Source organism: Hypomesus nipponensis, chromosome 6, assembly GCF_054491055.1.
Source record: "Hypomesus nipponensis isolate SF chromosome 6, ASM5449105v1, whole genome shotgun sequence".
Classification (NCBI taxonomy): Eukaryota; Metazoa; Chordata; class Actinopteri; order Osmeriformes; family Osmeridae; genus Hypomesus; species Hypomesus nipponensis.
The window spans coordinates 2,137,080-2,280,475 of NC_140366.1; the positions used below are offsets into that span (position 1 = coordinate 2,137,080).

At 43.7% G+C, this 143,396-nt stretch overlaps 6 protein-coding genes and 1 pseudogene across 19 annotated transcripts; 3 read left to right on the forward strand and 4 right to left on the reverse strand.

Annotated features, from left to right (window-relative positions):
• Window positions 1–10,321: 10,321 nt before the first annotated feature.
• On the reverse strand, window positions 10,322–18,542 carry LOC146286376 (zinc finger protein 106-like). 9 transcript variants are annotated; one of them, XM_084700338.1, is made up of 20 exons: window positions 18,324–18,542; window positions 17,682–17,776; window positions 17,519–17,580; window positions 17,152–17,355; window positions 15,836–17,035; window positions 15,445–15,709; window positions 15,256–15,322; window positions 14,918–15,072; window positions 14,722–14,794; window positions 14,318–14,599; window positions 13,563–14,230; window positions 13,313–13,447; window positions 13,071–13,187; window positions 12,711–12,902; window positions 12,445–12,507; window positions 12,096–12,215; window positions 11,729–11,800; window positions 11,490–11,561; window positions 11,153–11,299; window positions 10,322–11,040 (listed from the first exon to the last, which is right to left on the reverse strand). In XM_084700338.1, exons 1-20 carry the CDS (start codon window positions 18,346–18,348, stop codon window positions 10,984–10,986), a joined length of 4,071 nt encoding a protein of 1,356 aa, XP_084556464.1. In that variant the 5' UTR covers window positions 18,349–18,542; the 3' UTR covers window positions 10,322–10,983. The 9 variants fall into 9 exon arrangements, with proteins under 9 accessions (XP_084556464.1, XP_084556466.1, XP_084556463.1 ...); XM_084700340.1 differs by having other exon boundaries at window positions 14,722–14,782; window positions 14,918–15,075; XM_084700337.1 differs by having other exon boundaries at window positions 14,918–15,075.
• Window positions 18,543–18,611: 69 nt separating this feature from the next.
• churc1 (churchill domain containing 1) lies at window positions 18,612–26,374 on the forward strand. 2 transcript variants are annotated; one of them, XM_084700349.1, is made up of 5 exons: window positions 18,612–18,813; window positions 19,637–19,772; window positions 19,880–19,950; window positions 20,310–20,463; window positions 20,576–21,722. In XM_084700349.1, exons 1-5 carry the CDS (start codon window positions 18,775–18,777, stop codon window positions 20,599–20,601), a joined length of 426 nt encoding a protein of 141 aa, XP_084556475.1. In that variant the 5' UTR covers window positions 18,612–18,774; the 3' UTR covers window positions 20,602–21,722. The 2 variants fall into 2 exon arrangements, with proteins under 2 accessions (XP_084556475.1, XP_084556476.1); XM_084700350.1 differs by lacking the exons at window positions 20,310–20,463; window positions 20,576–21,722 and adding an exon at window positions 25,739–26,374 and having other exon boundaries at window positions 18,628–18,813.
• A 578-nt stretch (window positions 26,375–26,952) lies between these two features.
• Window positions 26,953–44,727, reverse strand: ttbk2b (tau tubulin kinase 2b). 2 transcript variants are annotated; one of them, XM_084700348.1, is made up of 16 exons: window positions 44,641–44,727; window positions 44,406–44,454; window positions 43,404–43,535; window positions 43,153–43,300; window positions 42,999–43,072; window positions 42,673–42,813; window positions 42,438–42,542; window positions 42,230–42,295; window positions 39,347–39,439; window positions 39,112–39,237; window positions 33,793–33,950; window positions 31,212–31,401; window positions 29,646–29,860; window positions 28,975–29,344; window positions 28,198–28,853; window positions 26,953–28,061 (listed from the first exon to the last, which is right to left on the reverse strand). In XM_084700348.1, exons 3-16 carry the CDS (start codon window positions 43,497–43,499, stop codon window positions 27,743–27,745), a joined length of 2,757 nt encoding a protein of 918 aa, XP_084556474.1. In that variant the 5' UTR covers window positions 43,500–43,535; window positions 44,406–44,454; window positions 44,641–44,727; the 3' UTR covers window positions 26,953–27,742. The 2 variants fall into 2 exon arrangements, with proteins under 2 accessions (XP_084556474.1, XP_084556473.1); XM_084700347.1 differs by lacking the exon at window positions 44,641–44,727 and having other exon boundaries at window positions 44,406–44,570.
• A 286-nt stretch (window positions 44,728–45,013) lies between these two features.
• mideasa (mitotic deacetylase associated SANT domain protein a) lies at window positions 45,014–79,387 on the forward strand. 4 transcript variants are annotated; one of them, XM_084700344.1, is made up of 13 exons: window positions 45,014–45,225; window positions 46,149–47,887; window positions 50,460–50,672; window positions 50,968–51,313; window positions 51,668–51,734; window positions 51,975–52,117; window positions 52,280–52,383; window positions 52,506–52,581; window positions 55,553–55,641; window positions 55,738–55,881; window positions 68,766–68,882; window positions 69,019–69,185; window positions 78,438–79,387. In XM_084700344.1, exons 2-13 carry the CDS (start codon window positions 46,436–46,438, stop codon window positions 78,724–78,726), a joined length of 3,207 nt encoding a protein of 1,068 aa, XP_084556470.1. In that variant the 5' UTR covers window positions 45,014–45,225; window positions 46,149–46,435; the 3' UTR covers window positions 78,727–79,387. The 4 variants fall into 4 exon arrangements, with proteins under 4 accessions (XP_084556470.1, XP_084556469.1, XP_084556471.1 ...); XM_084700343.1 differs by lacking the exon at window positions 45,014–45,225 and adding an exon at window positions 45,448–45,762; XM_084700345.1 differs by lacking the exon at window positions 45,014–45,225 and adding an exon at window positions 45,448–45,762 and having other exon boundaries at window positions 69,064–69,185.
• A 27,478-nt stretch (window positions 79,388–106,865) lies between these two features.
• LOC146286380 (delayed-rectifier potassium channel regulatory subunit KCNS3-like) lies at window positions 106,866–108,868 on the reverse strand. The gene has a single exon (XM_084700162.1). It carries the CDS (start codon window positions 108,866–108,868, stop codon window positions 107,363–107,365), a length of 1,506 nt encoding a protein of 501 aa, XP_084556288.1. The 3' UTR covers window positions 106,866–107,362.
• A 3,484-nt stretch (window positions 108,869–112,352) lies between these two features.
• On the forward strand, window positions 112,353–117,875 carry LOC146286381 (uncharacterized). The gene is made up of 21 exons (XM_084700668.1): window positions 112,353–112,438; window positions 112,526–112,581; window positions 112,661–112,744; window positions 112,837–112,961; window positions 113,102–113,245; window positions 113,381–113,482; window positions 113,755–113,922; window positions 113,999–114,098; window positions 114,195–114,415; window positions 114,514–114,670; window positions 114,764–114,972; window positions 115,081–115,195; window positions 115,275–115,474; window positions 115,578–115,689; window positions 115,763–115,932; window positions 116,006–116,100; window positions 116,176–116,306; window positions 116,405–116,600; window positions 116,703–116,841; window positions 117,611–117,701; window positions 117,778–117,875. The coding sequence occupies exons 1-21, from the start codon at window positions 112,416–112,418 to the stop codon at window positions 117,849–117,851; spliced, it is 2,712 nt and encodes a 903-aa protein (XP_084556794.1). The 5' UTR covers window positions 112,353–112,415; the 3' UTR covers window positions 117,852–117,875.
• A 9,675-nt stretch (window positions 117,876–127,550) lies between these two features.
• Window positions 127,551–136,368, reverse strand: LOC146286382 (zona pellucida sperm-binding protein 4-like; annotated as a pseudogene).
• Window positions 136,369–143,396: the final 7,028 nt, after the last annotated feature.

Sequence of the window (143,396 nt, forward strand, 5' to 3'; positions counted from 1 at the left end):
TTTAGGGCGTGGCCTGTAGCGACACCTATTGGTAATGGTGGGCCATTTGTGGTGTGGTAGTTACTCTTGGCCTATACTATCAATGTTTCAGGATGTTTTTAACTTTTTACCATTGCATACAAAATCGGAAATGCAATACCAACAAGATCCACATGGGCTTTTGTTAAAGTGTTGTTGTTACTCTTGGCCTTTACTATCAATGTTTCAGGATTTGGATAACTTTTTACCATGGCAAACAAAATCTGAAATGCAATACCATCAAGATCCACATGGCCTTTGCAAAAGACCAAGGAACACTCTCCTGAAATGTTGCGTGTGCGTCTTGCCAAGCCCGCGCGTGTGTCAAGGGAAGACCTATGGGTAATAGTGGGCCATTTGTGGTGTGGTAGTTACTCTTGGTCTATACTATCAATGTTTCAGGATTTTTATAACTTTTTACCATTGTATACAAAATCGGAAAAGCAATACCAACAAGATCCACATGGGCTTTTTGTTAAAGTGTTTCTTTGCCTATACTATCTATGTTTCAGGATTTTGAGACCTTTTTACCATTGCATACAAAATCGGAAATGCAATACCATCAAGAGCCACATGGGCCTTTTTTTCAAGCCAATAAGTGAAGGGAGGGGGCTTGGTGAGCCTATCCATTCCAGAAAGCCTTGTATATTTGTGCTTTTTGGCGTGGCCTGTAGCGCCACCTATGGGTAATGGTGGGCCATTTGTGGTGTGGTAGTTACTCTTGGTCTATACTATCACTGTTTCAGGATTTTTATAACTTTTTACCATTGCATACAAAATCGGAAATGCAATACCAACAAGATCCACATGGGCTTTTGTTAAAGTGTTTCTCGGCCTACACTATCAATGTTTCAGGATTTGAGACCTTTTTACCATTGCATACAAAATCGGAAATGCAATACCATCAAGAGCCACATGGGCCTTTGCTAAAGACCAAGGAATGAGTGGGGGCTTGGTCAGCCCACACTCTCCTGAAATGTTGCGTGTGCGTCTTGGCCGCGCGTGTGTCAAGGGAAGGCTGAGTGTGTGTGAGATTTTGGAGCACGCGCGGGGAGGAGCAAGGGAGACATTCATTGGAAATTTGCCTAGAAATTAGCCAAGCAAGCATGTTTCAAATATTCACCAAAAATCGACCTTTCATCTTACAGTCAACTTTTTCACAGATTTGTGTTATGAACATTCTCAAGAGTTTTCATATGAACTTGTGATTGAATCAGAGTATCAGTTTTTGAATGGCTGATGTGTAAAGCATAATTTTAGCGTTAGCGATAAGTTCAATTTGCTTTATATCAATCATTTTTTGAGATATGAATTTGCCTTTGCACATGGTAACATGTTGTAGTGTCTTCCTCCGATCTACCAAGTTTAGTGTTGATATCTCAAAGATTTGCTGAGACATGACTTCACATCCTGTTTTGCGGCTTTTCTGATGAATTTGATTGGCTGTACCGGACAGACGGTTATGAGGATCAAAATTCCTTTGATAACTTTTGTGAGGCTTGGTCTGAAGATCATCTCTGGTGATTTTGAAGAAGATATGACAAAAATTGTAGGAGGAGTAGGCTTTCAAAGGTTTTTGATAAAACCGGAAATGGCGGGAAATCTATATAACCGGAAATTAACGCCATGGTGTGCGTTGAACTCGGCTTGATCCAGGGAATCCAATGGTACCTCATTTTTGAAAATGAGTCATACGGTTCAAAAGTTGCGTGTGTAAACACAAGTCCAACTTTGACCCATTGGTGGCGCTAGAGTGGTCTAATGGGAGACATGAAACTTGGTGTAGGTATAGAAGAAACTGTCCTTAATGAGTGTGCCAAATTTCACAAAAAGTTGTCGATGGGGTCTAGGGGCTGCCATTGACTCCCATGGTACAAGAATTACAAATAATAAAACCACCAATAACAATAGGTTTCCTCCTTACGGAGGAATCCTAAATATAGCTGCAAGCAGCAATGGAGGGGCCAAGCAGTCCAGAGCAGGACATGGCCTCCATAGCACTTGCGCAACAATTAAGTCACAATAACCTGTTGCACTCATGCAACACACCAAGTTTGGTTGAAATATCTGTTTGCGTTCCAAAGTACTGAGTGTTTAAAGTGTTTTTTTCCGGTGTAACACCACAGGCCTCCTCTGATCCTCTTGGGAACGATGGAACCCAAGTTCGGTGACAATCGCTAAAATGGTTGCTGAGTTACGCTCTAACGTGTCTTTTGTGGCTTCGCCGCCGCCTTTGATCGGCTCTACCGAACAAACGGTTTCGAAAATTTGAAAATCCATCAGACACCTTTGTGAAGCTTGGTCTGAAGATCATCTGTGCCAAATTTAGTAAACATTGGACAAAATTTGGGGCGTGTAAAAGGTTTTTACACTTTTCCATGAAATCCAAAATGGCGGCCGCGTCAATTCGGTTGTTATGAAATATTATCGATGGTCAAGCTTGATATCTCACAAGACATCAAGAGACAAAGAAATTACTTTATTAAGGTAAATACTTCAACAGTTATTAGCCAAAACACGTTTATGCTTCCGGCCACGCCCCCTTTTAGTCACATGACACCATTTTTGGAGGACATCCTTAGAATAAAGTTCAGAGTAAGCGTACCAACTTTGGTGTCACTGCCTCAAAGAACTGCTGAGATATCGCTTCACTTCCTGTTTAGCGGCTTATCTGCAGAATTTGATTGGCTGTACCGGACAAACGGTTTTGAAAATCAAATATCCTTCGATAACTTTTGTGAGGCTTGGTCTGAAGATCATATCTGGTAATTTTGAAGAAGATTTGACAAAATTTGTAGGAGGAGTAGGCTTTTAAAGGTTTTTGATAAAACCGGAAATAGCGGAAAATCTATATAACCGGAAATTGACGCCATGGTGTGCATTGCACTCGGCTTGATCCAGGGAATCCAATGGTACCTCATTTTTGAAAATGGGACATACGGTTCAAAAGTTGCGTGTGTAAACACAACTCCAACTTTGACCCGTTGGTGGCGCTAGAGTGCCAAAGTATGGGACATGAAACTTTGTGACTTGGACCGGGGGACTGTCCCTAATGAGTGTGCCAAATTTCACAACTTTCGACCAAGCGCTTCTAGGGCCTGCCATAGACACCCAGTCTTAAGAATAATAATAATAATAATAATAATAATAATAATACTACCAATTACAATAGGTGCCTCGCAGCTTCGCTGCTTGGCCCCTAAATATAACTGCAAGCAGTAATGGCGGATTCCTCCAAACACTGCGAACCATTGAAAAATGTTTATTTTTGACAAATTGTAACTGTATAGAAAAATGTATGCTGCAGAATTACCAATGGCATACCAAATCTGAAATGCAATACCATCAAGATCCACAAGGGCCTTTATTTCAAGCCAGTAAGTGAAGGAAGGGGGCTTGGTGAGCTTATCCATTCCAGAAAGCCTTGTATCTTTATGCATTAAGGCGTGGCCTGTAGCGCCACCTATGGGTAATGGTGGACCATTTGTGGTGTGGTAGTTACTCTTGGCCTATACTATTAATGTTTCAGGATTTTAAAAACTTTTTACCATTGCATATAAAATCGGAAATGCAATACCAACAGGATCCACATGGGCTTTGGGTAAAGTGTGGTAGTTACTCTTGGCCTGTACTGTCAATGTGTCAGGATTTGGAGACCTTTTTACTATTGCATACAAAGTAGGAAATGCAATGACACCAAGGTCCTCAAGGGCCTATGCTGATATTCAAGGAATGAGTGGGGGCTTGGTCAGCCCACACAGTCCTGATATGTTGCGTGTGTGTCTTGCCAAGCCCGCGCGTGTCAAGGGAAGAATGAGTGTCTGAGAATTTGGAGTATGCGCGGGGAGGAGCAGGGGACACATTTCATTGTAAATTTCCCTAGAAATTTGCCAAGCATGCATGTTTCAAAGATTCACCAAAAATCGACCTTTCATCTTAGAGTCAACTTTTTCTCAGATTTGTGTACTAAACATTCTCAAGAGTCTTCATATGAACTTGTTTGACTGGCTTACGTGTAAAGCATTGCGAACCATTGAAAAATGTATATTCTTGACAAATTGTAACTGTATAGAAAAATCAATGCTGCAGAATTTCCAATGGGATACCAAATCTGAAATGCAATAACATCAACATCCACAAGGGCCTTTATTTCAAGCCAAGAAGTGAAGCGCTTTAATCTTCACAAGAAGTGAAGTGCTTTGTGCTTTAGGGCGTGGCCTGTAGCGACACCTATTGGTAATGGTGGGCCATTTGTGGTGTGGTAGTTACTCTTGGCCTATACTATCAATGTTTCAGGATGTTTTTAACTTTTTACCATTGCATACAAAATCGGAAATGCAATACCAACAAGATCCACATGGGCTTTTGTTAAAGTGTTGTTGTTACTCTTGGCCTTTACTATCAATGTTTCAGGATTTGGAGAACTTTTTACCATGGCAAACAAAATCTGAAATGCAATACCATCAAGATCCACATGGCCTTTGCAAAAGACCAAGGAACACTCTCCTGAAATGTTGCGTGTGCGTCTTGCCAAGCCCGCGCGTGTGTCAAGGGAAGACCTATGGGTAATAGTGGGCCATTTGTGGTGTGGTAGTTACTCTTGGTCTATACTATCAATGTTTCAGGATTTTTATAACTTTTTACCATTGTATACAAAATCGGAAAAGCAATACCAACAAGATCCACATGGGCTTTTTGTTAAAGTGTTTCTTTGCCTATACTATCTATGTTCAGGATTTTGAGACCTTTTTACCATTGCATACAAAATCGGAAATGCAATACCATCAAGAGCCACATGGGCCTTTTTTTCAAGCCAATAAGTGAAGGGAGGGGGCTTGGTGAGCCTATCCATTCCAGAAAGCCTTGTATATTTGTGCTTTTTGGCGTGGCCTGTAGCGCCACCTATGGGTAATGGTGGGCCATTTGTGGTGTGGTAGTTACTCTTGGTCTATACTATCAATGTTTCAGGATTTTAAAAACTTACCATCAAGAGCCACATGGGCCTTTGCTAAAGACCAAGGAATGAGTGGGGGCTTGGTCAGCCCACACTCTCCTGAAATGTTGCGTGTGCGTCTTGGCCGCGCGTGTGTCAAGGGAAGGCTGAGTGTGTGTGAGATTTTGGAGCACGCGCGGGGAGGAGCAAGGGAGACATTCATTGGAAATTTGCCTAGAAATTAGCCAAGCAAGCATGTTTCAAATATTCACCAAAAATCGACCTTTCATCTTACAGTCAACTTTTTCACAGATTTGTGTTATGAACATTCTCAAGAGTTTTCATATGAACTTGTGATTGAATCAGAGTATCAGTTTTTGAATGGCTGATGTGTAAAGCATAATTTTAGCGTTAGCGATAAGTTCAATTTGCTTTATATCAATCATTTTTTGAGATATGAATTTGCCTTTGCACATGGTAACATGTTGTAGTGTCTTCCTCCGATCTACCAAGTTTAGTGTTGATATCTCAAAGATTTGCTGAGACATGACTTCACATCCTGTTTGGCGGCTTTTCTGATGAATTTGATTGGCTGTACCGGACAGACGGTTATGAGGATCAAAATTCCTTTGATAACTTTTGTGAGGCTTGGTCTGAAGATCATCTCTGGTGATTTTGAAGAAGATATGACAAAAATTGTAGGAGGAGTAGGCTTTCAAAGGTTTTTGATAAAACCGGAAATGGCGGGAAATCTATATAACCGGAAATTAACGCCATGGTGTGCGTTGAACTCGGCTTGATCCAGGGAATCCAATGGTACCTCATTTTTGAAAATGAGTCATACGGTTCAAAAGTTGCGTGTGTAAACACAAGTCCAACTTTGACCCATTGGTGGCGCTAGAGTGGTCTAATGGGAGACATGAAACTTGGTGTAGGTATAGAAGAAACTGTCCTTAATGAGTGTGCCAAATTTCACAAAAAGTTGTCGATGGGGTCTAGGGGCTGCCATTGACTCCCATGGTACAAGAATTACAAATAATAAAACCACCAATAACAATAGGTTTCCTCCTTACGGAGGAATCCTAAATATATAACTGCAAGCAGTAATGGCGGATTCCTCCAAACACTGCAAACCATTGAACAATGTTTATTCTTGACAAATTGTAACTGTATAGAAGAATGTATGCTGCAGAATTACCAATGGCATACCAAATCTGAAATGCAATACCATCAAGATCCACAAGGGCCTTTATTTCAAGCCAGTAAGTGAAGGAAGGGGGCTTGGTGAGCTTATCCATTCCAGAAAGCCTTGTATCTTTATGCATTAAGGCGTGGCCTGTAGCGCCACCTATGGGTAATGGTGGGCCATTTGTGGTGTGGTAGTTACTCTTGGCCTATACTATTAATGTTTCAGGATTTTAAAAACTTTTTACCACTGCATATAAAATCGAAAATGCAATACCAACAGGATCCACATGGGCTTTGGGTAAAGTGTGGTAGTTACTCTTGGCCTGTACTGTCAATGTGTCAGGATTTGGAGACCTTTTTACTATTGCATACAAAGTAGGAAATGCAATGACACCAAGGTCCTCAAGGGCCTATGCTGATATTCAAGGAATGAGTTGGGGCTTGGTCAGCCCACACAGTCCTGATATGTTGCGTGTATGTCTTGCCGCGCGTGTCAAGGGAAGAATGAGTGTGTGAGAATTTGGAGCATGCGCGGGGAGGAGCAGGGGACACATTTCATTGTAAATTTCCCTAGAAATTAGCCAAGCATGCATGTTTCAAAGATTCACCAAAAATCGACCTTTCATCTTAGAGTCAACTTTTTCTCAGATTTGTGTACTAAACATTCTCAAGAGTCTTCATATGAACTTGTTTGACTGGCTTACATGTAAAGCATTGCGAACCATTGAAAAATGTATATTCTTGACAAATTGTAACTGTATAGAAAAATCAATGCTGCAGAATTTCCAATGGGATACCAAATCTGAAATGCAATAACATCAAGATCCACAAGGGCCTTTATTTCAAGCCAAGAAGTGAAGTGCTTTAATCTTCACAAGAAGTGAAGTGCTTTGTGCTTTAAGGCGTGGCCTGTAGCGACACCTATTGGTAATGGTGGGCCATTTGTGGTGTGGTAGTTACTCTTGGCCTATACTATCAATGTTTCAGGATGTTTTTAACTTTTTACCATTGCATACAAAATCTGAAAAATATACCAACAATATCCACATGGGCTTTTGTTAAAGTGTTGTTGTTACTGTTGGCCTTTACTATCAATGTTTCAGGATTTGGAGAACTTTTTACCATGGCAAACAAAATCTGAAATGCAATACCATCAAGATCCACAAGGCCTTTGCAAAAGACCAAGGAATGAGTGGGGGCTTGGTAAGCCCACACTCTCCTGAAATGTTGCGTGTGCGTCTTGCCAAGCCCGCGCGTGTGTCAAGGGAAGACCTATGGGTAATAGTGGGCCATTTGTGGTGTGGTAGTTACTCTTGGTCTATACTATCAATGTTTCAGGATTTTTATAACTTTTACCATTGTATACAAAATCGGAAAAGCAATACCAACAAGATCCACATGGGCTTTTTGTTAAACTGTTTCTTTGCCTATACTATCTATGTTTCAGGATTTTGAGACCTTTTTACCATTGCATACAAAATCGGAAATGCAATACCATCAAGATCCACATGGGCCTTTTTTCAAGCCAATACGTGAAGGGAGGGGGCTTGGTGAACCTATCCATTCCAGAAAGCCTTGTATCTTTGTGCTTTTGGGCGTGGCCTATAGCGCCACCTATGGGTAATGGTGGGCCATTTGAGGTGTGGTATTTACTCTTGGTCTATACTATCAATGTTTCAGGATTTGAGACCTTTTTACCATTGCATACAAAATCGGAAATGCAATACCATCAAGAGCCACATGGGCCTTTGCTAAAGACCAAGGAATGAGTGGGGGCTTGGTCAGCCCACACTCTCCTGAAATGTTGCGTGTGCGTCTTGGCCGCGCGTGTGTCAAGGGAAGGCTGAGTGTGTGTGAGATTTTGGAGCACGCGCGGGGAGGAGCAGGGGAGACATTCATTGGAAATTTGCCTAGAAATTAGCCAAGCAAGCATGTTTCAAATATTCACCAAAAATCGACCTTTCATCTTACAGTCAACTTTTTCACAGATTTGTGTTATGAACATTCTCAAGAGTCTTCATATGAACTTGTGATTGAATCAGAGTATCAGTTTTTGACTGGCTGATGTGCAAAGCATTATTTTAGCGTTAGCGATAAGTTCAATTTGATTTATATCAATCATTTTTAGAGATATGAATTTGCCTTTGCACATGGTAATATGTTGTAGTGTCTTCCTCCGATCTACCAAGTTTAGTGTTGATATCTCAAAGATTTGCTGAGACATGACTTCACATCCTGTTTGGCGGCTTTTCTGATGAATTTGATTGGCTGTACCGGACAGACGGTTATGAGGATCAAAATTCCTTTGATAACTTTTGTGAGGCTTGGTTTGAAGATCATCTCTGGTGATTTTGAAGAATATATGACAAAAATTGTAGGAGGAGTAGGCTTTCAAAGGTTTTTGATAAAACCGGAAATGGCGGGAAATCTATATAACCGGAAATTAACGCCATGGTGTGTGTTGAACTCGGCTTGATCCAGGGAATCCAATGGTACCTCATTTTTGAAAATTAGTCATACGGTTCAAAAGTTGCGTGTGTAAACACAAGTCCAACTTTGACCCATTGGTGGCGCTAGAGTGGTCTAATGGGAGACATGAAACTTGGTGTAGGTATAGAAGAAACTGTCCATAATGAGTGTGCCAAATTTCACAAAAAGTTGTCGATGGGGTCTAGGGGCTGCCATTGACTCCCATGGTACAAGAATTACAAATAATAAAACCACCAATAACAATAGGTTTCCTCCTTACGGAGGAATCCTAATAATACTACCAATTACAATAGGTGCCTCGCAGCTTCGCTGCTTGGCCCCTAATAAAACCACCAATAACAATAGGTTTCCTCCTTACGGAGGAATCCTAATAATAAAACCACCAATAACAATAGGTTTCCTCCTTACGGAGGAATCCTAATAAGAAAAGGTAGAATCACTTATGTGGCTTCGCCGCTTTGCGGCTTGGCCACCAATAATAAGAAAAGGTAGAATCACTTATGTGGCTTCGCCGCTTCGCGGCTTGGCCACCAAAAATGCAGCTGTAAAACGCTAGATTTTCAACAAAGCTACCGGTCCTACGTGGATTTGCTAGGAAGCTGAACCTGGAAAGAGGTGCTGTTCCGACCGTATGCTCTTCATTGCAACCGCCTGTGTAAGGACAGTATGATGTTGTGCTAACAGTTATTAGCAATGCTAACGTTTCCTGTATAATATAGCATACCAGGCAGAATGCTAAATTAGTTTCTACACACATCAAATGACTCTAACTAGACTAGCTGTAGTCGGCATTAGAAGGGAAGCTTCCGAAAAATAGCCAGAAAACGAACAGCAGTCTGGCTTATTGCTAACGCCTGTCTACATAATCTATTTGAAAGAACTGGAGAAAGGCAGGTGCTTGATACAGGATACGGTAGCATTGCTAGTAACTGTTACTAGTAGCGTAACACCTAGACTGTAGGCATGTAAACAAGTTTAGCTTGCTAACGCAGGTAGAATGTGTGATAATTTAGCCTAGTTTATTGGCAATGGGGCTAACGTTGATTCATGTTCCTGACTGTTTCATTCAAATAAATAACCTGTGTAATGTAAATCGACAATTCAAGATGCATGTTTGTCCAGATCTTGGTCATGTTATTTTTCAGCAAGTTATTTAGAGCTAGCTAGCTACTGTAACTGAAGCCGAGTAGAATCAGGATATGGTTTGGTTGCCAAGCTGTAGCCTAACGTTCTACCCACCCAAGTCAATCCAGTTTGCTTCAACAACAGAAGTGGAAACAAGTAATGTTATCATTTCAAATGATATATATTGTCAATCTGTTGAAAACAGTGTTGTGTAGACACAATAGATTAATTGCACGTTTTTATTTCAAGTCTCCAACTTCGGTGTTTCAGCGAGTGCTGCTGTTTGCGTGTTGCGTTTTTGCTCTCCAGCTTCACTCGTTGAAAACCAACCAATCAGCGCGCAGCTCATCTAAATATTAATGAGCATACAATAAAAAGAGAAAAGCTAGTGTTTTTTCCCGGGAACATGTCAGTGGGCATAGAACAGCACCCGGGCCATTTTCAACCCAACCAATGTTACATACCCTATTTGGGGACCTTAAGGAACAGTGTGAAATACCCCCCAAAAAACAGTCAATTGCCCCTTTAAAAATCTGAGCGTGCAATTTAAATTGAATACAACAAACGTGGACACATTACTTTAATATAAGTAAAGTATTCACACACAATGAATAGAACAGTCATCAACAGGTAATATAAACTAAATTAATAGTTACATGACAGCAAACCCCAAATGTCTGTTCCTTCCCACCAACACTGGTTGCCAAGTATCTTCACAAAGACCAATACATACCTCAACTTCATTATAACCAGGTTGTCTAAACCTGATAAGAACTTGTCATCTTATTCCCAACTTCACCCATTGTTCCCAAACTAAATAACGTATGGTCTACTCTTGCCGTGTTGATAAGAGCAGCAAAGATAGATTGTCTAATTGCTTCCAGATGAATAGTTTAACCCTGTACATGGAAAACCCAAAGCTCTGTAATAAGGCTGTGAAGTTTGACAGTTGATAAGTGAACTCATTTCTGATGCAGTCAGATGTCTCCAATTCATTCTTTAAATATTCAAAAGTTCCCAATTTTTTTTCAAATTAAGCAATGATATTGGAAACAATGTCCTGAAATTTTATCAAATTAAAGCAATAGCATACTTTATTTACAAATGAATTTTCAAAAGGAAGTCTAATTGAACCTGACAACTGGATATATCATTTACAATTTGTATAATAAAACTTGTGTTATTCCCTCTCTACCCCCACCCTCCCAGGGGCAGCCCTTCTGGCCTGGTCAGGTCTCAAGCTTGCTGTCCTTTTTCACATGGCTCTGCATGTGTCCAGGCAGCTCCTGTAAGTGGGACAGGCCAGAGATGTGCTACTGAGCTATGACAACATACAACACCAGAGAACTCAAATACTTGTATCCCCTTTTTCACAATAAATGAAACCAGGCGCCTTACTTTCAGCGAGGATTGTTTGGCAGAAAAGAAGGCGTCACAGGACTTCCAGCGGCACTTGACATTCTGCAGCTGTGCATTACTGTGGTCAGAGAGCAGGTGCTGAACGAGATGGTCCGCCACGGCGAAGATCAGAGAGCAGCCCTGCCACTGCCACGGTCAGGACGACAAAGTTGAACATATCAACTGAGGTGGTTCCTTTAACGCTTTCTTCCGAAACACTATCCCGAATGTACCCATTTCATTGGAGTGACCAGTTTGTTTTTGGGTCAAGCGTGGACCATACACATCAGGACATTAAGAGAGAAGTGGAGGGAAGGGACAGATTAGAGCGTCTTACCCAGCAACGATAGTTCTCGATCAGGTTGAGTTTTACCGCCTGTACAGTCCCATCGTAGCAGCCCGTATAGATCTAGAGTAGACAAGAACATTGGCTGTACATAAGATCCATATTCTAGCAGCATGTAGGAGCCCTCTGTGTCAACGTCAATTTTATGTAACAAAGAAAACAATACTAATAACCATAACCCTAATAATAAGGGGGGGGGGGGGGGGGGGTAGTTCCTTTCATTAACTTACTACACTCCTATGGATGGCCATACACATCACCATGTCTGTGTGGCCTCCGTACACCTGCAGGCGGTCATGGGACTGGGAGGAGACAGGGAGAGGGGTAGACAGGGAGAAGGTTAGACAAGGAGAGGAACACACACACTCACACAACAACTTAATCATCCTCCAACCACTTATAAGTGTATTCATCTGCTAAATGAGTGGTGGGCAATGTGGATTTAGTGAGATCATTCATACCAACAGTGAGACAGATGAAAAAACTGTTGGTCAGACTGGTTTCTAACTGTCCAAACAGGGCTTGGCTACTCAACATAGGTATTGTTTAGTGTGCACCTCTGGATGCTATGTGAACAAACCACCACAAGGCTCTTACCTGTAACTCGTACACTCGTACCAGCTTGTCCAGAGAGGCTGTGACCATCACTTTCCCCAAGATGGCTAATGCTGTCACTGCGTGGCCATGACCCTTGTAGATGCGTACCAGCTCCCCATTCTAACCACAGGAAAGAGAAATGGACAAACCCATCTTGACAGGGTAACATTTTGCAGCATATGATATCAGAAGTGTATTTATGTGAGAATGTTCTTCATCCCACCAGCAGGAGAGGGGAAGGAGGAGGGGTTGACAGGAGAAAAGGAGGGGTTGAGAGGAGGAGGAGGGGTTGAGAGGAGAAGGGGCAGGGATTGAGAGGAGAAGTAGGAGGTGTTTAGAAGAGCCTTACGTGGATGTTGTGGGCGTGGACCGACGTGTCACTAGAGCCGCTGAAGACCAGATCGTTCACCACCTGAAACAACACCCGAGTTTGAGTTTAGTTTTACAAGATCATTCAAATGTGTGTAGGATGTCCTTGACATCCCCCTACAGTGCCACAGGAGGTACCTGGGTGTCGTTTCTAGCATCAATAAAAACATTAATTAAGAATACGACAACTTGTCCTCCCCCAGTCAGACAAATAGTTCAGAGTACATTCGAGGTCATGCCCACTACCTTCATGCAGAGAACCGTCTTGGTGTGTCCCTGCAGGGAGCGGAGCAGCAGGCCACTGTGGGCGTCGCGGACACTGATGCTGCTGTCGTAGGAGCCCACCAGCAGCACTCGGCGAGAGCCCTCCTGCGCTGTGCCCAGGCAGCTCACCCCCCGGGGGCCGTGGCACTCAAACACATCCAGCTGCCTCTGCATCTACGGCCCAATGAGGGGAGGGGGGACAAGGGACACAGGGATGGAGAGGGGGGGCAGGGAGAGGAATAAGGACAGGAAAGGAAGGAGAACACACAAGAAGAGGACAAGAGTTTCAAAAGAAACCCCCCATTATGAGATTTTAAATGGGCACCGCGACTTCGAGCTGACCTTTAACTCAAAGCTGACCACAGATCCATTGGCAAGCCCCACGTAGAGAATCTTCCAGGCCGTGTGCAGACACAGCACCCGGTCAGGTAGTGAAATCTGCTCCAGACACTTCATAGACTGGGAGGAGCCGAAAACAGGAAAGGCAGTCCAGGTGACACCAAGATGCGAATTATGCAAAAACACTGACATTTGCTAGACTCTGTGACTGAAATATCAGGCACAATGGCATGCTGTTTGTGTACTTTGATGCTGTAGCAGCGGACAGTCTGGTCACTGGAGCCTGTGTAGAGACGAGACAGAAGACCAGGCAGAGACGACACTAGCAGGCAGTTGATCTTGCTGGTGTGGCCCTCGAACACAGCCTGGCACTGTCTGCTCTGAAAAGACAAGTTCAATTCATCCTTCCATTCAGTTCACTTCCTCAACATTATTCGGTAATACAAAGTTCCGTAATTTTTAACTGGGATACATGGCAGGGGTGGGGGACAGTACCTGTAAGTTGAAGGCCCGTGCTGTGTTGTCTCCGGAGCATGTGTATAGCAGACCTTCGTGAATCTGGAGTCCATGGACAGGGCCTGTGTGGCCTTCAAAAAACCCCAGAGAAGGTTCTCCATCTGAAGGTCCCGTCTCGTTGGGTTCTTGCTTGATACCGTTAAGGAGTGCTGGAGGGATTCTGGTCTGGGTGCTGGAGGAGCTCACTTCCACAACAGACAGTTCCAGGGGCCCGCGAGGGGTGGAGCTAGCCTGGGGAGGAGCAGGGTCATCCTCGCTGTCGGAGTCTTCGATGGCGACTACCTCCTCCATGCGGCTTGCTGAGGTTGTCTCCACCATCTGGATAGAACAGTCGCTGTCCTCTAGCATCTCCGAGGCCACAGAGGCCTTGATGGGCCCCTCAAGGTCCTCCTCTGAGTCACTGGCGGAGGAACTTGAATCCTCCAAACTTCTCTTCATCTCCACAGACTTAGAGAGAGTTGGTGCAGCGGTGACATTTACCTCCCTCTGGTTGTTAAGGGGTGACACTGCAGGCAGATTGACTAGCGGGGAGGCTGGGTCTGATGGGGCAGTGGGGGGCATCTGCTGGGCAACACTGGGTGGAACCGGTGTGGTTATGGGTGCTGACGGAGACTGGCTAGCCCTCTGGAGGTTCGGAATGACAGCAACTGAAACCACACGTGATTAAATGAGAAGATTATGGATTCAGTTTTATTAGCATAGAGATGTGAGCATAAATAATCCACAGCTCCTACCTGTTTCCAGACTGGGTGGGAAAACATACGCCTGTTTTAATATCTGACTTGGCAAGCTGTAGAGGGGAAGGTGTTGGGGGTCAGGGTTGATTGTGGGGGGCAAGGACAGGGGCAAAGGGCCCAGCGTGTGCAGGGACGCAGTTAGGGTGGGAGAGAAGGCCATGGGGGGCAGGATGGAGGAGACCATGTAGGGGTTTGACAGCACAGGATCAAGGGGGGGGGAGTTGTGGGTCGACAGCGCTGTAGCGGTGTCGTCGTTGCTAGTCACCACAGAGTATCCAACTGCAGATCCGAGGTGGAAAACAGGAAATTACATCACTGGGCCTCGTTGTCATTCTTGTTTGAACAAGCAATTTAAAAAGACGGTGCTTCCCAGAAAATGTTCCTGCCTTCCCAACACTCACCTTGCATCCCCTGCAGGATCTCAATACGCCTGGCTCGCAGAACACTGACCTCCGCAATCACCTGGAGGAAGGGCTTCCGTTTAAATAAACTGAATGAATAAAAAACATTTGTGCCAAAACAACACAGGTCACACTGCTGTGACCTTGAAAGGATAAGATAAGAGTGTCTGCTAAATGAAAGGAGGTTTGTGCGCACCTGCTGTTTGACCAACAAGAGCCGCTGAACTTCGGTGTGGGCGGCCTGCAGTGCGCTGCGGGCCTGGATGAGAGAAGCGTCCACAGCCAGCATGGACCGGCTCAGCTCCTCCTCCTTCAGAGACACGGCTAAGAGCTGATCCACCTGGCCAGAGTCTGCTGCACAGTATAGTTCATCAGTTGCAGCCACCAGGGACAGTCTCCCACACTGTTCTAGACAGATGCAGCTTGTGCTGCTACGACTACAGTCTAAACACCAAGTAACTGTAGGCGACACTTCTAGCACTGTCATAATGGCCTAACCTAAAGACATGTCTAACTAACATTATATGGACATACCCTTCTTTAATTTCCCTTTCTGTCTTTTTTCGCTGTGGTCAGCAGATACACCAGGTAGTTCGCTATCCTGTTGCAAACGGGCAAAAAACGTTTTTGTTGTAAATGTTGCTGTGGGGATTCAACATGTACACAAACATACATGCCTATACACACACGTATATTTCTATACACACACACCATCCTGCTCACAGCGTTACACCTCTTCCTTTTCTCAGCTCTGTGGACCACTACTCCATCGTCGCCATGACACCAGCTAGGCTCTGCGTTCAGAGAGACAGGGAACCCTAACGCTGCTCTGGGCTGTTCCACTCTCTGGACCCCAGACACTCCCTCTCCGTCAGGTGATGTCTGGGCTGGGGGAGGAGACAGGTCATGGTGACCAGACAGGGGAATGTCCTCGTCAACAGTCAAGCCCTCTGGGTTGGAGAGATGATGTACCAGCTCAATCCCAAACCTGAAACAAGATTGAAGCGAAATCAAGTAGAATCCCTTTTTTGCTGTTCACACACTCAGTTTTTCACTGGTTCAGTCTATGAAAGCTTTTCAGCCAAATGTGAGGCAGACCGATTGACTTATTCACCTGGGCATGCCTTTGACCTTCTCCTGGTTCTTCCTGGTGGCCTCTTGGTACATCTTACAGTTGACCTTCCTCTGAGAGCCAGACAAGCTCAGCAGTTTTTGCATGGTGGGCTTCAGCGCTGCCTCCTTCTCTGCCTGGCCCTTCCATGATTCGTTGGCGTTCCGGATCCTAAAAGCCGTGTTGAGGTTGGGCTGAGGCCCTGCTTCACTAATATGTCTGCTATGTGAGGGGGGCAGCTCCAGGGTACGGCATCTGGGCACCCTGCCCTGGGCTGCACTATCCCCGCTAATCTGTCTTTTTGTGTCAGACATGGGGTCCACAGTTGCCTTTGACAGCTCTGTTTTTGTTTCTCTGTGCAGCTGAGTCTGTGCTTCACTGGAGGTCCTGCCTGGATCTCTCCTCCCCAGGGCCCTCCTGATCTGGTGGAGCATCACAGTGACATCCACACTCCGTATGGGACCCATGTCTCCGTCTTCAACCTGGGAAGGGCCTGGGTTAGGGTCATGTAATCTACAGGTAGACACAGGGGTATTGAGTGCACTCTCCCCCGAGTCCGGGGCTCTTTCCGGAATGTTAGGCACGGACCACGTATGAAATGTTATGGACCCAGCTTCAGGTAAGTCATCATTGGTGTAGTCCAGGTCTGTGCCACTACCAGTAAAGCTACTATAATGACCCATGTCTCTGCTGATGGACATAGTTGACTTGTTTGGAGTGTGGTTGACTGGTTTAGATCCGTGGGGGTTCTTTTTTTCAAGCTTGCCTGCTAATAACAACCTCTCATTGTCGTCATCTCTGGTGAATTTATCCTGGTGCTTGTTGTTGCAAGAACCTGAAGTATTGGATTTATTATGGCCCTTTTGTTTTGAGCTTTTTGATTGGGTGGCCTGGGATTGCTTATCGTGGCTAAGAGTCTCCGGTTTAACAGACTTTCCACCACCATGATGCTGGGGTGTGCTGGGGTATCCAGGCAGCAGCCACCCAAGTCTTCCAGCTAATCTGTTCTCCTTATTCTGACCCTTCGGCTCAGGCTGACTTGTTGCAGTTATGGGTTGAGTCTTCACCAGAGGGTGCTGTCTTTTCCCCTGCTTTTGATTCTGTCCAGGGGTTATGTTCTTCTGTCGCCCCTCTGCTGTTGCAGGTTTCATTGTCTTTTGTTGCTGCAAGTTGTGCTTCTTTGTCTTGTTTCTTTTCTTTTTCCTGGAATAAAAGACAAACAATGAATCACGACTTGTTTTCAAATTAAACAAAATGACTTGACGGACAAAATACAAACCACATAACTAGCTTGAACATATGAAAAACCATGCCCCTACTGTGAAAGTCTGAGTTCTTTGTTACGAATCCTGATTCTTGAAAGGGTGTCATTGTCCAGGGTCCACTCAACAAAGATGGGCTTTTTATTTTTCAGAATCAACTTTTTCATGTTGGCTTTGTGTTTAGGTGTAGATATGTGACTTGCATAGCACTTCAGACCAATGTGGATTGTCCCACAAGCCTGGCACTCATGAGTATAGTCCCTGTAGAAGTTAAGGAGAAGGAAGGATGCATTTCCCACCATCAAACAGTCAACATTAACTCATAATTCAGTTGCCAAAAAAAAAATCATTCATATGTTTACAGCTGACAGTGAAAAAAACTTGTTAACGGGAATTGAGGATGAAAACAAACGCAGGAGCTTACCTGCCCGTCATTGCCTCAAGTTCCTGGTGGTGTTGCAGGCTCTGCATATGATTGTGTGCTTTCTGTAAGATACAAACATATTTTTTATTATTCTTAAAGTTTAGTCTTTCACTTAAATAACAACAATACTGCTTCCAACTGGGTGAAGTAGCCGCCTTCTTACTGTTTTGTTAAATGACATTCTGCACAGCATACAGTTGCTCTTTGAGGCAGGATTTTTCATGGTAACGTTAGCCATTCTTAACTCTAAAAGGTCATCTGTAACATTGACAAGGTTGTAGAGAAACATTTAAAGCGACTTGTTATGGTTGAATGACAAACATGTTGAAATACAATTGAATCATTGCAAGAAAGGCACATCCAAAACATACCTCACACACCTTACGTTAGCTAACGCTAGTAAGTATCAGTCTGTTATTTTTAATAACTTGGATTGCAAGGATGGATTGCAACATGTGCTTACAAATGTTCAGTTGTGTCTCAATTATAACTTTTCCTAGTCTTGTTGACATGTAAATAATAGACCCCAGTTACTTGACAAACCAAAAATAATACATTACCCATTTTTAGTTAAACCTCACATGCTCAACTAGGTTAGATCAGCGCCATGGTTGAAAATATAACTCCACCCCTGTATGTCCAACGTAAGCAGTCTATGGTTTGGAGCAATGACTGTAAGGTTTAGAGTCGTCTTCTATGGCAAGTCTTCATAAAAGGCTAAATTTCTTCAGAGCAATATCAAGACAAAACAAGTAGAAAACACACAACTATTTGATTCCACAAAATCAAAAGTAATCAGGCTTACCCTTCGCAGCTTGGCGGTATTGCATTTCCGTTGTGGCACCCGGCTTGTTCCGGTCATTTTATTCAATTTCTGCAAGTCAAAATTTGTACAACTACCCATTCGTTTTCAACAAATCCGAAATGAGGAAACTGGCACTCCATTTTTGGCGGACCGTCCGGCCTGCCGGGCCCCATCAACCGTTTAGGTGTATTCCAATAATAAATAGACGGAGTGTGATCGGCTGCTGGCCACACACTCACTGAGCTGTAGGTGGTGGCATAGGCACCTTCAGCAGGGTGCGACCGACTCCCAACAATTAAAAAAAAAGGAGAAGAAGAACGGATCCTTACATTGCGGAAGTGAATACGTTGTGATGATTATTCTGCTAGACTCATAGTTAGTTAAGGCTAGACTAGTAATAATAAGCCGACTCACACATCTTTTAAATTAATTATTCCGCTAAAGGAGGAATATGTGCAATGGTTGTGTACAGAAAGAATACCCTGACAGGGTAAGTTTTATTAGCTCTCCGTGATAGATTGTAACCCTGTTGTAGGCTACGTTAGTAGGACGGCAAAGTTATAACTCAAGCCATTTTGTTATTTCTTAGTTTATGATTAACGTTACAAGTAAGTTTATAATACAATACATATGGACATATACAGTATGCTGTGCTATTTTTTAGTGTATCTGTTATCCTTTTCTATAGGAGACCACACACACACATACAGACACGCGTACACATACAGATGCAACAAGAAAGAATAAACAAAGAAAATAATAAAACCTCAGAGCTCATTTATTCTTACATGGCGTGGCCTTTAGTGGTGTTCTGGCCGACACACTGGGGTGAACACAGAGATAATATAGAGCTAGTGCCCAGTGCTAGAACTCATTCAATATCTCCACTACAATGTTCTCCTCTTTTACTGAGACCACTTTGTTAAGGGAGAGCAGAGCGAAAACAAGACTTTGGAAACCCTGCTGCTTTGGCTGGCTTGATCTCTCCTGGAAATGCGACCACATCCCCTCTGGTGTTTCAGAGGCCATCTTGATAGCAGCAAGACTGGCAAATGATGTTGGTAGCCCTCCTCCTCAGCTAGCTGCTCTTAGTTGGCCTCTGAACAGTATGGGAGACACTTTTTATGATGTTGTATTTTAATTACGGCTCCTAGTGAGGCAAAAGATCAGAATATCATGGGATCTTCCCCAGCACTGATTAGGTCAATTCTAAAAGCCTTCTTTGTGTATAAACTTACAATTTGTAACTCTGGGACATAATATAGGCCTACTGTATCAGTTCACTAGCTTGACCATCTTTATCACAAACACAGGGAAGCATCTGTTTGGAGAATGGTTCCTATCTGATGAATTACCTGGCCTGTGCCAACTGTCACCAGAGGGACTTTGTCTTGATCAGTAATAAGTCCACAGAAGAAGAGGATGGAGAGGAGATTGTCACTTATGACCGTGAGTCTTGTAGTCATGTAGAGCCGGCAGCAAATACTTACCTTATTGTATTAAAATGGTTATATATGATACTATTATTTTTGCATGACCTATTTTCTGTCTTACAGATGTGTGTAAGAATTGTGAACACGTGATAGCCCGGCATGAGTACACATTCTCTGTGGTTGACGAATATCAGGTAAGGACAGTTGCACAGTATGGAAAGGCAAACCTGTCACAGGACTGACAGATTCTCTTACTCAAACATTACAACATTAATACCAAATGTACATTTAGCAGCTTTCATGCAGTGTAACACATTCACTCAATTGTATTTATAAGCACATTTAAAAATAAAAGCTGTTAGCCAAAGTGCTGTACAATAACGAATAATTAAAACACAATAGGACACAAAACACAATCACAGACATTGCACAAACATTTTATCACTGTACCTACCCATGGCCATATGCAACAATAAATACATGAGTTTTAAGAAGAGATTTAAAACCATCATATGTTGATGCAGTTTTTATGTTAAGTGGCAAATTATTCCAGAGCTGTGGAGCAACCGCTGAGAAGGCTCGATCTCCTTTCAGTTCGAGACATGTCCTTGGAACAGTCAACCGAAGACTACCGGTTGATCGGAGGTCTTGTGATGTATTTGTATGGAATGAAAGAAGATCAGAAATATATGGAGGAGCCAACCCATGTAGACCCCTTATAAACAATCAATAATGCCTTTAACTGAATACTGTATTTGACTGGGTGCCAGTGTAGAGTGACCAAGACTGGTGAAATATGTTCTCTCTTCTTTGTTCCAGTCAATAGTCTAGCGGCAGCATTTTGAACAAGCTGGAGACGGGACAGTACAGACTGTGAAACGCCCAAATACAGTACATTGCAATCGTCCAATCTGGATTAAATGAAAGCATGTATTACAGACTCCAGATTACATATTTTTGGATGATAAAAATGACTTTGTTTTCAGATATATTCTTTAGTTGATGAAAGCAGCTTCTGACCAGAGCATTGATCTGTTTATCAAAAGTCAATGCAGAATCAAAAGTAACACCTACATTTCTAGCATGTGTATAAAAGTTCCCAGATAGAGGTCCTAGTTTACTGGCAACCATCTCTGTAGAAGCAGAGGAGCCAAAGATTAAGACTTGCATCTTTGCTTTGTTTAACTCAAAGAAACTGTCTGACATCCAATGCTTAACATCTCTCAAACAATCCAACAAACACCGTAGACTTGAAACATCCTTTGGATGTAAAAGAACATAACACTGAGTATCATCTGCGTAGCAGTGACATTAGTCATTGTATTTCCTAAACATTTTATATAGAGGGAGTATAAAGAAAATAAAACAGGACCCAGAATTTAGCCCTCTGGAACCCCATACAGAACCAGTGCATTAGGCAATGAAGAGTTGCCAACCTCCACAGAAAAGTTGCAATCCTTAAAGTAAGAATCAAAAGTGGATGAAGTAAGTGCATTAGATAAATCAAAGGCTGGAAGTGCACAGTTCTAACTGTGTAACAGTGCCAAATTAATAATGAATGCCAAGGAATGGTCTGCTACAAGACGTAGTGTAACAACAACACTGTGATACATATGACACATGCACACAGTGGAAGTCAGAAAGTGTTAAGACCCTTTCACTTCAGCACATTTATGTGTGAGATTAAATTATACATTTTTAAAATTGCTATTTTATTAATGTAATAAATAATAATTATACAATTGTCTATCAATCTACACTCTGTTACCTATTAGGTCTGGGTTTTGACTTTGGCCACTCAAGGACAATCAGAGACGAGTCCCAAAGCCACAGTGTTGTCTTGGTTGCGTGCTTCAGGTCACTCTCGAGCTGTAAGGTGAATCATTGCCACAGTCTCTAAGGTTATGGACACACTCAAGCTAGTTTTCTTCAAGGACCTCTCTATGTTTGGATGTATTCATCCTTCCCTCAGTTCTGACCAGCCTCCCTGCTGCTCAGAATCAACCCCATAGCATGATGCTTCCCCCACCATTGCTTCATCATAGGGATGTTGTTAGCCAGGTGATGAGCAGTGCCTGGAGTTTTCCAGACATGGTTTTGCCCAAAGACCAGAGAATAATTTTCCTTGTGAGGTATTTAAATGCTGTTTGGCAAACTTGCTGCCACAGCCCTTTTACTTGTGTGTCTTCCTTCATCCACTCTACAGTTAATGCCTGATTGATGGAGTGCTGAGATTTACAGCAGGTTCCCCCATCTCTGCAGAGAACTTCCAAAACTGTCTTAGAGTGACTTAGAGTGTTATTGGTCACCTCTTGGCCATTCTTGCACGGTTACTCAGTTTCCTGGAGGCTCTAATCTTCTGTTTAAAACCTTTTTCAATTATACTATTATTGAGGCCTCTATGCTCCTGGGAACACTTAAAACTTTAGAAATGGTTTTGTATATTTTGCCCTGATCTATGCCTCACTACAGTTTGATTGTGGAGGACTACAGAGTTCTTTGGACTTTATGTTTTGGTTCTGGTCCTGTCTGACATGCAATGTTAATTGTTGGACCTTATACACAGGTGTGTTCCTCTGTAAACTATAGCCAAACAATTCCATTTGCCATAGGTGTCATTACTTATGTAACGAGAGACTTGTTTCAGATTTTTCATGATAGTTGAAATGTCTAAAAACAGGCACAGCCTGAAGAGACAACATGGTACCCCCTTCCAGTGGGCTCACCATCCGCAGGAGGGGTCATGGGGGTCGGGTGCAGTGTGAGACGAGCGGCGGCCAAAGACGGGGGCCTTGGCGGTCCGATCCTCGGCTGCAGAAGCTAGCTCTAGGGTCGTGGAATGTCACCTCGCTGGTGCGCGAGGTAGAGAGGTTCCGGCTAGATATATTCGGCCTTGCCTCAACGCACAACATCGACTCCGGAACCAGTCTCCTTGAGAGGAGCTGGACTCTCTTCCACTCTAGATTTGCCCTCGGTGAGAGGCGTTGAGCTGGGAATACTTGTTTCCCCTCGGTTCGGCGCCTGTACATTGGAGTTCACCTTGGTGGACGAGAGGGTAGCCTCTCTCCGCCTTCGGGTGGGGGGACGGGTCCTCACTGTTGTTTGTGCTTATGCACCAAACGGCAGCGCAGAGTACCCATCCTTTTTGGAGTCTCTGGGGGGGGGGGGGGGGTGCTGGAAAGCGCCCCTCCCGGAGATACCCTCGTCCTCCTGGGGGACTTCAATGCTCATGTGGGCAATGACAGTGAGACCTGGAGGGGCGTGATTGGGCCCCCCCGATCTGAACCCGAGCAGTGTTTTGTTGTTGGACTTCTGTGCTAGACACGGTTTGTCCATAACAAACACCATGTTCAAGCATAAGGGTGTCCATATGTGCACTTGGCACCAGGACACCAGAGGTCTCAGTTCGATGATAGACTTTGTAGTCGTGTCGTCGGATCTGAGGCCGAATGTCTTAGACCAGTGGTTCTCAACCCTGTCCTCAGGGACCCCCTGTCCTGCATGTTTTAGATGTTTCTCTGCTCCAACACACCTGATTCAAATAAAAGGGTTGTTATCTAGCTCTGTAGAAGCCTGGTAACGAACATGCATTTGAATCAGGGGGTCCCTGAGGACAAGGTTGAGAACCACTGTCTTTGACACTCGGGTGAGGAGAGGGGCGGAGCTGTCAACTGATCACCACCTGGTAGTGAGTTGGCTACGATGGTGGGGGAAGACACCAGTCGGGCCTGGCAGGCCCAAACGTAATGTGAGGGTCTGCTGGGAACGGCTGGCAGAATCCCCTGTCAGAAGGAGCTTCAACTCCCATCTCCCGGAGAGCTTCAATCATGTCTCGGGAGGGCTGGGGCGATTTAGTCCGAATGGGTCATGTTCCGGGCCTCCATTGTTGAGGCAGCTGACCGGAGTTGTGGACGCAAGGCGGTCGGTGCATGTCGCGGCGGTAACCCTCGGACCTGGTGGTGGAAGCCGAAGGTGAGGGATGCCGTCAAGCTGAAGAAGGAGGCCTATCGGACTTTATTGGCCGGTAGGACTCCAGAGGCAGCTGACGTGTACCGGCAGGCCAAGCGGAATGTGGCTTTGGCGGCAAAAACCCGAATGTTGGTCAAGTTCGGCGAGGCCATGGAGAACGACTTCCGCACGGCTTTGAAAAGGTTCTTGACCACCATCCGGCGAGTCAGAAGGGGGAAGCGGTGCACTGTCAACGCTGTATATGGTGGTGATCATGCGCTGCTGACCATGACGAGGGACGTCCTGGATCGGTGGAAGGAATACTTTGAAGACCTCCTTAATTCCACCAACACGCTTTCCGACGTGGAGGCAGATTCTGGGGACATCTGGGGGGGCCCTTCTATCTCTGGGGCTGAGTTCGCCGAGGTGGTTGAAAAGCTCCACGGTAGCAGGGCCCCTGGGGTGGATGAGGTCCGCCCGGAGTTCCGTAAGGCTCTGGATGTTGTAGGTCTGTCTTGGTTGACACGACTCTGCAACATCGCGTGGACATCGGGGACAGTGCCTCTGGACTGACAGACCGGGGTGTTGGTTCCCCTCTTTAAAAAGGGGGATCGGAAGGTGTGCTCCTACTTTAGGGGATCACACTCCTCAGTCTCCCTGGGAAAGTCTATTCAGGGGTCCTGGAGAGGAGGGTCTGTCAGATTGTAGAACCTCGGATTCAGGAGGAGTAATGTGGTTCTGTTCTGGCCGTGGAACTGTGGACCAGCTTTACACCCTCGGCAGGGTCCTGGAGGGTGCCTGGGAGTTCGCCCAACCAGTCCACACATCCACATGTCCACACGACCGGTGCCAGAGTTTGGCCCGCATTGCCGGTAGTAAGTCAAACTTGTTCCCGGTGAGGGTTGGACTCGGCCAGGGCTGCCCTTCGTCACCGATTCTGTTCATAACTTATATGGACAGAATTTCTAGGCGCAGCCAGGGCGTTGAGGGGGTCTGGTTTGGTGACCTCAGGATCAGGTCGCTGCTTTTCGCAGATGATGTGGTCCTGTTGGCTTCATCGGGCCGTGACCTTCAGCTCTCACTGGATCGGTTCGCAACCGAATGCGAAGCGGCTGGGATGTGAATCAGCACCTCCAAATCTGAGGCCATGGTTATCGACCAGAAAAGGGTGGAGGGCAATCTCCGGGTCGGGGAGGAGATCTTGACCCAAGCATAGGAGTTCAAGTATCTCGGGGTCTTGTTCACGAGTGAGGGAAGAATGGAGCACGAGATCGACAGGCGGATCGGTGCGGCGTCCGCAGTGATGCAGGCTCTGCATCGGTCCGTCGTGGTAAAGAAGGAGCTGAGTTGAAAGGCGAAGCTCTCTATTTACTAGTTGATCTACGTTCCTACCCTCACCTATGGTCACGAACTGAGGGTAGTGACCGAAAGAACGAGATTGCGAATACAAGCGTCCAAAATGAGTTTTCTCCGCAGGGTGTCCGGGCTCTCCCTTAGAGATAAGAAGCACGGTCATCCGGGAGGGGCTCAGTGTAGAACTGCTGTTCCTCTGCGTCGAGAGGAGCCAGTTGAGGTGGCTCGGGTATCTGATAAGGATGCCTCCTGGACGCCTCCCTGTTGAGGTTTTCTGGGCACGTCCACTGGGAAGAGGCCCTGGGGAAGACCCAGGACACGCTGGAGGGACTATGTCTCTCGGCTGGCCTGGGAACGCCTTGGGGTCCCCCAGGAAGAGCTGGTGGAAGTGGCCGTGGAGAGGGAAGTCTGGGCCTCCCTGCTTAGGTTGCTGCCCCTGCGACCCGACCACGGGAAAAGCGGCAGATGATGGATGTCTAAAAACATGTTTTCACTATGTCATTATGGGTAATTGAGTGTATATGACTGTGGGGAAAATAAATATTACACAATAAAAGGTGCTAAAAGTGCAAATACTCTCTGAAACCACTTAATGTATACTGTATACATTTTTCAATATCCTGTACTGTTCCATTTAGTCATGGATGCAAAAATGGATGACGTAATGTGTTGTTCTTCCAGGAGTACACAATGCTCTGCTTGCTTTGTGGGAAAGCAGAAGACTCCATCAGTGTGCTGCCAGAAGATCCCAGACAGTCTGCCCCTCTCTTCTAGACCTGCAGCTCAGCAAGCTTACAGCAAAGACAAACCAGCAGTATCTCACCTGAAGAAGGCTGTGCAAGTATCGCATCACAGACCACACTACATTGGTTATCTCTTATATCTAGAGTATCAATTTTCATCTCAGATTTAGTATGTGGTGAAAATATTTTTCTCATTGAGTGTGAAAGTGGTAACTTATTTAACAAGAGTTGGAGCCAAGGAGAATCCAGATCACATGCAGGGGAAGCAGCTGCAGTAAGGACATCTATCATGTTGCCAAGCTCAGTCAGCGATGTCATTATGTCAGTGAATACATTTTGGGGAAATGTGTCTATTGAGCTTCTGAAAAAGAAAGGTTTTGTACGAATGGTTTAATCTTGGAATCAAAATGTCAGTTTGTGTCAATCCAGCTGTAACAATGGGAAGCAAAAAGAATTGTATAAAAGTAACTTTTTTTATGTAGTATTGTATGAGAAATACAAAATCTAAACAGTTACTGGTCTGTATGTTTGATCTTATAAGTATAAAAAAATAAATAATTACAAAACAAATACACTACCAGCCAACATTTACAAAGTCCTTGGCAACAATATTCATGCTCTTCGTATGCATCATATTTATGTGGAGCTCAATGATTACTGGTTCACACATGAAATAGTATGTCTTTTTCTGAATTTCTGCAGCCTTGAAATTAAGACTGGGTTGTACGTCCTCTTATTTTCTTTGTCAGTGATGATTCCATCAGGCTACCACCAGCTAAGACTGGAACCATGATCTAAAAGGAACCACATACTCACTACCTTAAACATTGTTCCTCAAAAATGCAGTCAACAACACTCCCAGACCTCACTGCTCTGGAACTAAACACTCCGCTCATACTGAAATGGTGAAACAGTCCAGCAAAATAAATGGTGGTTATTCCATAGGCTTGGACTAAAGATAAACAGGTTATATACAGGGGAGACAGGACTGGACATGTTATGTCAGGCCAGAACATTTTTCCAGGGGATTTAATACATTTTGCGGAATAAGTTTCATGGTCAGAAAAGAAAGATTAGGCTTAATTTCAGGAAAAGATTGTAGTGTATTCTGAATGTCATAAGATGATTAGAAAAAGACTCATTGTTCGCTGGTCTGCATGATAATATATTTGATATGGACCAGTTGATTAAAAATACACTGATAAAGCCAACACTGTACATATAATTTTTAAAAATTAAACAAAATCCAAGTCATTTGCAAAAATATCCATGCACTTACACTTTAGCACAAGTGCATTTACATTCCAAATGTTTTGATGACCTATCTTTTGCTAGCAAATAAAACCATACAAACACATTGCTAATACGCTAGAATGTGTGATATATTTCTAGATACGTCAGAGTAATACATTACATTCTACCTACTAGTTTTTGTGTAAACTAATTAAGTTTAGATTAGACTACATGCCCTGATCCTTAATATTAATGCTGATGTTTGTATAGTGAGGTTCATAAGGAATGCAACTTACTTGCCCTTCAGTTCTCCTTCTACAGTTTTTCTTTAGTTCTAATGATGCATATCTACACCGCAGCAATTATATATATTTTTTTACATCCCTCAAATATTGTAGAGTACAGATCTTTTTGGTCTTACAGTATGTAGTGTTAAGATAACAGGGATAAAGAAGAGTTGGCAATTTGCAGGTTTGAGTCATTCCTTGAATCAAGCCACATTGTCAAGTACTTTTGAGAAACATCCATCAAATAAATAAATACATTTTTTATCATACATTTTACAATTCATACAGTACATTCCCTTGAGTAGATAAGGTATTTACACATGCTTCCATGAGGCTGGGCCAGAAACGGCCACTGTACATACATGGACAAGATACAGCATCATGTTAGTTGCTGTACCACCACCCCCCCTCCACCTATCCAGTCATCGGCTCACTTTGCCAGAGCCCCTCCCCTCGTGGCTGCCCCCCCCCCCTCGGTGACCCAGTGCGGCCCCCCACAAGCCCCTGGGAGGGGGGGACCCTGAGAGGCTGGAGGGGGAGTGGCTCCGCCCCGGGAAGGCCCCTCCCTGGTGGAGCTCCTGGCGGGAGGGGGAGGAGCTGAGGGATCGCTGCAGGGCATTGAAGGAGCTGCGGGGGCGAGGCGGAGGGCTGAACACGGCCCGCTCCTGCATCAGCTGGGTTAGGCTAGCCAGGAAGTCTGCATCGCTGGTGCTGCTGGCTCGAACCCGGAACCGGCGACGCCTAATGAAGGGGGGGGTTTACGCGTTAACAAACTTGGACCAGGACAATCATTCACTTCAAATCATAACAGTAGTAGATGCGGCTTCTGATGAGGTAGAAACAATATAAAAGCAGAGCTGTCCAGTGGTGCTCCTACCTGGTGTCTACAGCTGGCCGGGTGGGAGGTTTACCAGGAGGGGGGCGAGGCAGGAAGCGGCCCGCCAGCTCTGGAGCAAGGGGAGAGCTGACGGGGCGCGGGATCTTGCTCCTGCTGCCGGAGGAGGAGGAGAGGGACAAGGGCTCCTCTCCCAGCCAGTCGGAGCAGGAGAGCCGGTCCCGGGGCAGGGCGCAGGGCAGGTTGTCACAGGACAGGGAGGGCGAGGGGGAGTGGGTGGGAGAGCCAGGGAGGGGGCTGCTCCAGCGATGGCGCTTCTCGGCTGTGAGCTCCCGGGCGAGTGGGTCAGGGGGGGCGTGGGCGTCCCGTACCGGGATACGGCTCGACCTCGGGGAGGCAGGGGAGTCCCTGCACCTGAGTAGAGGGGGAGGAGGGGAGGCAGCCTCTCCAGATGGCTTGGCCCTGGGGTGCTGGTTGGGCTCGGAGGAGCGGTCGGGTAAGCCCGAGTCACTCTCTTGGTCTGTGGCCAGGTGAGCTGGGGTGGTTGTGGCCAGGCTTGGCACTGGGCTGGGGGCTGGCACCACCACCACTCCCTCCCCTGGTCCTTCTGCTGGGGTTGCTTCCATGAATGGGGCCTCCAGAGGTATGGCAGCGCTCTTCTCCTGTACTGGGGACTGGGGAAGATGAGTGGGTGCAGACTGGGGATGGAACACATGTTTAGGAGAGATTAACAAGGGGAAAAAAGAACACAAAGGATCACCCAAACGAGGTGTTGTTTGGAAGCATTATCACAGCATTATGCGTGACGCATCCTCTCACCTGCTCCAGCTGGGCTCGTCCTCGAGGGAGGACGGAGGGCATCTGTCCCAGCATGCCTGGCAGCCTGCGGTGGCCCAGCAACCAGGTGCAGGGCATGGCCATGTGGGACAGGACGGGGCTGCAGGGAGCTGCCTCCGGGAGGCAAGGCGGGTCCTCGCCCAGGGCCTCTCCTTGGGGCTTCTGCTCCAGCCCCAGCATCACCCACTCCTGGGAGTCTCCCTCCAGGGGTACGGGGCCCACATCCTCCTCCAGGGCGGGGGTCCCTGCCACTGGACGGTCCTCCGTACAGGAGGTTGCCTGCTCCCCTACAGTCCTCTCAGGGATGGGCTTCTCTCTCTCCTGGGACAGCCCCAGTCGCTGCTTACCAAGACTGGAGAAACAAATCGCACGACAGGTCAAGTTAGGTCCATTACGAGACCAGCGATTATATGAAACACACAATCCAGTTGTGTTACCAGTCCATTTGCAGTCCAACACCATACATTAGCACATTATTAATCATCGTTACTGCTACTGACAATACTGTTTTGAGCCTTTACTTGGTGCAGGCCTCAATAAAAACAGCTTTGCAGTAAACACATTTGTTAACTAGAGCTGTTTAAGCAGCAGAAGACAATGGCTTCAGAGAAGCTGTGGAGTATATCAGAGGAGGGAGCGATTCTGGTACTGACTAGGCCTCCAAGAAGCGTTCGATGGTGGGTTTGGGCTCAGGGGCCAGCCTCTTCTCAAACGCCAAGCTCTGGCTGTGCCTCATCCTCCTGAGGAGCGGGGCCGCCCGGTCCAGGAACATGGTCTCGGAGCGAACCCGGCGAGGAGAGCTCTGGATGGAGCCTGTGTTGGGGCTCTGGTTTCCCTGGTTCTGACTGTGCTCATCTTCACTCACCACCTGTGAGAAAGACCAGGGGTCTCATTCATAAAACGGTGCATAGGATTTTTACAACGCCCAAAAGCTTAAAATGTCATACGCATACAAAAATTCAGATTTATAAAACCGTGCGTACTCACACCTGTACGCAATGTTCCCTTTATAAATCACAGATTACCCACAAGTGTGCGTACGTGAATCAGCATTGTACACCGCCCTGAACACGCCCATTTTTTACGAAAATCTTTCAATGCAAAGCACCTCATGAATGCTAATCTAGTATCTCATCATGACCATGGCATGCGATTGTTCTTTACGGTGAATCATAGCGCATGAAAACTTCTCAGGCACTGTTAGCCAATTGGTGGAGCCCAAAAACTCAAAGATTTGGTGGCCGGTAGATCACCAATTTAAAAAAACTCTGCAAGTGGCGTCAACTGTACCAGATATGCGAGTCGAGATACAATTTGAAAACAAAAGGGTTTTGTTATGAACATTAATCTACTAAAGTCTGGACTGATAATGAGGATGTGGAGTGTAGCGATTGCGCGGGAGCTTAACGACTGTATTTCCAGTTTTTGACATATGATGAGATATGCACAGTATTAAAGAAATATATTTAGTTATACACTGTATTCTGCAGTTATTTAAAAGGTAGGATACGTGATGTTATCTGCATTCCACGCAGTTGGGCATTTTCCCCTCCTGCACTCCAGTAGTGGACAATATGATGGTGAGACAGTGCTGAATTTTGTTTTAAAATTTTTGTTGATTGTAAGGTGCTTATGTAACAATTATCACTACAGTACGGTCATCTGCGTCGCCAATTCCAACTGTTTCCAAAATGTGCGTAGGCCTACAGGAAGGTCAGAGTTAGCGTGGAGGACCGTACATTCTCCCGTCAAGTTTGTTTTTTATAAATCACAACCTTTGCGTGGAAAGTGGCGTACGCACATTTTCAGCCCTGTTTTGTGCGTACGCAAGCTTTATAAATGAGACTCCAGCTCATAGAAATGTGTTGCAAAACAACTGTAACTCTGACAAAAAAACTGCAGCTTTGGGAATCCATCTGCAGGGGTTTTGTTTTCAGTTTCCATGGATCTGTCAAGTCAAATTGTATCTCCCATTCCCTAAATAATTTAGCCACAAAAGTGAGAAGTGTAATTAACAAGATGGCACAAATTAAACAGTGTAGTAATCCAGTTTGGTCCCAGGAGTGTTGAGCATAGCCAAGGTATTGCAGCTGAATTAGTCCCTCCAGAGAACTAAATAGCTTCCTGGTTCAGATGTTGTGTTTCACCATGGTGAGGGGGGTAAACCGGACTAAAAACATCTGGTGTGTTAACTGCCCTCTGTCGGTGCACTTTCTAACCTTTCTGGCGATAGGTTGGGTCTGCTTGCGGTTGCGGTTGCGGTCCATCTCCTCCCACACGTCTACCCCCTGGGTGTTCTGGGCGGGAATGGGGGGGCAGTTGTCTGCGTCGCTGAGCCGCTCACCCTGCAGGACGTCCTCTGTGTTCTCCCTCTGCAGCTCCCCAGGGAGCACAGACGCATTGGCCATGCTGGGGGCGCACACACAGACAAAGGTCATTCCGCGGCTTCCTTTGGTGTAAAATAGAGTAGCAAGCGTTTGAGGGATCTGGCTGACGCTGCAGGTTTTTGTTCCAGAAAAGGCTTTGCTGACTTGACAGTAGGGCTGTCCCCGACTAAGATTATCTTTGGTCGACCAAGACTCGACTGAAGACTTTTGAAAATCGACTAAACTAAATTTGAAATGTTTTTTCTTCTTCTGAAATGTCACAATGTTTTTCATCAAACCATTTTGTGTGATGTTTTACCTCACTGTTTTAAGAGATGATCTAAAAGAAATACATACGTAAGAAGTGTGATTGACAACTACTCAATCTGGTCAAGACCAGACCACTCAAAATACACAAGCAGGAAGGTTTGACGAGGTAAAGTTAGATTTTAACTGTAAGTTACTGTGAACTAAAAATGTGCACTCTTAAAGTTGTGCCATGTGCTTATGGCGAGGCTAAACAGCCTATTTCATATGTTTCTTAGAGGCGCATTAGTTGGCTACTCTGTTTCAGCTTTCACGTCTCCCTCACCCAAGTGAAGGAGCGCGGTACAGCAGCGTTTAACTGAACTTTAATAAGTCGGGAGAGGTATGAAGCTGACATGAGTTAACGTTGGTGTAACTAAACTTTATATTCATCATTAGCTACATAGCCTTATGTGGCCTGGCTCGTTATCACAAACTAAATCTGGCAAGCAACTGAAACTAACGTCCTGAAACATACAGTATTAATACTCGCTAAATCTCTTTGTGTAAAGGGGGAAGATATTTTGGGAGAGTTTTGGTACAGAGGCAGATTGCAAACGTTAGGTCGCTATCTTTGATATCATCAATGACGCCTAGCTTACCTTTTTTTAAATGTTTTCTTTCTAAATGCCGGTACAAGTTTGATATAGGCCTAGTCCCAGCCATCTCAGTGAGTGTCTCTTTGCAGAATTTACACGAGCTGTGTGTTTTCTTTTGGAAGTCATTGTAAACTCTTTGTGGATCAGGTAACCAAATCTAATTCTAACAGATTTGGCCAACATCTCCAGACAGCCACTGTTTAACCTGTCTCCCTCATTCATTTTTGATGTGCAAGGAGGGGTGATGGGTCATTTAAAATGAGAAATTAGTTAAGTTATTGATTGCATTTGAAGTGTGACGTTTTAAATCCAATAAGAGTAATGATAGGCCTAATTAAACAATGCACGGGAAATTTAGTAAAATTTCCGCAATTGTCGTCTTAAAATAAAATCCAGAGTCCTCATTGTCCGATTCAAGACAAGACCGAGACCTTCAAAATGTGGTATTACAACATTGGTGGGGACAGCCCTACTTGACACACATCCCATGATTAAACTGAGATATACATTTGGAACCAGTCAATTAAAGAAAAGATGGTAGCTGATTCAGCTAAAGTTGACCAGTGGCATCACTTTTAGGAGGTAAAGTAATAAAACCCCTCCAAAATAGTTTGGAAATGTTATTTCGGTCGATTATTCCTCCCCTTCAATAATACCAATTGGTATTGTATTTAATATAGTTGGAAGGCCTGATTAGTCACCTTTAAAAACGAGGTACAACTTGCAAGGATGGTGCATTCGTGGAATGGGCAACACAGCTAACCGTGTGGGTAGCGGCCCAAAGAATGTCCCAAAATCCCATGCAATATTCTTCTGTTGATATTCACTCTCGTTTTGAGCTTCAAGTGGAATCAGCTTGGCGGTGCTGTATGTGCCAGAGTGACCAACGCAAACATGTTGGCTGACTTGCGACAAATCCTGATTAATGAATGTGATACCATCCCACAGCAGTGTGTGACCAGCATGAGGAGGAGGTGCCAAGCTGTTGTGGCTGCGTATGGATCTTCCATACACTACTGAGGTCCCTGAGAGTGTAAAATTAATAAAGTGTAAAAATGGCCAATTTGTGTTGTTTTTTCCTTATTACTGTGGGAGAGTGCAATCATACAATTCACCAGGCAACTCAAAACGAGAGTGAATACCAACAGAAGAATATTGCAGAGGATTTTGGCACTTTTTTGGGCTGCTACCCACACGGTAAGCTGTGTTGCTCATTCCACAAATGCACAATCCTTACAAGTTGTACCTCGTTGTAAAGGTGACTAATCAGGCTTTTCAATTATATAAAATACAAAACCAATTGGTATTATTGAATGGGAGGAATAATCGACTGAAATAACGTTACCAAACTTTTTTTTGAGGGGTATAGTTAAGATTACAAACAATGCATTGCTCTTGTGGAAAGTAAGCTAGATACACTGTTCCAAATCTCTTTAGCCTCAAAACAAACCCATCCAATTTCTGTATACTCAGTGATTGTGTCACTACTGACCCCAGGTCTACTTGTGTGTGATATTGTAAGTACTGACCCCAGGTATGCTGGTGTGAGGCGGGTGAGTTGCTGGGCCGTGGTGACTGAGGCAGTAATGGTCAGTATATCCTCAGTATCACCTTTCTCCCAGTCATAGGGGTCATTCTCCAACACGTTGTGGCTTTTCATAGCGTTCTCAAACAAGGACATCAAAAGCTGCATCAAGAACAGGCCAAATAAACAGCATTGAGCACGGATAGTACAAAGTAAATGCCAGTACAGCTGCAAGAAAAAAAAGTATTTGAACCCTTTAAACTTACCTCTATTTATGCATAACTTGGCGATTACATTTATCTGATATTCAACAAAGTCATAGTAGACAAACTACTTTACACTACTAAACTACTGATAAGCTCATTATAAATGTTATTGTATTTATATAACATACCATGTAAACATTCAATGGGCAGGCTGGAAAAGGCATGTAAACCCTTGGATTCAATAACTAGTTGACCTCTTTATGCAGCAATAACATCAAGTAAACATTTCCTTCAATTGTAGATGTGACTTCTACAACTGTCAGAAGGAACTTTGGACCGTTTTTCCTCACAAAACAGTTTCTGCACTCGTGAGGTTATGACAGCATCTCAATCGGGCTGAGGTCAGGACTGACTAGGCCAGGGCTTCCCAATCCTGGTCCTCGGGCCTCCCTGCCCTGCATGTTTTAGATGTTTCCTTGCTACAACACACCTGATTCAAATGAATGGTCATTAGCAGGTTTCTGCATAACTAGATAACGACCCATTCATTGGAATCAGGTGTGTTGGAGCAGGGAAACATCTAAAACATGCAGGGCAGGGAGGCCCGAGGACCAGGATTGGGAACCCCTGGACTAGGCCACTCCAGAAGATACATTTTATTTCATTGAATCAGAAAGGGATTTATTCGCCATGAAAGTTTACACAGACAAGGAATTTGCTTTGGCAGGAAGGTGCATCAGTATTTCCGCAATGTAGATTTTTCCGTGGCTGCCCGCCACGCCTACATTTCTGCCGCCACGGTATCAGAAATAGGGCTGTACAAAATTTTTGGCCGTCTATCAGCAGTGATTGTTAGAGTGCATGTCGGAGAATAGCAAGGACACGCGCTTCACAGCGCAGTTGAGATTGCGTGTGTGCGTCCTTGAGAACTAAGTCGTATATTTTGTTGTCAGTTCATTTAAGCCTGTTATTGTATTAGTCTATAGTTCTTGCAAATATAAATTCAGTTAACTGGTGATTTTCGTTGTTTGTATCCTTCCCTTGCTAGCAAAATTGCACATGTCGATTCGATAGCGACTTCTGCCCTTGCTCACGTTTGTATTTTAGGTGCATTATTATGCTCAAGTAGTTTTAATTAATAAATAGTGGGTATATTGTTATTATTTGCTACAGAATGCTTAGCCTATCTAGATCAAATGAAGTGTACGTACAGTGTATGTGCTTCCGAGTGGCCTTCCTTAATCGATAGGCTAGGCTACTGACCATTTATAATAAATTGTAACGTCAATTATTAATTGGCAGCATTTATGCTATTTAGAACATACTTCATGAGTGTTAGGTGTCTTTAAGTAGCCTCACTTTATTTTTTTAATGGGAAATAGGACAAAAATGTGTAATATTACATTAGTTATTAGACTATTACATTAACCTACTACAAAATAAGGGGGGGGGGGGGGGGGTTCGAAAGACTTGCCCCCACTGCAAAAAAAAATCCTAGAGGAAACACTGTGCATACAATAAACATATAGGAATCTTAAATTTAAATATGTGGTTTAACGATACTAAGGGTACATAAACTAGCAATAGTAAGTGGAATTAGAATTAAAATAAAATATACAATCAAATAAAATATAAGTTGCCGTAATTTACAATATAAAAAGACAAATATTACATAAGATACATGTGGGGGAATACAAATCTAGCTGGGAGTCAGATGGCTGAGCGGTTAGGGAGTCGGGCTCGTAATTAGAAGGTTGCCGGATCAATTCCCCGCAATGCCAAATGACGTTGTGTCCTTGGGCAAGGCACTTCACCCTACATTCCCCTAGGGGGGGGAATTTACATTCCCCTAGGGGGGGAATGTCCCCTAGGGGGGGAATGTCCCTGTACTAACTATAAGTCGCTCTGGATAAAAGCGTCTGCTAAATGACTAAATGTAATACAAATGGTACAGATACAGTTTTGTAATGTAGTGCAAAAAGCAAAGTGTGTTTTAAGACATGAAGTCATTAAAGTCAGTGTGAACTCTTGGCCTTGTTGAGGAGGGCAACAGCGGAAGGGAAGAAACTGTTTTTGTGGCGTGTGGTATTGGTCCTGATGGACCGCAGCCTTCTGCCGGAGGGGAGTGACTGAAACAGGGAGTGTCCAGGGTGGGAGGAGTCGGGCACAATCTTCCTAGCTCGCCTCAGGGTCCTCGAGGTGTGCAGGTCCTTGAGGGAAGGCAGATTGCAGCCATTCACCTTCTCCGCAGTGCGGATGACACGCTGCAGCCTGCTCTTGAACCCACTCTCGTTGATTTTACTCCTGTGGTTTGGGTCGTCGACCTGTTGCATTACCCAACTTCTGATGGCAGACAGATGGCCTTACGTTCTCCTATAGATAAACTTGGAAAGTTATTGTTCTGTGTGTAGCTGGTGTGTGGTGAAACTCACTCAAGTATGTAACAGGCCACCCGCGTCAACAAATGCTAGCTTTTTGTTGGCATAGTTGGTAGTGGTGGCGCTTGGGAAGTCAAAGGTGGTAAGTTTGACTCCTGGTCGGAAGGGACAGTGCCTCTGACAGAACAACACCACGTCTGTTACACTGGTAACGTGTCCCGGATCGCTAGGTTAGCATCAGCTAACCGGCCGGAGTGAGTTTGTGGGGTGAATGTCGCTGGTGTGTGGTGAAACTCACTCCTCAAGTATGTAGCAGGCCACCCGCGTCATCGAATTGCTAGCTTTTTGTTGGCGTAGTTGGTAGTGGTGGCGCTTGGGAAGTCAAAGGTGGTAAGTTCGACTCCTGGTCGGAGTAGACAGTGTCTCTGATGGAACTTGCAAGACCACGTCTGTTACATGTGCATAACGGCAAGCTGCCCTGAGGTAGCACGGGAGCCCCAAACCATGATGTCCCTCCACCATTTTTTGCCGTTTGGATGACATTGGATGTTAAGTGTAGCCTGACGTTGTCATACTCATAATTCTAGTCAGAATATGGAAGAAAGAAAAAAAAGCCTCTTCGCTCAATTGGATCTACCTACAACCAATCAGAGCAACGTAGTATGTTGTTTGTTGAAAAGTAATTCAACCCAAGCGCTCTTTGGTGACGTGGTTGAGTATGTTACTGTTGATCATCTGTCCATCATCGTATAAAGCCCGCCCTGACAATTTTATTGGTTCCAACAGCTCCTGTTCGGACATACTTTTTCCCCAACCGAGCGATCCCAGACCCAACTTCCCGACCAAATTGTTTTGTGGGCGGGGCTAAGTTGGGCTGGCAGCCAGGCTATGTTAAGTGTGCTGTTCCATTTTTCTGTCAACACATAGCATTGTGTGTTTCTTCAAAATACCTTGTCTTTTTTCATCTGGCTACAGAATATCATGCCAGTAGTGCTGTGGAACTTCAGATGTGCAGCTATGGGTTTTGGACAGCTGTGGCTTTCTCTGTTGGTGTCCTCCCATGAACACACAGAAGTCATCCATCCCTCCAGTTTATTGTTTTACGTATGGCAGGCTTCACTGACCCTTCAAAAGAAATCCTCTTGATCTTTAAGAGCATTCTGTGCTGTGTTCTTGCTGTCATCTTTGCTGGAAGAGTAGCAAAAGTACTTAATGTCTCCATTTATAGACAATTTGTCTTACTGTGCACTGATGAAGATCAAGGCTACATAGAGATAGCTTAATTGTAGGTCTTCTGAGAACTTCTTTGGAGAAATGATTTACATCAGTCAATGCTTCTTGTGAATAGCAAACTCAAAATTGTATTTATAGGGAAGCTCTGACGGCAATGAACTGATGGCAAATAAAGATTAATAAATATTTTAAATCAAGCTTATGTGTTATTAACTGAAGCAGACTGTTTGGGCCTCATGTATAAACGTTGCATACGCACGAAAAGCTTGTGTACGCTGGTTTTTACGCACACGGTGTGATGTATAAAAATTAGCTTGACGTGAGAATGTGCGGACCATCCGCAAAGTCTTGTCTGGCTCTGTAACGTGGCGAATTCTAACTGAAAAGAGCCGAAACTCACAAAACATAACAAAATAAAGTTCCCACTATAGTTACTGTCATATGTCTATGATGTTAACTATTCAAAAAACATAAAAGTAAAAGTTTGATCATTAATGTGGATGATCACATGCCAAAACCCAAACGGGAAATGCTAGGCTACCGTTTAACCCCCACCACCATTTAATAACTTTTGTTAAACTTGAGGGTGTCAAACGAACAACAAAATCACTCAGGAAATGCATGTCACGCTAACCGTATAGCTGCCATGCTGTTGCGATGCGCCACCACTCATTTCTTAATTTCGAGTTTTACTCCGGACCACTTCTTCTCAATTTCTGCCATGGTCCGGTTCTCCAAACCCACAGCATTTACGGCCATTTAATAATAATAATAATTGCATTTGTAATGCACTTTATATTTAGCTAAATCTCAAAGTGCTACAGATGAAAAAATAAGGAAGGGTTAGGGTTAGGAAAGTAATGACAGTTTTCCACTCCGCCGACTTTCTTTTGTTGCTAATACCTGATGACAGGCTGCTAAACAGGACACATTTTCGCACCTCCAACTCTGTTGTCAGAACCTCGATCTCACAGTCTGTGAATGTTCTTTTTTGCGTGTTTAGCCATTTTACCGTGTTTCTTCAAATTAACGCTGCAGCGTTTATTAAATAATGTTAATTTTTGGTGCAGCGTTTATTCGAAGAAATACGGTAATTCAGACAAAGAAATGAACTCAGGAGTGCATTTATCTAGTCCATCTGCATATTCATTTATGGGAGGCGGCAAGGCGGGGTCAGTGGCTCGTTCATGTGCGGTCAATCTCACGTTGATTGTGATTTATAAAAGGAAGGACCTGGCGTACGACCGGTTTTATGCATGTGAATATTTCTGTGTGAAGGTACTTTTCAACTTTAGGCCGAACGCCATCTTCTGGTATGAAAGCCGCGCAATCTTTTATACATGAGGCCCCTTGTGACTGTGACGGGATTACATTTCATGACCAATTTATAAAGAAATCCAGGTCTTTCCAAAGGGTTCACATACTTCTACCTGCAACTGTAGATAAAACAGACTTTTTTTGCTAACAGATTGGGAATTAATGAATTACGCGTGACTGATAAAGTACCTGGTAGTCTGGCTTGGTGAAGTAGTCCAGGGTCAGGATATGATCGAGGAAGATGCTAAACTCAGACGGGAGATGTTTCAGCATGAGGCGATGGTCATATGTCTCCTTTAGATTACCTACTTGCTCCTAATTAGGAGGACGGGTCAATTAAGGAAAAGAAGGATGAAAAAGATCAACACAAACAATCTGCTGAGCACATTTAGCTAGAGTAAGTATTTTTTCCACCAATTCTTACTTTGTCTTTGACCTTCCTCCATGGTAGCTGTCCCACCATGAACTCCACCAGCATGTAGAAGAGAGACCAGAGGTCATCATGGCGGCCCATTTCCTGCAAAACCAAATAATGTACGGGTGAGAACACAGATGTGCACTCTCAGTCTCTCCTCAATGATCTCTCCTTAAAAAGGTGCAGAAGGTAAGTTTTGTCCACTATAAACATGTTGTGTAAGCTAGGGCAGGGAAATCTGGTCTAAAAAATCAAATGACAATGTTTCACACCACACCCGATTTTCTATTCTAATCTGCTTTTTTCTGCTTGAAACCAAACAAACAAAATACAAGACGTTATTAAAAAACATTTTGTTTCATGAAAATAAAATGATCAAAAGCAATGAACAAAAAAAAAACAAATAAAGATGCATTTCCTTACTGGGAGGTGCTCGTAATGTCTTTCAGATAGTTTTTTTTTTTGTTGTTGCATGGAACACAAGCGTGTCTACTGCCTCTTTCTTGAGGCATGCCAATTGTCCCAGTGATATAATTTTTTGTATGACTACCGACATTTCAACAAAAACAATAGCTAACGAACGAAACTATCTAGGGGCACGTAACTTTTAACTTTGTCATAGCATTGAACTGTTACCAGCACAGTGTTTCAGAGAGTGGAATGATAAGGGGGGATTCCATAATTACCCAAGTTAAAATCAAAATATATATATTTTTAGTGGCGGGTCGTCAGGGCCTGCAAGGCCTTCTCTGCTGGCCTAAACATATTCAAAAAATATAAATGCAATTAGGGCTGCCGCAATTCGTTAACGTCATCAACGACGTCAAAATGAGAAAATGAGTCAACATCAATATTTTAAATCGACGCATCTTTAAAAAAATATATATATATATTATTAAAAAATACAAAAAACGCTTCAATTCATTATAACAAATGTTCTTCAATTTCACAACGTAATTGGTGCTTGCATGACGTCAGTTGTTGTTGGCTCAAGTCATTGGTCGGCTCCAGTCAACACTCATATATCATGGCAGCTGCAGCAGAGTCCGACTTGGTTCCGAAACCCGAGTCCCAAAATACCAGAGGCTTTAAAAGTATGGGAATACTTTGACTAAACGCTATCACCAAACAATATGAGAAATTTAAAGACGTTAGCCCTACTCTGGCTCAAGTGTGTGGTAAATGTACACTACCTGGTTCTTAAAAGGGAGTCAGGTGGCTGAACAGTGAGGGAATCGGGCTGGTAATCTGAAGGTCGCCAGTTAGATTCCCCAGTTCTAAATGACGTTGTGTCCTTGGGCAAGACACTTCACCCTACTTGCCTCCGGGGGAATGTCCCTGTACTTACTGTAAGTCGCTCTGGATAAGAGCGTCTGCTAAATGACTAAATGTATATGTAAAATGTAGATAATTGGCGAGTATCGACATCGAATCATTACCGAACTGGCATAAGCACCAGCCCAGAACCAGCACCTTGGAATTTTTGGTTTAAACGGGGTGTGTGTTCGTGTATGTTGGGATATAGTTGATAGTTTAAACCTACGGTTTTGCACTTTACTTTGTAAGCCTTCTTTGTTTGTCAATGATATATAAAGTTTGTTGTTTTCAAAATAAAATGAACTTAAATGGTCAACAACAAAAAATAGTTTTTAATTTTTTTGGGAGGAAAATTAATCATTTAGATTAATTGACTAATTGATAAAATAGTCTACAGATTAATCGATAGAAAAATAGTCGTTAGTGGCAGCCCTAAATGCAATTTTTTTTGTGGTTATATATTTTTTCTTCATAATTCCCCCCCCATCTTAATGTAGTTCAATAAATACACTGACATTAATAAAACAAAAAAATCTCCGTAGTCTGTTCTCTTCATTATATCCACTTGGTTGAGCTGCTGACGATGTTGTATATTATGGTAGAGTTTTTATCCAATCATAATTCAGCTAGCTTGTGTTGTCAGGTTCTATTAAATCTGCCTGAGGTATTAAGAATCAACAAAGCAGGCTCCCGTGCGCTATAAGTGAATGAAGACGGTCAATTGCGATAGCCAATCAGATCTCAAGTCTGCATAAACCAAGACCAGCTTGAAGGCCTTACGCTGAACTTTACATGTACGCATCCTGTGATTGGATAAGCAAATAAATACATACATTTGCATCATCTGCAATTCATATTGTAAATAACGTGGCGCATGACATGTTCAATTGTTTTGCTGTTGCATATTCTCCGAAACAAATGCAAATAATCAGTTCACTTTGATTTTTAATTAATAGTTTGTTTCATTATCGTCTCGTTGGTGACATGAAACGGCGACAATGCAGTTTATTGGACAAACTTATTTAAGCTCACACAGCATACTTTTGGTGGACAAACCTTTTGACTCATCTCTTAAAATAACCTTTTATTTTTGAGTTTTGACAGTATCCGTGATCTTAGTTTCCTACTCTTAATTGTGAATGCAAGCTTATTGATTTTAAATGCTCCGGAAATTAAGTGTTGCTCGACTATTAAGGTTATGTAATGTGTAAGTGTGATTCTGTGATTCTTGAGCTGTGGTGTCATATTGATACTATTATGAGGTGTATTAATTTAGGGAAGTATGTATGTATGTAGTATGTATCTAAGTATGACGTCTCTGAAGACCTAGGCGTGAAATGCACGGCCCGCCACTTAATATTTTTAAACATCGTCTTTGGAGCAGCCTGCTACTTCCAGCACTCCTGTCCAATCGTGGGATACAGGGCTTCCTCCTTGGCTTATTTTGTGAAACTACTGTCAATCAAATTTGAGCTTGAGGAAAGCACAGAAGTTCAGACAAGAATTTCGGACGCCGTTTCTCATTTAATGTTATGGCAGTTTTAATGGTGAGATGTGTAAATTAACCAGACTTACCTTGTTTTTATGTGCATTGACCGAGGCATAGCGCACGGTTCCTCTGAACCCTGCCACAGGACGAGGCTAAAAGAGAAGCAGAGACTATTGTCTTGAGAAATAAAAATCATTTAAAAAGTTTAAATGTACTTTTATTTGTATTAGTCACCCACAAAATGGCTTTAAACAATCAAACGGACAATCCTCAAAGCCAAGTTGAAATACTTACAGGACGGACTTCCTGACAGGAGTTGGTAAATTGACGAGCCAGGCCAAAGTCAAGCATGTAGCAGCATCTGCATGTGCTGGCCAGTCGTCCCATAGCAAAGTTTGACTGGGGTTTTATATAAGCAGGGAAAAGGTCACTCTAGTTTCAGCTGGTGAAGTAATTGATCTTAAAGTAAATCATCCCCCTTGGTCATCAGCCCCTTGTCTCCCCACTGTCTAAACTCTTATCTGCTTACCGGTTTTATGTCACGATGTAGGAAACCCACTGAATGGATGCTTTCGATGGCCTCCAGCATCTGCCAGCCCAGTCGCAGTGTGGTGGAGACTGAGAATGTACCACGGGTCATGGTTCGGCGCAGGTCTGCTAAATTCCGCCCCTTCAGCACCAAATCATTATGTTGAGTGAGGATATCTCATTTACTTTATATGAATATTGATCATCCTCAGCAGATTTTGGATATGCAAGTACACAAACCTGCCACTTGCCATACCACCATTACCCTGTCTGGTAACCACAAACTAGCCATGTCGAGAGAGACAGCTATAGTTATAGTGTTCCTACCTGGAGTTCCATTACCACATAGTTGAATCGGTCATTGCGGCCACAACCAACAAAGCGGCACACATGATCTTTGCCTGCACACAAGAGGGAGAAAAAAGCATAATAAGACATGATTCTGTATGCTATACAGTGTTTGATAGCACATCGTTTTTACCTTGAAGCTTTTTGAGCACGGCCACCTCCATCTTCAAGACCTGCTTGGGCTGCTGAGCAGACTCCACCTTCAAGGCCACATTGGTTTGGTTCAGCTGATCCAGAACCTCGTAGATCTCCCCAAACCCTCCTCCCCCAATCTTCTTCACCTGCAAAACACCAAGGAGAGCAGGAAGTTTGCAAACTGGATAAAAAGACAGATGTTTCAAGAGTGAAATCATACCATGACTGTTCCCGGTGCCATGTACGTACCACCCTCCATCTCTCCCGGACCACGTCTGCCACTGACAGGATGTCTGTTTGCTCTACAGCCCCACTCATCCTGAGTGCTTCGAGTGCTCCCGACATTGGCCTGCACCTGGCATTAGTGAGGCAGGCTTCTCACTGAAAACAGGGGAAAAGCAGACAATTGAGTACAAATTGAAATATTAACAACTTAAGGTCTAATCATTGCATAATAAATCAGTACAATAAATAATTCTCCTTTGTAAAATATGAACTAGTCTAGAGAACACGATGAGCAGCTCCATCGTTCAGCTAAAATAAAGGCTGCTGGCTGGATTTAATACAAGTCAGTGCTTATTTACTGCATTGACACAATATTTTGATTTATACACTACTGCTAAACCTAAACAGCATTATTAATATATATGTCATACACAAGGAGGAACACATGGATTTGATAAAAGTTTACGTTATTTTGACTTTACAACTGAGATCTATTTATATCCTTGGCAAATTAGCTAGATCGCTAGCTAACTGACACGCTAGGTATCTATTTGTCAGGTAACTTGTACTAATAGTACTGTACTCTCGATGTTGCCTCTATCTAGGTTAATCAAATACAAAGGCATTAAGTCAGTTACTTGTTTAGCAAAACGCTAGCCGATGTTGAATAGCGAGAAACCTAATTGTCACTTTATTAGCTTACAAACTAGATGGATTGGCTAGCTAGCAAACCTATACTAGCTAACTAGGTATCCTAGCCAAACAATAGCTAGTCGGCCAATTATAACGAGTTAATTGTCTAATATTATATCGAATAGTAGCTAACATGTTAGAGCTATGTCTGAAAATAACTTAACGGGGGCAGTGTGGTATTGTTAACGTCACAGTACGTAGCTAGCTAGCTATTTTCAGTCGATATGGTCTACTGTACCATTCAGCCAGCTGTGTTGTAGCTACTACAGTAGTTACTGAACTGGCATTGGCAAGACACAAATGCCCATTAAGAACTCAGGACTAGGTACCTACCTTGCTATATTGGTCCATTGCAACTGTATGGGCTAGCGGAATAACCGAACTGTAAATTAATTGAAATGTCCATAGTATGTGTCAATACAATGTTTGGCTAGTTAGCTAACTAGCTAATAGCTCTATTGCAGGCTTGAACAGAATGGGAAATTTCTCTCATTCACACAGCAACGGTTACGTCACGAGCAAAAACTCCTCCTTGCATTGATTGATCACTCTGCATGCCATAAAGTACCTTGCATGATGAGATCCATGCAGAATTTGAGAGGATGTCCACGCCTGGTTTGTCACTATGCACAATGTCTAACCAAATAGAGTCTAACCGTAATAGTGAGGGATGCCTAACTCATCTCATAAAAACTGCGACGGATGGGGATTGGATCCTATATGCAAGTCCAGTACCGCTGCAACGTTTTGCGCATTGACACGTTGGTAAATTGAGGTCGTTCATGTTGACACTGTTCGACCGTTAATATTCAGAAACTATAGATTACCTTAAGTCTATCTTAAGGTCTCTATGAAATGTCACTTCAATAGTAATGCCACTGCGTTGGGGAAAGTCCCAGGGTACATGTTGGGAAGCCCCCAGAACTTCACCATCCATTCCAAGAGATCCTCCCCGCACTGATTCAACAATTGTAGCAAATGTGGCCCTCTGATTTTAATCATTGCAAACAATGTAACAAGCCACGACTCAGCAGTACTTTGTAAACTACAGTGCTTCCTCTGTGGAGTCAAGGAGACGTTGTAAAAGATCATTTGTTACACGGATATGGAGATGAGCTTGGCTTAACACAACCGGATTGGATAACAGAAGGACGTAAGTTAAACAGTTGAAGGGTGAGGCATCGTATTCATGGGCATTAGAACTTCAAAGTATTTCCGCAGCATGTTAGATTTACAAAAGCTCTGAATAGATCAAATCGATTGCTTAATACAGTAAGAACTGGTGCACACAGCAGTCAAATCTGTAATAAAATGTGTCTTTGCTTAAACAAGTCGCACTTTTCATACTTATGACGACATCACTGGTTTATGTACGTGCTGTAAATTGTTGCGAGGACAAAAGTTGTGGACATGTTTTCCTGGAAATGTGCAAGCTTACACTTCGCAACATTGTAGTTGTACACATGTTTTTAACTGGTTTTCGGATCTTACATTTTCGAGGGACCATGCCCTGCGTTTGATGCTCTCAGTGAAAAATGTATTTACTCTAGACTCAGCCGAAGAAAGTTGTCGAAGTATGTCATCTGTTGCGCATGATCTCATTATGGAGTCGCATTCAGTCGACTTTGGCCGATCGAGCTAAGTAGTTTCAAGGAACTCGCTGTCAAATGCACAATGCGATATTGAGATGGTATGTGTTATATATGTGATGGTATGTGTAAATATAAATGTTTTTTCGGGTCACGTGCATGCGCAAACATGCACAATAAGCATTTGAAACCTGTTAAATAAGTATCTAAACCTATGCAATGATTCTGTTACCATTTGTCAGGAAGCATTGTATTCTATGTTTGGCTATATAGCTGTAGCGTTACATATGTATATCCACTTTGTTAGTTTATTTAGGCTTTTGTGTTCTACAGTTTGAAAACAACATTTATGCTGGAGTAATGTATACATATATTTTTCTTTTATTTTCATTATGATTTCCATGTTTGTGGCACGTGTCTCTGCAAAGGCCATGGCATTAAACATATTGGTGCTTCCATACTAATGTATTTTTAATTTCTCTCTCAGGGTGCTGTAGACAAATGAGGGTCACAGGAGGATCAAGCACTGCTGCAGACTACAGATCTGACCTTGGGAGGCGGGGTGTGTGGGCCCACCCTGTGCCCTTTCCTGTTGGACTTCCTCCTGAATCTCACTGTTCACACAATTAAACAAAGAAGCCAAAATATTCTTGTTCAGACAGGGGCAGTATAGGCTCATAGATTGTATTGGTCTTTCACCTCTTTAATCAAGTGATAAAGGCTGAAAAGGCCCCTCCATCACTTGTCGGTTGGTGGTTGTTTCTTATTGATATTATGAGTCTTCCTCCTCAGCAGAAGTTGAATACGGACAAGGGTGTCAAACAGAGGGCTACAGCCGTGAAGGAACCCATGCAACATGCAGGGGACGTCTTCTACGGCATGGGCCCTCCTGCTCTGGACTCAACTCACATGGATTCTGGAGGCAGCACAGCTGTCTTCAACCCAGAGAAGGGGCCCCAAGGGCTTGTACACTACCAGTCCACTGCCAAATGGATGAACCAAGACCCTACACAGGCCCCTGGCTGGTCTCAGGAAGCCCCTGTGCAAACCTGGGGCCAAAACTTTGGCTCTTACATGGGAGGGATGAACAACATCAGGACCCAGATGGCATTCCCAAAGGGGGGGCATGATGGTGGAGCTCTGCAGACTGGGGGAGAAAAGCAAGCCTCAGGATCCCTGGAGGTGTACAGAGAGGCTGCCCAGGCCCAGGCAAGAGGTCTGGAGTGGGAGCACGCCAATGCAGCAATGCGCCAAGCCCATCTTCAGGCCTTCCAACAGGGCCATAAGGGTGTCGACATTCAGGCTCAGCCTCACATGCCTGGGTCCATGCTGCAGCCCTTCCAGCTGGCGTTTGGACCTACGAAGCAGCACCTTCCATCTGCATACTATCAGGTGTACCAGGGCAACAAGGGTATGCCAAACCTAAGTTACAGTGATCCACCTAAAACCCAACACCACATGCTACAACTTCAGCAACAGATGCAACAGCACCAAATCCAGCAGCAGCAGCAACAACAGTTGCAGGAGCAGCATCACCATCAACAACAGCAGCATCAACAGTTACACCACCAAATACAACAGCAACAAATGCAAAAGCAGCAGCTGCAACAAATGCAACAATATCGTCAGCAGCAAATTCACGAGCAAAGACAACAGGCGCATCAATTGCAGCAACAACAGCAACCACACAATTTACCACAACAGGAAGTACTGCAACCACAGTTTCAGCAAAAACAACACCAAAACCAACACTTTATGAGTTATCAGTCCCCTGAGAGTTGTCTGTGTAGCACCAGCCCACCCCCTCAGAATGATAATGTTCAGTTACTGGGAACCCAGGAGCAGGCAATAGAGACTGAGAACCAGTTTAGTGACTCCTCAGTCACATCTGATTCAATCCCTCAGAAGGTGTCCCCAGACTCTGCAGAGCCCTCTGATGCCCCTCAGGTTCTCCCTCGTCGTTCTCGCCGACTGTCCAGGGATGGGCTATCCCCACTGTGTGGCCCGCCCACAATGGCCCCCTGGACCCAGGCTTCCAGGGAGCTCCTGGCCCCCCAGAATGGCCAGGTGGCTGGGGGTGGAGACGGGGTAAATGCTGGGGAGGCACAGGCAGCACCAGGGGGCGTTATTCAGAGCACACACAGGAGGAGGAGGGCATCGAAAGAGATCAACCTGGAAACTCTTGCACAGAAGGCCTCAGAGATGGAGCCTGCCAAAATGGCCAAGGTAAATCCAAAGTCTTTAGTTGTCATTTTTATTTCTAAGAGTAACATCACCTTGTTGCTGTTATGCTAATCGAATCAGACTTGACTTAAGGGATTTCCGGGGATTTCTGGGGAATTTCTGTCATTGATTTTTTTACACAAATAGCATATTTGACATTTTTACGTTTTCAAAATTTTTCCTGAAGACTTGTTGGGTCCTGTGTAGCCATGCAAGTGATTGTGTCACACATAAATATGGCAGCTTGCATACAAAGCTCTGTTCCTCCTACATAAGGAAGAACATGGTTTCTATGCAGGACTTACCCATGATTTATAACATATTTTGTGAGGTCTGTTTTCTCTACTTTTTGGTAAATCAGAGAAGTTTACAGTTTATATAGCAGACTGGTGGTGTTAAGTCAGAGATGTTTACAGTTAGCTAACTAGTGGTGTTAAACGTCTGCATGCATGAGTGGATTTACATGGTCATACACAGTGAGTTCCCTATTCACTGGAAAGCCAACTGGTGCAACCTGAAAAACAGCTTTTCTATTAGATAAATCTCACTTTTGGGAGGGTATATTAATTTACTTACTTCCTTACTTTTTTTGCTAAGAGACAGGAGTTGCCTGACCTAGCAAACCAGGATTTAAGGAAAGTCAAATCTACCCAACACAATGAATGCATCCATTCGAATCAGTAGTTAGTCTACATATGTAGTTTGCATTCTCTTTAACAAAAACACAATAGGAGCATTGCAATACCTTCAGCCTGAGTCAAATAAATAAATTGCAATTTCATGTTTGTCCAGTAACAATTCACCTTAGGGAGGGAGGTAAGGAACTGAACTGTGTGCAGAGAGAGGCAGTGCTGGGTACAATGTTGAACAGCTGCATGTCTCCACACCTCCACATTCCTTACAACCTCCCCAACCATTCAGCAGAACTAGGGAGGGGTTGCAGAGGCAGGCTCATACTGCTTGACTGGCACAACTGGCTCCTAACATGCCTACAACTGTTTGTTCACAATCCAGGCCTGAATCACCAGTGCTATGCTGGCCTACTGGAGTAGTTTGAGGGTGAAAGAAACACCTCCCCTTTTCCACTTTCTATTTTGTTGTGTTATACTGTAAAATTAATCCTGTCCATTTATGAAATATACACCACAATTTGAACAGAATTTAAAAAAAATCAGAAATGTCTTCAAATTAATAAGGAAATGCCTTATTTAATCTTACTTACTTGATCATTTGCAATGTCTCTCCAAATAAGTTAAATTATATCTTTTCCTTATTGCATTTGACAAACCATTTTGTTTTTGGAGCAATTGGACATTTAAAAAGGCACACACTTTCTAAATAAGGCCCCACAGACCACAGTGCATGTCAGACAAAGCCATGAAGTTCAAAAACTCCTTATACACCTGCAGGAGACAATTGTGTCTGGCCATAAAACTTGCAAAGGAAAAAAAAAAAAACACTGCACCAGTTCCTTGAAAGTAAATTCATATGAAGACAGAGTCTCCAACACTGTGAAATAGATAACATTTTGAATCACCAAGATTCTTACTTGAGTTGGCAGTATGGCTGGACAAAGTCATTGGGCAAAAGAGAGGCTTTTTATCAGTAATGTGACCAAAAATACAAAGACCATTCAAACCAAGTGTCAGAGTTTCTTTGCAGTGATGGTTGAGATTTATTAACCAATATGCCAGATGAGTATCTCTGTACTGTATCTCTCCATCAACCAGGTTTTATAGTAGAGTGGCTACACAGAAGCCATTTCTGACTCAAAGACAAATTATAGTCTGCTTGAAGTTAGCCAAACAACACTTAAAGATCTGAGAGCCAGATGAAATTATTCTCTGGCAGTTAAAAGACTGAGAACAAAAAGAAAAAATGATCCTGTCTGATAAAAAATGCAGAGCGATATCTGCAAAATCAATGCAAATCTGGCTAAACCCAGCTACTGCTCATCACCCAAGAACATTGCTACGATGCAGTGTGATGGTGAAAACATCATGCTATGAAATATTTACCAGGACAGGGACTCGGCGACTTGTCAGGATTGAGGGAGTGTTATTAACCAAACAGAGAAATCCTTGAAGAAAGCCAGCGCACACACTATCAGGCTAGGGCAAAGATTAAGAATGAGAACAACTTGAAGTTCACAGCCAAAACAATGCTGGATTGCCTTCATCACAAGTTTCAATTTCCATAAGTGGCCCAGCCAAAGCCTGCACAGGTATATCATATATATCAATGGAGAGCCCTCAAAATTGCAGTTCACCAGTACTCTCCGCCCCCACCTGACAGAGCTTGAGAAGATCTGAGGAGTATTCTTCTTATAAATACAGAATGGGATATATTGGTCTGGTAGGTACATCTCTACCAATCAATGTCCTATGATGAACTACTGGCACCTTTGAGAAACGGTGACAAACATCCAGTCACTTGCCAAGTATTCTTTGAGTGCCTAGCCTTTTCTAAACAGTTTCCAAGGACAACTTCTCAGATGAATGTGTAACAATCTATCCGTCGAGTCATTTTAACTTATCCCAGCTGATGTTTAACTATATCTCCTTTATGTGTGCAGCAGGAGGATGGTGCCCATGGCCGGCAGCCTGGCATGGTGCCCCTGGTTATCCCCGTCTCTGTGCCAGTGGGTCAGACTGACCCCCCGGTCTCCTGGCACCATAGCCGTATGGCCCAGCGGGACCCATTTCCCCCCCAGCCTGAACACAAGCCGTCCGTCATTGTGGCTCGTCGTCGCTCACTTAGGAACTCTCTGTCTGATATCTTCGGTCAGGTATGTACAAGATTGCAGCAGGACCAGGGACCAACTAATCACCATAGAATAACTAACTTTTTTCAACAAAACAGTGAGACTTCTTGATGATTGTGATGACAATTATAGTCATTTTATCATAGCTTGACTGGTTGATGATGTAAAGCCAGCAGTACACAACAGTTTACCCCCCAATCACCTTAACTCTACTGTACTCACTCCTGCTGCCACTCAACTGTTATATTTGTTTGCACATTGTCTGCTGTCATTCCTGGAATCATTTATGAATTCCCGTCTCATTGTCTCACTCAACCAGGATGCGGAGAGTGACGCAGGGCAGGACAACAATGGGAAATTGTCCAAGTCCAAACGGCGGCCCCGCCCTGAGCCCCTTTTCATCCCACCTCCCAAACCAGTCACCTTCATTGCCCCTTCCGTCTACTCCAGCATAACCCCCTACCAGAGCCACCTGCGCTCGCCAATTCGTATGATGGAACACCCTCTCCTTCTACCCCCCTACACCCCGCCACCTATCCTCTCCCCCGTGCGCGATGGCTCAGGACTCTACTTCTCCACCTTTTTGTCCTCAATCGCTGCTGGCAACCAGAGCCTGCCCCCACCACCCCCGCCCAAGTCAACCTCACGCAGTCTTCTGCGTTCTTGTAAGTTCCCTGACCGTATTATAATGATGCCAAATCCATTTACGCTACTCTTTTTTCACAATATAGTAATCTCCTCGGCTTCTGTCTTTCTGTTCAAGTTATCTGTATGTTTACATTTAGTCATTTAGCAGTATGTTATGTTTGCGTTTTAGATCTTATCACACCGTATTCCAACAATGTGGGGTTTTAACAGTTTTTTCTGTTTGCATACTGCCTTATAAAGTAGTCAGCCCCCCGAAATAGTCCTTAATCTTCAGGGTGTCAATTTTCCTGCTTTTGTTATGTCCTAATATTTGGTTTGCTGGACTTGCCAGACGAGGTCCTAAAGAATTCTGTGTCTATTGTGTTTTCCAGGCAGCTCAGACATCACGCCTCCAGTCCTACCTTTGATTACCGACCCCACACCAGTCAGCTTTGAGCCGTGAGTGTTAGAAACCAATCTTGTGGTGCTGGAGCGCTTTCTTGACATCACGATCACTGCCCTCATACACACTACAAATAGTAGCATAGTAGCTACACACGTAACATGTTGAATTGTCAAAGTAGAAGACACCAGGGAAGTATTGCTGTTTCTATAATGTCTGTACCTCAGACTCTTGTTCTCTTCATTCCTTGTTGCCCTTTCTACCTGCTCTCGGTGTTTCTGTGTGTAACTCTCTAGGCGTATTAACATTGGACTGCAGTACCAAGCAGAGGTTCCAGAGCTGTGTGAGCGCTGCCTCCCCCAGATGGACCAGCCCAAGGCTGACCTGGTCTGGGTTCCCATGGAGAAGCTTCACACCAAACATGTGGAGCAGCACAGAGGTAAACACTCAGAAATCATGGGACATGGAGTTTCAACGCTCAGAAAGTTTTGACCTCTTCCTGCGTCTCTTCTCTCTTTCCCCCCACACCCTTTTTTGGTGTTCCTGTCATACTTTTCCTGACCAGCAGTCTAACATTGCCGTTCTCACTTTCTCCCTCTAGTGGATGATTTGATGAACTTGGCATGTTCAAGTGTTTTCTACGGTGGAGGCACAAATCAGGAACTAGCACTACACTGTCTCCACGAATGTGGGGGAGACATCCTTGTAAGTACAGTCGCTCACCCTAGACCGACTGACATGGCGACTGATGTTGATGTCACCTGTGTTACATGACAGCTTGACTGTTGTAACCGATTAGCTCCCGATGATGAACTGTGTTTCCCCAGGAGGCACTGGCCCTCTTGCTCTTCAAAGAACCTGTTTTCTCCAAAGGCCATCACCTGGCTGACTATCACTACTCAGGTAGAGAAATTCTGTTTTTAAGTGTGCAACGTGTATTAGGAACAGCATCTGAATGGGGAGATGCTATGTCAGTTACATAGATGCTAGTACAGGCTACATCATTACAACCCACCTCATCTTTCCATCTATGTCTCTCTGTCCCCATCTCTTGTTCTCTCTGTACAGTGCATCTGGAAAGTATTCACAGCGCTTCACTTTTTCCACATTTTGTTGTTACAGTATTATTCTAAAATTGATTCAATTCATTTTTTCCCTAAACATTCTACACACAATACCCCATAATAAAAGTGAAAACATTTTGTTTAATATTTGTAATATATTTGCAAAAAAATTTGAAAATATAACATGTACATAAGTATTCACAGCCTTTGCTCAATACTTTGTTGAAGCACTCTGGCAGCAAATACTGCCTCAAATCTTTTTGCGCATGATGCTACAAGTTTGGCACACCTATTTTTGGGCAGTTTCTCCCATTCTTCTTTGCAGGACCTCAAGCTCCATCAGGTTGGATGGGGAGCATCGGTGCACAGACATTTTCAGATCTCTCAAGAGATGTTCAATTGGGTTCAAGTCTGGACTGTGGCTGGGCCACGCCTTTGTCATCTTAGCTGTGTGCTTAGGGTTGTTGTCCTGTTGGAAGATAAACCTTCGCTCCAGTCTGAGGTCCTGATAGGGAGGGTATTCTGAAGAAAGGCAGGCCGAAGGAATCATGACAACGGAAAGGAATTTGACTTTGGTTTATTAGTCGAGCGCCCGGATCAAACCATCAGTTAAAGACAAACTGATGGTATGAGGGAAAACTCTGTCTCTCCGCCATGCTTACATACATGAGTACACATGCTTACTTAACGGGTCTTCAGAGGTCAGTACACTGATACAGTATATGAGTATTCAGCAGCTGAGGTGGTCGTTAATTACGTTAAAGTCCCAGTTTGTACATGATTGGCCTCATAGTCTCCTAACTGTCTGGGCTGTGTGCTATATTCTGCTCAGAGAGAGGCCTCACTGCAGGACCTCTTGACCTTACAGATGCTTAGGCTGTACATGTACACAGAAAATCTGCCTTACAGGTCCAGAGCGCTCTGGTGCAGATTTTCATCAAGGATGTCTCTGTACATTGCTACATTCATCTTTCCCTCAATCTTGATTCTTGCCGCTGAAAATCACCCCCACAACATGATGCCATGTTTCGTTGTAGGGATGGTATTGGCCAGGGGATGAGTGGTGCCTGGTTTCCTCCAGACATGATGCTTGGCATTCAGGCCGTAGCAGGGCCGGAGTGGAGACTCTTTTCAGCCCGGGAGTTTCAGGCCCAAGACCGGACCACTTTTTTTTGTATACCAAACAGGGCCGGATGCAGCCTGCTTTGACTGGGGGTGTAGTGAACTTTTCTGGGGGTATCAGGATTACAGAAAGGGATCATATAATTTTTTCATATTGATAATTTTTTTTAGACTGCTTAACGATCCGAGTATTAATCAGGCACGGAGCCAGATGTTGTAAACATTCAGGGCTTAGCCCATTCGGGCTAAGGGTCGATGCAGGGACATCCACAGTTCGATGCAGGGACATCCACAGTTAATGCTAGCGCGCACATTAACTGTGGCATTTTTTGGCCATTATTAGAGTGCAAAGTTGTTTTTGAGCTTTATGTAAAATAAACAGACGTTTTTCAATTGGTAAAACCTTGTCTAGTGATGCCATCATTCCGGCCCTGCTCCCATCAATCCTCTCTGACGTGTATTGTTACGGTAGGGCCACCCGGCCCAGCTATCGGTAGCCTATCTGAGAACACTTTTTGGAAAAGACGGGCTATGGACCCAACCAACTCTATTTGGGAGGGGAGAACTCCCTAACATGGTACAACCCATGCAGAGGCTGAGGTGTCAGAATGTGGAACGTGTGTAGCCTACTTTAAGAGAAGGTAAATTAACGTGACAAATGTCAACAACAAAAAAATCCTCGACCGGCCCAAAAGTGAAGCGGCCCACCGGCCCAAAAGTGAAGCGGCCCACCGGGAATTCTCCCGATTACCCGCCCTGGGCCATAGAGTTCAATCTTTGTTTCATCAGACCAGATAATTTGGTTTCTCATGGTCTGAGCATCCTTCAGGTGCCTTTTGGCAAACTCCAGATGGGCTGTCATGTGCCTTTTACTGAAGAGTGGCTTCAGTCTGGCCACTCTGCCATACTGGCCTGATTGGTGGAGTGCTGCAGAGATGTTGTTGTCCTTCTGGAAGGTTCTCCTCTCTTTACAGAGCAGTGCTGTAAAGATCTCTGTCAGAGTGACCATTGGGTTCTTGGTCACCTCCCTGACCAAGGCCCTTCTCCCCCGATCACTCAGTTTGGCCGGACAGCCAACTCCTGGAAGAATCCCAGTGGTTCTAAACTTCTTCCATTTACGGATGATGGAGGCCACTGTGCTCATTGGGACCTTCAATGCAGCAGAACATTTTCTGTACCCTTCCCTAGATGTGTGACTCCATACAATCCTGACTCTGAGGTCTTCAGACAATTCTTTGGACTTCATGGCTTGGTTTGTGCTCTGACATGCACTTTCAACTGTGGGACTTTATATAGAAAGGTGTGTGCCTTTCCAAATAATGTCCAATCATCTGAATTTACCACAAGTGTACTCCAATCAAGTTGTAGAAATATCTCAAGGATGATCAATGGAAACAGGATGGACCTGAGCTCAATTTTGAGTGTCATGGCAAAGGCTGTGAGTACTTGTATACATTCTATTTTGAATAGATTTGCAAAAAAATATATTTAATCAATTTTGTCAATCAACACCATGTGGAAAAAGTGAAGCGCTGTGAATACTTTCCGGAAGCACTGTATGTCTCTTTCTCCCTGTGTCTCAGAGTGTTTTACATACTCACTCATTCATTGAATCACTCTCACAAACACATACTCAGACACCCGTGATGTGATTTAATCATAGTGTACTGTGACTCATGTACCCTCAGGGTCAGATAGTTGGACTCCAGCAGAGAAGCGCTACTTCAACAAAGGGATATCTGCCTACAGGAAGGACTTCTTTATGGTGCAGAAACTGGTACGCCCATATAATAGCCACATGTATTGCACCAGGCAGCCTGACTAAACTCTTTGGAGGCCAGTATGAGGTAACTAAGCTTGTGTGTATTTACAGGTGCAGACAAAAAGCGTGACACAATGTGTGGAGTTTTACTACACTTATAAGAAGCAGGTGAAGATTGGCCGCAACGGAAGTCTGACCTACGGCCCCCCTGAATCCCCAGCAGAGAAGATCACAGAGGCAACCGTGGATGTCAAGGTAATTGATTTGATGTTTTTAACCTTTTTTATGCTTTTTATTTGAAAAAGCTAAGATGGTAAGAAATGTGTTCATTTGTTCTTTTATTCAGTATGTTTAATACAAAATATAAATATAGCTGCAGGCAGAAATTGTGGTTTCCTCCTCAACATTGCAAACTTGACATGATACATGTATTTCATACATGTACACAACATTTCAAGACAATTGGAGCAATGGCAGATTAAGTCATTTTTGATGATTCACAAATTGTCACTGTAGAGAAAAATCCATGCTGCCAACATTATGGGTTCATGATACTTTTTTGTTCCCTATGAGCAATAACAGTGCGTTCACACTGCAGCGACGCAATGCGAGCGACAACATGTTTTCCACTCATTTTCTATGGAGCCAAGCAAATTGCTTGCGTGGTGCATTGTGGGTAGCGACGCGACAGAGTTGAGATTCTCAACTTTATGCAAATGATTTTTTTTCATTTTCGGAACAGTTAAGGTCTGCTTTATCATGTGGCCTAATGTCTTAAATAAACTCGTCTGTTTTTCAGAGAAAATAAGGTTGTTGTCTTCACCGTACCTTCCAAAAGCCTGCTCTGGCTTTAGAAATCCAATGCAAAATGCTGTAAAATCAGTTACGGTTCTTTGCCTTTTTTTGCGGCACTCAAAAACGTTCAAATGGAGTTACTGTTTCAATTGAACTAATACGTAACCTAGCAACAATAAACACATCTAGCATTAGCTTAGCCTACTCGCTGGCATTCAACACCAAACTTCCCAAACATGAGTCGTTTGTAAGTATCTTACCCTGGCAGTTAAATCAAAAACACTCTTGTCTTGTGAGTCTTGTGACAGGTATCCACGTGTATGTTTCATTGGCTTATAATATACAGAGTTGATATCGTGATAAGCAACTAGGTGAGCGAAGAAACGGAAGTTACTGTATTTTGCCTTGGCATGACCACTTACGATAGACTATGGTATACTACTGTAACTTCAAAATATGGGTCAAAAGTGCAGTTTAAGATCAACAATTTCAAAAATGTCTAGTTTAGATAATGTGTAATCACTACAACATCAAACTGCTAGATTTCCAGTGTCCTACCTAAAATGCATTTGGGAGGACAACTACTTTGAAAGTGCAAAAACATTGAAGTCGTTTTTCTCAGTTCTACACTTCGGCGAGTTACGGTCTTTTGGCTTTGTAGGGCAGCATGTATATAGATGTTAATACCGGTAATAAAAAAACGATGCATGGCGCAAGGTTGCCGAAGTTGTTGGTGCTTGTACTTTCACTTTTTTAACGTAATGTCAGTCTAGTGACTAGACTAGCTAGCTCGCTAGCCCGGCTGGAACTCACTATCATATCGACAGATTAGCAGAGACTGAGGAATATAGTTAAACGTTTTTACACATGTCAACGTGTATGTCTATTAAACAGTTTTGTATTTTGTATGCAAGTTGTATTTTGATCGATGTTGCAACTACGTAAACCCAAGTCTGCACACTTGGCCATGACAACTACAACAGTGACTTTAGAGAACTACATCCTGCATTCATCTGTTTGAAACGCCCCCTGCAGCGACGCGAATCGCTTGCCATCGCTTGCCTTCCCACAGTTCACCACGCTCGGGGGCGTTTCAAACATATGAATGTAGAATGTAGTTCTCTAAAGTCACTGTTGTAGTTGTCATGGCCAAGTGTGAAGACTTGGGTTTACGTAGTTGCAACATCGATCAAAATGCCACTTGTTTACAAAATATAAAACTGTTTAATACTGTAGACATACACGTTGACATATGTAAAAAAACGTTTTACTCTATATTCCTCAATCTCTGCTAATCTGCCGATACGATAGGGAGTTTCAGCCCGGCTAGCTAACTAGTTATGACAGAACGAAGTTACGTAATGTGACTAAACTGAATTTGAAAGTACAAGCACCCACAACTTCGGCAAACCTTGCGCCATGCATCGTTTTTTTGTATTAACATCTCTGTACGAATACAGATATGTATCTTACAGGACTGGGTAAGCAGCCACACAAACGATTAGTTTCTCCTCCAGTTTGAAACCTAGAAAGCTAGAAATGTTTACCATGGTTTCTACGTTACGAGAAACAAGAAAACACTCCGATTGGCCATCGCTAGCGAAAATCGCTCCTCATTAGCATAACGTTGAGAAAAACTCGAATCGCGTCGCGTCGCTACCCACAATGCACCACGCAAGCGATTCGCCTGACTCCATAGAAAATGAATGGAAAACATGTTGTCGCTGCAGTGGACACGCACTGTAAGGCATGCATACCAACTTTCAGACATCTTGGCCTGATGGGGTCAAAATACCACCCTTTGAAAGTGACAACTTTGAAGCGTGTTCTATACGGCCACCGGTGCTCTGGTCAGGCCCATCGTGCAGAGATCCATTCTTTAAAAGCTTTGACTGGAAATTACATCACATCTGTGTTCAGGGTTGCCAGGTCCGTCAAAAATGTCCAGCCCAACGAGTGCTCAAACTGAGTGCTCGGCTGCTTCTCGAGCTCCTGCTCGGCTTCTTCTCGAGCTCCTGCTCGGCTTCTTCTCGAGCTCCTGCTCGGCTTCTTCTCGAGCGCCTGCTCGGCTTCTTCTCGAGCGCCTGCTCGGCTTCTTCTCGAGCGCCTGCTTGGCTTCTCGAGCGCCTGCTCGGCTTCTTCTCGAGCGCCTGCTCGGCTTCCCAAGCGCCTGCTCAGCATCTGGAGCGCCTGCTCAGCTTGGAGGCCTGCTCAGCTTCTTCTCGAGCGCCTGCTCGGCTTCTTGAGCGCCTGCTCAGCATCTGGAGCGCCTGCTCAGCTTCTTCTTGAGCGCCTGCTCGGCTTCTTCTTGAGCGCCTGCTAGGCTCCTTCTTGAGCGCCTGCTCGGTTTCTTCTTGAGCGCCTGCTCGGTTTCTTCTTGAGCGCCTGCTCGGCTTCTTCTTGAGCGCCTGCTCGGTTTCTTCTTGAGCGCCTGCTCGGCTTCTTGTTTAGCGCCTGCTAGGCTCCTTCTTGAGCGCCTGCTCGGTTTCTTCTTGAGCGCCTGCTCGGTTTCTTCTTGAGCGCCTGCTCGGTTTCTTCTTGAGCGCCTGCTCGGTTTCTTCTTGAGCGCCTGCTCGGTTTCTTCTTGAGCGCCTGCTCAGCTGCTCGGCTTAGAGTAGATAGTCGCAGAGCGTTATCCAATGCAAGCCTCTATTGTGTACCGGCTGCAAGCATCCCCCGACACGGTCCCGGTCTCTGTTCTCAAGCGCTCATGAGTTCTGCACTTCCACGACGTCCAGCGCGGACGTGGATACCAGAAGCAGCCGCCCCAATCCGGAAGGAATACGCCATATACGGCTCCGGGGACAGGCCATAGCACTCGCACAGAACTAGTGGAGTTGCATGAGTTCCTCACAAGACAACATGCAGATAGGCTACAATATTAGGGGAACGCTACGGCCTGCATAAAGCATTCAAAACAGCATGTCATGGGACTTTATATACGTCTCTAATAAGTAAGAGACATAACTAGTAGTATATGGAATTGCAGCAGGATTAGCATCGTGTATTCATTCCTTTACAGGACGCAACCTAGTAAACTATTACTGCTATTAACCGACAACGTTTGCTGTCTCCATTGTTAGGCTACTTAAAATGTCACTAGGACGATGTACTCCAGTGCTTTCGCTGTATTCATAATACCGCTGCACAGAATTGAAAGAACGTCATCAAACGCGAGCGAATAGATTGGATCTGCTCCACGATTCTAACAATCAATTTAAACGGCGCGAATATAGCAAGCCCTTCTGTTCGGCTCGGTCAAGCAGTGACAAACAGGGCGGCTTAGTAACAGTAACACTACTAATGGCTAGCAGCTACCTAGCAAACTCTGGCTGCTTCTTCGAATGCGGGATTTTGCAGCAAAACATTAATGCCCCTATTATTGTAAACTGAGAAGCGTGCACAATGCATTGTCCTTGCACAATATGTCCAACCCTACACCCCGCACTCGATCAGACGCCTGTTCAACGGGTCTGTGCACCGAGAAAACCTTAACGTGATTCACGATGGTACCTGCAAATGTCGCTCCTCGGATATGCCAGATATGCCGCGAGTGCTCGTGGTCGGCTCCTGAACGCGAGCCCCCTTTTGGACAGCATAACAGCAGCACGGGAAACGGAGCCTCCCTTCGCCGGAACCTTCCCCTGGCAGCATGCAGGGGAGCGGATGGAACGGCCTCGCCGCACTCAAGGAACAAACAGCTCCTATAGTGGCCGAACCCCATGTTGTACAACGGACAGTCCTTGTTGGCCGACAAAGCCAAACGGGAACTTTTGTTCAGATCCCCAAAACACGCACACGGCGTCCGGGACTGAAGAGACGGACAAGGAAACGCGAACGACAGACAGGCCAACACAACACAGAGAACGGGGCGCGACCAGCAATGGCAGCAGCGCAGAACACAAGGGGGCGAGGACGTGTCTGCCCACACACTTTCCCTTGACTTAAATGTCAAATCCAACTATAAATAAGAGAGTTCCAATCAAAAAAATAAATAATAAACCTAGAGGTTTCAAAGGCTACCTCTGCCTAAACTGACCTGCACCAACTCAGAGCACTAAGTTTCAGCATCCAAATGTAGTCTCTATTTTTGACTTTACTCTTAATGCATGACTATGTTTCACTTATGGTCTTCACCTCTCTGTCACCAACTGTCTCTGGAGTGGGGGGTGCAGGCATAATATACAACACCCCTGACATTTTAAAACAGATCTATTGGCCTACTACAATTGTAAATATTCTATGGATTCTTCTCCAATTGGGCCTTGATAGAATAGAATATATTTATTTGTCATTGCATAAGTACAATGAAATTGTAGCTCTCAGACTCAGTGCAGTTGAAAAGTATAAAACAAAAACACTAAAAAAATATAGCTGCAAGCAGCGATGCGAGTTCCTCCGCAAAATGGCAAAATATTATAAAAATTGACATTAACCTACATTGACATTGGCTTTATCGGGCCGCGACCTTCAGCTCTCACTGGAACGGTTCGCAACCAAACGTGAAGCGGCTGGGATGTGAATCAGCACCTCCAAATCTGAGGCCATGGTTATCGACCGGAAAAGGGTGGAGTGCCATCTCCGGGTCGGAGAGGAGATCTTGACCGAAGCGGAGGAGTTCAAGGATCTGTGCGTCTTGTTCACGACTGACGGAAGAATGGAGCGCGAGATCGACAGGTGGATCGGTGCGGCGTCCGCAGTGATGCGGGCTCTGCATCGGTCCGTCGTGGTGAAGAAGGAGCTGAGTCGAAAGGCGAAGCTCTCTATTTACCAGTCGATCTACATTCCTACCCTCACCTATGGTCACGAACTATGGGTAGTGACCGAAAGAACGAGATCCCGAATACAAGCGGCCGAAATGAGCTTTCTTCGCAGGGTGTCCGGGCTCTCCCTTAGAGATAGGGTGAGAAGCTCGGTCATCCGGGAGGGGCTCATAGTAGAACCGCTGGTCCTCCGCGTCGAGAGGAGCCAGCTGAGGTGGCTTGGGAATCTGATCTGGATGCCTCCTGGACGCCTCCCTGGTGAGGTGTTCTGGGCACGTCCCACTGGGAAGAGGCCCCGGGGAAGACGCCTCGGAGTCCCCCCGGAAGAGCTGGTGGAAGTGGCCGGGGAGAGGGAAGTCTGGGCCTCCCTGCTTAGGTTGCTGCCCCCGCGACCCGATCCCCGGATAAGCAGTAGATGAAGATCAAGAGTTGGACAACAAGAGAGCAAAACTACTTCATGTTGGGCTAACTACAATAGGCTGAATGGTGATTTGAACTCATGAGCATGAGGTTACAAGGCAGCCTCTCTATCCTCTCTGCTACACACCAACTGTTGAAAATATTGTCATGTTCAGTTACTGTATAAAAAAGTAAGCAGTTTCTTCTGTGGTAAGAGTTGTTAGATTCAGCAAAAGTTTAAACTACTCAAATTCAATCATATTAACATACCAAGGTGAAATTGTTGATGGTTCTTCAGAGTGATGTCATCTTTAACAAAATAAGATTTGAAAAACCATCAGTCAAAATTATATTTGATTTATTGACACAAAGAAATTGAGGCAATGTGTACATTTACATAAATACACCTCTTTCAGCCATTTTGTATTTGATTCAATTGCCATTCCCAGGCATGGAATACACAAAGTTCAGTAACTGGATAATAAAAAAAGCTGTTTCTCGAATGGCAAGCAATGTCAGATTTGGTCTAAGTTCAAACAGCTGTAATTCAGTCATATTTTGACATATCAAGGTGAAATTGTTTATGGTACTTCATGGGCGTGTCACCTTAAAGCCTATTAGGTTTGAAAACCCATCATTCAAAATGAACTTTGATTTAGTGACACAAACATATTGAGGCAATGTGGAAATTTACATAAATACACCCCTTTCAGCTATTTAGTATTTTATTCAATTGCTATAAGTAACGTTTTTAAACACGTCAATGATACATATCTGTACAAAATCTCAAGTTAATTAGACCTTTGGTTCAAGAGAAGAGGAATTTTGAAGGTTTTCCCAAATTATCACTGTACAGGAAAATCAATCAGGCGGACCTTACGGCTCCTTGAGGCTTTTTTGTTCGCCATGAGAAATAAGGCATGCACACCAAGTTTCAGAAGAATTTGAGCAATGGGGTGGAAATGCTATCACTTAGAAAATCGGACGTTTGGGCGTCGCCTGTGGCGCCCCCTATGATCTGATGTGGGCCAGTCTGTGTTTGGGCCGTAGTTGTGGCATGTTGTATCAATATGCCAAATTTCAAAACTTTTTACCAATGTGTTCATGAGATAAATTACTAGAATAATAATAATAATACCACCAAACACAAAAGGGTCCTCCTGACGGAGGAACCCTAAATATAGCTGCAAGCAGCGATGCGGGTTCCTCCGCAAAATGGCAAAATATTATAAACATGTACACTGTAGAAGATCAAGACTTCATATTTGTCCAATAACAATAGGCTGAACGGGGATTTGAACTCTTGAGCATAAGGTAACAAGTCAGTCTCTCTAACCTCTCTACTATACACAAACTGCTGAGACTGTATAATTACCAAGGGCCAAGTATTAACTTTTTATAGGATATTGAAACTCTTCTTGAGTTGATCTCTTTCCAGACTCTTAAGTCATTGCACAACTAACAATAGTCATGTGGGCAACTGGACTAGAACAGCACTCATATTCAGCTTCGTGCGAGAATAGCCTGTGACTGTAAAGCAGCCGATTCTCTGATCCGATTAAACTACACAACATACACAATCAGGGTGACCAACACGATTATATTAACTAACCAACAATAACATTACAAACATCTAACTAAACAAACACAACAATTGAAATCCCTCGCACGGCCTTTGTAACCAAACTATTTTCCACAAGTCTTTGCGTTTTTTGACATAACGCACTGCATGCTGGGTACTGAAGGGTGCTGACGCAGATTATCTAGCTGTGTTCCGACTGTATGATATGAGTATTCGTTTTTGGTCAGCTTTGGGACAAAGGTTAAGAAATGGTTGATATTTCAAGGTGAAATTGCATGAAATTGCGCATGGTATGTCAGAAGGATGTCTGCCAGTTTAACTAATCAAGTAATCAAAATTATGACAGGCCAAAAGACTGTGCCTTGATTCGAACCTGTGACCTCGCGAATTGCAGGACACCGGTTCAACCCATTGAGCTACCCTTAAGGCTGAGAAATTCTGGTCAGTTTCTGTATAAAAAAAAAAATGCAGTTTCTCCTGCAGCATGGATTGCTCGATTCGGCCAAAGTTTAAACAGCTGTAATTCAATAATCTTTTGACATATCAAGGTGAAATTGCGCATGGTACTTCAGAACAATGTCATCCTGTTTAACTAAACAGATATTCAAATTTAAAAAGCTTGATTCGATCCCACGACCATATACTTTGCAGGTCGCTGTCCCAGCCCAGTAAGCTAATCTCAGTGTTGAATATTTTATGTTCAGTTACTGTATAAAAAAAGTAAGCTGTTTCTTCTGTGGTAAGCGAAAGTTGAAACAGCTCTAAATCAGTCATATTTTGAAATACCAAGGAGAAATTTTGTACGGTACGTCAGAGTGATGTCACCTTAAAGCCTATTAGGTTTGAAAAACCATCATTCAAAAATGACGTTTGATTTATTGACACAAACATATTGAATTAAATACACCCCTGTACAACATTTCAAGTTAATTAGACCTTTGGTTCAAGAGAAGAGGAATTTTGAATGTTTTCCCAAATTATCACTGTACAGGAAAATCCATCATGGCGGACCTTATGGGTCCTTGAGGCTTTTTTGTTCCTCATGAATGAGGCATGCACACCAAGTTTCAGAAAAATTGGAGCAATGGGGTGGAAATAGCCTGGCTGCCAGCCCAACTTCTCCCGCCCACAAAAAAATTTGTTCGGGAAGTTGGGTCTGGAGGGTCTCGTATTGGGGACAACTACAGAAAACCCAGAATCGGGACGGACCAATGAAATTGCCAGGGCGGGCTTTATACAATGAAGGACAGATGATCAACAGTAACGTAATCAACAACGTCACGAAAGAGCCCTTGGGTTGAATTTGTTTTCAACAAACAACATAATACGTTGCTCTGATTGGTTGTAGGTCTATCCAATTGAGCGTAGAGGCATTTGTTTTATGAGTTCGGTTGAAACACGCTCCGTACTCAAAGCCCAACGGAGAGTTTTCAGACTTATATTCTGACTAGAATTATGAGTATGACAACGTCAGGCTAGGGTGGAAATGCAACCACTCTGAAAAGTGGACATTTGGGCGTCGCCTGTGGCGCCCCCTATGGTCTGATGTGGGCCAGTCTCTGTTTGGGCCGTAGTTGTGGCATGTTGTATCAATATGCCAAATTTCAAAACTTTTTACCAATGTGTTCATGAGATAAATTACAATAATAATAATAATAACACCAACAATTACAATAGGGTCCTTCTGACGGAGGAACCCTAATAATAATACCAACAATTACAATTGGGTCCTCCTGACAGAGGAACCCTAATAATAATACAACTAACAAAAACAATAGGTTTCCTCCTGACGAAGGAACCCTAATCAGAGTATCTGGCTAAAAGCGCAATTCCCACATCTCCTAAAGGCTGCCCTCCTCGACATTTTTGGTGTCGACCGAACTGTAAAATGTTGAACTTATCAACATGACACGACCAAAACATGGCTGCCGCCTAACAGTGCGTTCACACTGCAGCGTTTTTTACCACTCTGCTCCGCTGGCCTTCCCACAGTGCACCACGCTCCGGGGCGTGTTAAAAAAGTTAATACAGAGTTGTAGTTTTCTAAGGTCACTGTTGTAGTTTGTGTAAAACTTTGTCATGGATAAGTGTGCAGACTTGGGTTCATGTATGTACAATAGCCATCATTATTGATATATATAAGTGCTCCTGTCTTAATCAAAATACAGCTTTTACACAGCATGATGCAAGGAATCAGATCCGCTGACTAGATGCTGCATGATCTTGTCAACTAGGCTATAGGCTACAGTACTGTACAGCACTTCAAACATTTTTCCAGTAACATTTGCTAGGTTATGGCCACTACACATTTACTGTATGGCTAGCGAGTGACTGCAAACCAGTATTTCAACGTTGAATGTCAATTGTGTGCCGGGTAAACTAGACTACTGTAGCTAAACTAGTACAGTATGCAGTTAGCACAGAAGAAAGTTAGAGCTAGGTTACGTACTGTAGCAAGCTAAAGTGACGAGACTGAATTTAACACACCAGGGACACTGACAACCTCGGCAACCCTGCGCCAGGTATATATTTTTTGTTAACGTCTATTTAATCATACAGAGGCGTATAAAACAAGACTGAGTGCGTAGACACACATACGATGAGTTGCTCTTCCATCTTGAAATTGTCAAACCTAGAAATGTTTACCATGACCAACAGTTGTTCTTGTTTCTTCTACGTTACAAGAAACAAGAAACCAACCCGATTGGCCAACGCTAGCGTTTTCACGCTCTTCATTTACATAAAGTTGAGAAAATCCAACTTTCGACGCCCCGCTTGCCTTCCCACAATGCCCTACGCGGGTGTCAACGACTGGTTTCATTGAAAATGTATGGGAAGCCGACGCCCCGCTCTGCCCGCCCCACTGCAATGTGACGCACCGTAAGCCTATGCGGTCTCCTTGTCGCATAGGCTTATTACAAAGCCTTTCACGACCAAATCAAAATTCTAAGCCGACAGGTCTGTGGGGAATCGCTTGTTCTCTTAAAAGCTGCCCTCCTCTACCTTTTTGATAAATTCGCTGAGATGCTAAATGATTCACTAATTTCACAGAGGGAAAAAGCTAGCTACTTTTCGAGTTCGGTTTTCTGTCACTTCAAACTCACGATCTAAAGGTCTCAAAGTGCTCAAACCTTCACCATAATTCAAGAGTAGTGTACTTTCACGAACCCAATAATTGATTCAAGCTTAAAATGTGTAAAAATAGGACTTACCGAACATGGCTGCCTCCAACACAGCTATCAGGCGACTCCAGTTGAAAACAACAAAAATAATTTATATTCGTAACGGCGAGCTGCGATTGGAAGCAAATTGAAACAGGAGCTAAAAACCGAGGGTGGGGGCTGTCAAGTAGGGTGACCACCTGTCCCGCTTTGTGCTGTATTGCAAAGCATTTTCAATATGTGACGTACGGGAAAAGGGGTGATAATGCTGTGCGACACAACGCAAAGCGCGACAGGTGGTCACCCTAATGTCAAGGGGTGGGATGAGTCTGAGAATGTGGAGCATGCTCTGGAGCAATTCAATTGAAATCAATCATATATTGACATACCAAGGTGAAATTGTTTATGGTACTTCAGAGTGATGTCTTGAACCCTATTAGGATTGAAAAACAGTCAAAATTATATTAGATTTATTAACACAAAGATATTGAGGCAATGTGGACATTTACATAAATACACTTTCAGCCATTTTTCATAGCTTTTCTTATTCAATTTGACGCTTTATGAAAACATGTCTTCTACACATCTGGAACAATTTCAAGTCGATTGGATCTATGGTTCATGAGGAAGAGGGTTTTGAAGTTTGTACCAAATTTGGACTGTACAGCAAAATCTATCATGGCGGACCGTATGGGTTCTTGAGGCTTTTTTGTTCCCCATGAGAAATAAGGCACGTATACCAATTTTCAGGCATTTTAGAGTAATGGGGCACTGGCGAAATCACGTAGACTTTGGGCGTGTTTTATAGCGCCACCTATGGGCTTATATGGGCATATCGGTATGCTGTGTGTGTGGGCAAAGTTGTTGTTTACAGATTGTTCGCTCCGTACTCCAATATTTAGGAGACCCTGGCTACTGTAGACAGTCAAGCTGTGTACATGTCGCCATGGCAACCAACTAAGTGATGGCACTAAAACTAAACTAAACTACAACTAAACAGTTTCAAACAATGACATCTTATAATCGGGACAACCCCAAGCAGCTATTTCACTAAAACTACAACTAAAACAATTACTAAAAACAAAAACAGAACCTCAGTCTGGAGAGCCCCCAGCCGCTGCGTGTGTATGCGCCGCCAGTTGCGAGGCAACAGGATACAATGCCATCCAATATTTTCTGCTCATTCGACATGTTTTCCAACACCAGTTACAATCAACCCTTCAGCATTGCATGGTGCCATTCATGCTTCACAGATCACACCCATCAAGTCAAAGTGAATAGTAACTGGTCCAACTCTGTCCAAGCCCATGGCATCTGTGGAAGAATACAGTCATCACACATGTCAAACCCTACCCACACAAGTCCAATAACTTTATAACTTATGTGTTGGCCCATACTATAGTAGTTTGCATACATACAACACAGTTGAAACTCAGGAGAGTGAATTAGATATAATGGTAGTGGGAGGGTGAAGTGGATAAATGTGTACTACGTTTTATCAATTTCTCAACGTTTGAAATGATGTAAATACTTTTGTAAGTTCCCTTTTATTGTGAAATATACTAAGTCTTGAAGTGAAGAATAATTCTAAGTGTTGTGAAGGGCTAGATCCTAAGTCCAAACAGACGCACTGAAACTCAGAGTCTGATGCAAAAGTTTATTCAGACACAAACGTATCTAAACAAGTGAGTGTGTTCCCGGGAGTAGACTGGAATTTAACCTTATCAGTTATGTAATTTTTCAATTACATAAGAAATATTTTAACGTTAGCAAAAACATGTATTTCCCTTTAATTCAATCGTTTTGGAGATATGACATAGCATTTGCACATGGTAACAACTTGTAGTGTCCATCTTGTGTGTGTGGAACACATCAAGTCCCTCGGTCAATGTGGCACTTATTTATGGAGACATGAAATATATGTGAAAGCTGAAATTGACCCTTATTAATAAGTTTGCCATTTTGTAATACGTTCCTCATGGTTTTGCACCCTATAGGAAAACATATGTCCTACAAATCAGGGCTGTTCTTCAAGTCAATCGGAGCTACGGTTCATGAGGAGAAGAATTTAGTAGTTTTGGACAAATCTTTATTGTACAGAAAAATCGAATATGGTGGCCGTTATAGATTCTTGAGGATTTTGTGTTCCTCACGAGCAGTAAGGCATATCTACTAAGTTTCAGAATTTTGGGACTTATGGCATCACTTTGAAAATTGACATATTGGGGCATGGCCTGTAACGCCACCTATTGTCTCATGTGGGCCATGTTTGGTATGGTAGTTACTAATGCTCTGCAGTTTCAACATGCCAAATTCCACAAGTTTTTACATACTGGTCTAGGGGCTGCCATTGACTCTCATTGCACCAACATAATAATACCACCAATAATAATAGGCTTTCTCATACCCTAATAATTCTTATTTTAATTAACGTTCCAGAGCTCTCAGCATCCCATGCTGACTTATCAAGATGGGGACAGCAGGAAGTGGGAAGGGTCATGTGAGCAGAGTCAAGATGGCACAGTAGTTTCTGACACACTACAGGCCCATGAGAACGTAAGTCATTTTTATTACCACTTGTTATTATTTTCCCAGTTTTGTCTAAAATGTATGTTCTGCTTATAGACCTTCAACAGTTTGTGAAAAGTACTGTAGCAAGCACAAAGGTTGGTGAACAACACTTTTTATTTAGACTGGAATGGTGGTAGTGCTCAAAGAGAGGGGTTTGGTGAATAAGGTCTCTTCCCAGTCCCCTCCTCCCTGCAAACCTCGGCCAGAGTCTGTAGGAAAGAAAAGACGAGCACCCCCAAAACCTCCACAGGAACCAGAGGGCGTGTTTCCCTGCAAGAAGTGTACCAGGTATGTGTGCATGTTTGTGCCTTATTTGTCCACTGGCCACATGACTACAAACAGGATGTATGAATCTCACAGTGCTACATACTAGCATGCCTAGCTAAGGTTAACTTTCATTTTACTCAAGGCTGCAGGCAAAAGTCTAACACGTGCTGATGCTTAGGCTTTTCATAGAATCATCCAACAGATTCTATAATGTCCTTTGGCTCTTTCCCAGCGCAGGTTATGCCAAGGCATAAATGCGGTGGCCGCATGAGGTTTAGAAGTAGCCCAAAAAACATACCACACGCGGAAACAGTGTTTTCAAAGTTCCCCGGGACTGGTTAGAAAACTATGGATATTGGAACTCTGAATTGACCTCTCTCTCGAGAATCTCAGTCAAACACAACGGACGAGTCATGCGGGCAACTGGACCAAGGTAGAGCTAATGTCCAGCTGCTTGCAAGTGTACCTTGTGATGGTACAGCAGCCTGACAATACTTTTACATAGACAGTAGGGGTGGGCGGATCTATCTAAAGTATCGATAGTATCGATACCAACGTTGGTATCAGTATTGATCAATACTCGCGATTAATCGCACATTTTATCTATTCTAAATGTCCCTTGATTTCTCTTTGCCCATATTTTTTTTCTCATTTTAATGCTCTTATCAACATGGAAAAGTGGATCTGATTGCTTAGTGCAAGTTTTTTTTAAATTGATAACAACATTGCAATCGCCTGGCTTTGACGAGGGGGCGGAGAATTCGCATCAGCTGTGTGCTTGGCCATCTAGTGGTATTTCAGACTGGATGTGCTGTGATGATAGTTCAGTTCACAACGACAAAACACACAGATGACTTTGGTCTTGTCAATGGAACCATTTGGCAACTTTTTGAAAGTAAACTTTCCATTCAGAATCTTATTGGCATCCATTTCGGCGTCTCACGCTCGCCATCCACTTTAAACGTAACGTTAGCCTACTACTCCTTAGCCTCGCAAGCCCAAACAAGTGTGTGCGGTGTGCCAGTTGTTTTGTTTCCGGTCTAGCTAGATCCGGTGTGGTGTTGTAGTTTTTCTAACGTCAGTAGTTGTTGCAACAGCATGTGAAAAAGTTTGCTAGCCCCAAAATAATGTTAATCTTCTGATTTTAAAAATTGACGCCGTTAAAATGGGTTTGCGTTAACGCCGTTATTAATGCGTTTAACTGACAGCACTACTAAAATGTACTATTTTCTGCCCATTCTGCACAGTTTTTTGGGACTTTCCACATCAGCACCCATTTCCCAGTTCCTCTATTCTGCACAGGGGCGGATCTAGAAAAATATTAATGGGGTGGCAAGAGGGTTAGCCTGGCTTCCAGACCAACTTAGCCCCGCCCACAACAAAAATGTGGTCGGGAAGTTGGGTCTGGAGGGGCTCGTATTGGGGACAAACTATATAAAACCAGGAGCTGGGCGGACCAATGAAATAGCCAGGGCAGGGTTTATACGATGATGGACAGATGATCAATAGTAACGTAATGAACAACGTCACGAAAGAGCGCTTGGGTTGAATTCGTTTTCAACAAACAACATATTACGTTGCTATGATTGGTTGTAGGTCTATCCAATTGAGCGAAGAGGCATTTGTTTTACGAGTTTGGTTGAAACATGCCCTATAGTCACAGCCAGTGCTGTAGTGGTCCATAGAGAAGTGGGTATACTCTTAATTTAGCAATTGTTTTACCCGCACCCCTAGTTCCCGCGGCCATGGGAAAAGGTGGCCTTTATGACGGCTAGAGAATGACATAGATTATACAAATAGTTCGATTTAAAAAGACCATAAAGTTTGAGGATTCCCCATTGATTTGTCACATCAGAATGTAGATTTAGGTCGAAAGTCTTGACATTTTTGTGAGAATGTCGCAGACTCGTGTCGCTCACCGACAGTATGCTAGAGCCTGCTTGACGTGGTGATAATTGGTCTATTAGAGGCAGAGTAGGGCAGGTCATGACTCATGCCTTCACCGTCCTATGAAATAACATCGAGCCACTATAATTCTGCACCAGTGGTGATTGAGAAGTGGGTATACGCAATCCTGACTGAAAAATAAGTGGGTATACGCCGTATACCTGCGTATACCCTGGACTACACCACTGGTCACAGCCCAACGAAGAGTTATCAGACTCAGATTCAGATTCTGACTAGAATTATGAGTATGACAACGTCAGGCTACAAGAGGGTGGCAGGAGATTTTGAGGGGTGGCACCCCCGGGGCAGAAGTATATATGCTGATTTAATCGCAGTCATATTAATCAATGTCTATTTGGAATCAATGTTTATTTGGAATGCCCCCAAATTAAGACATTTTAACAAAAAAAAATAAGGCTACATTACTATGGCACATTATTAAAGCCTTAAATCAAAGATATTGAGGAAACACTGAACAAAAGTGTTTTCATTGAGTTATTGGCTAATCCATAATAAACTGTATCATCAAACCAAACTTTGGACAACTTGGCCGGCTAGTAGTAGAAGAATGTGCTACAAGTTTGAAGTTTGTATGGTCCATTTTGACCAAAAATTTGAAGAAACATTGAATAGTGTGTATTCAAATGGCTGCTAGATTTTTTCGGCATTTAGGCTGTCTACTCTTTTACCCCGGTCCCTAAATATGACACGGAGCCTGAACAGAGGTAAAAATATGAATATCTGTTGAATCTCGAATATAAAACTGATTTCACTTCGGTCTCAGTGGGCGCAGTGGGGAGGGGGGTTGGAGTCGTCAAGTGTTGCATTCACTTGCAGTGGGATTTTAGCAGGCTCAAAATTTGCGGGCGAATTACGTTTTACGAAACCCACGGAATTTCCAATAGAATGCATTGGTCTGAGGCAAAATTTAAATAAGCTTGTCAACCCGTAAACAGAAACCATTTCCACCAGTGTAGGTAGGAGCCTAGGTCTGTGATAGCAATCAAAGGAAGTCTGTCAACCCTGAAACTGGTACAGTAAGATTATAGCCAATATTAAAACAATATTAAAGCCAATATAAAAAATGTAAAAAATGCTTAGATTCAGCCCTGAAGAATTGACGCGGAAACACTTATCAACCAAAATTACAGGAATAGACAGGGACAGGGAGTGTTCAGGCAATCTTTATGAGGATGGATCAATACTTTTCTGCAAAGTCTGTCAACATTCAATTGACCATAGCCTATTCCGCGTCAAACTGTTGTGGAACATCTTCGGTCGCTCCGACCCAACAGAAATTCACTGTGGCAAATGTACGAGTGGGTAGGGGGGTTTGAGTCGTGGAGTGCTGCATTTGCTTGCAGTTGGATATTAGAAATTCGCTCTCACAAATGTCAGATGAGCCACAACTTTTCTTTGTTTTCAAAGTTGCCAACTGGGGTGGCAAGGCTATTTTTAGGGTGGCAGTTGCCACCCCGGTAGATCCGCCCCTGATTCTGCACTCCTACACTTTGAAACTTTCATGTAGGCCCACACTATAGCAGTTACAGATATACAACACATATGAGAATGAATAAGAGATAATTAACATTTAGTCATTTAGCAGACGTTCTTATCCAGAGCGACATACAGTAAGTACAGGGACATTCTCCTCGAGGCAAGTAGGGTGAAGTGCCTTGCCCAAGGACACAACGTAATTTTGTATGGCCGGGAATCGAACCAACAACCTTCTGATTGGTAGGCCGACTCCCTAAGTGCTCAGCCATCTGATCTAATGGTAGTGAGATGGGTTCCACTGTTCTGCTTCTCTTTTTCGCCACTCCTATTAAACATTTCTGCTTTTGCCTGTTAGTGCCTGCAATGCTGGGAAGAAAACTATATGACAACAATAATGTTTAATGTAACTGGCCTTTCTAACAGTACAACTTGCCTCAGCTTGGCATCCTAATGGTCTAGAACCTCCCATAGCTGCATTCAGGGTTGCAAAAAAAAATGCTATTTGATGTTGCAAAAGAACAACAATCAGTTAACTATATTCAATAATGACAATCAGTTCAACAAACTAATTTCCATATAATAACACTGTTAACAGACTGACTCTTGTGTACAGTTCCAGTGCTGCACCTGTCATAGTCTCTCCACTGGACCCTGTCACCACAGCAGCCTCCATCTCTTTCCCTGTGTCACCTGTGCCTGCTTTAATACACAGAACAAAAAATCAAAACAATTGCATTTGAGCCACATAGCACATTTATTATTTAAATTCAAAAAACATGTTGTGCATATTTATATGAGTGCCTTTTTCTCTTGGCCATTTCTTTTACTTCATAAAAAATGTATAGCCTATATATTTACCAACAGTAATACCAAATGTATAATGTTTTTAGAAAAATTAAAACAATATGGTTTGGAATGATATTTGAATTTTTTAAATGTCGAAAATACAGCAGCTTACAGCTACTTGCACCTGGCGCCCCTGGTACAGCTGCATCTTCGGGCTGCAAACTCTCTCCGTCTTTTGACGGCGTAAACATGTATTCTATACTTCTACATTGTGCAGCCTTTGCTTGCAGTGCCCGTTGTTTTTCTCCTTTTCTTTTCCTTTCCATTTCTTTGCTAAAGAAACAACAATGTTAGCTGAAATAGCTCCAACGAATTGGCTGTACTCGGAAAACTATAGATTTTTTTTACCAATTGTGATCTGTAAAATGGACGGACAAGTGCACTGTTCAAGTTTACACGGGGGAATTCCCACCCCCACCCTTTGGATTTTGGATCGCTCCAGTTAAACAGTTGAATGGTATTAAGGCCGTCCTCAAAGTGAGCGTAAACTATTAGGATTTTTTTTCTTGAATAGTGCCATGGCCGTAGCGGCCGTTTGTTTGACCGGCCATTCGGGAAATCTCCCGAGTCTCCCGATGGCCAGTCCGACCCTGGCTGCATTGCAAATCAAGACAAGAGCCTTTTCATTAGGGCCAGTGGCAGACTCATGCTGTTTGAGGTTGTCAAATATCACTCATGGACTTCTGCCTAAATTGACATGCACCAACTCAGCGCGATGAGTTTCAACAACCATTAGCACATTTATTCTATTTTTTTTACTCTACTCTTAATGCAAGACTATGTTTAAGTTATTGTATGACCAACTGTCTATGGAGGAACCCTCCCTCACCACATTGCTTTGGTCATGCTATCTTAAAAGTCTAGTCCTTAGTTTAATTGTGCCAAAGAAGACGATAAAATGACCAAGCTGTGTTTTGTTGATTCAACTTTATAGTTCTGAAGAAGACCTTCTGTTTCTTTTAACATTAGAATTAGCTGTGGCCAAACTAGCCACAGAATGGCTACTTGTCTAGAATGGCTACAAGGGCAAGGAATGAGTGGGGGCTTGGTTAGCCCACAATCTCGCAAAGCTCACGCGTGTGTCAAGGGACTCTGTGTGTGTGGCCCCTTGTGTGTGTGTGTGAGATTTGACCCAACTTCCTGTTTGGTTGCTTTGTTGCTGATTTTGATTGGCTGTACCAGACAAACGGTTTTGAAAATCAAACATCCTACCAACATTTTTAGTGAGGGTTGCTTTGACGATGATGTGTGCCAAATCTGGGGAAGTTTGGAAAAAAATTGGAGGAGAAGCGAAAAAACATGTTTAAAAAACATGCTTAAAATTCAAAATGGCGGAAAATCTATATAAACGGAAATTGATGTCATGGGGTGTGTTGAACTCGTCTTGATCCAGGGAATCCAACGGTAACTCATTTTTGAAAATTGGTCATACGGTTCAAAAGTTGCGTGTGTAAACACAAGTCCAACTTTGACCAGTTGGTGGCGCTAGAGTCCTCAAATGGGAGACATGAAACTTGGTGTCCTTAATGAGTGTGCCAAATTGCAAAAAAACTGACCATACAATTTGAGGGGCTGCCATAGACTCCAATGGGAGAGGAAGATGATTAATAATAAGAGGAAAAGGTAGAAACACTTAAGTGGCTCCGCAGCTTCGCTGCTTGGCCACCAATAATAATAAAAAAAGGTAGAAACACTTAAGTGGCTCCGCAGCTTCGCTGCTTGGCCACCAATACAATGAAACCCTTCTGAACACTGAGCCACAGTCTTTGCCATATCTCGACCCAGTCTTTGTGGTTTCCCAATATAATTAAAATGTAACTCAACAAAATTCAAGCCGCAGTCTTTGCGGGAATCCAAAACACACAAGCTGCAGTCTTTGCGGTATTTCTAGCCACAGTCTTTGCAGTATCTTGAGCCACAGTCTTTGTGGTTTCCCAATATTAACAAGCCACAGTCTTTGCGGTATCTCAAGCCACAGTCTTTGTGGTTTCCTAATATGAACAAGCCGCAGTCTTTGCGGTATTTCGAGCCACAGTCTTTGTGGTTTCCCAATACAAATAAAAATTAACTCAACAAAATACAATCCGCAGTCTTTGCGGGAATCTAAAACACACAACATTTACATGTATTCATTTAGTAGACGCTTTTATCCAAAGCGACTTCCAAGAGAGAGCTTCACAAAAAGTGCATTGGTCAATGATAATAAACAATGAGATAGCCACAAAAAACATTACAGGGAGCCAAAACATGGCTATACACTGATAATCAACCAAGTGCCAATGGGAAGAAACATAAGAGCAAGTAGTTAAACAAGTTACAAATTAAACAACATGAGCCTCAAAAGTGCAAGAGAGAATACCTGTAGGAAAGCAAGCAACAATAATATAATCTACAGCGAGTACAAGTAGTTAACTCAGTTACAACTACCCAACAAGTTACAACTATCCAACAACTAGCCAACAAGTTACAACTATCCAACAAGTGCAACAAGACCCCCAGTAAGTGTCATTGTGTTCCGGGAGGAAATAAACTAACATCGGATCCAACAAATCTTGAAGTACTGTTGTACTCCCAGAACAAGGTGGCGGGTGGGGGTGTAAGGCTGGAGGAGAGGCTGGATGTAAGCAGCTGCAGTCCTGTTTACCGCTCGGAAGGTCAGTACCAGGGTCTTGAATCTGATACGGGCTGTGATTGGTAACCAGTGAAGGGAGATGAGAAACGGGGTGACATGGGAGTGTCTGGGTAGGTTGAAGACCTACCACCCAGAGGTGGGCTGCTGCATTCTGAATCCTCTGGAGAAGGCGGTTTGCGCATGTAGAGACCGGCGAGAAGCGAGTTGCAGCAGTCAAACTTGGAGAGGACTTACACTAGCAGCTGGGTGGAATACTCAGACAGGTATCTCCTGATCTTCCGGATAGATGTACATGACCAGGAGACTGCAGCAATGTGGGCCGTGAGGGACAGCTTGTCATCCATGGTAACCCTGAGGTTCCTGGCAGAGGATGAAGGGGTCACCGTCACAGATCCCTGGGTGATTGAGAGATCGTGGGAGATGGAGGGTTTGGCTGGGATGATGAGAAGTTCTGTTTTAGCAAGGTTCAGCTGAAGGTGGTGCTTGCAAAGACTCTGAGGTATCTCGAGACGGTCTTTGCGGTTTTGCCGTATAAATAATACAAGTCGCAGTCTTTGCAGGAATCCAAAACACTCAAGCTGCAGTCTTTGCGGTATATCGAACCGCAGTAGTCAATAAAAGCAATAATATAACTCATAAAAGTAGTAAAACCCTTCTGAGATAATTTTTTTTTACCAATGATTCATAGCAGGTTTCAACCGGAAGCCGTTTATCGTTTTCCGGTTCGAAGCTTGTGTACGTTTGATAGCTCGTAGATTGCTATCTTGTTTGCTGTAAAAGCCGGTGTTTCTCCATGGATGAAGCATAAATAGACAAAAAACGGAGGTGGATCCGTCTGACGGAGTGGCTAGATGACATGAAGCAATGGCCCAATGTTGGCTACATCAACGTTGTTAATTACCTTTTATTTTCTGAAGGTGTTGATGGCGAAGAGTTGCGTAATTACACAAGCACAGAAGCGTATACTTACTTGCATAATAACAAAATAGGTACAGTATTGTTGAAGAATCACAGCAGCTTTATATTTTAGAAGGCAGCAGTACAGCCCAGTCAGAGTGTTAATAAAGCTAAACATACAGCATGGGTAATGCTGAGGGGAAGTGGAGTCAAAGACATTTACTCATTTAGCAGACGCTTTTATCCAAAGCGACTTCCAAGAGAGAGCTTTACAAAGTGCATAGGTCACTGATAATAACAACAAGATAGCCCCAAAAACATTGCGGGTAGCCAAAACATGAAGCACATATTGTGAACAACCAAAATAAGTGCCAAAGGGAAGAACCATAAGAGCATGTAGTTAAGCAAGTTACAATACATTACAATACATTGAGACAGTCGGCTGCTCTTGCATTGCCGGGTTAGGGAAGACATGTAGCCATGCAGCAGCTATTCTGTGGAAGGTAAAAATATAATACTACATATACACAGCACTTGACAAAATGTACTTTTACACTTTAAATGTAATATGTTCATGCGTACCCTCTTTATTTATCCACCTACTATTAACATTACCATTAATAATAGCAATATTGATAATGATGCCATTATTGCATTATTTCGTAGCCCAGATAAAGCTCCGGATCAGGATACAGTTCGGTTTTTATGGAAAGAGCAAACACACTTTATTTGGAGGGTGTTTTAGTTTCAAAGCTGCAAGCCACGCTGTTTTGTGTTCCTCATTCCTTGGCATGGAGTGCAAAGCATAGGGCGATGGACACGGACAATTTCTTCGAAGTTGTTGATGTTCGAAGCAAGACGTTTCCGACAAAATCTTTAATTTTCTTGAATGGTTATGGCAACCAACAACGGCACAAGTTGAACCTGAGCTTGTGTTAACAACATTTAATTGAACACAACTTATTCTAATCAATAATGTTGCCTTCTCTGTCGATATCATGGTAGGCTAGTAGAGTTTAGCTGCTGAAAAGGAAACACAAAACCGGAAAGCATAAGTAGTTCAGTACCCATTGGTTGCTGGAGAAACAGGCGGATAATTTCTTTGTCACTGGGCAAACGTACAAAATCAGGGGATAAAGTATGTTTTTCCTCATTGTATGTGTGTCAGGTTTCATTATAGGACATGTCCCAACCACGTTTTGAAAACGGCAAACCTGTTCCCCCCCCACTTTTTATTCATAAAATGACATTTTATGGCTGCATCCAAAAAGCTGTCCCACTCACATTTGAAAACAAAATGTACACTCTTAGTATTAATGCACAGTATTGATATTTGATTGTGTGGACCCTTTCTTGGAGCATAACTCATTAAAGATGGTCAAATGTACAGAAATGTTTCCTTGTTGTCCTTTTTATCATGATTGATTTGACTTTTGTTCCTTGGGGCCATCCAGGGTGTTCTACAAGGTGAAGAGCCGCAGCGCCCACATGAAGAGCCACGCGGAGCAGGAGAAGAAGGCTGCCGCCCTGCGTCTGAGAGAGGAAGAGGAGGCCAGAGTAAGGGTGGCTGCGGAGGAGGCCAGGATGAGGGAGGCCACAGATGAGGCCAAGGTGAGGGAGGCTACGCTGAGGGAGGCTGCAAAGGAGGGACAGACCAAGGGCAGAGTTAGAGAGGCAGAAAGGCCAGAGGCCAGCAGCCGCGAGCAGTCTTCAGAGGCTGAAGATGATGAGGACTGGCACTGAAAAAAACAAGGAGAGAGGGAGCTTAAAAGAGAGAGAAAACGGACGGAGATAACAAAGGGATAACATGGGGGAAAACACGACCAGTTTCAAAGAGAAATATCTCACTCACAAAAAGAACATTGAATTGAGAAATGCCTGTCTGTACTCTTCCACACTCCACATCTATAGATCCTGTTTTATCTGTTTACTTCCAATAGGAATATATTTTTGTAAATGCACTTGCATGCTTTGCTATCACTGTATCCCTTATTTAATTGAATATCTATCTTGAAATACTATGTGTGGACATCCCTAAAATAGTAATTGTCAATATAGTTTTTCTATGGATACTTAGTACTTTGAAATACTAGGATGATTAAAGCAATGTTGTCTTTTGTACTGGTAGAACCTTTTCTAAAAGTGTGGATTGAATATGATCTTAAAAAAAATTATTCCTTGTTTTTATTTTTAAGAGAATATTATGGTGAATTTTAAGAAAGGTTATCTAACTCAAAGGTTAAATTGCACATTTGTATTATGATTAAGGGACCTTTAAAATGTTGTGTCTGTATGAGAATGTCATAAAGTCATATATAAACCTGCAATCCAACGATTCTGAACACGCTAATCATGTGAACCGCCATTTTAATTGTGAAACATTTATTAAAACGTTTACTCGCTCTGTTGTTTTCTGTAGAGTTGTAGCTTGAGCTTCTGTCACCGTTAAGGACTTGCATCAAGGTGTCTTTGTTGACAGGATCTGAGACCAGATGAGAGCTGTTGCTCCATCTGGTCTCAGATGGAGTCTTGTTTTGTGTGTTTTGTCTCCAGGAAGTTGTCCCAGTGTATAGCGGCTATAAGTAAACAAAGTGCCACGGCTAGGGGCTGGGTGGTGCTGGATCCAGCCAGAAGGACAGGTCGGAGTGGTGTCTGGCCCGGGTCCACGCTGCAGATGAATACTGGCTCTGATTGTGCAGAGGTGGCATTGCTCAGCCATTTCAAAGTGCTCTCAGTAACAGGCAGTACATGCTGGTGTAGCCCTGCAGCATAAACGAGACGCAAGGCAGACGCCTGGAGATGATAGAGAATAAAGTGGCACAGGCTTCATCCAGACTCATCACTAACGTCTGTGGCATACAGTCATCTGTATGTTTTCCACCAGTTGTAGAGACAATGAGAGGAGGAGTGGGGTGTGAATGCAGTCCAGTTTGTACCAGCTCTGCCAGGAGCAGATGAGCTTTGTTTCATATTCAGATTAGCTTTGTCTCATCTTCAAGGTTCCAACATTTTATGTCATGCTGTGCTATTGTGTCACCAGCAAATAGGTGTTTGCACAGCTGAAAAAGTCTGACCTTGGGTGTTTTTTTTTCTCATAAAAATTGACCGTAAATCCCAGCGTTGTGCTAAAAAAACGTATGAGCTTTTTCTCCAACTGGCCATCCCTCTCTCTCTCTCTGGGGAATGCTGAGGCAGCAGGCTGAGGATCAGATGTCATGGTGCAGCACTCTGTCTTCTAATAAGGCCCGATTAAGGGAAGCCACACCCAAAGATGGGCTGGAAGTTGACAGAATGGCTAGGGATTGAAGTGCAGGGGACGCTATCCTGTGACCTTGAGTGAGACCAGGGTTAAAGCAGGATCATCGTCATGGAATGTCTCAGAAGACAAACGATCCGATCAATTGTTCTTGTCCAGCAAAGCCGAGGTTTAAGATGAGAAAAGAATATGAGAGCTATGATATTATCTACAGTCAGGCTCTTATAGTCCTGTGGCGTTTTTAATCAACAGAGATGGAGAATAATTTTCAAAGCGTGACCTGTAAGAGTGCATGTCAGTGTCACACTGCTTGGCCAACATGGAAGCAGATCTTACTGTCTAAATGTTTTATTAGCATGTGATCTCATGGGCAATGCATACATTGATGTTGCCTCAGAATCATTAGGATCAATTCCACAACGCAGGTATTGAATAATCAATCAATTTTATGTCAAACCTGTCTTCCCTGGCCTTCATGGACCAGAGATCCAATCATCCTTACAGACCCCTGACCCCTAAAAACTATCAGATTGGCTCCTGTAAACCTCCTCTCTTCTCCTGCTGACTCCCCTTCTCCTCACCCCTCCTCTCCTCACTGTTCCTTTCCTCTCTTCTCACTTCACCCCGCTTCTGCTCATTCCTTTTCTCTCCTCGCCTCACCCTCTCCCCATCAGAGGCAGATCTAGAAAATGTTACATAGGGTGGCAAGAGGTCTTTCCAGGGTGGCATGGGTAAACGGTACATGGGAATCCCTTTATGTGAATGGCTTTAACAAAACAAACACAAAAATACTTTTAAACTATGGTAGGTATTGTTTAATCATGCCCTTACACACTATAAGCGTTTTTAATTCACAACAGGAATAAGCCCAGTCAGGGCTGGAGTGGGGCCCATTTTCAGCCCGGGAGTGTAATGGCCAAAACCATCCCATCCGCACCAGTGGCCGAGCCATTTGTTCAACATTTGGGGCTTATCCCGAACCTAGGACCTAGTCAAGGTATTTATGTGAGGTGAATCGGAACTTCACATTAATAGCGCTCAATCAAGATTTTTGCATTAATTTCAGTGCTAAATAGTTTTTTGAGATTTATGTAATAGCCTTTACACATTGCGTTGGACTCAAATTGTTATATTTTCCGGAAATTACAACCCAAATTTTTACCTGAAAGATTTGGGGCTTTTGAGAAAACATATTTTCCCCCACCTTTGCAGGCAGCGCCGGCCAGGGCCGGCCCAAGGCGTAAGTGAACTAAGCGGCTGCTTGGCGCCCCCATGACCACCATGGGGCCCCCAAGAGCACTTTAAGTTACAGCTTAATTTTTTAATTATATTAATGGTAATTATACAAATGTGCAATAAACTCAATATTATGTTTACCGGCTGGCAAGGAAGATAATTGCCTACTTCTACTGTTTTAATAAATTATGTTGGGGGCCTGCCTTTGTACTCATACAGCAACAACGTTGTCGATTGTTCAAGAACAGAAAAGATCAGTCGGCAATCGCAAAACACAGCAAAAAGCAATGTCACAAAAAAAGACATATTCCTCTGGTGCAGAGAAAAGAAAACAGAGGAAGAGAAAAAACAGCAAGATCAAGTTAAGTTTTGCATGATTAATTCGTTTTTAACCATAAACATTTACTGTCGAGAGATACATGCGTCAAACAAGCCTTCAACGTTAGCTAGAGCTAGCTAGCTATCATTTTAGTGTAACACTTAGACTAGCTAGCTAACAAAATATAACAATAAAAGCTAGATCCCCCCGTTAAAATGGGCGTTTCCTTTGCTAGTATGCATTCACCTAGGTGGATTTACCTCGGCGAATGCATACTAGCTAAATACATTTCAAAATAAATTTCGATTGCCATTGAACTTTGCTATAAGGTGGGTTTGCAAATATGCTACGTTGTGAGCTAACATAAACTGGCTAGTTGACAGTTAAGCTAGCTAACAAAGCTAGCCTAGAGTAGCTTGCATAGATCCTACCCTTTTGGGGTCATTGTTATAATATTTCAATATCATTGTGCCTCAATTAGCTAGTTATAGATTAAGAGTTGTGCTTTCAAGTGTACAGATGGCTTGCTGCTGTGTAAAATCCTTTGTTGTTAAATTAATATTCTGATCCGTCTACTATGTACTCATGAATCTTCCCTGCCATGTTGAAATATTTTGGAGCTGGGCCAAAATTAACACCTCCTGCCCAGATGTGCCAGTGCTACAGTTGATGATACAGCAGGTCCGTTTTCAACAATCCCAGATCAGTATATATTGTAGGTATTTAATTTAATGTCAGTTTTGTAAGAAATAGGAAAATATTGTATATTCAAGTTATTTGGAGTTGAATGTTTTGCACTTTTGCACGTTGCTAGTTTAAACCATAAGCTATTAAAGTGGTTAACTTGTGTACAATAGATGCATTGTCTGGTTTATTTAGCTACTTTTCAGTATACCACATTAGGTACACCACTTAGTACTGTAAGACTTTGAATACTTAAAGTTCAAATCATCACATGACCAATCTGGGTTTGCTTCTGTTAAAATTCATGTAATCATGTAAGCAACATAACTAATAACATTGCTAATTAGTGCACTAGATTAATAGTGTGAGAATAATCAAGAATTAAAAATAATCAATAATATTTGCGTCACAGGGGGGCCCCTAAATCAATTCTGCTTAAGGCCCCATAAAGGCTTGGGCCGGCCCTGCTCAGACTAGTACTAGAACTATGGCAATCTACTGGGATGAAGAAGAAGCAAGAACCACTAATGTATATGATGGCCCGCAGCCGTAACATTTTTAAACCAAGTTGACCTGATGGCCGTCAAAGCCAATTAAATGGGTTGTTCATTGTACCGAATTTTTTTATTTAATTTATTTTTTTAGGGCATACAAATTTATTTTTATGCTTTCAGTGAATAGCACCGAGTGGAAGTCAACGTGTTCTTTATAACTAGTCATTCAGGGCCTGACATTAACTTTTTGAGGCACTACACTAATGCTGGGGACACACCACAGGATAATCGACAATCCTAGGTAACATATGTCCCAATTATTTTGATGGTTCCGCAGATTTTATCAGATGTTGCCTTGGTGTGAGGTGTGTTAAGAGTGACCACACACTGTAGGAGCAAAACGGCTAATCTAGGATTTTTTGTCCTCATGTTTGTGGTCTCTCACAGTTTGAAAATCTTATAATATAAAAAAATGTGTATAGTGTGTCCCCAGCATAAGTAACTTACATTTAAGTTTCACTTTTCATGCACAACGTCCGGGTAAAGATTGTGCCTTTGACCAACGAAGATGCGCTATAATATTATACATTGGCGTATATATGCTAATGTATAATATGATATATATGGCATGCAAAAAAGATTTGTAAACCCGTGTCATAGATACGCAGAAGTATGAGACTGGGTTGGCGGAGCGGACGCCATGCCGACTGCCAAGTCTTCTGCCTCTTTGTTAGGCTGTCACCCATAATTCCCGCTTCTGAGTTGAAGCCACGCCCCCTACGCAAAATCAAAGCCAAAAGTCTGAAAAAAAGAAGAAAAAAAAGAAACTAAAAAAAGGAAAAAAAGAAAAACTGACACTCAATTTTTTGTATTGAAGCCGTAAAAAAAATTTGAATATGAAAACTTGAAATGTGAAACTGTGAAAATATGAAAGTGAAAAATGAAAATGTATAACTTATTCAAAATAATTCCAGAATTTAAACGAAATTGTAGTCAACCTGAAAACAAATTGGTATACTTATTTTTTCTTTGAATACATGGTTTTATTTTTCAAGTTTTTGACCAAAACTTCAGTTGCAGGTGGGTCCGTTTTCCCTTCTAGTGATATTTTCAAGCATTTAGCCTACTCATATTGCATTATTCATTAAGAACACCCTTTGAAACAAGGAACCCCCTTTGAAACAAGCTACTGTAACAAGGTTATCACTGGCAGTATTTCAGATGGAATTGCGATTCAAATAGTAGCCTGCCGTCTGCTAACTGAAAATAAGCCCCCCAAAAAGTAAATAAGTTTGATATTGATTTAGGGGGGCATGGCTAATTCAAAAGCAGTTTGCTAAGGGCAAGCTAGCTGCTGTTGCTATCCACACACCACTGATTGTTTGAAAGCGCAGGAAATTAGAACGTTTCTTTTGTAAGGGATAATGTATAGTCCTCCTACCGGAGGAACCCTAATAATAATAAGAATACTAACAAAAACAATAGGTTTCCTCCTACCGAAGGAACCCTAAATATAGCTGCAAGCATCGATGCGGGTTCCTCCGCAAAATGGCAAAATATTATAAAAATGTACATTGTAGAAGGTCAAGAGTTGGACAACAAGAGAGCAAAACTACTTCATGTTGGGCCAACTACAATAGGCTGAATGGGGATTTGAACTCATGAGCATATGGTTACAAGGCAGCCTCGCTATCCTCTCTGCTACACACCATCTGTTGAAAATGTATGAGTAGAAAGGGCAAAGTATTAGCTTTGGTCAGCTTTGGGACAAAGGTTAAGAAGCGGTTGACATTTCAAAATGGAATTGCGTGAAATTGCGCATGGTATTTCATAATGATGTCATCCTGTTTAACTCAACAGATATTCAAATTTAAAAAGGCTACAAGACCGCGGCTGGATTCAAACCTACAACCTTTTACTTTGCAGGTCACTGTCCCTGTCTATTGAGTTATTTTCAGTGTAGAATATTGCCATGTTCAGTTACTGTATAAAAAAGTAAGCTGTTTCTTCTGTGGTAAGAGTTGTTTTTTTCAGCTAAAGTTTAAACTACTCTAATTCCATCATATTTTGACATACCAAGGTGAAATTGTTGATGGTACTTCAGAGTGATGTCATCTTGAACCCATAAAGGTTTGAAAACCATCAGTCAAAATGATATTTGATTGATTGACACAAAGATATTGAGGCAATGTGGACATTTACATAAATACACCCCTTTCAGACATTTTGTATTACATTTCTCATTCCATTTCACCTTATATAAAAATACACCTGCCCGCACACTATCCCAATCCATGCCGTTTACCTCCCTCCCAGCGCAAGTCATGCCAAAGCAGAAATGCTGTAGCGGACGCATGAGGTTTAGATGACAACCAAAAATTGTCTCTCACAGTCAAAACACATTGCTCTCAACACTGTTTCCAGAACTTCTCAAAGATGGCTTGAAGACCAATTTCCAGAACCACAGTCAACTTACGGTCAAGAATAGCCTCATTGGCAAAAAGTGTATGGCACAGGCTATGATCAACTCCATGCGGACATTGATGAACTATAGCCGACTCTCAGTTCCGATTAAACCACACAACATGCACTCTCAGAGTGACCAACAAGATTATTTTAACTAACAAACAACAATATTAAAACACATCTATCTGATCGAATGCAACAACTGAAAACCCTTGCATAGCTGTTGTAACCAAACTATTTTCCACAAGTTTTGGCATTTTTTGACATGTCACACTGCATGCTGGGTACCCAAGAGCGCTGACGCTGATGATCTAGCTGTGCTCCGACTGCGTGATTTGACGAGATGCTCGTGACGCGCTAAGGTCTCGGAGTCTCCTGAAATGGAACGCGTCTTTCTGCCTTGAAGCTGCGTGCGCATCATCATCAAGACCCCATTGTATATGGCAAGATAACATCCAAGCTCACAATTTCTCCAAATCTGACTGCAGCTTTGTATACCATATGTACAGTGTTATGGTTGTTTGAGTTAAACAACTTGCTTAATGAATTAAATGGCTGTTAAATGTCAAATCCAACTACAAATGTATAAAAGAGAGGGTTCCAATCAAATCTGAATTATTTTTAAACCTAAAAGTTTAAAAGACAACCTTTGCCTAAACTGACATGCACCAACTCAGAGAACTGAGTGTCAACAACCATTTACATCCACATTTAGTCTCTATTTTTTACTCTACACTTAAGGCATAACTATGTTTAACTTAATGTCTGCACCTCTCTGTCACCAACTGTCTCTGGAGTGGGGGGTGGGGACTTCACAGGGTGTCTACAGGTGTAAACAAGTTACATTTAAGACTTTTTAAGACCTTTTAATAACACTTCCAATTGAAATTAAAGACCAAATTTACGATGGAAATACAAATCAAAAGTGGAAATAAACAGTAATCTTCCCAAACACTGATGTCTGTTCAATATGAACAGTATGGTAAAATGACAACAATCGGTTGAGTTTAAGAACATTGACTAAATGTGTGTAATGTGAAAGGATAACACAAAAAGGTAATTGCTGTCCTAAATTATATTTTTTATTACACAATGGTGGACCAGAAACTAGCAATTCCACGAATCCCATGGAAACAAAGGCAAATGTGTGAGATGTACTGATGTGGAGCACAAATCATCCAAGAAGCAGTACTTCTCTTGAGTAGTTTTTATTCAGATGACTAATCATTGGATTCAAGTCAAAAGTCAATAACTTGAACTGGTTTCATTACTTGAGACCCTAAAAGTCAGCACCTTGGCATGCTGTGACATGGAAAGGATTAAACATTTAGATTTTCATCAAAGTAAAAAATGCTGGTTTGTCCTTTTTCATCAACGTCCTCAAAAAAGCAGTCTGCAGAGCTACTGTGTCTGTGGGGTGACTGTCTGTCTCTGGAGGGCTGGCAGGCAGGGGCAAGCAGGGCCTGCAGGCAGGGGCAAGCAGGGCCTGCAGGCAGGGGCAAGCAGGGCCTGCAGGCAGGGGCAAGCAGGGCCTGCAGGCAGGGGCAAGCAGGGCCTGCAGGCAGGGGCAAGCAGGGCCTGCAGGCAGGCAGTCAGGGCAGGCCAGCTGGATGAAGCTGTCCTGAGGTCAGGGCTGAAGAGAAGCTGTCCTGATTCTGATTCTGTCCAGCTAGAGGGGGGTAGTCCAGCAAGGGATCAGTTTTTCTCTAAGCATCCTCTGTTGAACTCTGTTGAGCAGGCCTCTGCATGACCCTCCAGACCTGTAAAAGTGAAAAAAGGATCCATGTCAGTTGTGAAAAATGAAGCTTTTTACATCTACACTTGACATAAACTACAGTTTTGACTGAGAAATGCAGTGGCATTACTTGAGCTTGAATCCAAATGTGTTGAACTGATGGAGACCCGGCCATGCAAAGTCACTCAAAACATTTGGCTCGATTCCAGGGTCTGGCAAGAGTATTTAGCTCTAAACTGGTCAATATACACATCTGACCAAAGACCAGCTCGACCTTTGTCTGTAAACAGTGATTCTGACTGTCAGAGACATTTAAATAGGCTGACCAAGTGAAACTAGCCTGGCTAACGTAGGTCGCTTTCTCAGGAAAATGACAAATGAAATAGGCTTGTTTTGAAGGATCCTATATACTGGCTATCTTTAGTAGACTCTTGTCTACAAAAAGCAGCCCTCCCTGACGTTTTAGGACTAGAATTTAGTGAATCACGATATAGTTTACACACTGCCAGTGAGTGAGCGAGCCGAGTCTGTCATTGAGGCTAAGTCAAAACAATGTACCCTCGGGACGGAGTCTCACTCCACTTGCAAGTTTTCCACAAATCACAAAAATAATTGGAGCATCTGGCAACAAGCACAATTCCTACATCTCCTAAAGGCTACCCTCCTTGAGGTTTGGTAACAAACACGACGTGCGGAACAAGGAGTGAAAATGCTGTGCGACACAACGCAAAGCGGAACAGGTTGTGATATTTTGGAGCACGCACACTGTGGAGCAATTCAATTGAATTCAATCATATATTGACATACCAAGGTGAAATTGTTTATGGTACTAGAGATTGATGTCGTCTTGAACCCTAATAGGTTTGAAAAACAATCGGTCAAAATTATATTTGATTTACTAACAAAAAAAATAATGAGGCAATTTGTACATTTACATAAATACAGTTCTTTCAGCCATTTTGTATTGCATTTCTTATTCAATTTGACCCTTTATAAAAACATGTATTCTACACATCTGTAACACATTTCAAGTCGATTGGATCTATGGTTCATGAGGAGAAGGGTTTTGAAGGTTGTACCAAATTTGGACAGTACAGCAAAATTTATCATGGCGGACCTTATGGGTTCTTGAGGCTTTTTTGTTCCCCATGAGAAATAAGGCACGTATACCAAATTTCAGGCATTTTGGAATAATGGGGCGCTGGGGAAATCACATAGAAGTTGGGGGTGTTTTATAGCGCCACCTATGGGCGCACATGGGCCACTAGCCGTTTGGGAGTAGTGAGGGACCTGTTGTATCATTGGGCCAAATTGAAAAAATCGGGTCCAGGACTTTTTGAACTGTTGGGCCATTTAGCGGAGCAATATAATAATAATAGGAATACTAACAAAAACAATAAGTTTCCTCCTGACGGAGGAACCCTAATAAGAATACCAACAATAACAATAGGTTCCCTCCTACCGGAGGAACCCTAATAATAATAATACCAACAATTACAATAGGGTCCTCCTGACGGAGGAACCCTAATAATAAAACCAACTTTCATCTGTGAATTTATGTTGTGTTCTTGTTTGATGTTCTTGATTTGAATGATTTCAGATTGACCGGCTGTCAAGAAGTTCGTTTTTATTTAGGTGAGAACCTAACTAATTTCACTTTGCACTGCCCCTAGTGGTCTGGAGAACGATTTGGTGTGAACTTGAAATGCAGCGTTTGTGCAAATGTTGTTGTGTTTTGTGCTAATGCTGCGGTGTTCTCGGCTAATGCTGCGGTGTTCTCGGCTAATGCTGCGGTGTTCTCGGCTAATGCTGCTGTGTTCTCGGCTAATGTTGCGGTGTTCTCGGCTAATGTTGCGGTGTTCTCGGCTGATGTTGGTGGTGTGAACCAATGCTGTTGTGTTGTAAGTAAGTAGTAGATTGTTTTTGAAATTTAGCATTTTATAAATGTTTCGTTTTGTTAATGTCGTTGTGTTGTGTGTTAATGTTGTTGTGTTTTCAACTTTTGTTTGCTTCGCTAATGTTGCTGTGGTGTGCACCCATGGGCCACCGTAGTTAAGAGTGTGTTAACCGAATAATCTTTAAATGTTGCATTAAAGATGCCCATGGATATTTTGAACTACTTACCAAATGACTCGCCATTGAAATCAGCATTCTAGTTTTGTTCTTATTCGCTGACGTTCTTTGTGTGATAGACAGACAAAAATGTCCAATGATACTAGACACAGAAATTGCTATAAAAAAAAAAAGATTTATTATATTTGATTGGCTTAGATGGTTTTGGTAGCAGTGTTCCCGCCTTCTTCTACAAGACACAAAAAAAATTTACAAACACAAATCTTTTTTACAAGTTACAAATCTTTTTTGCAAGTACACAAATCTTTTTTGCAAGTTACAAATCGTTTTTGCAAGTTACAAATCGTTTTTGCAAGTTAAAAATCGTTTTTACAGAGCTCGCTCTCCTGGCACTAATTTCACGCCATAGTGACACTGGTTAGAAATCTGTATGTGTGTGGTGTGCTGTCTTTGTCAATTAATGGCACAGCACACACTGTAGGAGCAAAACAGCCATATCTAGGATTATTTGTCCTCATGTTTGTGATCTCTCACAGTTTTAAGATCTTGTAAGATAAAAAAAATCGTATATTGTGTCCCCAGCATTAGCAGAAGGTACTATTTGAAACGCGATTCCATCTGAGATAGCTACTGCTGGTAACGTCGTTGTTAGAATAAGCTTCAAAGGGGGTTCTTTATTAATGAATGAATGCAATATGAAAAGGCTTAATGCCTGAAAATATCACGAGAAGGGAAAAACTTACAATGATGTTTAAGTCATAGAGATTAGGTCAATTTTTACACCGGGCTGCCAAATGTATTCGTTTTGATTCATCTATGATGCTGCTGATCACCATTCCTTCTTGCAGGGGAAATGAGAAGACAACTATTTCATTTTACTCTTCACTCTTAGTATTTTGAGTTGTAAATGATCAGAAGGAAATATGCTTTTAAATCTATGTAATCTTGATAAATAATAAGTAGGCTATGCATTTTTTATATAAAATATACAGAAATATCAGTTGTAAAAATGTAATTAAAAAACTTGTTGACAATATAATGTAATTATATAAAGTATTTAAAAGTTGACAAAGTTAAGTACAAAGTTTACCTTTAAGTCTTAAAAAGTCTGAAATTGAACTTGTTTATACCTGGAGACACCCTGCCTGGGCTGTGGGCCCCTAGAATTGTCATCACCTTTCACCCCTAAACGATGGCCCTGGATACATTTCTCTTTAGTCACTTTACACAATGTCACTTTCAGCTCGATATTGCACTAGTGCACTAACTGTACCCAACTTGTCTTAGGTTAGTATATGTCTTGTCTTAGGCTAGTATAGGTCTTGTTTTAGGTTAGTATAGGTGTATAAGACTAGTATAGGTCATTATGTGTATAAGTGTATAATGTGTATTATTGTATATTGCATACTTTTTTTGTTATATTAGGATGTTTATGTCACAGCCCAGTTTTTATGTCACAGGTTTCAGTTTTTTCCTTGCCCTAGTGTTCCCTGTCTTACTGTCGTCACCTGTGTCTCGTTCCGTTCTCGTTAGTTTTATTGTGTCCACCTGTGTCTTGTTTGTTTCTGTGTATTTAGCTTCCTGTTTTGTGTCCAGTCTTTGTCTTGGCATTACCCTTTGTCCCTGCGTGTGCCCTGTGTTTCCCATTTTGAGAATAAACCCCTTTTTGTTTGCAACTCTTGCGTTTGGGTCCTACCCCTCCACAATGTAATAGACTTGCTGTTTTTTCTGATGCTGAACCGTCTTAAGTAGGGATGTCACGAGAACCGATACTTACGATACATTTAGATGTTAAAATAACAAAACACCGACGATGCCCATTTTTTTTAAGCACCGTGAACGCAGATGCCAGATGTTAGCATCGGTGCTGTGCCTCTTCTGGAACTGATGGAGGCAGTATTCAGGAGTGTTCCAGTCGACGTTTACATTCAGAAAACCAAGATGGCAGCTGCAGCGATCGCCCCACCTCGACTTGTTTACTACATAGGCACAAAAAGTCGTGTTGGAAATAGCCTAGAGGCAGATGACGTTATGGCGTTATAATTAATCCGCAGAAGCCAGTATGCAGAAGACGCTACCATGTTCTTCAGATCAAGGGAATTCAAGGTGAGCCGTTCCAGAAGAGGCGCAGCACCGATGCTAACAACTCGCATCATACCAAATAAGTCAATGTTCGTTGTGGTCAAAAAAGAGCGGCCTTTGCACACATGTTCCGATTCATTTTGTTATCCTCTTACTTTTATTTTAATGCCGTGGTGTATGATCAACGCTCGTATACCTTTTGTAGCTTGTCTTTTCTGTATGTTGTTTTCTTTTAACCAGGAACACACAACCAATATGTAATTTTTGTATTCTTGACTTTTTTTTCTGCAAACTGTACCTTATGAGATATGTACCATGTATGTTCATAAATAAATAAAAAACTTTAATTCAAAAAAAAAAAAAAGTTTGTTGTGGTCGCAGCGAAGTTCTGAATACATCCAAAGAATGCACTCTTTCAGTTTTTTAATCTGTCATACACGTTACACGATGTTTGAGATGGTGGGCATTAGAGTTACAATGGCTTATGTTATGTACATAACCTACGTATGTAGGTTACCTATGCTGTAGTTTTAACGTTAACTTATAGCCTAAATTGGTCACTTTTGGTAAACATATTGTTCAGTTCAATGTTTTGAGAAGCTTGTAGACATTATGGCGGTTTGTTTTTACAAGTACAGTTTTTGGATCACCCAAGTTAGGGGGGCAGCTATAGATTTGCCCATGCTCCCCTCCTCTCCTCCCCTTACCTCTCCTGCTGACTTCTCTTATATTTAGTCATTTAGCAGACGCGCTTATCCAGAGCGACTTACAGTAGGTACAGGGACATTCCCCCCGAGGCAACGTCATTTTGGCACAGCCGGAAAACGATCTAGCAACCTTCAGATTATTAGCCCGGTTCCATAACCGCTCAGCCATCTGACTCCTACCCCTCTTCTCCTCACCCCTCCTCTGTTTTCTCCTCTTCTCAGTTCTCCTCCCCTCCTCACCCCTACTGTTCCCTCTTTTATTTTCCTCTCTCGATCTGAGGAGGAGAGTCTTCTCCTCAAGGACTTCAGATCCTAGAGTGATACACACTGAAGGTAACTCTCTTGCTGGTCTTCCCTCACATATCAACTCACTTAGCTAAATTAAACGTATCTGTCCACATTTTGGCTGGCGTCAGCAGCATAACTCTCACATGGTTATGCAAATTGACTTTCTGACAGAGGGCGCTCCAGTTTATTCATCTCCTCTCTAATGTATCAAGAGCACAGACAAGGAGCTGGCAGGAGACGCAAGGCTGAAACGCTTTCTTGTGTCAGAGTGAGATGGACCGCAGTGCTGCCATGTCTCTGCATGGAGTGCTTAGAGTGACAGAGTGTGGCTACCTTGCCCTCCTGTATCTGTAAAACATAAGATGTTGTACATGTTTTAAAGAGAAGAGTCCCCAGCCTGGTACCTTTGTCCCACACTCCGTCCTCTGTCCTCGTTGATACTGCGGGGTAGAAATAATTTGTTCCTCCAATGTCACGCTCTATGCTGTGTTGCTGACAATGCACAGGGATTCTGTAGAGACCATAAATCAGAAAGCTGTAAAACTGTACGTAGGGGAGGCACGGGGACAGGCATACGACAGAGTTCATTTGCTTAGTTCTCAAGATGGAATTGTTATGAATGTTAAAGGAACAATTCCTATGAACACTAAACAGGTGCTTGGTTGGGCCCTCGGGCCCCTCTTCAACTTTCGATCTCCCTACTACTATATGTAGTTTCATTCATTTTGGTAATGTCTCCGCTGTGGAACTGAAAAACTGTTTGAAGGGCTTGATGAGACCCACCTTGTGGAAGTGTCTATTGCTGTCGCAGTGCCAAATGCACTTACTAAAAGTATGGCCTATTCAGGCCTAATTCCCTGACTCTTGCAAATCCATCAGCAAGGGACAGGGTATGTATAAGGTAATTCTTGCTGAGTCACAGCTATAACAAAGAAGTTCAATCTGACAACAGACCACTGTTTTCCCATGTTGTTTAACGTGTTTAAATGGGATCTGTCACAAGAAGCACAAATACAAAAAGCACAGCTACACCTACAGCTGATCCATGAAGCATCCCCTATATAAGTTTCCTTCTGCCCTCATTTGCAAAAAATTACGACTCAACTACCCTCCCTGAGCCATCAACTTTAGGGGCAGACTCCAGTGATGCATTACTGCCTATGATCGAACGTGAATCTGCCATCCATCACAAATTTATCAGCATCCAGTCATCCCTCTCCAGAGAGGGGACTGATCTAGTGTCCCGGAGCTTCTGATTTATCTACATGATTTACCCACAGCTCCGTTCACTGCGCCATCGCCCCAGCTGTCCATCCACCTGTCTCCGTCCCTCCCCTACAGACATGATATAGCGGTGCTGCTGTACCAACACTTGATGGATTGTGGGTGTACCTCAGATAGGGGTCTAGGCCAAGACCAGCCAGGGCAGGAGTGGGGTGGGGTGGGATGAGATGCTTGGATTCAGAAATGTTAAGATCCATCTGCATTACAGACTCTTAATTGATTCTGGCCCCTGGCCAGATGTCCATTAGTAGTGTGGGGGTAACATTGAACAAAGGAAGAAAAAATTGTTGTACTTCAGGGGGCAGGACCACTGTGGCTTAAGACATTCCTAAGACTCCCCTCTGTGTATGCGAATACATACATTTATTGAATAGGAGAATATTAGTGAGCTTTTTGAGCTGCATTTCTATCCTAGTAAATCCACAGTAAGTACAGGGACATTTCCCAGGCAAGTAGTAGGACACAACATCATTTGGCATGGCCAGGAATTTAACCAACAACGTTTTTTTTCAAATGCTTACAAACAAATTCCTTACTTTTCACACAATTTCTGAAACCTTACACTCAAATACTAGAACTACATCTCAAATCTGCAAAACCATATGCACATTTTGGGCCTTTGACTCAGTTTTCAATTTCATAAAACACTTTTTTCAAAACATAACACAATTCTCCACGTAACACACACAATTCTAACAGGAAGCATCTTGATTTCCTTTTTAAAACACAACCAAACAAAATGACACTATTTCATCAGTGCCTTACACTAACTCATCACATGTGCAAACACTCTTTGCTTTACTCAACACCAACCAATCATGGCTTTAGAATAGGCCTATAAATAGCCTAATTTGAGGTGATTTACAGTGGTGGGTATAAATTGAACCTTAACTGTAGAAAGGATAACAGGTATGTAACAATTCTACTGTAATGTACACATGTTCTAATGTACACATAATAGCTGTTTCAGCACAACACATGGTATACTACAAACAAACATATATTTTACGTAGCTCCCATGCATCCATTGACTGCAATGCACTGCATGATTGGTCACAGTCTGGTGGATTACTGTATCATACCATGCAACATAACAGTGACTGTAAGAAGACATTCTGACAATATTGTTGAAAATAGTATATATTACTGTATGCTACAGTTCATGGCACACACACACAGACACCAGTCCGTAATCACCTTTTTCAAAATTATTGTCGGTTTGGTTTCTGTCCTACTACACTCTTTCTTTCGTACTGTGTAATACATAATTCACAACCACAAATGCTTACAGTAAAACAACTAGTTTGGTTTCAATCTTGTTTTTGTGTTTACCAATTTTTCAGCATCTCTGCCATTCAATCTGCCATTCATTTCAATTTGTACAGAAATGTACAAAAGAAGCTCATGAAAGAAGAGCTTTAGGTTTTGAATAAATGTGTGTATATGATATAGCCAAAAATGTAATATAATGGTAAAAGTGTTTGCAACATGAGACAAAAGTTTGCTTTTGAGACGTGTTTGTGATATTTTGATTGCAGTGCTTCATTTTGCAAGGGGAGCAAGGCATTTTGCATTTTGTGTGTGCAGTTGTTGGATTTGTGTGTTAAGTTTGGAAAAGAAGAGCACAAGTAAAAAAATTGTGTAAGCATTTGAAAAAAACTGTAATAGCCCAACTCCCTAACCGCTAAGCCATCTGACTTATATGAAATTCTCTTGATTAATTCTAAATTAAATTCAATAGTTCAGGTTAAACCAAACAATGGTGTTGGTAAGTTGCAACAACAACGGCACACAGAAGCAACTTTGTATTCCAAAGAGTCAAGTAAAAGCAAGCTGAAAAAAGATGACACGTTTTTGACGCGTTATCTGAAACTGTGAATGCAGTTCATGGTTCCTCAGGATAAAAAACTTGCTGATTGAATGTAGAGTTGCTGACCTGACTTCTAGCATGTTTGTTTCAAGCAATCACATTATTTCCCCCCTCAACAGCGATAATATAAATCTGCTCTGAGCTGATTTCATCAGAGACCGGGAGAAACAATATCAGATTGGAAAGGAGGGTCGTTGGTCCCATTGTAAAACTCTCAGAACAGGTTACTGAACAGACTCTGATGTTCATTTTAGAGCGTTTTTGATTACTGGAGGTGACATAGCTCTTGTTAGCAGCTAAGATTGATCTGATCAGGATATGAATCACAATCAATGAGATAACTCATTTTTGCCACTCAAACTCACAAAACACCAATGCAATGGCCAGTAAAATTACAATTCATTTTTCCACAGTTAAAAGGTTGGATCTGATTCAGCTATCTGAAGACATTTCACTGTTCAGGTGCTGGGCTGGAACATAAGCCTTCACATTCCTCATTTGGCCTGATGAAGTCTTGACGCAAAACCCTCCACTTGTCTCACTCTACCTCTGTCAGTCGAACTGATTTGACACTGGACTTGCTTTGTGAAGGGACTGACCTGCTCTTGATTCCACTCACAAGGAAGGATGGTCTGTTTGCACAAACATGCTTGGAAGATTTGACATGCATGATTTGACAATCCCAGGACAGTCATGTATACTGACTGACCTTTTTCAGTTTCATCTTTGTGGGGATGAAAAAGGTTTTCCCAGAGGAAGAAACTTGGGGGCCTCATTTACTAACAGGATTGCGCCCATTTCAGGGGTAAAATAGCGGGTAAAGACATAAAACCGTATTTACAAAGGCAGCACACTTCAGTAAAAACAAAGATTACCGCTGCTGGAAGGGTATAAGGGAAAGTGGGTGTGTGCCGCAAAGAGATGGGAGGAGAGGTGTATTTCTTCCTTGTAACGTGTTAATGTTAGCGGTAACTTTGTGAACCAATATTTTTATCTCCTGTTCGCTGAACCTTCTTTTTCTTTTCCTCGAATCACCCATGGTGGCAGTAACATGCTGGCAATTTCTCCCGTCTTTTAACGGCGCGCTAACTAACACTAAAGGGCAGAGTAAGGTGCTGATTGTCCGAAGAGGATCTGGTTTAATAAATAGAGGGTTTTCGCCGCGCGTCAACAGACCGGAAGTCGCCATATTGGAGGCACTCCACATCACAAAAAAGCACAGGCACTGAAGTATATACCGAACGTCGTCAAGGAAAATGGTTAACTATTGCCGTGTTTCAGGTTGTACCAATAGGACAGATCGAGAAAACATTTGAAACATTATCGACTTCCAAAAGTTATTAAAAACCAGAGAGAGGAATGTCAGAGATTATCAATGTAAAGGAGGCGCTTGTGGTTGGCAATGCTCAACCAAGATCTACCAGGGAAAAAACAGGATTGAGAGTCACTTGGCTACACCTTGAGTATTGCAATGATATCATACAGTTAAGGTTAGGTTGGTTAAAGACGTTATTGCGTTACTTACTTTGGCCATCACAACACAACGGTCGTTGATAACTTGGTACTGCGTCTCCCTCACCCATCCACACACCATCTGGTTATAGGCCTCCAAACCTTTGTAGGATTTGAGGTCTTCCGCTGTGTATGGGCTCGGCGAGAAAACCAGGTAGTTTACTATATTGGGATATGCAACTGAAGGATGAATCACCAGGTCGTCATGGATCCAAGAGGGAGCTAACTCGCTGGGATCATGGCTACATTCACTTAAAGTATCCAAAGCGCATAATACTCCATTGTACTCCGTTCAGTTATTTACACAGAGTGCCTCCACAATGGCCGCGCATCAGGGTTACTGCCCAGAATGTGACGTCGGTGAAAACCCTTTATACCATGCAAAATGCGGAAATACACCGTGCGCTATTTGCAGTTGGACAAAGGCGCAGATTAAGTTGCGGTCCCAATGTTAGTAAATGAGGCCCTGGGTGGTTTAAGGATTGGGATTGAGAGATTTTTTAATACACACAATCAGTCAACAGACGAGTCTGTGTTGTTTGCCTTATCTGCCATTACAGGAAGGATAAAGATGACCTCATATACAGTCGCGCCCCCAGACATTTTTCATTAGGGTGGCCAGATGGGGCAAGGGAATCTTGGGGTGGCACACCAAAATCTAAACACATAACAATAATTTTTAAAAGCGTCTGCCTCTAAAACGCCCAGACATACGCCTGACGTACCATAGGAAACACACCGAATTTCCTCAGTTAGTAATAGATCCTGAACCAAGTGGAGGAGTTCAAGTATCTCGGGGTCTTGTTCACGAGTGAGGGAAGAATGGAGCGCGAGGTCGACAGGCGGATCGGTGCGGCGTCCGCAGTGATGCGGGCTCTGCATCGGTCCGTCGTGGTGAAGAAGGAGCTGAGTCTAAATGCGAAGCTCTCTATTTACCAGTCGATCTACGTTCCTACCCTCACCTATGGTCACGAACTATGGGTAGTGACCGAAAGAACGAGATCGCGAATACAAGCGGCCGAAATGAGCTTTCTCCGCAGGGTGTCCGGGCTCTCCCTTAGAGATAGGGTGAGAAGCTCGGTCATCCGGGAGGGGCTCAGAGTAGAACCGCTGCTCCTCCTCGTCGAGAGGAGCCAGCTGAGGTGGCTCGGGCATCTGATTAGGATGCCTCCTGGACGCCTCCCTGGTGAGGTGTTCCGGGCACGTCCCACTGGGAAGAGGCCCCGGGGAAGACCCAGGACACGCTGGAGGGACTATGTCACTCGGCTGGCCTGGGAACGCCTCGGGGTCCCCCAGGAAGAGGTGGTGGAAGTGGCCGGGGAGAGGGAAGCCTGGGCCTCCCTGCTTAGGTCGTTGCCCCCGCGACCCGATCCCCGGACAAGCGGAAGATGACGAGACGAGAGACGAGTAATAGGCTACTCTCTCTAGACTGAGGTAACCTTTCGTTTGTCTAAACTAGCTAGCAAGGTAAGACAGTCAGCCCTCCCAAAATTCAGAATTTAACTGGCACAAGCTAATTAGACGAACTACTGTAGCTAAGTTGCCTACTGTAAATAGGTCATTTAAAATTCAAAAACAGTTTATTTAATAATTGTCCTTAGCCAAAATTGTTATTTAACTTGGTATCTGCACTTACCAGCGTCCAACTGGGCTAGCCTTCATCGACAATAATCTCCCTCAGCTTCTATGTACCGTTAAGGCTGATTTATACTACTCCAACTCCGTTACGGACGGACGGAGTCGGACGGATTTGTTGAATTTATAGTACTCCGAAGGCTGTGGGTGCTGAAAACAATTTACCCGCCAGAACAGTAGATGGTGCTGCACTGTGATGCTAGCTAGGTAATCGAAAAGTTGTAGCAAATTTACAAATGAGCCGTTTCATCAATAAAATAAGCACATTTTCAGCAACTACACTGCCCTTTCTTGTTACATTTTCATTCAGATGCTGATTTACATGTACTGTTTAGCTGAAATATTAATTGTAAAAACTTACAACAGTGGCGGTCAAAGGATTCTGTTCTCTTGTTGGTCACGGCACCTGGCCAATCACAGCCAAGGGGTATCCGAAAAATGACGGACTGACGGACGGATAGTCAGGAAAATCAGGAGGTGCACGTAGAGCTCTCCGTGGAGTTCGGAAAGGGAGTTCCTTGACGGAGAGGGCGTTCCCTGTGTGTGTGTCTGTAAAAACGCAAAAGTATAAAGGCCGAATTATACTTCTCCGAATCCGTTACGGACAGACGCACGCACAAAGTCAGACGGATTTGTTGAATTTATACAACTCCGACGGCTCTGTGTGCTGAAAGCAATTCACCGCCAGAACAGTAGATGGCGGTGCACTGCGATGCTAGTTAGGTTATCGAAAAGTCGGAGCAAATTTACAAATGAGCTGTTTCATCAATAAAATAAGCACATTTTCAGCAACTACACTGCCCATTTCTTGTTACATTTGAATTCGGATGCTGATTTACATGTACTGTTTAGCTAAAATATGAATTGTAAAAACTTACAACAATGGCAGTCAAAGGATTCTGTTCTCTTGTTGGGTCACGGCAACCCCGCCCCCGCCCTTGACACAAGCGGTTCTTAATACGGACCAATCACAGCCAAGGGGTATCCGTAAAATGACGGACTGACGGACGAATAGTCAGGAAAATCAGGAGGTGCACGTACAGCTCTCCGAGGGATTCAATTCAAACAAGCAAATGACAACAACGTCATCGTTCTCAGCCACTCCCTCTGTTCACTGACTGGACCGCCAAAAATGTGGCTGGAAATAACGACTAATATACCGAAAGCCCAGACCTGGTACAGAAGGAAAATCACAATTAGCAGAAGTACGTAGGAGGGTAGAGCCAGGCGACTCACCCAGTGCAACCTCTTGTGGTGGGGGAGGGAGGGGTGACGCAGGCGTGTCGGGACCAGATTTCTATGACGAAATGCTCAATCGTAGACTGTGGTTTCTATAGGCTAAAATATGTTTCAAATTATTTTTTTAGTTTGATTTTTCCTACAGTGAAGTTGAAATCCTGTTTTCCATTAATGAAAAAAAATCATAAATCTGGATGACGGACAATATGCGACTCGCGATGGGGGGGCCAATGGGGGGCCAGCAATTTTCTCAGGGGGGCCGTGGCGCCCTCTGCCCCCTCACCCTGACGACGCTACTGCGCATATAAAGACTCTCTTAGTTTGCCTTTTAAGACCATTACATCACTTTGAATGTGGGTCTGCCACCTGAAAACTGAATAAATCAGGCTGGTTTTATTTTCCCTTTAATAGTCGCACACAAGGAACTTCTTTCACAATCTGCCTGGCAGTCAGGTTTGTATTACTTTGCCTTTTTATTTTATATGCCGTAAACAACAGAGTGCAGGTTTTTGGGTGTGCTCTGTTTCTCTCTCTTTTTCTCTCTGTGAAACTTACAAAGTTACACAGTCAGCTCAGAATAACAGGCACTGCGTTGATCTTTCTGAGCGCTTTGGGTCATTAAACTATATTGATTTATATAATTCCAACATCTCAGATAACAATCCCATTCTCATTGGTTACGGTCACATTGATTTCCCATCAGCAGATGTGTACAGTTGGGGAAACGCATGTAGTATACATTATTGATGTCACAATAAGGACTGGCAAGACTGCAGCAAAGAAGAAAATAGAAAAACTGAAGCTAATAAGATGGATAATGAGAACAATTAATAGCATGAATATTAGCAACAATGTTGCTGTGAAATTTAGGGCCTCTATTTAGGCTGTGGCAATATAGAGGTGATTTAACTGAGTGCAATTTTTGTTGAATGCATTAGACAATTATTTGATGACTAATTACTACACTTGACAGTCATGACACTCTGGTCATTTGCACTACAGGCCTAATCAACTGCAAAAAATGGTACATGCAATTCATGTTGACACCTTGCAACAAAAGCTGCGCTATCGGTTTAAAAATCATGCTGAGTCATGACAGTTGGCACAACAGACAGATAGCGGAAAATGACTTAACAACTTGATTTGTTCCACCTGAGTGTCAAGGTTCTTCCAACGATGATGATGATGAAACAAGTAATGATATTGGGGGCACAGGGATGCGGGGACATAATGCATTAAAATAAAATGTATCTCTTCACTATCTTTCCAAATCAGCTGTGACACATTTCACGATCCTGTGCTCTTACTTTATGGAGAATCTGGTCTCCCCCATAGCAGTGTCAATGGTACTGTGTCAGTAATAATGCAACTGCTATATACTTGATGGCTTGTCACCAGTAAACAATAACACTTCTCATGGACCAAATAAGCTTATATGCCTCTCAAAAACATGACTGATGAACATTAGTATCTATTGGATGCAAGTTAAGATGGAACCCAAGTGCCCATAGTCTTATACAAGCCTGGATTCATGTGACTGAATCTCTGTGGGGAAAGGGCATGAACTTTCCAAGTTTCAAGTCTTTTATTTGTCAGGTACACAGAACAACACAAGGTCAGACTGGGCACTGAAATTCTTAAGACAAGACAACGCAAGCACCTGGCATAACATAACATATAAGTACACAGAACATAATTTACATCTATGCTGAGCTTAAATAAGTGAAACTTCCTAAATATACAGATGGCAATAAATAATTGACTATACTAACCCTAATACTAAAACTTCCTAAATTACAGATAACAATAAATAATACACTATACTAACCCTAAATTCACATAAAACCTATTTCAACCCTATAACCTATTCTAACCTAAGTGGAGTACAGTACAATAGTGCAAAATTGCAGATCAGTGACTATGTCAATGACCATACAGGAGCCTGGTGGCGAGGTACAGTGAGGTACAGTAGTGCAATGTTACTGATACAGTAGCTGAAAGTGACAGTGTATAAGTGACTAGTGTGCAGTAAATCAATGTCCATATCAGTGTCCATTCAGAAGCCTGATGGCACTTGGGTAGAAACTGTTCTCCAGTCTGCGTGTGCGCTACCGGATGCTGCGGTAACACCTGCCAGAAGGCAACGGGGTAAAGAGACTGAAGGATGGGTGGGAACAGTCTCTTAGAATCCTGCCGGCTTTCCTTAGGTAACGTGTGTGGTAGATGTCCTGTAGGGCTGGGAGCTTCCTGCCAATGATGAACTCAGCAGAACAGACCACACATTCGTGGGGCCTTGCGGTCCCTGTCTGTGCACCTCCCATACCACACTGTAATACAACCAGTCCGAATGCTCTCTATAGTGCATCTGTAACAGTAAGTGAGGATGACTGAGTCCATACCAAACTTCTTCAGTCTCCTCAGGAAGAAGAGGCGCTTACGGGCCGATTTGACCACCTTGTCCGTGTGAACAGACCAGGTGAGGTCGTTGCTGATGTTCACCCCGAGGAACTTGAAGCAGCTGACCTTCTCCACTTCAGATCCATTGATGAGTAGGGGTGCATGCTCCTCCTCCTGCCGCCTCCTATAGTCCACGATCATCTCCTTGGTCTTGCTGATGTTGAGAGAGAGGTTATTGTCCTGACACCATAATGTCAGGGTGTCAACCTCCTCTCTGTAGGCTGACTCGTCACTGTCAGAGATGAGGCCCACAATGTTTGTGTCGTCAGCAAACTTAACAAGGAGGTTGGAGCTGTGCGTTGCCGCACAGTCGTGAGTGAACAAGGAGAACAGGAGAGGGCTGAGCACGCAGCCCTGGGGGGTACCTGTGTTGGTGATCAGTACAGATGAGGGGCCGTCACCGATTCTCACCACCTGTGGTGTCCCCGTCAGGAAGTGGAAGATCCACTTCCAGAGGGAGGTGCTTAGTCCCAGGTCCACAAGCTTGGAGACCAGTCTGGAGGGGATGATGGTGTTGAACGCTGAGCTGTAGTCAATGAACAGCAACCAACACCTTTACTATAGTTTTGTGGTATTTCATTGATTCTGTCATTTGTTAAGTGCTAAGATAACAGCAATTAAGACACTTAGACTGGTTATGTCAAGTGAACTTAAAAGTATTGGGTATGCCCTTCATGGATGGAGCACTAAAATGGTTTTATACAGATAATGGTATTTATCTGTATAAAAGCAATATAAAATCTTGCTTGTCATGGATTTGTCACTACATTGGTTTATTAGGTGTTCTAAAAGGTTGAGTGTGTCTAATTACAACCATCTCCTTAAACACACTATCTCCTGTACATAACTCATGCATACTTCACATGGTATGGTTGCAAAATCCTGTTAAAATCCTGTGGTGATATTTTACATTCTTGGCTCTTGGCTTGAGTTTTTATGGATGCATGGATCATAAGTAAACTGCTTGGAGGGTTACAGGCAACACATTCACTTACTCTCAACCATGCAGTCTTTTAGATGATATGCTGTAGGCTACTACATTGCTTGTGAGGCTGTGCAAAGACCAGACCAACTGTCCATGGAAAACCTTTACTGTAAATATATCCACTCCAATGGTGAATTATCTTAGCTGGTGGAATTAGTTGGTATCTTCTCATTCATGCCTGTGTGGTTGTTGTTTTATCACTTGAACCTCCACTCAAGGAGGATGTGGTGTGTTTGTCATCTCATTTCTCTTCATGTGCCCCACCTTTTCACTTTCACTTGTGTCCATCAACTTATTCCACTGAGTCATTAGCAAGGGCCCAGAGTGCTGCCACCCACTTTTACAGCCTCCATTAATGCCTTGTCATCACTATCAGACCACCATGGAGAGAGTTCCACTCCATCATTTGAGCTAACAGCCATCGCCATCATTCAGATATTTTTCATCCTATTTGCTTTGGCCTTACCTAGCTCAGCCAAGCTCTTTAGCGTTCAGATTGACTGCCGAATTGTCTATGCCAGATTGATGGTGTGTCAATTTATAGCTTGCCTGGCGGCTGATGCCTGCACTGTAAGAAATATGTTGCATAGTCAGTCTGTTCATGACCTGCATTTGATATACAGCAAAGGTAAAGGAATAAAATATTTAATGAAATATTAGGTTTCGCCACATAGTATTTACTTTAGTTTACATGATAAACATCCCTCCTTTAGCTTCAGTTTAGTTGCATTTACATCTGGCTACAGAAAACATACCAGCTGTGACAAATATAAACCAACAACCTTGCAACTTATTTTTTATTTCAACTTCCTATACCCTTTAATTTATCCAAAATAATAGTTGAACCAGTCTGGCGGAAGCATAAAAGATCCCAAGAGAGGGGGTATTAAAACTGGATGGCGATGAGTATAGCATTCTATGTGCTTGTTGTGTCCCCCCCCCCATATGAAGGATAGAGGAGTCCATCTGGGACAGGGGATTTGGTGCTTATCTCCATCCATTCAGTTGATGTGGGTTCCTAGACATGCTTCTAATGGAGAACAATGTACATGGCCAAAGAGTCTAATTGAAAATGCATCATTGTTTCCAGTCTGTAATGAGATAAGCCGCCCTCAACGTTCCAGTTAAAGGAGAGAAGGTGAGACCAGTTAAATAGGTGTTTCAGCTATGTCAGGCTATGCTGTAAAGTCTCTGTATTTCCTTCTTACTGGATTAACAAACCCTCCTACCCCACATTGCAATATAAAGGTCACTGAAGAAATGAAGGCAATCTAAAAAATCCATGTCAACAGTTTGACAGACCTCAGGGCTCTTTTTACAGTAATGAATTCCTGTTCTTACTTCCATGACTGAGGAAAAAAAATCAGGAAAGTAAGGATAAGTTGCTTTTTTTCCTGATATCAGGCTTGCCTTCATTTCCCCACAAAATAAATAAGAAAAAAAGAACAGTGAATGTACAACATTGTAAAACTTGATGTATGACAATGTAACTGAAATGTTTTATTGACATGGAACTCTGGCAGGAAACTGGAATAGTTAAGAATTGTGCATGAATAAGAGTATTCTGGACCTATTCTTCTCCATCCAGGTCCTAGGGACTCCCTGCCCTGCATGTTGTAGATGTGTAATGGTTCTCTTGAATGCTCCAAATTAAAGATCTGGGATGGGGCTTCAGTGAACAACCGGTAGACTTCACAAGTTATCAAAAGAGAGTAGTCAATTTATTATAACAATAAAACATACTGCAGGTATTCAAGGGCTAGTGCCACTGATAAATAGGTCTACATAGCCCAGCTAACCACACTAACAGGCACTGCAAGTATACACAAACCATCAACGAGATGCAATGAGTGAGCACACGCACACAATACGGCAACACAATGCATAAGTAAGCTCACGCACAAGAAAGGGAACAGCAGTGAGGTTTCACGGCAATCAACACTTATAGCCAAAACATAGCTGGGCATAAATACAAACCATCTAATCAGGGCCCTCACCGTACACCCGCAATTAGACCAAACAAATCATACATAGGTTAAAAAGATACATTAAAACAGGGGATCGCAGTATAACCAGTTCGTATTACCCCACTTCAATCGGTTCGCACAGCCTTATGATACCACCAATATGCCACCAATGTCCGCTTTTTCTGCTTTGCCAACATGCCCCTTTTAAGTCCTTAATTGGCCTTAATTGGCATCAATTATCCACTGAAGAGGCAGCTCAGCAAGGCTGGTCACCCATTGGAGGGGCCGGAGGTTTGGCAGGCGTGTGCGATGCTCGGCAGGTCGTAGTCCACCCACTTCCTCTGTTGGCAGCGATACTCAGAGAAAAATACAAACATTACAATTACACGTATTACAGATGTTTCCCTGCTCCAATATACCTGATTCAAATAAATGGGTTATCATCAAGCCTAATAACAATTTGTTTGAATCAGTTGTGTTGGAACAGGGGGGAAACATCTAATGCAGTCTTCTCACTTTCCTACTTGCATGGTCATTAGACCACTAGGGCAGCATTGGAGAGTTGCACCGTTAGACATTACTTTTAAATAAACATTTAAATGGAAATAGTGGTCATGAATTCTCTTCATTTTTTATTTCCCCCTTCAGAACCTTTATAACCGGTTGATCTGACTGCAGTGTCTTTGGCAGTACTTTTTCTATAGTTAATGAAACTTCACATTATGTTAATTAAATGCACCATCACATCCATTCATCACAAGAGGGCTGATATGGTTTGTGCACAAGCATGGTAGCTAACATCGTGGAAACAAACCTAATGTTTAAATTTGTACTGTAGCTGCACTTGAAATACCCTTCAGTGATCTTCACCTTCAAGACAAGGTTGTTAAAAGCCGCTTTCCTGTTTTCAATGCAGATGCAGTGACAAACATTTAAGCAGAGGGGGAATCAATGGCGTTTGCCGCGAATATTTGCTTTGATTCGATGTATAGGGTGCCTGATCTGACATCAGCAAAAACAGAAATGCAGATTATGCATTGTGGTGACCCCCTATGTTAAGAGATCCATACAAATGTCACAGTGCTAATGAAGAAGCAAAGAGTAATAGCCTCGTCTGTAGACCAACAGCTTTGGACAATTTTCCCACATTCCTGTCAGCAAGGACAGCAGCTCCTCCATTCAAAGATGATGAGAGATGACTGCAAAGCACTATTAGCCTCAATTGCAGAGAAAACTACAGAATGGAGGACTTTCAGGTTTTAGGATTCTAAATATCATTTATTTGACCCTGTAGTTTTGGCTTCTTTATTGGTTTCCTGCTGTTATAGTTACACAAATTTTATATATATATATATATATAAAATATATATATATGTTTTTTGTTTTTTTTAAGATGTTGGTCATAGCTGGAACACATGTAGAAAAAGTTGATCTGATACTGTACATGTCTATCTCCAGACAACATATAGAGGAAAATCCTTCTGTACAATATGACTTGCTTCACAGTTATAAATTAATACTATTGAAGTATATATAAAACTATTGAAACTAAGGGCTCAGACTATGTCACAACCAATACATAAATCATCTGGCTTATCGAACAGGGTTTATTTGATTAGTATTTCCACACAGCATAACCATGGGAGCTAGCATGCCAATATAATTGTATAAGACAATGATTATAGCCTGCATTTCAGAGCTAAGGAGCAGTTTGCTGCTTGTTCATCTAGCTGCAGTCTCAAAGTAATGAACCATACTACATAATACATTACATCCCTTATGTACAATAATATATATTTTCTGTTTTTCAATGTTGTATATCTCACCCTTAACTCAGAACCCTTAAATACTTCAAAACCATACATGCACCAGATACATTAGCACAAGCAGAAACCTCTTAGCAAAAATGTGAGAATGTCCTTCTTTCGGAATGTCTTTTGGCGAGTACTAAATTTCACAGGCACACATTTTCAACAGGTTTTGAAAGGAAGACAGACAGAGATGTAATGATGGAAGAGAACTATACTGTACTTCCCAGTGTGGTGAGCTTCTAAACGAGTAAAGACAGATGATGTGAACAGTCACAAGACTCATTTTGCTGCCCCATTTTTACAAGTGTCAGTGCCCCACACCTCCTCTATCTCTTGAAGACTAAAGGCATTTGTTTCATCCCCAGCACTGCTCTCACTGTTCCCAAAGGAGATGCCTCCCATAAAAGGGTAGAAGCTGTTGGCATACAGGTCTCTTATGTTGTAATATGGGAGGTCTGGGTCCTGTCTCTCAGGCTTACTCAGGCATTGGCCCTCATCTATGGCTTTGTTCCTCTGGTAGTATTTGGAGAACTTGTTAAAGATGATGCTGATGGGCAAGGCGACAACCAAAAGACCACAGATGATACAAAGAGTGGCTACCAGCTTCCCCACCAATGTTACAGGGCAGGTGTCACCATAGCCTACAGTGGTCATGGTAATGGTGGCCCACCACCAGCCGACGGGGATGGTGCCTAGTTCGGTGCCCTCCTCTTCCTTCTCAGCGGAATAGATAAGCACAGAGAAGATGGAGATACCCACTGAGAGGAAGAGCAGAAGCAGTCCCACCTCATTGTAGCTGTGGCGGACTGTGGCACCCAGTGCCCTTAGACCAACAGAGTGTCTGGCCAGCTTCAAAATCCTGAAGACCCTCATCAGTCGTAGAACCTGGACCACCTTACCCATGTTCTCTAGGTCCTCATTTTCCTCTGCGTTTTCCTCGTCCACAGTCTCCAATGCTAATGTGGCGTAGAACGGTAGAATGGAGGCAACGTCGATTATGTTTAAAGGACTCCCTAGAAACTTTTTGGCAGAAGGGGCTACGATGAGCCTGATGATAAACTCGAGTGAGAAGAACACTATGCAGACAACCTCGAGGATCGCCAGAACAGGGTCTTCTACAGGTCTGTCATTCTCATCCACCAGCTGGAACTCAGGCATACTATGGACGCACATGGCTACAATGGAAGTCAGCACCACACTGAGAGACGCCACAGCAATTACCTTTGAAGCGCATGAATAACCTGGGTCCTCTAGCCTCAGCCACATGTAACTTCTGATCTCTGCACACCAGGCACCCTTGAACTTGGCCATGTCCTTATCCAATGCTGAGAGCTCTTCAAAAGACGAGTCGAAGCTTGGCACCTGTTGCTCATCACTTCTTATGTCCCAGTCCCTGTCCTCAATGTACCCCTTCCTTTCTTGGTACCAATTGCTACAGCAAGAACTCAAGTGAAGCTCTTGAATGCCCCAGTACTCAATCTCTTGAGTGAATGAGAAGACACACAGCTCCTCCATCATATGGATACGTCCTGTGTGGTAGAAGTTGAGAACACATAGGAAGACTCTAGGATTTCTGTCAAAGTAATACTCCTTGTCCATGGGGCTATAGTCATCACAGAGTTCCAGGATGGCTTCTTCATTTTGGCAGCGCAGCAGATGGCCCAGGCGTGTGTGAGGAAAGCGGAGTACTGTCTCTTGGTTGACTTCATATCTGACGCCTCCCACATTGAGGTAGACCTGGTTCTCCTCATTCCCACAACGATGGAGGATTTGTCCATACCCCATGTTGCTGAAAATCCATAGGTTGAATGGATACAAAGACAGTAGTGGGAGTATGAGTATGCAGCAGCTTGAGGGAACTAGTCTTGACACCAAGGTTCTATTGAGGAGAAAAAGGACATAGGGTTAAGCAAATTTCTTTTAAGGTTTGTTATTTATCCTTTTGGATAACATTCACAAATATGCAACTGCTTTTGAATTTACAATAAATATATTTGTCTTCAGTTGTAGACATTTAAATGAGCCAAGCCCCCACCGCTTGACTCTCGGCTTGAAGCAACAGCCCCAGTGGATGTAGGTGGTATTGCATTTCCGATTTTCTACCCGACTCGTCCGGTCGTTTTTATTCTGTTAACTCCAGTCAACATATCTAAAACTATCTCCCCCAATAATTTTTGTTTGATTCTCGAACCTGGCTCATACTACTAGCTTTTTCATAGAAGAATTTGTCCTGATTTTTGCTAAGATTGAAACCAATCCAAAATGGGTAAACTTGCAGCCCATTTAAATGCTTACGCCAAGAAAAGTTGCCTGGAAACGTGCTCGCGGATACGAACAATGAACGAGCACAAAAGGAGCATCAGCAAATCGCTGATTTACCTGAGCTGAATGAGAACAAGGACAACGGTTTTGATAATCTACAGCTGCCTGCCTTTATTATTGCACGTTTTACAAATGGTTGCACATACATGACTGTATAGTATTGATTTTCGTAAAGTTCACATGTAGGCTATCTGCTTCTTGATCGGACTTGTACCACATTCTGACAGTTTTCTGAAATCATGCCTTAGCTCCAGCTCAAAAGCTTGCGACTGGTTGTCGCAAAGTATGACGTATACAGCTAGTTGCAAGCATGCACGAGTTTCGGAGCTATGAACAAGCTTCTGCGCAAGACCGGACGAGTCTGTCTGGAAAGATGGCGCGGTCCAGTAGGAGCTCTCGCTTGCCTCACTGCGCCACTGAGCACTTTTCATAGAAATGAATGGGGACGCCATCTTGGAAGACAGAAGTAGCTGTCTCTAGTTATATTAACTCTATGAAATGAGCATATCAACGAAAAATTGGCATTTGTCTGAATTTGATAACAAAAAATTATAGAGAGCTTTCTGCGATCTCACTTAGCTAAAGTATAGGACTCAGACACGGCAGAACGGTTTTTGTGATGGAGGGGCGAGATTTTTTGCCCCGCAAAAAAAATGAAATCTAGACCCTCTGAAACGCTATTTCCTGCATTTTAGGGGGCAGAATTTCATTATACACTTTTCTCTTACGTTCTCTGGAGTAGGGTGTGATTGTTGCGAAAATAAACTGACCCAATGCATGTGACACCGAGGACAGCAAGTGTTTTAACAATTATCTTGTTTTCGTTTTCAGATTCGACTTGTAAAATCATGGTATGGGCTACAGTTCGATGGACAACATTTTTTGCGTTGCGTTTGTTTACAGTTTTGTCGTTCATAATTCGGTTCTGCTCGTTTTTGATTTGTTATGTTTACCATTATGCCGATAACAAAGCCTTCTACTAACATGTTCCTGTTCTTTAATGTTTCTAACACATTTGACTAGATCAGGGGTGTCAAACAGGGCGTCCAGCTCAGCGGCCCGTCTTGGCAAAGTTTGAAAATTACAGAAATACATACATTTAATTTCTTTAAAAGTAACTGCTATTCAGAATCCAAATGTCTATTAAGAATGTGGAGGTTTATGAGTGCAAACGTTTTGTAATTTTGTTAATCGATCCAGTAATTGCTTCAAAAACAGCGTAAATGCGATGTCTGCTCCGGAGGCAGAAGCGCTCATTGCCACAGGCAGCAGTGCTTGCTGCGCGCTTTGCGACGCGTTTGACGTCAAACGCGTCACAAAGCAAGGGAATCAGCAGAGGAGAGCCCGGGCAGATAAACAGTGGGCTGATGTCTGAGTTTTTGGTCTTTATGTTTCTAGTTTACTATAGAAAGACCATAAAATAGGGTTTATCATCTAAAACCTTCACCAATGATTTAAACATGCGGCAGTGCCACACGCCGTGAATTTCTCTCGACATTTGCGGTGGATTTTTCGGAGGGGCGACCGCCCCCCCTGTGCCGCCGCCACTGGGACTCATACAAGAATCAAAGTATGGGCCGGGACTATGTAGCATAAATAAAACATTGACAGTAGATTGAAACTACTGGTCTGGCACATTACCAGTAGCGGACTGGCCATCAGGAGCCCCGGGAGAATTCCCGATGGGCCAAAGCACTTCTGGGCCGGAGGGCTCTTGCCTTATAATTTTTTTTACTACTAATAAAAATTTCGTCAGAAGATTGAGCGACACGGTTGGCCAGCAACACGGTTGGCCGGCCCCCCTTTCCCCAGGACAGTTGGTCTATTCCAAATGAACATCTATGCAGCCCTTAGTGCTGCTTATACACAACAGTGACACTGACAGATCGTAGTAGAAACAATATAAAGATGGAAACCCAGGCTAAGAAACGTAAACGTAATTACCTTCACTAGACAATGTTTATCAATTGAAAAAACGGTTATGTTTGTTTGTTATACATAAACTCCAAAAACTATTTTTCGCTCAAATCAGCCAAAATGCGCTAGGCGCGCTCGCATTAAGCGTGGAAGTCCCTAACTGGCATCACATCAGGCACAGAATTTGCATGCATTAGCAGGGCGCTCGCTGTGGTGGCGTATACGGGACTGGTTCTGGTGGGCCGGTCTGGATCAAAGTCCAGGGCCTATTTTTACTCCCAGTCCGTCCCTGCAAATTATGTATCTAAAATGCTTCGAAATACTAAGCAGACTGTTCCACACAAATGTAATACTGTATTTCCATTGTTACCAGTGCAGGAATGTTCTTGGGGCAAACAAATTAAAAGGATCAATTAACGCTGCAAAGTAAAGAAAGGCAACTCAGCAAATAATTTTAGAGCACCTACCTGATCCTGCAGTATTCCTTTAAGAATATGAAAGTATGTTTCATATCATTTTGAAATGCAAGTACATTGGAGTCCTTTTCGCAGCGCTCGAGGTCTCATACTCTCTGGTGTTGAATGCGCTTGAAGTGCACTGTGCACCGTGCGATACACCCGAACTGTTGGACACAGCGCGCGACACCAAGGCACGCGCCCCACAATTCCAACCTCAATGTTACTGTCCCACAGTCAACGTTCCAGGCATTCTAGTGAATTGCTTAGGGAGGGGCATGCGATTGGGGCGTATACAGTAAGACAGTGGTTATTCGTCCTGTGTTTTGAATTCAGTTTGGGTAAGAAGCTATGCTAAAATAATCTAATCATGAACAGACCGACTATTTTAACAGCTCTTTTCATGGATAGAAATCCATAAGAATGTGGGCCTATTACTTTAAAGACAACCCACCAGGAGGACCCGATCAGCCAGCTAATTAAACGGTAATGGAGTTCACCTGTTCGCTTATGTCCAAATAAAAAAGAACGTCTGGATAAAAATGGGTTTCTCTAAATTATTTCTTTGCAAACAACCAGAGTTTATTCAATATTTTCTTCTAATACACAAAAGCGGCAAGAAGTTCAGCTCAACTGCTATGGCCCGTTATCTCGGAATAGGGTTTGTTTGTTGCTTGGTGTTGTATAATGACTAGTTTTTCAACCTTAATGTTTTGCATACAATGTTGACAATTACAAATGTTTTCAGGTTACTCCTCATGATTACAGTCGTGAGCATACAAGCGCAAAGCAAGCGCTCTCCAAGTAAGGAAGTCGTGTTGACTGATCAAGGCTTGCATAGTTAACGGTGAAAACAAAATACCTTAAGCATTCCCTGTTTCAGATATAGACTCCGTCTGCCTCGGCAACATGCTTCGATTGAGTATCGGACCTCTCAAGGGGAAAGCTCTGGAAGTTGATGCAAAGAGTAAGTTGACATTTACATGTCACTTTGTCGTGGTTTGTCATTGTTTTAATGTATGATATTACTACTACAGTGTCACCTTGACTCACTTTCAGATGCCTCTCACATCCTGGCCTTGACACCAAACTTGGCCTCTCAGTGTGGATTCAGTTTAAAAATGGATTCAATGGGAAATGCCATGATCTTTGCCTCCCTTCAAAATTGTTTTGTCCAAAATTCGGTATACAAACTCAGATTTTTTTTAATAAATTGACAATTGCATTTAGGAAAGTAAAGTTGGGTGTCCTGCTGTGACTGCCTTGTGCTGAAGATGATGCTAATCTTTTGTAGACATGAATGATGTTATTGTCATCCGTTTAGGATGATGAAACATTCACCACAGTCACGTACCTCAGACTAAAAGGGAACAACATTACCAATGATGAAACATACGCAGTAGAAAAGACCTGTACATACACTCCTTGGGCATCCCGAGAGATTCTCTGTGATCGCAACTACATGGAAGTAAGTGAATTACTAACTGATTTATAACTCTGTTTTAAGTGGGTGATGTGGGTTCTGTAGCCTCTGGGCTCATGCTTTTGAATTTAAGGGTTGAAATGGGTTGCAATTAATTGGACATGGTGACATCATCCCTAGGTCTCTGTCAGAAGAACTGTCCTCGACAACCCCCCGCCAGAACAGTCCAACGTTAAGAGCTACACAAACCTAGGACGCTTCCAAAGAGCAGCCCATCCAAAGGCAATGCTTGTTACTGTCAGATATGTTGGTGCTGTGTCACAAGTGGGGAATATGTAAGATTGCCTGGAACAGACTGCGCATGAGTAGCACTCTTAAATGTTGGGGCATGACATATGGGAAATGTATTGTTTCACGTAAATGACTAGGCCACAAATACAGATTAAAGGGTCTTTCGATGTCCTGGGCAGGCTTACTAATGAGTTTTTTTCACACTACTCCAACCACAGGCAATCATGACATGACAGATGGTTAATGTATTTTTCTTGCAACAGACTGCTACTGCTTCAGGTTATAGTGTCACTACAGTGGTCTTCACGATTCCAGAACAAAGGGTCATGAAGATTGACCAAGTCCAAAGAACTGGTTATGGTATAACCAACACTCCTACACGACTTGTTCTGCGAAGCCCACTTAACGCACCTGAAACGTTCTTCCAGAATGTAAGCCCTTTATTATGCTCTAAACTTCCCAAGTTTGTTGAGGGTCCCATGTCTAGTTTTCTTGATGTCTTTACAGGTAGCAGGGGTACCAATGGCTGTGCTCAAAACCTCCACCATCTTGGAGAATACATTGTTGTCTACTCAAATAGATTCTTCTGTTGCTTGCCCAACACCAGGTATAATTCATATTGTGTCCCTTCCCTATCCTGTTTGGTTAAACAACTAAAAGAACTAGAGCTCTTTGTTAAAACTGATTTGGTGTTTCATTTTAGGAAGTGTCTCCTTTACGCCAAATATGATCACCTGGTCTGTGCCCCGGCGCATCGACCCTCTGGTATCTTCCAGCAACTTCCAGCTCAAGGAAGTGTTCTTAGGGGTGGAAGGCATGAGGCTGAGCCCCAGTGAAGTTATAGCCAGAGGATACTCCTTGTCGCTGAACAAGATGCATATTATCCTTCAGATTCCAGTTGGTGCTGTTGGAGGTTACTTTAAGGTCAGTGGATGATGGGTTATACGTTTAGGGATATATTGTTTTGATGTAATTCCTGCATCTGGCTTACTTGTACTATAAATAACCTGTGTTCATTGCAGAGCCATGTCAAAAATGGTCAGTACCTCACCACATACTCCATTGAGCCTATGCTTGAGATTCTGTGGACTGAGGATGATCCTCCTAAAGACACTAGATACAAAGTCCTCTTCCCAATCACCACTCCCTTTATAATCAGTCCTCTACAACTGGTTGACCGTGAGTCTTTGTCTTTATGTTTTGCATTTTGCCATATGGTGAGCCAGGACTGATGCTAGGATCTCGCACAATATTGCTTCGTCTGTTGCTCAGGTATTGTTCCTGAAGAGGGGGTGTTCAAGGTGGAATTGGGGACTTTCCTCCAAGATGTGGAGCTGATAAACATCACATTTCTTGATGGGGTCCTTTCTGTAGCTGAGTGTAATGATCGAGGTTTCAACATTGAAGAACTCAGTTTCCCCAATGGGTCAAAGTCCATTGCACTTACCGTGCCCTTCACTGACCGTGCTGTCTTAAATAAGGTATGTTTCTCTCTACACTGCAAAGGAAGACATGTGGCCTACTTAATGATGATTGATGTGGTGATTTGTGAAATTATGCCATAACAATTGTTTTTACATTTTAAATAGATGGATGCTCGGAATGTCGTCTACACTCTTCACATGGTCTTTGGGTTGGTGGTGTTGCCTGAGTATTCTTCATTTACTTACACTGCAGTTACAGAAGTGTCAGTGAAGGGAATTGGTAAATGTCTTCCAATACTCATATAATTTCTATTTTGTAGATCATGCAGACTTGTCCTTAAATTGCTTTCTTTCTGTAGTTCCAGCTTATATCACTGGAACCTGTGATCATGAGAACTTTCATGTCACTGTCAAGTCTGGGAATCAAGTCCAGAACTTAAGAATTGTAGTCGGGCAGCGTCTACTGACACCTGAGATTGCGGAGCAGTATCGCATTGTTACAGAGGGTGCACACATCTTTATCACAGTGCCGTTCTATGCCCCTGATACTGTATTTGAGGTATGGTGCACTTGAGCAGGTTGACTGTTTCATAGGAATTCTGCAACTGGTGAGGTCTGCACAATACATTTTTTGCTGTCTGGAGTAACTCTTGTCTGGTTAGGTGATTGAGTCATCGTCCATCCGAAGCAAGCTACACATGTCTCTGAGAGATCCAGTCACTATGAACATCCAACACTTCTCCTTGTCTTGCAGTTTCCTCTCTGCACTGACTGGTATACTTTCAATATAAAACAGCTGCTTTTTATACTTGTGAATTTTTTTTCAACTTGGCCTTTGTTTGTATAGAATGTTTTGCCAATGGGACGATTGCTGCAGTGGCTGCGAAGATTGAATCTGCTCCAAGTATGATTCCCAGTCAACTGACCCTAAAAGACCCTGCCTGTGGACCAGCTTACAGCGATGACCGCATTGCTCGTTTTCTTTTCACTGGACGCTCCTGTGGCACTACTAGAAAAGTAGGACCTTGGAGTCTGTGGCAATGAGCAGATTTGTTTGTGTAATTTCCAGTAACTTTCCCTCCTTTTGCAGTTTATATCCAGTGTCATGCTGTATGAGAATGAAATCTCATTACCTTCTAAACCGGTTGCAGCAAATGGATTCCAGATGGAAGAGCCACAATATATGTGAGTGCTTGACACAATGTACATCATGTTGATTGGTTTGGATTGTGACACATGTAACTCCTGTCCTGTTTGTAGGTTGAAAGTTTTCTGCTACTACATGGTTAATGCAACACGCAGTGCAGCTTTCCTCACCAACCCACGCAACAATGACCCCCATGTTCTTACCACCAGAAGCCGACTGCGGGTCATAATGAGACTTGCTCAAGGTACGAGTGTACTGAATTATTCTTTAGTTCAGACAAACTTGTCTACAAAAACCTACTGTAAGTCTCAATTGGCTCAGTGGGCACCTTTCCTTTTTCAGACATCTCTTACAACTTGTTCCAAGAGATGGAGGAATTCCCACTTGTAATGAATCTGAGGGAACCGCTGTATTTTGAGGTAGAGGTGGAGGTGCCCATGAATTCTGATCCTAGAGTGGTGCTGAAGTTGGAGTATTGCTGGGCTACCCTCAAAGAGGACAGGAAATCCCAGCCCAGATGGAATCTCATCATTAATGGGTTATTTTAATTCCAGCCAAATGATTACAAATAATATTAAAGGTTTTCCCAATGTTTTTGTTGTCAAAACTCTGACCTCCACCTCTCCCTTTTCCCTGCCAGCTGTGAGAACACGGAAGACCCATTCCAGGTTGTATTCCACCCTGTGTCAGCTGATGCTAGAGTCCAGTACCCCCCTCATTTCAAGCGATTTGAAGTCCAGATGTTCTCCTTCATGGATGAGGACAACCCAAGTTACCTGGTCAGTAATTTACAGAATTTGATTTGGTCTTACAATGGCATAATTGTAGTTTGCGACAGGCCATGGTATATGGTTATATCACAGCCAAGGGGCATTATTCAGCCCATGCCATGCCCATTATCTGTAATATTTAGCAACCATACGGTACCAGTCATGTTTGGACACATTTCCCATTCAATTGAATGGGAAAACTTCTCAAACTTGACTGGTAATGTATATCACAGACTGTGACCTTTTTATCAAAGCTTCAGTCTGGCAATATGAAAGTAAAAAGACTCTAAATAAGCCCCCCTGGCTTGCCTGCATATGGTGCAAGGCGGATGTTATGCTATGTACACACGTGCACGTGTGTGTGTGTCTATGAACGGGTATCTCAAATCAAGCACTGATTTTCCCATCCAGTTTCTTTCACCAGAACAATGACTTATTCCTTTTACAATTCAGTATCACTCTGCGTCTGAGGAAAATAAGACAAACCATGATAATTATTGCTATCAAACAAAGGTAGCTAGCTAACCAAATTCCCATGTAATGAAATCAATACAATGTTAGCCTGTGATGAGAAAATGCTGGTTGCTAGTACATTGCATAGCAACTGCCTTGCACCATGTTAGCAGCCAGGACAGACCATTTTGAACATGGTTTCTACATTGTGTACAGATTGCTTGATGTGAGCTGCCCTTTTAATAATGGACCAATACAAGAACATGGTGTTGAGTGAAGTTATTGAAATTATTTCTATGGACTCATGTCTTTACCAATTCTCAAGGTATATGTCCATTGTGACGTGGTCATCTGTGATGCCAAGTTTCCCAGTGATGGACTCTGTAGTGAGCAGTGTGTAAACAAGAACACAAAAGGTATGCTTGAAAAATATTGGAAAAAAATTGTTAAATAAACAACTTTTTAAAATGTACTTTTTATCCACCTTGGCAGGTCAAAGACATACATTTTCAGAAGGGGACGGTTCAGAACATGTCACATCAGGACCCATTCTGATGTTCAAATAAAGTTTTTATAGACTATTACACTTATCTATTCAATGGAGTGAATAATTATTTTTGCTATACTATCGCTATTTGTTTTGAGGTAAGCGGTCCTGGAATTTATGAATTGCCATTTAAAGGCATTTATTAGCAGGAAAAACCGACAATGGTGACTTGGTGTTTCTAAATGAAGAGAAACTGGAAATGCTATGCCAGGTATTCTGACCCTACCCCTGTTATTCAACAGTTAACCTACACAATGAAATATATACAGTATTCAGACCCTTTAGTACTTTTGTAAACGGTGTCTACAACGTTTTTTTTTTTTTTTTTTTGTATGCTTCTACTTTCTTTTCAGACCCCTGGACTTCCTTCAGGTAGACCCACTGTCAAATTGGAAAATGTTTTTTTTTTTTTTTTTTTTTTTTTTTTTTCTGCATTCATGCCAGTTAGACCAGATTAGATTAAGTGCAGGACTTCTGGCAGGCTGTTATGTATTTGTAAGGAATAACTTCTAATCCCCTCTACCATAAACACCTGATTGATGGATTGCTGCAGATATGGCCGTTTTTATTGCAGGTTCTCCAGTCTATGCAAAGGCATTCTCAAGTTTTGTTACACAATTGGGCTTTTGCTTGTGACCCTAACCAATGCTTGGCATTCAATGCTTTGGCAAAAAATAAATACGTTTGTACACAATTTTAGTTTCCTCAGTTTGTACCATGCCTAATGACTCATACCTTAAGACAGACCTATGCGCGCACACACTTCTTCAAAGTTAACGGAGTGCGGCCAGCACCAGTAGGTCTTGTGCACATGGCGTCTCTGTGTAGTATGGCGTCAGTCAAGACCCAGCCACTTTTTAAAAGACACCATCAGCATCAATGTAGAGCATTTCCTCTGTGTTCTGGGGGTTTGAAAATGGGGTGAGGAGCCATTTATTGAATGCACATGCGTTTGATTTGGGGAAAGGAATATGGAACCCGTACATCAACATGTGTTGTCAGTTGGACCTGACATTGCTCCAAATTGTCTTTTTGTGTGTGCTTGTTCTCCCAGTGTAAGGGAACTTGATGTATTGACTTGCTTAATCTCGAACCAGTTCTTTTTCGACAGCCTAAGAACCGGTGTTGGGCCGGAATCTCACTCCCCTCCAGGATTCTACTCATGTTTCATTAAAATATAAGTTATGTTGCGCTGCACTTGAGCCTATACAATTTGTATGTCGTGCTACATGAAAAATCTGAATTGATTGTCTCACGAAAATAGACGTAATGTTGAGCTGCACTTGAGAAATGTTGATGTGTTACACTGTCCTATTATCGGAATGAGGTTAACATGTGAATTATGTTTTAGTTGCGGCTGTTATGTCTGGTTAAAGCGGGCATCCTTCTTTGTATTAATTTTACGAATCCCCTTTAGTAGAACTATTCAGTTCTGATTCTTGATTGTTGTATTTGCTGTTATAGGCTACCTACTAAATTCACTATAGGCCAATTGTAATAGAATTGTCTGGTAAAGGAGTTTAGCTACACTATTTTACAAATGTATATAAAAAGGCCCCATAGCCAGAGGTCCCTCCTACTAAAATTCAACATCTATTTCCCTCTCAGTAAACTACTTGCCACACAACTGTTGTGTTTACAATCATATCCATTTTTTTAATCCTGCTTCCCACAGCCTAGTTCGTATCTTCTCACTTGCAATGTACAGTGCTTGGTTCTAGTGCCTGATGAGCCTGGACCTTCCCTTTGAGACTGGCGAGTGAAAAACATCTAATAAATGATAACATTTTGATTGGTTCCATCAAATTTATTTTAAACAATACTGATATATTCAACAAAAGGTAGAAAAGAAATAAATTTGAAAATTAACAAGTTTGAGGCTTCTTCATGAAAACAGGTCAGGGCTGTTTACGCAGGCAGCAAAGACATATTCCTCTGTTGGATTTGAGAACAACACTGATGGAACCATCTGAGGCAGCTGTCACAGCCAACGTGAGATTTTGGATAAACATTAAGACAAATTTGTGGAATGATCAAACATTAGGAATGGCAAAAACCGGCACTGTCACCTATAATAACATTACCTCTTATACAAAGAAATACCAATGCTTCATTATAAATGTCTTAGTAGTGCGTGTCACCATCCAGATTGTCCACATCCCCGCATAGTTGGGGTGTGTCAGATCTTCTGGTCCCAAGGTATGAGGGGGGGAGGATTTTGGCAGTTATAAAAGAGTGTTGCTAAAATCCTACTCCCCTTCTAAGTAGTACTAAAGTTCTATATGCTTATATGTACAATGTACTATTTGCCTATATAGTACTATATGACAAAAAACACACCAGGGACACCTACAACCTCGGCAACCCTGCGCCAGGTATATATTTTTTAGTAAGGTCTCTTTAATCGTACAGAGACGTATAAAACAAGACTGGGTGTGTAGACACATATAGGATACGTTTCTCCTCCATCTTGAAACCTAGAAAATGTTATAAGTCTCAAGTCTTTTATTTGTCAGGTACACAGAACAACACAAGTTAAGACTGGGCACTGAAATTCTTAAGACAACGCAAGCACCTGGCATAACAATGTACACAGAACATAATTAACATTATACTGAGCTTAAATAAGTGAAACTTACTAAATATACAGATAGCAATAAATAATACACTATACTAACCCTAATACTAAAACTTCCTAAATATACAGATAACAATAAATAATACACTATACTAACCCTAAATGCACATATAATCTATTCAACCTATAACCTATTCTAACCTAGGTGGAGTACATTACAATAGTAAAAAATTACAGAGTGCAAAATTACAGATAGTGCAACCAGCTGAGAGTGACAGTGTGGAAGTAACTAAGAGAACAATCAATGACTAAGTCAATGACCATACAGGAGCCTGATGGCGAAGTACAGTGAGGTACAGTAGTGCAATGTTACTGATAGTGTGACCAGTAGCTGAAAGTGACAGTGTTTAAAGTGACTAGTGTGAATTGTTAGCCTGGCTGCCAGCCCAACTTCTCCTCGCCCACAAAAAAATGTGGTCGGGAAGTTGGGTCTGGAGGGTCTCGAATTGGGGAACAACTACAGAAAACCAGAATCTGGGCGTACCAATGAAATTGCCAGGGCGGGCTTTATACGATGATGGACAGATGATCAACAGTAACGTAATCACCCACGTCACTAAAGAGCGCTTAAGTTGAATTCGTTTTGAACAAACAACATATTACGTTGCTCTGATTGGTTGTAGGTCTATCCAATTGAGCGAAGAGGCATTTGTTTTCCAGGCTCGTTTGAAACACACCCCCGTAGTCAAAGCTGGGGTAAAGTCTGCCAGAAGGCAACGCGGTAAAGAGACCAAAGGAAGGGTGGTAACAGTCTCTTAGAATCCTGCCAGCTTTCCTGAGGCAGCGTGTTTGGTAGGTGTCCTGTAGGGCTGGGAGCTTCCTGCCGATGATGAACTCAGCAGAACGGACCACACTTCATAGGGCCTTGCGGTCCCTGTCTGTGCAGCTCCCATACCACACTGTAATGCACCCAGTCAGAATGCTCTCCACAATCATCTCCTTGGTCTTGCTGATGTTGAGGGAAAGGTTATTGTCCTGACACCATGATATCAGGGTGTTCAACCTCCTATGCAAACTGCATAGGGTCCAGGGTGGGGGGCAGCGAGGAGCAGATGAATGATTTGACTAGCCGCTCAAAGCACTTCATGATGACAGAGGTCAGTGCTATCGGGTGATCAAACATGTGACCTTGGTGTTCTTGGGCACAGGCTGGTCCTCTTGAAGCAGGTGGGGAGTACAGACAGGTTGAGGGAGAGGTTGAAGGTGTCACTGAAGACCCCTGCTAGCTGGTCAGCGCAGCCCCTGAGGGTCCTACCTGATATGCCGTCTGGGCCAGGTGCCCTGCAAGGGGTTGATCTTTTTGAAGCACTGCCTCACCTCGGCTACGGTTAGTGTAGGCACACCACTGGCTAGGCCTTCAGATAGCTCCACTGCAGGGGGGTCACTGTCCCTCTCAAAGCGAGCGTAGAAGGAATTCAGCTCGTCTGGCAGTAGGACAGAGGACTGGGTCTCACTGGAGCCTCTCCCTTTGTAGTCTTTAATGGCTTTAAGTCCACTCCACATGCGCCTGGGGTCAGAGCCATGGTAGCTGGACTCCACCGTGGTCCTGTAAACCCTTTTCGCTGCTTTGATGGCCTTCAGAAGGTCGTATCTGGCCTTTCTGTACTCATCAGGGTCCCCAGAGTTAGAAGGCGACAGTGAGGGCTCTCAGCTTGGCCCGGACCGTGGCATCAACCCAGGGCTTCTGATTTGGGAAAGACCGGACAACCTGCTTGGGGACAACGTCATCAATGCAGTGTTGGATGTAGCTGGAAACAGTGTTTGTGTATTCGTTAATGTCCCCATCTGCTGCCTCCTTGAACATCAGCCAGTCATTGGCGTCAAAGCAGACCTGGAGGGTCCCCAAACATTCGTCACTCCAAAGGTGAACTGACTTCTCAACCGGTCTGACCTGTTTTAGCTTTTGTTCATATGCGGGGAGGAGAAGAATGGAGGTGTGATCAGCCTTCCCAAAAGCAGGGCGGGGGAGGGGTTTTGTAACTGCCCTTGAATGCTGTATAACAATGGTCAAGTATCTGGTCTCCACGTGTGAAGAAGTCAATGTGCTGATAGTACTTGGGCAGGACTTTCTTCATGTGGCTCTGTTGAAATCACCAACAACAATGAAGGCTGCCTCTGTTTGCACATTTTTCAGACCATTGATAATCCCATACAGTTCATCCAAAGCAGTGGCCTTGTCTGCCTGGGGGGGATGTAGACTGCACTCATGACGACCGCAGTGAATTCCAGAGGCAGATAGAAGGGTCTGATTTTTACAGTTAGCAGCTGAAGGACCGTAGAGCAGTGGGATGCAAGTTCCGCTACATCCGTAGCCCAAAGAGAGTTAACCATAACACAGACACCTCCGCCCCTGCACTTCCCTGAATCAGCTGTTCTGTCCTGGCGGTATATGGTGAATCCCAACGGTGTAACCGCCGTGTCGGAGTTCTCCGGAGCGTTAAGTTCATCCATTTTGTTGTCGATGGACTGAACGTTAGCAAGTAAGATGGTTGGAAAAGCAGGTTTGAAGCACCGTTTCCAAGTTCAGACAATTACTCCAGCACGCCGGCCTCGTTTCTTCTTCCTCCGTCTCGCCGGTAAACGGAGTGGCGGAACAACAAAGGGCCAGCTGCAGTCCAAGTTTGCACTCCGAAAAGTGGAATTAAAGTTCATAAAATAATCCTTGCCACGTGACAACTAGTCCAGAAGTGTCTGCCGGTCTTACTGAATAAACAACAATATAACATTGACAAAGCAAGTAACAAACACAAAGATGACAAGCAAAAAGCTAGGTTTTTGCGGAGCTCTCGTCGACGCAGCCATCTCTAGGCGCACCAGATGTTGATGAGGTTTTCCATGACCAAAGGTTGCTACGTTACAAAAAAGAAGAAACCAATCCGATTGGCCAATGCCAGCGTTTAACACTCCTCATTTACATAAAGTTGAGAAGATCCAACTTGCAACGCTCCGCTTCGTTCCGCTCGCCTTCCCACAATGCCCTACACAAGCATTGACAAGCGGCAATGCCCGGTTTAATTTACAATGAATTGGAAGCCGATGCCCCGCGCTGCCCGCTCCGCTGTAGTGGACACGTGCCATTAATGCCCTGAAGAGGCATCTTTATTTATTATGACATGCTATTATGCTTGCTGCTGGTAGGCCTATGTATGATTTAATTACATTTATGGATTGTGTGCTGTTAATTTTTCATTGGTTGCAATCAATTGAATTTTGTAACTGACATATTTTTACACATATAACTAGCTGTGGTTGAGTTGATAGGAGGAGGGGTGGGAGGTGCCTTTGTGCCCAGGGTCCCAGAATTTGTAAATCCGGCCCTGAATTTAGTGGAACTTACGTTCTAGTTTTCTAGTGGACTTTTTGAGAGTGCGGGTTTCTTCAGAATACCATGGAGCCAATGTCTTATCCTTTCTTTTCCTAAGTTTGAGTGGGGCAACAAAGTCTAGCGATAGCTGAAGAACCAAATTCAGATCCCTAGTTTTAGCATTTAGTGATTTATTTGGAGTGCCTTGCCCAAGGACACAACTTAATTTTTCAAAGCCAGGAATCAAACCGGCAACTTTCTGATTGATAGCCCGATTCCCTAACTGCTCAGCCATCTGACTCCCCGGTTTACCAGGTCAAACAAAGAAAAAGTAATCCAGTGCACAATGCAATGCCCGAGATCAGCCTATTCATTATATTTAGTCAGTGGACTATAATGTACACAGCATGCTTGAAAGTTGACACAACTACTTGTGAAACATTCTCTACTTGATTCGGAAGGGGGGTGGGATTGTATTTTGTACATACAAATACAGCCTACATACGAAACATTACAGACAGGGGCGCCGGCAGGACATTTTGGGCCCCATAAAAAAGTGCAGGCATTAACAGGCAAAAGCAGTGGCACCCCCAGAAATGTTTTATAAGAGTGGCCAGATGTGGCCACTGAAATCTTGAGGTGGTACTCCAAAATCAAAAGCCATAACTGAATTTCAGGAATTGTATTATGCTGTTATAGTATATAGGTTAGTTGAAAACAGCAGCGGGCTGGGGAATGGTGACAGGATCTGAGTGTGGTGATACGTGGATTTATATGCCGGAATGTTTTGATAAACAGTTCACATTAATCTTTTGTGCAGAAACAACAATTGGAAAGCGTGAGAAGGTAAAGTGAGTGGAGAAAAAGAGAGCGCAACACCCTCCCATTACCATTATCTCTAATTCAACTCTCTCAGTCTCATCTGTGTTGTATGTCTGCAAACTCCTATAGTATGGGCCTACACAAAAGCTATTAAAGTCTTTGGACTTGTGTGAGGAGGATTTGACAAGTGACTGTATTCTTCAACAGATACCATGGGCTTGGATATGGAGTTGGACCAGTTACTATTCCAAGGCCTATAGCCATGGAGTCAACATTGGGGGGGACGAATAACATTTTTTATGATAATTTCGGACAGCGTGCGTGGTTGCCTGTCGTAGCATAGAACATTTATAATTTTTATAGCAATATATTGGGGGGGATATTTTGACCAGATTTGAATATATGTATATTCAATATGTATTCTGATTACGGCCTTGTACTATTCGCTTTGACTTGATGGGTGTGATCTGTGAAGAATGGCACCATGCAATGGTGAAGGGCCAGTGGATCTCATCCTACCTGTCGGGAAGATCCTACCAGGTCTCCTGGGGAGGCAAACTGTCAGGCCCTCGCCAGCTCTCCACTGGTGTCCTACAGGGCTCCGTTCTTGGACCCCTCCTCTTGTCTCTGTACACCACCTCACTTGGACCAATCATCACCCCCCATGGCTTCTCCTACCACTGCTACGCTAACGACACGCAGCTGTACCTGTCGTTCCCCCCGACTGATCCGGGGATCTCAGCTAGGATTAAGGCCTGCCTTACAGACATCTCCGCCTGGATGACCGAGCACCACCATGTGGCCTTTGTCAATTGCGCACCAAAACTATGGAACACATTACTCATAAATATTATGGAAGTAAAAACAGACTTTTTCAAAAGACAGCTTAAAACCTATGTTTTTACCAAATCATTTAACACATTTTTATCTCAGAAGGGTTTTACTACTTTTATTAGTTATATTATTGTTTTTATAGATTTTTGGGATTCTTGCAAAGATTGCGGCTTGTGTTTTGACTTGTATGACTGCTTTTATTGATTGTTTTGTATTTTATTTATTTTGTTGAGTTACATTTTATTTATATTGGGAAACCACAAAGACTGTGGCCTGTGTTCAGAAGGGTTTTATTACTTTTATTGTGCTATATAAATAGTCCTATTATGATTTAAAAGTGTATGTCTATAAACAGTAATATCCATATATACCCCACTAGCTCAAGGTTTTCACCGCCTTAGAGAGATACATAAAAGAACCAGCAACTTTAATGCACAATGATAGTTTACTATATAAATAGTAAGATAATCAATATGAAATTATTATGAAACATTTAGCCTAACATACCTTCAGAGCAATCGTAAAATTAGGTTTTACCAAAATTACAGTGCAGTTAAAACTTCCACCAATCTTCCTGATGAAGGGGGTGGGGTCTTCTTGGTGAGGGGGGGTAGCAGCAATTTTATTGACCAGGTCCTCCACTGTTAAGGTGAGAAGGGGCCTAGTGTTACAATAGGAAGAAGAAATACCACCGCTTTAATGTGTACATTCTTCAATTAATACATTAGTGAGGAAAAATAAATTAAACAATTTAAGATGTAATTTATGGGCCGCTGCAGAACCAGGGACCAGTTGGTCAGAAGTGATCTGATCGGATTTCGGCTTTTGGATTGGATAAAATCTTGAAAATAGGTTCTTGAAATAAGGATTCTGAAATTGGATTAGATCATATACTCCAGTCTTGGTATTGATCTGGATCAAACCTTCAATATGTTGTTCAAAACTTTAGCAGGCTTGGGAGACCTTTGATTAAAAAGGTATCTGGATCATTCTGATCCCAGCAGAAGGGTGGATTTCAGGAACAAAATGTGATAAAACTTGAAATTGGTCAAATTAAACTATTCTTATCATGTAATTTATATGTAAGAGCAGAACAGATTCATCTGACAGAAGAACAAATCACTTTCTAAACTTCAGCAAACCAAAGCCAGACATGAGATCCGCCTCCTGAAAGGAGAGTTCAAAAAAGCTGGTCTCCACAACTGAAGACCAACTTTAACTCTTGGACATTTAGTCCTTTTCTGATTTTGATGTTCATAATATTCACATTGCATTTGTGAAAAATGTATATGTCCGAGTCAGATGATGGCTCTGACTGGATTGTTTTTTCCTTTTCCTGTCTTCAATTCAAAACACAAGTGACCCCATGCTGGCTTTTCAACTTGTTCTCGACTTGGCTAGCCTACTACATTGGCCTACATTGTTTTGACGTAGTCCAATTTACAACACTAGGAATCCGAGTTTGGTAATCTTAAAGTTTATCTGGACCAGGGTGATCCAATCCAATGTTGCGTTGAAAAAACTGTAAAATGGATTACCGGATCCTGGATAGCAAAACATGGGATTTCAAAATCCAGATAAAAAAAAATTAACAACTGGCCCCAGTGCATTCAGTAGAAATACTATTCATAACTCGCTTGCACTAAAGACAGGGTTGCGTCTCTGGCTTGGCCATGGTTGATGCCCCTTGGCTGTGCAATGGGTTGTGTACAGACTAGCATAACTCACATACTACAGGACAAGAACATACTGTTTAGTATGGGTATTGGGATGCAGTCCAAGTCTTCCATGTGCGAGTTCTAAATATTGCAGACGCTCCCACCAGTTATTTTTCAGAAACGGAAGCTAGCCAGCTTTAGTTAGCTTCCGTTACATAGTAACCTAGCATACTCGTAGCAATGCTACTACCTGCTAGGGTTACTTGTTAGCTTCCTCATTGTACATTTTGAAGCCATACGATAGCGTTTGTCATGTCATTTGTCTATCGGAAAATAGTCAGTTGGAATGTTCGGAATCCAGCGGGGCCCTCTTTCGAATGATCACATGTGCGATGCTACACCTTAACGGGTTAAACAGTACATCTGTCCAGAAGTGAAATGGTAGTCAAAATACTTCTGAGCCACAAATTAAGACTTAATTTTATTCATGTTCCGAGAGTAGAATAGGTCCTGAGGAAAGTTGTTCACCTTGCACCTGGTGGTCGATATTTCTGGACCCTGGAACAAGAAACATGGGGTTTATATTTCAGTGGTTCTCAGTCATCCATCTCTTTCCCTCCATCCCACTTCACATTACCTTTATGATCAGCTGTCCGGGATTTTTTGGCACCAGTTTTTGTGGGGTTCACGCACTGGCTACAACACACTCCATAAGATGGATTGTTGGAGTCGCAAAGAACAGAATTGCAATGTACAAAAATCTACAGGGATAATACAAAATGACCAAAACATCTAGTTGCAAGTATGGTCTTAAGGTCTCTTACGTTTTCTTTCAGAACCACCTCATCTGTAACAAAGGTGAACATGTTGACAGAAAAGCGCTTCACATGAGCAGGGATCTTGACCCTTGAGTCAAACTCCACAGGCTGGAAAATTGTCGAGTAGGGGTCATCAAGGTTCGCACAGCTAAAAGGAAAAGACAGTCACTAAGGAATCCAAGATATGATTAGGACTCCATTCGTACTTTAAATTTTAGAAATTGCCTGTCAACAATGAGGTTCCATCTAGGCAGAGAGCTCCTGTCTTTGTGTTGAGTTGCCCAGCAGTTCTCCAAAACAAGCTCCATTTTGAGATCCATGGACTGCATTAATGCAACCTCAAAGTACAAGGGCTGTCTCAAATACTTAACCACTGGGTAGTCCTCCACTTGATAGAACACCTCATCTGAAAAGTAGACAAGTAATTAGAAAGGGCTCTACAGAAGACACCCCTAAAGAAAACCCTTATGTTCCATTACCCTGAGCCAATCTCATTTGGACAATCAAATATCCTATTCCAATGCCAGCAGATGGATCCTTTACCCTCGGCCGGGTACGGAACGCCATGGTTTTGGTGACATTGACCAGATAGTAGCAGGAAACAGTTTGCCTAGAAAGTTATACAGCAGTGACTACTGTACCAGAGGAACCTCACCCATCCAAAACAAATCAGAGGCATTCTTACTTGTAATATGCCACATCAGGATATTTGCTGGTGTATCTCTTGAGATCCAAAGAAATGTCATTCTAGTCATTTGGATAGTTTGATGATATTATTCAAAATCAAGTGAATTGACTACAACCACAAAAAGGAACAACCTGAGGGACTGAAGCCCAAGGAGAACAGAAGTATTTTGGGCTGCTCTCCCAGACTGACCACAGGCAAGCAAGGTAAAGTGTGTTCCCTGTAGAACTATGGCTTGCAAGGACTGCGAACAACTTACTCAGAGGATAGTCGAACTGGAGTTAAGAGTCAGAACCCTCTTAAATATCAGAGAGAACGAAGACTTTATAGATTCCAGGCTACCTAGCCCGGAGGTTAAGCTACTGGCTAATGAGCCACCCTTGGAACCAGAGAGGCCTAGTGTTGCCTCTACCGTCATCGGAGATGGGACTGGCGCCAAGGACAAAAAGCCAGAAAAGCGAGGCAGAAACTCTTCCCGCATCACCTCTCTTCCTGTCCCACTCAAACAGATTTAAACTTCCTCTCCCGTGTGTGGAATCCAAGGCGAAGAGGCACAGGAGTGCTAGCCACGCAGCTAACCAACATGAAGAGCCCGGATTGCCGACACACCATGACGGTAGCTACTACACACATGTAAAGCCAACATGTCTTTTGCTACGACCGGGAGTCCCCCATTTTACTCCAAGCCCCTCTCGGGGCGCTGTTAGACCCCCTATCAAGTCTAATCAGACAACAATATCACAGGATTATAAAGATCCAAGGTATGCCAAGACTATCCACAGCCCATCAGCTCTTAGAGGAGCTAACGCTGCTAGCACTATAGAATCTATTGCTAGCACTGACACAGTGGCTAACCTTGGTCTAGCACAAGGACCTATCATTGCTAAACCAAATATGATAAGAACTGGCTCCACAGCTACAAATAAGGCAAACGTTAGAAATGCAAACACAACACCACATATGGCCACTATTTTGATTGGAGATGCCATGACAGCACATGTTAAACTGGCAAAGACAGAAAATATTTGTCTTAGCAACACATCTGTCGAGGAACTGTCGTCAGAGGTACTAACAATCCTCAACAATAAACCAAACAACCCTAAGATTATCATCCACACTGGCTCGTTTGATATCCTACACAAGAAAACTGGCACTGAGATACTTAAACATTTCACCCAGCTACTGAACACACTCAACAGATCAAGATGTATTCATCAGTGGACCAATTGCATGCTTTCGAAGAGGAAAAGAAGCCTTAAGTTGACTACTATCTTTCAACACATGGTTGGCATCTGTCTGTCTGGCACAGAAACTAAGATTTATCGATAATTTCAATGTGTTCTGGAACTGTGAAGACCGTTTAAGCTGACGGACTCCATCTTAACCGTAGAGGATCTCAACTACTAACAGGAAACAGTCATGTGCTCCTGACCACAAATCAAGTTGCTCCCCCTATCCCTGTTGTGTCTATGCTGACTGACACATCCCAAACAACCTCCCATGGAACAGAACATTCAAACAGCCTCCTGCAAGGACATGGGCCTTGCACAGATCTGCACCCCCCAGATGAATCACCATTGTGATGGAACAGCTCAGTGACAGACTTTCCCAATGAAAAGCTACGCTAGGACAGCCACCATGCTATTTCATTAGACATACCGGTCATCATCACAAACAGAAAATGGCATGGTAAAATGCATGGTTACAAACCTGAAACTAGTGTTAGAAGTCACAGAACTATCCATATTCTTCAAACAGATTTATCAACCCCTGTTTTATCTGTTAATACCCCACAAATGAAACACACTAGATCTAGTGATAACTGGACTAAATATCAATAATATCTCTAACTGATCTACCCCTCAGACCATCATTGTACACTTTTTTTATGTGGAAATTATCCCAACAAAAAACACAAAAGAATTTAGTCCAAAGAAGATATTTACACGATACAGCTATGATGATATTTTCTGAACAATTTGCTCTATATAGACCAACTAATCATGATTGCTCTCTGAATGAAATGGTAGAGAACCTCAATGATGCACTATTATCTGTGTTAGACTGTTGCACCACTGAAAACCAAAAAGAAGTCCACAAGCAGAACCTCCCCATGGCTGAGAAATAAAAATGTTAGTGACAAAAAGAAAAATGGAGGAACACAAAGATCACTATCCACTACAATATCTATAAAAGATACACTAACCACCTACAACAAAACCATCCGTCTAGCGAGGAAATAATATTTTTCCAACATTACAGAAAATGCCAGAAACTCCAGAGTTCTTTTCTCCACCATTGACCAGCTGCTAAACACTGTCCCTACCCCCCCCGCCATCCTCAGCAGTTAAATGTGAAGAGCTTGCTTTGTTCTCCAAGAACAAAACAACTGATCAGAGCTAGTACTAGTAATAGTGGGGTCGAAACTGACATCAGTAGATTCTGCAACATAACCATGAGCACATTTACCTGTATCACACTTAGTGAACTTTCAAAAATTGTCAGTGAATCTAACTCCACAACCTCAGATATTGATCCTATACCCACAACATTTTTTAAGTGAGTGTTTGATAGTGTCTCAGGTCCGGTGCTAGAGATTATAAACACATCCCTTAGAACTGGCGTCTTCCCAGATGCCTTCAAAACAGCTGTTGTAAAGCCCCTATTAAAGAAACCCAAATTGTATAACAGTCTACTTGCAAATTACAGACCAATATCAAACCTTCCATTTATTAGTAATGTACTGAAAGAGTTTCAGTCCAACTAAATTATTTTCTTGAAGAAAATAACATTCTGGAAGTCTCGCAGTCAGGTTTCAGGAATTCTCAGTACTGAAACTGCTCTCACCAAAATAATTAGCGACCTCAGACTAAATTCTGATGCAAATAAAGTCTCTATCCTCATCCTTTCAGATCTCAGTGCAGCATTTGATACCATTGATCACAACATCCTAATCAATAGACTGGAAAAGCTTATTGGTTCACGGATAGTGTATTGAAGTTGTTAGTTTAGGAGACCATAGGTCTAAGAAACATGAGAACTGCTACGGGGTTGCTCAAAGCTGCCTAGGTCCATTACGTTTCTCTCTTTATATGTTACCACTCAGTGACATAAGAGAACATAACATAAATTTCCATAGCTATGCGGACGACACAACTATATATATCCACTGAACCCAACGATGCAACGGCCATCAATTCCATTACCAGCTGCCTGTTGGCAATAAACAAATGGATGAATGATAACTTTCTTAAATTAAATGAAGACAAAACTGAAGTCCTACTATGTGGCCCCAAATCCAAAAGAGAGATGCTTACTAAGAATCTAGGAAGTTTAACCCCCTGGCTTAAACCAGAGGTGACAAGTCTTGGTGTAATCCTGGACTCCGATTTAAATTTCAACTCCCACATTAATAAAGTGACCAAAACAGCTTTCTTTCACCTGAGGAATATAGCAAAGGTACGACCATTCATAGACCAAAATGATGCAGAGAAGTTAATTCATGCTTTTATATCCAGCCGGCTGGACTACTGTAACGCACTTTTCGCTGGTCTTCCCCCCAAAAAACACTGAAAGACTACAGCTCATTCAAAATTATGCAGCTAGATTAACCAAAAGTAAAAGGAGAGAACACATTAGTCCTGTCCTAGCTACTTTACACTGGCTCCCTGTTACCTTCAGAATTGACTTTAAGGTCCTATTCCTCACATACAAAGCTCTACACAGACAAGGACCTAGCTACATTGCTAACTCTCTTATAAACTACACACCAGCTAGAACACTGCGATCAAATGCAGGCCTATTAGAGGTCGCCGGAAGCAGCCATAAGCGTTAACTCAAATAGACGACAACGTTGAGTATCAAAATGTATCACTTTACTTGAGCACATGCATCACTGGCATTGTTCCATTATACAAAAACTTCTCGCCCCTAACTGCACATGCGCAGTCATACTTAATAAGAAGATTGGTGAGGCTGCCTTTGCCAATTACGCCCCAAAACTATAGAATAAATTCCCCATAAACCCTCCCTTAACCCTGCTGTCCTCCAGAACTACAGACCGGTATCACTGCTACCCTTCTTTTCTAAAACAATTGAACGTGCTGCTAACCAACTGTCTAACTTTATCTCTCAGAACAACCTGCTTGACACCAACCAATCGGGCTTCAAGACCGGCCACTCCAGAGACTGCCCTCCTTTCAGTCACCACTGCCCTCCAGTCTGCCAGAGCGGCTTCGAGGTCATCCGTCATCATTCTGTTGGACCTTTCTGCAGCATTTGACACGGTTAACCACCAGATCCTGCTCTACAGACTTTCTGAGATGGGCATCACTGGCACTGCACTCCAGTGGATCTCATCCTACCTCTCGGGAAGATCCTACCAGGTCTCCTGGGGAGGCAAACTGTCTGACCTTCACCAGCTCTCCACCGGTGTCCCACAGGGCTCCGTCCTTGGACCCCTCCTCTTCTCTCTGTTCACCACCTCACTTGGACCAATCACCTCCCATGGCTTCTCCTACCACTGCTACGCCGACGACACCCAGCTGTACCCGTCGTTCCGACCGATCCGGGGATCTCAGCTAGGATTGAAGCCTGCCTCGCAGACATCTCCGCCTGGATGACCGAGCACCACCTCCAGCTGAACCTCGCCAAAACAGAACTTCATCATCCCGGCTAAACCCTCCATCTCCCACGACCTCTCAAACACCCTGGGATCTGCGACGGTGACCCTCTCATCCTCTGCCAGGAAACTTGGGGTTACCATGGATGACGAGCTCTCCCTCACGGCCCACATCGCCGCAGTCTTCCGGTCTTGTAGATTCACCCTCTACAACATCCGGAAGATCAGGAGATACCCGTCTGAGCACTCCACCCAGCTGCTAGTCCAAGCACTGGTCCTCTCCAAGTTGGACTACTGCAACTCGCTGCTTGCTGGTCTCCCAGCATGTGCAACCCGCCCTCTTCAGAGGATTCAGAACGCAGCGGCTCGCCTGGTCTACAATCTACCCAGACGCTCCCATGTTACCCCGCTCCTCGTCTCTCTCCACTGGCTACCCATCAACGCCCGTATCAGATTCAAGACCCTGGTACTGCCCTTCCGAGCAGTGAACTGGACTGCACCCGTCTACATCAAGTCTCTCCTGCAACCTTACACCCCCACCCGTCACCTACGGTCTTCTTCAGACAACCACCTGGTGGTCCCACCGCTCAAGACTGCCGGTCCCAACACAAGCTCTTCTCCTGCCTGGCCCCCCAATGGTGGAACCAGCTCCCCACCTCCATCAGGGACACTGACTGTCTCCCCACCTTCAAGAAAAGGCTCACGACGCACTTGTTCCGGGAGTACAACGGCACTTAAGAATGCTTGGCTGGACTTGTTAGTTTCCTCCAGGATCACAATGACTCTTAAGTGACTCTTTGCTCTTTTAGGTTAGATATAACAAAGTTAAGTCTTGTACTCGCTGTGAAATATTTTACTGTTGATTGCTCTTCTACAGGTATAGTCCTGCACTTTTGTGGTTAATGTTGTTTTAATTTGTAACTTGTATAACTGCATGCTCTTATGGGTCTTCCCTTTTGGCACTTGTTTAGCTTTTTCACAATGTATGCTTCATGTTTTGGCTACTTGCAATGTTTGGGACTCGTTATGATCAGTGACCTATGCTCTTTTGTAAAGCTCTCTCTTGGAAGTCGCTTTGGATAAAAGCGTCTGCTAAATGAATGTAAATGTAAATAAATATCAGAGAAGCAAATACGCTAGACATTTTAAAAGACAGCTTAAAACCTACCTTTTTAACAAAGCATTAAAAAAAAAAAAAATCTCAGAAGGGCCTTACAACTGGTAGTTGTAAAATTATTGTTTACAGATTTGCTTTGTATTCCCGTAAAGATTGCGGCTTGTGTTTGACTTGCACTATTGCTTATGTGTTACATTTTATCCATTTTGTTGAATTATTGTATTTTGTTATTCTGTAGTTTTTATTATTATAATTTTACTTTATTTTAGTTTTTTATTTTATTTTAATTTTAATTGAGAAACGACAGACTGCAAGAGTGCATGTGTTTTTTTATATTTTTGGAAACCACAAGTGCAGCTCGGATCCAAGACGGATTCGAGAGACCGCAGATAGTGTGGCTTGTTACGTTTTAGATCTATTACTTTTATCACTTGTATTATTGTTTTTGTTGATTTTATGTAAAGCACCTTGAGCTGCAATTCCTGTATGAAATGTGCTATATAAATAAAGTCTTACTTACATTCTCATGCACCATAATGTTGCCAATAATCTGAAAATAAAGGGTTATTCCCAGCAGTCAACAAGTCCATTATAAATAACCCCTGAGCCATTTTACCGTTCCTGTGGTTCCGCAACTGTTCACACCGAAGGAAAAGTATGCAAAGCGGTCGTTGCTATAGTTCGGTTTACAGGAATCATCTCTCAGGGTCAGATGACTGAGGATCATATTGGGAACAGACTTTCACTGTCATTGTGCCATTAGAGTAACACTCTACAAAGAACAAATAGTTAATAAATAGCCATCACTGAAGGGGAACATTTTGATTAACTTGGAACATACCAGTTGTGGTCAAGGGAAAGCTGCAGGACAACGAGAAGTCATTAAGCTTCCAGTTATTGAGGCCACCAGCTCCAAATCAATTCTGGCTCTGACTGCAGTAGACATAACCATCTGAAAAAACAAGATGGACTTGTAATAGCAATATTTAGTAGGAATTATGCATTAATATCAAGGCAGACAGTTCACTGTACCTCAAATATGGAGTCGGCACTACTGTACGGCACCACAAAACTGAAGTGAGTGTTATTACTTCATTAGCCCATACGTCTCACCCAGCTTACTGGTGAGCTCCCCCTCGCCAATCATGGTTCTAAAGTTGTGGCCTTGGCTTCCATACCCAACGGTGACATAGAAGTACCCCGGGTCACATGTACCAGTAATCGCAGGGGGAACTGAAGGAGACAAATCAACAAAACCATGAATGCAGGAAGCACATTGGCCTTGTCAACTTAAGCTGAAGGGGTTTGAATTTCTTACCAACATCCTGGGGAGACCTCTGCCTTTGCTACATGGGAGAATGGAGTTTCTTCAGGCAGGATGAGCAGTCCAAAGGTCATAGGCAGGGTGTAGGTTGTGAGCAAAGGTTCAGGATTCTGCATATATCGGGAAGACCACTCAGAAGAGCAAATTAGACAACCCTTTATATTAACTTTAAATGACTTGGCCAAACATGCACAAGGACTGCATCCTCAAAGAAGGGCACTTTCAGGTAGAATGACTTTAAACCATTCGGAAATCTGTGCTATAACATCAAACCCTTTTGCATTGCACTCGGCCACAGAAAAGACCCCAGTGTTGAAGGTGATGATTAGCTCCACATCAGGGTGAAAAGTACCCAAGAGGATTTCAAATAACCTCTCCTCAGGAACTGCATCTGAAATGTATCAAAGGATTTTAAATGTACATGTTGACGTCAAACAGAAAGTCTACATGTATCATCAATGATCCAGACTCACTGCCTGTGAACTCGGTAGGCCAGGACATCAGGGGAGTTGTAATAGGAAAAGAGGACCTTATTTTGTGTCAGTTTGAGATGCAAAGGCTGAATTAAAGGAGTACACTGACCAACCTTGTAGTACCCATCAGGTGTTCCCATCGGGAGCTCAATGACAATGTGAAATTCTGTGGACGACAAGGTGTATTTTCTGGCTGCCATCTGGTATTTGTCCATTCTCTGTCCATCAATGCCCATGGGCATCTTCAAAATCTTAAATGGCACCTTTTATTACAGGTGTGATGCGGTGGGGTATATGCCAAGTGATTGTCTTGTCAGTGAAAATCAAGCCACCTGTGAAAGACTTGTCACCGAAGGGGCGAGCAATCCCACTAGGCAAATGAATCCCAGGACACACCACAACAGAGACAAGGGTTTTTTTTTTTTTAGAAAATACACTTTTATTTCAAATTCATAAAACTACCCCTGGAACTGGTCTAATGAAGGGCACAGGCCAATTTTGGGCACCCGGTAGAGCTAGGGTATTTAAACTAGGATGAAACACCACACGGCAAGGGGGTACACAGCAACAGCACACTACAACGGTTCACCGGTCAATCCCGCACACAAATTCAAAGGAACCATATAGCCACGCAGCAACACAGGTAGCAGCCCACACATCAATGCTCACACGTGCACACAGGGATCCCCAACCCTCTACCTGCACCTCCCATAAAGCACAGCGCCAACACTACCCCCTGTCCAGGCCAGCAGACAAACATACAGAAAAAATAAGAAAAAAACGTCCGTTCGGTCGGGGTCCCTCCCGACCGAACAAAAAAATATATACACACGGAAACTGTCCAACCTAGAGACTGGAATAGTCAAGCTGTACCACCCGTCCTCGAGTGGCCGAAACTGTTCCTTTGCGGTGGTTTCTCCCCCCCGCCTGAGTGACGTCACTCCTCTGGGTCTCTCCGAGAAGTCCAGGCGGTGGAATCCGTACCGCTTTGAACCTGCCAATGGAATAAACAACAAACGGTGAATCCTCCAGGTTCCGCAACCACCGTCACCCGTTCACAAAGCAATGGGTGTTGGAGTCACCGTTCCTCTTAATAGTATTTGAGAGCGCAGAATAATCTCGCTCGTCCGATGTCTCCGCTCCCCTTCTCTCAGGCTCAAACGAAGTAGACAACGTAGATCCCGTAAAAGCAGTAGCCACTGCGACGGTGGATCCCAACCTGTCGCCTTGACTAGTCGTGTAGTCCTGTGTACGGGCCCTCTTCTCATCTCTCCGCTGTCAGTCTTTTTATACCCAGTCCAATTGGGGCTCCACCAATCTGGGTTGGCCACTCAATCTTGCTAACAGTCTGCAGCCGTGTCCGATTAATTGGTCCTCGCACGGCAATCGCGGAGTGTCTATTAGCAAGCGGATAAAAGAGCAGAGCAGCGGAAAGCCCAAACCCGTGCCGGCATTGTACAGTTTGCTCCATAACACAACCATTCCCCTCCCCATCACAGATTATCCACATGCATAGACCACCCCTTAAAAACAAGACAAAACCCACACGACATAATCCCCCCCTACTAAAATGGTGGTCGTCCCGAGCCACTTTACGGCTGATAACGTTGCGGACGTACCCCAAGATTAGGTCGCTGCGACCGCCTGACCAGAGGCACCGACCCCCCTTGTCCCTCCTCACCTTCCTGCACTGGCCCGGTGGCACAAGGTGCAATGTTCAGACCAGGTATTGGCCTAGGCCCAGGAGGATGTACTCTCAGCACAGGCCATCGGGGTGGCAGGTCTCCCCCTTCTCTGGTTGGTCCAGGAGCATCGCGGGGTGAAGGGGTGGGAGGTCCCTGGAGGCCAGAAGGGCAGGGACGTAGGTTGTTCCGATGGAGAGTGCGAACCGGACCCTCCTTCCCTTCGGGCCGGATACGGTAGACTGGTTGTCCAGGCTGCACTTGAGAAAGAATCACAAACGGGGACGGAAACCACCTGGGCTCAAGCTTTCCCCGGGCTCGGCGTCTGAAGTTCCGTATGAGGACTCGCTCCCCTGGCAGCAATGGGGCAGCCCGAGCCCTCCTATTGTAGCGCGTTTGGTCCCAGGTCTGTCTCTGTTGGGTGCGTGCTTGGACCTGTTGGTAGGCTGTAGTCAGGGCCTGCTGATGGTAAGAGACCCACCCCTCTAGGGTGGCTCGCTCCTGGGGCGGCTGGCCCTCCACACACAAGTCCACGGGGAGCCTGGCGTGTCTGCCAAACACTACGAAATGAGGCGTCAGCCCGGTGGAACTATGAACGGTGTTATTGTACACCTGCACTAATGCAGGCATTTTGGTTGGCCACTGGGACTGTTCGTCGGCATTCAGGGAGCTCAACAAGGACAACAAGGTCTGGTTGAACCTTTCCACCGCCCCGTTTCCCTGTGGGTGGTATGGAGTCGTCCGGCTCTTGACACAGCCATACAGGGCACACAGCTGCTGCATGAGCTCCGACTCAAACGCACCCCCTCGATCGGACAAGATCCGCTCCGGGCAGCCAAATGTCTGGATGAATGCTCCCCACAGGGCCTTCACTGTAGTGTGGGCGGTTTGGTCACGGGTCGGTACGGCTACTACATAGCGAGAGAACAGGTCAGTGATCACAAGGATGTACGGGTAAGTATCCGCTGGCCTCCCTAACGACAAATAGTCCAATCCAACAATTTCAAATGGATATGTACACTGAATGGACTGCAGGGGGGCTCTCACCTCAGGGCCAGCCTTGCTGATGGCACACTCCGCACAATCCTTGGCCCATGCATTGCTGTCGGTGACCATGCCAGGCCAATAGAATCTCCGTCGTAGAAGGCTCAGGGTTCGCTCGCTGCTTGCATGCCCGGAGGCTCGGTGGTACTGGGCCCATAGACCTTGGGCTTTGCCCCCTGGGACTAGGACTTGGTGAACGTCCATCCCGGTACTTGGCTCTTTTGTTTGTCGCACCAGGACTCCATCTCGGATCTCGATCGGGGCCCAGTCGGCGAGCAGTCTCTGGACCGGACGGGTAAGGGTAGAACGTGCTTCCTTGGGTGGCAGGGAATTCAGCCTCTTCCAAGTGTACAGCTGCTGAAGGTCAGGATCGGCTTGTTGGGCATCCCTCCACTGACTAGGTGGAGCGACCGTGGGCACGGCCTCACTGGCGTCTGTTGCACCTAATGGAATGTCGTCGCTGGGAAGCGGTGTTTCTGGGCCAGTCTGAACTGCAGTCACCCTGGCTTCCTCTGGGAGCCGGGAAAGGGCGTCTGCATTCCCGTTCTTGGCCCCTGGCCGGTACTTGACGACATAGTTATAGTTGGCGAGCTGGGCTACCCACCGCTGTTCGGTGGCCCCCAGGTTTGCCGTTGCCAAGTGTACCAGCGGGTTATTGTCCGTGAAAACTTCGATCTCCGCCCCCCAGAGGTAATCCTTGAACTTCTCGGTGATTGCCCACTTGAGCCCAAGTAGCTCCAGCTTAAATGAGCTATAGTTTTGGTCGTTGCGCTCAGCTGGGTGCAGGCTGCGGCTCGCGTAGGCAACCACTCGCTCGTGTCCTTCTTGGACCTGCGACAGCACAGCACCCAACCCGCTCAGGCTTGCATCCACGTACACCCGGAAAGGCAGGCTAAAGTCCGCATAGGCCAGGATTGGGGCTTCCAGCAGTGCAGTCTTCAATCGGTCAAAGGCCAACTGACAGTCCCCTGTCCACTGAACAGCAGCAGACTTGGCTCCGGTCGTGCCTTCGAGCAGGCGATGGAGAGGGGTGGCTATCTTCGAAAGCCCGGGATAAACCTCCGGTAATAGCCTGCGAAACCCAGGAATGACCGCACCTGCTTCACGGTGCTGGGGACTGGCCACTCTTTCACTGCCGCCGTCTTCTCCGGGTCGGTGGCCACTCCACGTCCGCTGACCACATGGCCCAGGTATCGGACCTCCCGCCGGAGGAGGTGGCACTTATGTGGTTGGAGCTTAAGTCCATGCGCTTGAAGGCGCTCGAAGACCTGCTCGAGGTGATCCAGATGGCTGTCAAAACAGGGCGAGAACACCACTACATCATCCAGGTAAACCAGTAGGAAGTCGTTCACCTGGTTGCCAAGGCAACGCTGCATCAGACGCTGAAAGGTGGCCGGGGCATTGCAAAGGCCAAAGGGCATCCTCTCGAACTGGTACAAACCCAAGGGTGTTGTGAACGCGGTCTTCTCTTGATCGCGGGGATCCACTTCGACCTGCCAATACCCGCTCGCCAGGTCCAGGGTGGAATACCATGCTGCCTGCTTCAGGGTTGTAAGGGACTCCTCAATCCGTGGCAGAGGATAGGCGTCTTTGTGCGTTAGTGCGTTCAGTTTGCGGTAATCGACGCAGAAGCGCCATGATCCGTCCTTCTTACGCACCAGCACGACCGGTGCAGCCCAGGGGCTATTGCTCTCCCTTACGACCCCACTCTCCAGCATGCTCTGGAGGAGCGTACGCAGCTCTGAGTACAATTTTGGTGGGATTGGACGATGCCGCTCCCGTACGGGCGGTGCGCTACCTGTTGGTATCTGATGCAATACCACATTGGTCCGCCCGAAGTCCTCCTCATGGGCTGCGAACACCGGTGACCACTTCCGCAGCAAGGCAGTCAACTGGTCCTGTTGTTCCGGGGTCAGACCTTCCCCCTGCAGGGCCAGGACTGGGGGCTCATCCGTGGTCTGGGCCTGGACCGGTCGTACAGCCACTTCTACCACCGTTGGCTCTGGGTTGGTTAACACCATTTCGTTGCGACCCTGCACATCTTCGGACGACACCTGGCTCACAGCAGCCAGCGGACGGCCCAGCGGGAGTTGCACCGGGAAAGGGTTGGGGTTGCAAAGGCGGACCGCCACGTGTCCCTGCCGTAGCCAGCCGAGGGTCCTTGCCACCCGCCACTCCCGGTCGCCATCGTCCAGGTCCTCCACCATCACCAAACAGTCCGAATGACCGCTGCCTTGGGGGACCTTGGTCCACAGCACCACTTCCATCTCTGGGGGGAGCATAATCGGCGGCTGGGGTTCCAGTTTTGCGACCCCCTGGAGATAGGGTCCAGGCCCTGATACCAAAGCCCGCCGGCAGGTAGCGAATGCCTGTGCCCAGGCTTCCCCGGCAGTTGGGTTATTGGTTGTGCGGAATGCTGCCTCTCCAGGATGGGTTCCCTCGAACACCTGTTGCCAACAATCAGAGATAATGTTCATGCCTAGTATTCCACAATCAGAACCCAGGCAGGAATCCTTTACAATCACCACCCCTTTGTCACTCAGCTGGACCCCACCCACCTCAAAGTCCAGAAGGATATATCCTACATAGGGGATCGTCAGGCCATTTGCTGCCCTCAGAGTGAGCCACGGGACTTCACTAGCATCATGCACTTTATCTGCCCCAAAATGCCTCTGGAAAAAGGAATAACTAAATAAAGTGACTTGGGATCCTGTGTCTAGGACACAAGGTATCTTCTTACCTCGCACACTAACCTGTACTTGTGGACAGTCTCCTACCAGCGAGGGCTTTTTTAGAGCAGTGGTGGTCCCAACCCCCTCAGTGGCTCGCCCCACAGTCACCGAGGGTTCTAAAAATCCGAGGGGTTGTACCGCTGTCGCCGGGGACAGAAACGTTGAGTGTGGCCAACTTCTCCGCAATCCCGGCAGATAGGCCGGCCCTGTGCATCCCACCGATAAAGTTGGGGTCCCCCTTGAGTCCCACCGGCACCCCGGGGCCTGGTTGGTGGTGCTGAGGTGGTAGGGAATTGACCCTCTCTGGTGAATGAATCCCCCCGATGTCCCGGGAGATGGAGACTCTTGAAGTCTTCTGCCAGGGCCTTGCCCAACACGGAAAGCTGCTCTTTGAGCTCCTGCTGGAGCTCTAACTTGAAGGCCTCCTTCCACTGCTGCAAGGAAGGGTCGGCCGCTGTGAGGGCCGCTGGCCCGGTTGCAGCCGCAGGCTCGGGGTGGTTCACCCGACAGACCTGCACAGCCCCCTGGCCCCCTTCCCTCTCGAGGGCTTTGGCTTCGGTGCAAGTGGCGGTGAAGGACATATCGGGCCGGCGCCGCAACTGGCGTTGCAGCTCTTGCTGGATGGGGCTTGGTCGAAGACCCATTGCAAACTGGGCTCGGAGCATCTCGTCGTCTCCGTCGGCTGGGCCTGGGTCTACGGCTCGCCACTGGTAATGTAATCCACGGAGACGGAGTGTAAAGGCACCTACCCCTTCGTCAGCCCCCTGTCTGCACTGGAAAAACTGCGCCCTCCTTTGGGCAATAGATGTTGGCCCCCCATACAAGCCCCGCAGGAGGGTAAAGATTCTCTCCGCCGTGTCTTTGCTGGTAGATTCGGCCAGCTGGACTTCCTGCTTAGCTTCACCCTCCAGAGCGCTCAAGACGAAATCTACTTTCTGCTGGCCACTCAAACCCTGCGCCCTAAGAAAGGCTTCCATCTGAGGCTGCCATTCTGCAAATCCAGCTGACCCCCCCATCCCGCTAAATTTGGGTATCCAGGGCCCCCCCATGAACCACGGCATCATCACTGCATTTATGGTGCTGGCCTCTGGTCTAGGCTGTGGCTCGCCTATGTTACCCCCATTGGCCTCCTCCATGTTGTGGGTGTTACTGGGATCCTGCCGACTACGCCAAAAAGGATGTCACCGAAGGGGCGAGCAATCCCACTAGGCAAATGAATCCCAGGACACACCACAACAGAGACAAGGGTTTGTTTTTTTTAGAAAATACACTTTTATTTCAAATTCATAAAACTACCCCTGGAACTGGTCTAATGAAGGGCACAGGCCAATTTTGGGCACCCGGTAGAGCTAGGGTATTTAAACTAGGGTGAAACACCACACGGCAAGGGGGTACACAGCAACAGCACACTACAACGGTTCACCGGTCAATCCCGCACACAAATTCAAAGGAACCATATAGCCACGCAGCAACACAGGTAGCAGCCCACACATCAATGCTCACACGTGCACACAGGGATCCCCAACCCTCTACCTGCACCTCCCATAAAGCACAGCGCCAACACTACCCCCTGTCCAGGCCAGCAGACAAACATACAGAAAAAATAAGAAAAAAACGTCCGTTCGGTCGGGGTCCCTCCCGACCGAACAAAAAAATATATACACACGGAAACTGTCCAACCTAGAGACTGGAATAGTCAAGCTGCACCACCCGTCCTCGAGTGGCCGAAACTGTTCCTTTGCGGTGGTTTCTCCCCCCCGCCTGAGTGACGTCACTCCTCTGGGTCTCTCCGAGAAGTCCAGGCGGTGGAAT

Coding starts and splice junctions, on each gene's coding strand:
- LOC146286376 (XM_084700334.1), bottom strand. CDS start 18,348: ATGCAATACCGCCAAGCTGCGAAGG. Junction 13,188..13,312: donor TCCGCTGCTACAGCATCAAA/GTACACAAACAG, acceptor GGCTCCTCCCAG/TCTATGAAGTGTCTGGAGCA. Junction 12,508..12,710: donor AGACGGTTCTCTGCATGAAG/GTAGTGGGCATG, acceptor GTGTTGTTTCAG/GTGGTGAACGATCTGGTCTT.
- churc1 (XM_084700349.1), top strand. CDS start 18,775: ATGTGCAATGGTTGTGTACAGAAAGAATACCCTGACAGG. Junction 19,951..20,309: donor CTGTGGTTGACGAATATCAG/GTAAGGACAGTT, acceptor AAATTATTCCAG/AGCTGTGGAGCAACCGCTGA. Junction 20,464..20,575: donor ATATGGAGGAGCCAACCCAT/GTAGACCCCTTA, acceptor TCTTTGTTCCAG/TCAATAGTCTAGCGGCAGCA.
- ttbk2b (XM_084700348.1), bottom strand. CDS start 43,499: ATGTCGGGAGCACTCGAAGCACTCAGGATGAGTGGGGCTGTAGAGCAA. Junction 43,073..43,152: donor CGTGCTCAAAAAGCTTCAAG/GTAAAAACGATG, acceptor TCTTGTGTGCAG/GCAAAGATCATGTGTGCCGC. Junction 31,402..33,792: donor CTCACACCAGCATACCTGGG/GTCAGTACTTAC, acceptor GTGCGCCCCCAG/CATGGCCAATGCGTCTGTGC.
- mideasa (XM_084700344.1), top strand. CDS start 46,436: ATGAGTCTTCCTCCTCAGCAGAAGTTGAATACGGACAAGGGTGTCAAA. Junction 47,888..50,459: donor AGCCTGCCAAAATGGCCAAG/GTAAATCCAAAG, acceptor TTATGTGTGCAG/CAGGAGGATGGTGCCCATGG. Junction 55,882..68,765: donor AGGCAACCGTGGATGTCAAG/GTAATTGATTTG, acceptor TTAACGTTCCAG/AGCTCTCAGCATCCCATGCT.
- LOC146286380 (XM_084700162.1), bottom strand. CDS start 108,868: ATGGGGTATGGACAAATCCTCCATCGTTGTGGGAATGAGGAGAACCAG.
- LOC146286381 (XM_084700668.1), top strand. CDS start 112,416: ATGGCCCGTTATCTCGGAATAGG. Junction 112,745..112,836: donor TCTGGAAGTTGATGCAAAGA/GTAAGTTGACAT, acceptor ACTCACTTTCAG/ATGCCTCTCACATCCTGGCC. Junction 112,962..113,101: donor ATTGTTTTGTCCAAAATTCG/GTATACAAACTC, acceptor TCATCCGTTTAG/GATGATGAAACATTCACCAC.